Here is a 122,925-nt window from a genome sequence, read left to right on the forward strand (position 1 = left end):
ATCAGCATAAGTGCATTACATACCACCAGTACAATATTAAAGCAGCTGACTTTGACTCTGTATTACACTTACCAGTGCAACATACACCTACATTCAAATGCTTATTTCCTTGTGAAGTACCTTCTAGCATTTCTTGGAAGGCAGGTCTGGCAGTGATGAACATCCCAGCTTTTCTTTGGTTTTAAAAGTTTTATCTCTGAAGGACCACTTTGCCATGTGTTCTTGGTTAATAGTTTTTCTTCCAATAAGAAAGAAAGGGCCCTCTCTTGACCTAAAAAATTGCTATTGAGAAATCAGCCCATTATTTTATGAGGGGGAGTTCCCTTTTAGGTGCTAGGTTGCCTTTTTCTTGTTCCTTTCAAAATGCTCACCTTTGACATTTAACAGTTTAACTATCATATGTGTCAGTGTCAGTGTAACCCTTCATGACACCTAGTTGGGGGCTTAGGGACCTCTTGAACGTGAATGTCTCTTTTGCTCCCCAGATTTGGGAAGTTTTTGGTCAATAATGACTTATGATTCTTTCTATTCCTTTCTCTTCTGGGAATACCAAAATGAGTGTATTTTTTTGTCTTGATGGTGATGGTGTCCCATAGTAAATCTTGTAGTTCTTAAATTTTTTTCATTCTTTTGTTTTCTTTGACTGAATAATTTAAAATGACTTATTTTCTATCTCACTGATTCTTCCTGCTTGGTTGAGTGTGCTGTTAAAACCCTCTATTGATTTCTTCAGTTCAGTCATTTTATTATTAAGCCCTAGGGTTTCAGGTTTTGTTTGTTTGTTTGTTTGTTTATGCCACATCTATGGCATATGGAAGTTCCTGGGCCAGGGACTGAATCCAAGCCCCAGCTGCAAATGCAGCAATGACAGATTCTTTAACTCACTCTGCTAAGCCATGGATTGAACCTGAACCTCTACAGTGACCAAAGCTGCTGCAGTTGTTTTCTTAACCCACCACCACATGGAGAACTCCTGCTTTTATGTGTGTGTGTGTGCACGCACGTGTGTCTGTGTGTGTGTATGGTTTCTCTTTCTTTGTTGAACTCATTTTGTTCATTTCGTTAATGCATTCTTTTCTTAATTTCTCTTAGTTGTCATTCTATGTGTTTGCCTTGGCAAAGAAAGCCCTTCTTCTAGATGGGTCATCTGGTAATGTCCTTGGGCTGCTGGGGCTAGCTTTTAAAGTCTATTTCTGGGTGAGAACACTGTCCATGTTCTGAGGTTGGGGAGAAGATGCCAATGGTTTGACACAGTTGATAGGCTTTCTGCCTTGGTATTTGAGCCAAGGGTGGCATTAAGAGAGGCACAGCCATTGATTGGGCTCTCTGCTCACATGCTACTGTAAACAGGGTTGTAGGATGGGTTATGTACCATTCCAGGTGCATTGGTAAGTTCTTCTAACCACGTAGGGCTGAAGGCTCTATTCAGCAGTAGTTCAGGCTAGCCTTGGCTGGGCATGGTGACAGAACAGGCCCCAACACTGGCCAGTCTCCATATTTGGGTAACTCCACAAGTTTCCTGGCCTGATGGAGCCACTAGCTTTGGTCTGCAGATGGGCAGAGCCACTGACTGGATACTCCACTCACATGCTCCTGACTTGTGTAATTTTCTGAGTGTTCCTGCCATGCTTCCTGTTGGGGTAGTGCTTGAGGATAACCTCAGTAGTAGGGGGGATTATGAATTAGAGATGCAAGAGAATAGGCTTCAAGGATATCAAGGCTTACTGTATGGAGTCTCATAGCAGGCAGAACTGCTGCAAGCAGGAACTCAGTCTGCTCAAAGTACTAATTATTGCAAATCCTGTCCCTCTTCTCTGGCACAATCTGATTCCCAGAGGTCAAACTCCATGGATTACCACATAGCTTCTGGGAAATGAGACTGGAGTGGGCCTCCTGAGCAGTGACACATAACACTGGGGGAGCTGGATGTCCATATTGGCCTCTTTTTTCCCACTAAAGAAAGCATAGGCCAAGAGGGGTCCTCTTGGTGTAGTATTGTGTTGTATAGCAGAAGGGCAATGCAGTCAAATGTACTGGTCCTCTCCCCTTCTAATGTGGGCCTTCTCCCTCTCTGTGGTCTAGGGGTATGCTTCTGCCTCATCCCTGTGTTTTAAGATTTTTCACATCGTTATCTTGTCTGTGAATAATTGCTAATACATGTATATTTTTTGCCCTTTTGGTGCTGCACCTGTGGCATGTGGAGCTACAGCTGCTGGCCTATGCCTTAGCAACAGCAACGCCACAAGAACACCACAGCAATGCCACATCTGAGCTGCATCTGTGAACTACACCACAGCTCAGGGCAATGCCAGATCCTTAACCCACTGAGCAATGCCAGGGATTGAACCTGAAACCTCATGGGTCCTGGTTGGATTCCTTTCCACTGTGCAACTACGGGAATCCTGCAAACATTTTTTTTTTGGTGACAGGAACTGAAGTCAGGAATGACCTATGTTGTCATCTTGATTGTATAACTGAGAACTAAGTCTCTAAAGTCTGACCTTTCACAGAGTATTACACTGTTTCCCAGGATGCAAAATATCTTAAAATCAGGACAGGTATGGGGGCCAGTAGTGAGTTCTTCTAGCATCATTTTGGAATTGTGTGTATAAAAACTTCCTTAAGAAGGCTTATTTCATAATTTAATTGGGCATCCATTCTGTGTATATCAGGATCATAAATCAGATGTAATTTTGCACATCATTTTGGACTTGATGTATTGAATATATTTGTATAAAAATATGAGAAGTTATTATTTACAGTGTAATTTTTTATAAGTAAAGAAATAATTTTTAGGGAGTTCCAATTGTGGTGCAGTGGAAACAAATCTGTCTATGATCCATGAGGATGTAGGTTTGATCCCTAGCCTGATTCAGTGGGTCAGAGATCCAGCATTGCCATGAGCTGTGGTGTAGGCTGCAAATGTGGCTCGGATCCTACATTGCTATGGCTGTGGCATATGCTAGCAGCTGTAGCTGCGATTCATTCCCTAATCTGGGAATTTCCATGTGGCATGGGTGCAGCCCTAAAAAAGCAAAAAGAGCAAAGAAGTAATTTTTAAATTTTATCTAGATGACCATCATGGAGAGTAGAGCTTTTTTTTTTTTTTTCTTTTTTTTTGTCTTTTTGCCTTTTCTAGGGCTGCACCCATGGCATATGGAGTTTCCCAGGCTAGGAGTCCAATCAGAGCTACAGCTGCTGTCTATGCCACAGCCACAGCAACGCGGTATTAGAGCCAAGTCTGCAACCTACACCACAGCTCACAGAATGCCGGATCCTCAACCCACTGAGCAAGGCCAGGATTGAACCTGCAACCTCATGGTTCTTAGTCGGACTCGTTAACCACTGAGCCACAACGGGAACTCCGAAAGTAGAGCTATTTCAAATGTTTCCTTTTCTTTTGTTAATGTGGTGTATGACATTGCTTGCTTGTCATAGGTTGAAGCATTCCTTTGACCTTGTAAGATGTCCAACCTGATCATGATGTGTGATCCTTTTCATATATTGTTGGATTTGTTTTGTTAATTTTGGTGACACTTTTTGCATCTACATTCATCAAACATATTGGCCTGTCATTGTCTTTCTTATAGTGTTTTTGTCTGATTTTGGTATCAGATTAATAATGGCCTCATTGAATGAATTTGGGAATGTTTCTTTAAATTAAATTAAATTAATAATCTGTCTAGATGGCTATCTGGGAAAGAACATCATTTCAAACTTATTCTGAAATGATGCACTTATGCTTTACGATTGTAAAGCAGAAGTTCTATATTGAATTATTAGAAGCCTCTTAAAAACTTGTTATTTCAATCAATGACATCATCTTTATATTTGTTCTCACAGGATTTCTATTGTCATTTCAACATTTTCAATCAACTTTTAAAATATATCTTTTTTTCTGAAGTTCAAATTTATTGGTCAGAGAACAGCTGAGCTGTAGGACAATTACTTTTTTTGTTGCACTGTGTAAATACCATTCTATGAAGTGTAAAATGATAAAATTCAATAGTGGATTTCAGGAAGACTTTGAAGATGCATGTTACATATAAAGTTACAATAAATATGCACAGGGAGGGACAAAAGTTACCATAAAATAAGCCTTTTTTTTAGGGGTCCTGTGGCATATGGAACTTCCCAGGTTAGAGATCAAATCAGAGCTACAGCTGCTGGCCTATGCAACGCCATAGCAACAGCAACATAGGATCCAAGCCACATCTGTGAACTACACTACAGCTCACTGCATGCCAGACCCTTAACCCACTGAGTGAGGCCAGGGATTGAACCCACATCCTCATGGATACTGGTCAGATTTGTTACCACTGGGCTACAATGGGAACTCCTCATAAATCTTTTAAGTTTAACAAGACCTCATGAAAATAACTGAGAACCTGAAGCACTCAGAAGGCATTTCTTAAAATTCTAGATGAAAAGCTAGGGGTTTTCCTTTCAGGACAGTGACACATTTGCTTTTTTCCAGTGTTCAATGGAGGAAAAATATGCCACATATGAGAACTGTAATGTTAACCATTTCACCTGAGTCAACAATGCGTTCTCTTGTCTTTTTTCTAATTTAAGGAGCACCAAGCCAATGATTAGGGGAGGAAATACTACAGAGATCACCTCTTTCATCTTCTTGGGATTCTCAGATTTTCCCAGAATCATAGCAATGCTCTTTGTTGTATTCCTGGTGATCTATATGACAACCCTGACTTGGAATATGTGCCTCATCATCTTAATAAGAATGTATGCCCACCTCCACACACCCATGTACTTCTTCCTCAGTAATCTGTCCTTCATTGATATTTGCTATGTGAGCTCCACAGCTCCCAAGATGCTGTATGACTTCTTCCGGGATCAGAAAATTATCACCTATGTGGGTTGTTTCGTTCAGAGTTTGGTTTTTTCGACCATGGGACTGAGCGAGTCTTGTCTCATGACAGTCATGGCTTATGACCGCTATGCTGCCATTTGTAACCCACTCCTCTACTCATCCATCATGTCACCCTCTCTCTGTGGTCGGATGGTGCTGGGGTCCTATGTGGCTGGACTCTCTGCTTCTCTGACCCAAGTGAGTGCCATGGTTCAGCTCCACTTCTGTGGGCCTAATGTCATCCGCCACTTCTTCTGTGACCTGCCCCAGCTGTTAGTTCTTTCCTGCTCTGACACGGTCTTCTTACAACTCTTGACTATTGTATTAACTATGATCTTTGGGATAATAAATTCCCTAGTTATCATGATCTCCTATGTCTACATTGTCATCTCCATCATGAAGATCACTTCCGCTAAAGGCAGGTCCAAGGCTTTCAACACCTGTGCTTCTCACTTGACAGCAGTTACCCTCTTCTACACCTCAGGTATGTTTGCCTATTTGAGTTCCAGCTCTGGCGGTTCCTCCAACTTTGACAGATTTGCCTCAGTCTTCTACACTGTGGTGATTCCCATGTTGAACCCTTTGATATACAGTCTGAGGAACAAAGACATCAAAGATGCCTTGAAGAGGTTGCAAAAGAGGAGAAGGTATTGCTGAGGTCACAAATTCTGAGATATCCAGCATAGTTGTTGTGTTGGAATCCTCATACACTGTAATATCTTACATAATAAGATTCAAATGGAATATAACAAAAATCACTCTGCCTTTCGATTAGAAATTTTTAATTTGATAAAGATAATATGCCAAAATGGACTGACAGCTGAATCAAACCAAAAACACACAATATTTTTTTTGTTAGCCATTTTTTTATTACTCAATGAATTTATTACATTTATAGTTGTACAATGATCATCATAATCCAGTTTTATAGGATTTCCATCCCACAATATTTTCAAGTCATGGAGGATCTTTATTTTCATCCTACCATCATTCTACTTTCTGTTCCTATGAGCTCAACTCTTTTAAATTGCACATGTTAGTGACATTATATAGTACTTTTCTTTCTCAGTCTGGCTGATGTCACTTAGCACATTTCCCCCAGGTTTCATCCATATCACCACAAATGACAAGACTGCCTTCACTAACAAGTCTGAATAACATTACACTGTATGTGTGTCCCATGTCATTTATCTACTGAGGAGCACTTGGGTTGTTTCCAAATCTTGGCTTTGTGATTAATGCTGCAATATACATGGAAGTGTGTTTCTGTTCAATAACCCATTTTTATTTGAATTGGATACATACCCAGAGTAGAAATGCTGGACCATGTGGTAAATCTATTTTTAATTATTTGAGGAATCTTCATAATTGGAGATTATGTATTGGATTGGCGATTATGTAATTGGATTAGCTGTAGTAGCTAAACCAATTTATATGCCTACTGACTATAAGACTTCTCTTACCTTCATATCCTTATCAACACCTGTGCTCGCTCTTTCTCTCTCTTTTTTTTTCACAAAACAACCCTTTTATAATGCAAAAATTTAAACACTGAAAAGTAGAATATTATAATAACCCCCTTTGTGTCCATTATCCAGTTTAAACAATTATCAACTCATAGCTAGTCTTTTTTTTTTTTTTTTGTCTTTTTTTTGCTATTTCTTTGGGCCACTCCCGCGGCATATGGAGGTTCCCAGGTTAGGGGTCGAATCGGAGCTGCAGCCACCAGCGGACACCAGAGCCACAGCAACGCGGGATCCAAGTCGCATCTGCAAGCTACACCACAGCTCACGGCAACGCTACTGAGCAAGGGCAGGGACCGAACCCACAACCTCATGGTGCCTAGTCAGATTCGTTAACCACTGCACCATGGCGGGAACTCTCATAGCTAGTCTTATATCATCTGTACTCCTACCCACTTTCTCCCACTTTCACAGATTAGTTTGAGGCAAATTCTAGACGTCATAGAGTTTTATCTGCAAATTTCAATATGCTTTTTTAAAGGACAAAAACTTTCTAAAAATATGTAATCTTAATGTCGTTTTCTCACCAACAAAATAATAATTCTTTAGTAGTCATTAGATGTCCAATGTTCAAACATCCTCTCCTATTTGTCACAAAATATTTTTATAGTTTTTATTTCTCAAATCAGGATTGAAATACACTGCAGTTGGTTGATATATATTTTTTTTTCTTTTCAAATTTTTACCAGAATCTGGGAGTTCCTGTCATGGTGCAGTGGTTAACAAATCCGACTAGGAACCATGAGGTTGCGGGTTCGATCTCTGGCCTTGCTCAGTGGGTTAACGATCCAGCGTTGCCCTGAGCTGTGGTGTAGGTTGCAGAAGCAGCTCGGATCCCATGTTGCTGTGGCTCTGGCGTAGGCCGGGGGCTACAGCTCCGATTGGACCCCTAACCTGGGAACCTCCATATGCCGTGGGAGCTGCCCAAGAAATAGCAAAATAATAATAATAATAATAATAATAATAAAGCTATTAAAAAAGAAAGAAAATAAATAAATTTTTACCAGAATCTTTGTTTACAAGCTTCTCATATAGGTCATACATTTGTCTTTCCTTCGTACCATCATTAGGATCCGAGGCAATAGGACTGAGTTGAAACAAGATTAGAAAGCACAGAGATATGTCTATATGCAGTGGTAGTGATAGCTTATGGTACCAAAGATATTTAACTTTTGTCTAAAACCACTTCTCTCTGTTATTTCTTTTTTTAAAAAAAATTTAAAGTGTAGTAGATTTAAAATGTGTTAATTTTTGCTGTACACTAAAGTGATTCAGTTACACATATATACCTACCCATTCCCATACAGATTATTATAGGTTGTTGAGTAGATTTCTCTTTGATATACAGTAGGTTCCCAATGACCATCCATTCTATATACAATAGTGTGTATATGACAGCCTCAAGCACCCAATTCATCCCCCCACGCTCTACCCCCTGCTGTTCACTTTTGGTAACCATAGATGTGTCCTTCCTTCCTTTCCTTCCTTCCTTCCTTCCTTCCTTCCTTCCTTCCTTCCTTCCTTCCTTCCTTCCTTCCTTCCTTCCTTCCTTCTTTCCTTTTCTTCATTCCTTTCTTTTCTCTCTCTCTCTCTTTCTTTCTTTCTTTCTTTCTTCTTTCTTTCTTTCTTCCTTCCTTCCTTCCTTCCTTCCTTCCTTCCTTCCTTCCTCCTTTCTTTTCTAAGTCTGTGATTCTGTTTCTCTTTTGTAAATAAGTTTGTTTGTATCATTGTTTTGGTTCCTTCATATTGTGATATCGTATAATATCTGTCTTTTTTTGTCTGACTTCACTTTGCATGGTTATCTCTATGCTCATTCATACAAGATCTTTAATGTAAAAATTATGGTTTGAACAAACCAAAATCTGTAGTAAATTCAAAAAAGATAATGAGAGAAGAATCTAAGCATACCACTATACAGAACCAGGAAATTATGAAGGAAGAGAGCAAGAGAAGAAGAAAGAAACAAAGGAATTACAAAGCAGCTGGAAAAAGATTAACAAATTGCCTAAATGGCTAAATCTTTCCCTATCTGACTTATTTTACTAAGCATAATATTTTCTATGTCCATTTACATTGCTGAAAATGGCAGGATTTCATTCTTTTTCATGATCGAGTAATATCTACTGCAAATCCCACTTTTAACAATGTATAGATCATCCAGAAAAAATATCAGTAATGAAACATTGGAATTAAGCTACACTAAAAAAGATGGACTTAACCAACATTTACATAGTATCTGTTTAAAGAAGCATATCTATTTTTTAGTAGGGCCTATGGAAGATTTTCTAAGATAGAGCATATGTTAGGCTACAAAACAAATCTTAATAAATTTAAGAAAATTGAAATTGTATCAAGTACATTTTCTAGTCTTAAAAGTATGAATCTAGAAATCAAGTACAAGAAGAAAACTGAAAGATTCACAAATATGAGGAGGTGAAACTGAACACCATAGGTCAAGGAAGAAATAAAAACAGAAATTAAATCTTGAGGCAAATGAAATGGAAAAATAGTATATCAAAACTTATGGAATGAAGAAAAATCAGTTCAAAGAAGGAAGCTCACAGAAAATAATGCCTGCATTAAGAAATAATAAAAGTAATTTAAACACCCTAAATTTATAACACAAGGAACTAGAAATGGAAAACTAAACTAAGTCCAAAATTAGAAGAAGAAAGGAAATAATAAGGATCAGGATGGAAAAAAGATAACACAGAGTAAAAATACAATAGGAAAGAATGATGAAACTAGGAGCTGATATTTTTAACTGATGAACAAAACAGACAAATATTTTTATTAGATTCATCAAGAAAATAAGGGAGAGGACTGAAATAAATAAAATTAGAAAGGAAAGAAGAAACATTAAAACTGGTTGTGAGGCTGTGGCCGTGCTGGATCCTTTAATCCAGGGATAGAATCCACTCCTCTGCAATGAGCCGAGATGCTGCAGTCAGATTCTTAACCCATTTCACCAGTGTGATCTCTTCCTTCCTCCCTCCCTCCCTCCCTTCCTTTTTTCCTTCCTTCCCTCCCTTTCTTTCTTCTTTCTTTCTTTTCTGTGTCTGCAGCTTGCAGAAGTTCTTGGGCCAGAAATTGAACTTGAACCTCAGCAGTGACAACATCAAATCCTTAATCACTAGGCCACCAGGGAACTCCAGAATAGGTTATTTTTTATTGGATTTTTTTTCCTGCCAACACTTTGAATATATCATTCAACTCCCTCCTAGCTTGTAGGGTTTCTGTTGAGAAATTTGATGAAAGCTTAAGGAAGATTTCTTTGTAGGTTACACTCGTTTTTCTTCCTTTCTGCTCTTGGTGTCCTTTCTTTTTCTTTGATTTTTGACAATTTTATTACAATATGTTATGGAAAAGGTTATTTTGAGGTTATATCTATCAATTTGTGAATTTGGATGTCCATATCTCGCCCCAGATTTGGGAAATTCTTGGCTCTCTTATGTTTAAATAGACTTTGTGCCCTTTTCTCCATCTCTTCTCCTTTGGGAACCCCCATTCTTTTAATATTTGTGTTTCATGGTATCTCATAGATCGTGTAGGCTTTCTTTGTTCTTTTTAATTTTTTAAAAATTTGTTCTTTTCTGAATATGTCATTTCAAAGTCCCTATTTCGTGTCTCACTAATACTCTTTTCCCCTTGGCATATTCTGCTTTAGATCCTCTAAATTTCATTTTTTATTTCATTTATTGAATTCTTCAGCTCCAGAATTCTGTTCAATTTTTTTTTATGATTTCTACTTCTTTTTTAAATTTCTCATTTCGCTCATGTATTTTTTCCTGATATCATTGAGTTGTTTTTCTGTTTTCTTGTAATTCTTGGGTTTCTTCAAACCAGCTATTTTGATATCTTTATCAGATTGACTACAAAAGTCTGTGTCTTTGTGTTCAGTTACTGGAGGATTATTGCTAACTTTTGGTGATGACATATTTTCTTAATTCTGCATGTTACTTGGAGTTTTGAGTTGCTGCTTTTGTATGTGAAGTAGCAGGCACCTCTTATCTTTACTTATGTTTTTGGGTGGGAGACTTTCTCATTGGTCTTGGTTATAACTAAAATTTTCTCCAACCTTGTATAAATACACCATCTCCACCCTCTTGCTTCCCCTTGCAATTGATTTCTTAAACTTGTAGTTATTTTTTCATTCTTACAGCTTATGAGGTTGGCTGCTGACAAACTTTCTTTTGTTTTCTACATTGTTGCAATATTGCTCAAGTTTTGGATTTTCTCTTGCCTACAGGACATGGTCCAATTTTCTGAGTGTGTTTATTATTTACTAGAGTCAATTATCCTGCCACACTTGAGCATGTGCACAATGAGCTGGCACAGATTTGGGGGACAAGTGAGTTTAGAACACAGGGCATTGCGTTTCTTCCAGACCAGGTGTAGGGATCCTTGGTCTCACAGCAAGTCATGAAAACCATCAGCAGAAACAACATCCTTTTAATGTCCTTTGATATTTTTATCTGACACTTTTCCCATACCCCCACCCCACCCCATCACTGAGTTCCAGCTTCAATACTCTGGGTACTGTAGAGAGGGATATGTTTCCCCACAGAATTCTACACAGCAGAGTTATCCAGGCACTTACTCAGCCCTCTCCCTTTGCTCCTTGGGAGACATTGTTGCCAGGTAGTTAGGCACTGTGCTGTGTTGCTTCATGGGATGGGTGGCACTGGCATACTTCTTCCAGTAGAGTACTGAAATCCAATGGAGAACTGATTCCCACCTTGGCAATATGGGACTTTTGCAAGGCCTGTCTCATCCATGGGTGTCTACCCAAGCCAACCACTCTTGTGGTTTTCCCTGACCACAGCCAAGGGGGGTTAGGGCCAGTTTACTGGCTTCTGGTTCCACAGCCCATACTACATGGATAGCTGCCAATGCTTATTTGTTAAAAGGAGGGATAGAAAAGAGGAATATCATGACACAGTGATGCTGACATCACATTTTTAAGTTATTTTGTAATTTTTTTAAAAGTGAAATTGTGCCCTTTTTTAAAACCCGACTTTGGTTGGAAAGTTCTGGACAAGATGGAAGATTTTACCCCGACATCTTGCTCATTCCCAATTACATTCCCACCAAAATGACTTGCAAAATTTAGGTATAGTGACTTGTCCATATTACTACTTCAACAGAGCTAATGAGAGCCCATTTGCCAGGAAATATGAGTAGTTTCTCATCTCACTCTTCTGGTTATATTAGATTAAAGGGTCTTGTGTGGAAGTGAGGGAAAGGTTTTGTAACTCTCCCCTGATCTCTATTTAGAGATGGAATAGGACTAAATAGATGTGAGCTGAGGAGTAAACAGAACTTCAGTAACAATTTCTTTTAAAAAAGAAACAAAACAATTAACTAATGCCACCCCAACAGAAAAAAAAAGTTTAAGATTTACAAGGAGATCCTGCTGAGTAGCATTGAGAACTTTGTCTAGATACTCATGTTGCAACAGAACAAAGGGTGGGGAAAAAATGTAATTATAATGTATACAGGTAAGGATAACTTGATCCCCTTGCTGTACAGTGGGAAAATAAAAAAAAAGCATTTAAAAAGATACACTGTGTTTGTGTGTGTGTGCATGTCCACTACCTTTTGAAATATTGATAATAACTTTCTATTGCCATTTCATAGGTGATGGAAATTAATAAACCTTATGATTCTTGATGTAGGAGGCTACTCACCAATTATTGATATGTCTCCGACCCCGTACATTTTTTCTTTTTTTAAATAATGATTTTTTTCCCATTATAGGTAGTTTACAGCGTTCTTTCAATTTTCTACTGTACAGCAAAGTGACCCAGTCACACATACATATATACATTCTTTTTTCTCACATTATCATGCTCCATCATAAGTGACTAGATATAGTTCCCAGTGCTATACAGCAGGATCTCATTGCTAATCCATTCCAAAGGCAGTAGTTGCATCTTAACATGATTTCTTAATTTAAAAAATCAACATCTCAGATATTATTTCATATCAGACATGTCTAATGTATATACTTTTTCTGGAAAATCTGGAATGGTACTAAGTCTACTTAAAGTCAGGAAGATGGACAAATGAATTGTGAAAATTCCATTTAGTGCCTGGAATGTGATATTATTTTCCAGCAATAAGAAAGCATAATATTGTTCCATTTGTTTAGATTGGAAGATTCACTTTACCCTTAGGCTCTGAGAGAGATGCTGTATTCTTCTTACAGGAATCATGCTTTCTTCTCGAGAGTGTGTAGGATTATTGGGGGTGTTCATACAAAGTGACAAGCGTGAATACGGTTTCATTTTGGATGAATGGGGCTACTTGCCTCCATCTTGTCAGGATTTTCAGTATCAAAATAGGCCTTTACACAAGGGAGAATTTATGCTACTTAATTTATATTTAAAATGTTTCTTATTTTTACTTTTTATTGGAGCATTCTTATATATGTACAAAAATATGTGCAGCATAAATGTAGTAGATACAAACTATTACATTTAGAATGGATAAGAAATGAGGTCCTACTGTACAGAACAGGGAACAATATCCAGTTTCTTGGGATAGGCCATGATGGAAGATAATATAAGAAAGGGAGTGTGTATAGATGTATGACTGGGTCACCATGCTGTACATCAGAAATTGGCATGGCATTGTAAATCAACTATATTTTAATAAGAAAATAAAAATAAATATATACTATAATGGTATAGAGACAACGCTTCTGTAACCACAAGTAACATCAGAAAATATAGCATTGTCATCATCCCAAAAGCCATTGGTGTCTTTCTGAATCACAAAAGGCCCTATCCCCATTAGATGTAAGTTTTTTTTTTTTTTTTTTTTTCTTTGTAGGGTTGCACCTGTGGCATGTCAAAGTTCCTAGGCTTGGGCTCAAATCAGAGCTGTGCTTGCCAGCCTATGCCACAGCCACCTCAACACTGCATCTGAGCTTCATCTATGACCTATGCCACAGCTTGCAGCAATACCAGATCCCTTAACCCACTGAGCAAGGTCAGGGATCGAGCTCACATCCTCATGGATACTAGTCAGGTTCTTAACCCACTAAGACACAGTGGGAACTCCTGGAAGTTCTTTTCTTCATGTAGGTTATACTTCAATGAAAAGATTTCTTAAAAATAAATAAAAGTGTATATAGGCAGTTTCTTTTTTCTTGTTATATTGTTTACAGGGAACTATATAAGCTAGAGGGCTGAAGAGCAGGGTAACATCACCTACTTTTAATAGTCCAAGAATATTGTATTAACAGATTTCTTTTATTATCTCCCTTCAGATCTCAGAAGCACAATGACAATGGATGAAGGAAGCATTACAGTTACCGAGTTTATCTTATCAGAATTCTCTGAATTTATGAGGCTGAAAATATCCTGTTTTCAATATTTCTAGGCACCGACCTTATGACAGTGTCCTGGAACCTGGGTCTCATAACACTGACCAGGTTAGACTCTTACCTGCACTTACCCACATATTTTATTTTTTATTTATTTATTTATTTATTTATTTGGTCTTTTTGTTGTTGTTGTTGTTGTTGTTGTTTGTTGTTGTTGTTGTTGCTATCTCTTGGGCCGCTTCCGCGGCATATGGAGGTTCCCAGGCTAGGGGTTGAATCGGAGCTGTAGCCACCAGCCTACGCCAGAGCGACAGCAACGCGGGATCCGAGCTGCGTCTGCAACCTACACCACAGCTCACGGCAACGCCGGATCGTTAACCCACTGAGCAAGGGCAGGGACCGAACCTGCGACCTCATGGTTCCTAGTCGGATTCGTTAACCACTGCGCCACGACGGGAACTCCTACCCACATATTTTATCAATACAATTTCCTTCTTGGATGTTTGTTATGTTTCTCCCACAGCTCCCAAGATCCTCTCAGATTTCTTCAAGAAGCATAGATTCATCTCCTTTACAGGGTGCGCCATGCAATTCTTCTTCTTCTCTAGCCTGGGTCTGACTGAGTGCTGCCTCCTGGCCGCCATGGCTTATGATCGCTATGCTGCAAATGGCAATGCTCTCCTCTACGCAGCCGTCATGTCCCTCACCATCTCCACCATTGTATAATTGGATTTTGGGGCTCATTCATTCAACTGCGTGCCTTACTTCAGCTCCATTTCTGTGGACCAAATGTCATCAATCATTTCTTCTGTGACCTGCCCCAACTGCTAATCTTATCCTGCTCTGATACCTTTTTCTTGTAAGTTGTAACCTTTGTGCTGACAGTGATCTTTAGATTTGTCTTTCCTAGTTATAATGATACCTATGGTTTTATCATTGCCACATTTTTTTGTCTTTTTAGGGCTGCACCTGTGGCATAAGGAAATTCCCAGGCCAGGTGTTCAATCAGAGCTGTAGCCCCTGCCCTACGCCACAGCCACAGCAATGCTGGATCCAAACCATGTCTGCAACCTACACCACAGGTCACGGCAATACCAGATCCTTAAGCCACTGAGCAAGGCCAGGGATTGAATCTGCATCCTCATGGATACTATTACTGCTGAGCCACAATGGGAGCTCCATTGCCACAGTTTTGAAGCTCACATTGGTTGAAGGTAGGTCCAAGGCCTTCCACACCTGTGCTTTTCACCTGACAGCAGGGACCCTCTCTTATGGCTCAGGAATATTTGTCTATTTGTACTCTAGCTCTGATGATTCTCTGAGTCAAAACAAGCTGGCCTTTATTGCACATATTGTGTTGATCTCCACGTTAATCCACTGGTTTATAACCTGAGAAACCAGGGAATCAAAGATGCCCTAAACAGATGGAAGAAGAAAATATTAAACTGGAATTGTTTATTATGGGGTGCCTTTTAGGTCTTAGGACAAAAATTATATAGAACAATGTATGAAAAGTAGCTGTAATAGCACCTATAAGAATTTTAACAAATTATGTAACTTGTAAATATCTTCTTTGCCTTTGCTCCAGGAAAGAAGATTGTATTTCATTCCTGTGAAGTCAGACTTGACTATGTGATTTCTTATGGCAAATAAAATGTGGGCAGAGGTGACATATTTCATTTTTGGTCAGAGGCTGTGTGTGTATTTATGTCCTTTTTAAATCTTCTCCTTTCCCAAGGCTCCCGTTAGTGGTTGATTCATAAGGAATAAGATGATGATACAGGAGAATAACACCCCCCACAGGTGACCCAAGATAAGACATATAATATTGGCCAGAAATAAATATGCTTTGGATTATTTGTTTTTGTAGCGTATTCATTCTACTAGTTATGTTATAGAAATTTGTACGGGTAGTGGTGTGATTTTTTTTATAAATTTGATAAAATTTTTAAGTTTTTTTAGGGCCTGACAGTCAGTGTCGAGTAATGTGTTATTGCCAACTGGAAGAACAGCAATTCAGGCTTGGCACTGTAAAAGCATTTGATATAACAGTCACTTGTGGTAATTTAAAATGGAGATTATGTGGGAAAATAGAATGTTTCCAGTGCCAGTTCTTTGCTGTTAGATGCATTTAACAAGTTTCTGCAAAAATTAGTCAAACTCGCAAAAAAAATTTGTCAGTTTGCAAGTAAAAATGAGAGAGAATATAGAAAGAGTTAAGAAGTTTGAGGAGTTGAAGGGTTAGAAGAGAAGTTTTCATTTCCAACAAGTAAATATAGAAGTTAGGACTCTGAGAAAATAGACAAATAAAACTCTGCCCTGCATCAAGGACAAAATCAAAGATGTAGTCATCATATCCCATGGCTATAAAGTCTAAATTGTTGAAGGTTATGCTCAGTAAATCTTTTAAATTTGACAAAGTGGTTCATGTTAAAGAAATCCAGAGAGTTACAGTATGACGCTCACAGAGAATCCCCATATACCTAAGATATTTGAAATCTGTATCTATATACTGTATCTGTTTATCCATTGAGTTCTAGAGATCTATAAATAATTGTGAATATAAATGTGGCTCATCATATGTGAATAGGTAGATAAAAAGTCACCTATTAATCTGGACTAATGGAAATTTGACTATTTGGGACTGAAAAGAATCCTTGACCCATCAGTCTTCAATGGCCATGAAAGAGACTGAGACGGCTGATAAAGCCCCCAATAGAGACATTCTTCGGTTTCCTAGTCAAGTGTTGCCAAGGAGGATGAATGTCCAAGTAAGGACTTTTCAGAAGGCAGAATTAAGTGTCGTGAAAGATAATGGACTGGGGAGAGTGGAAATCGTTGCTAACCATGGAGTAGTCTACAATGTAATTATGGGGATTCCTCCTAAAAGATGCTTAGTAGGATTCTGGGATTGCAAGACCAGTGAGTGCTATATGTCTTCTTTCACTTTCAAAAGAGTTCTGTTTACTGCTGTTGTCCTGTGCATGTTTCACTATTAAATATTGGGGTGTACGGAAAACATAACTTGTTTAGCCTACATGTATCCAAACCAAGAAGAATGATATATACATTATTAAGAGACTTCTAGGAATCCCTCAAAGATATAGTTCCAATTGGAAAAGATACCAATACAAATAGGGCTGACAAAAGATTAGTGTCTAGAATATAAAATGATCTTCTATGAATAAAAAAGACAAATGTCTTAAAGTGGGCTAAGTAAATCAACATCCATGATTGTAAGAGAAATGCAAATCAAAACTACCATGAGATACCACCTCACACCAGTCACAATGGCCATCATTCATAAGTCCACAAAAAACAAATGCTGGAGGGTGTGTGGAGAAAAGGGAACCCTCCTGCACTGTTGATGGGAATGTAAGCTGGTACAACCACTATGGAGAACAGTATGGAGGTACCTTAGAAAACTATACATAGAACTACCATATGACCCAGCAATCCCACTCTTGGGCATGTATTTGGACAAAACTTTCCTTAGAAAATACACATGCACCTGTATGTTCACTGGAGCACTATTCCCAGTAGCCAAGACATGGAATCAACCCAAATATCCACTGACAGATGATTGGATTAGGAAGATATGGTATATATACACAATGGAATGCTACTCATCCATAGAAAAGAAATAATGCCATTTGAAGCAACATGGATGGAACAAGAGACTCTAGTACTGAGTGAAGTAAGTCAGACAGAGAAAGACAAATACCATATGATATCACTCATATCTGGAATCTAATATACAGCACAAATGAACCTTTCCACAGAAAAGAAAATCATGGACTTGGAGAATAGACTTGTAGTTGACAAAGGGAATGAGGACGGAGTGGGATGGATTGGGAGCTTGGGGTTAATAGACGCAGACTATTGCCTTTGGGATGGATTAGCAACAAGATCCTGCTTTGTAGCACTGGGAACTGTGTCTGGTCACTTACGATGGAGCATGAAAATGTGAGAAAATAGAATGTATACATGTATGTGTAACTGGGTCACCATGCTGTACAGTAGAAAATTGACAGAACACTGTAAACCAGGTATAATGGAAAAAAATAAAAATCATTTTATAATAATATATTAACCAATTATTATAATACATTATAATAAAATATTAACTGGATCTTTGACCTAAGAGAGAAAAAAACCACATGCTTTGTCTTTTTCTGTTATTTGAACAGGTGTGTACACTTTCTCTAGCAAGAGCCATCTCATCTCATTGCAAAGAACAATGTTAGGGTAAGGAGAATTTCACATAAAAGATGCTCAAGTTTAAAACTAGAGGTTCTATTTAAACAATTGGAATAAACTCATGAAATTCACTTACTGCAGAGGGAAATAGAAGCAGAGATTTTTAAAAACCCACCAAGATGGCATTGCAGCAACCAGAATGAAACCGTAGAACATGTAATTACTTCTAATGGCTTCTATAAGTACTCAGAAAGGGGAGCCACGGTGAAGCACTGGACTTATGAAGTGAGATAGGATGGATACCTGTGCCTTCTAGATCTGGATATTAAAAACAAATGGACCATAACCTATGGAAGAGTCTGCAAAACACTTAAAACTCAGTTATATGAAGCCCCTACATGCAACTAAAAGTTTATATGAGATACATATTATATTGTACTATGGGGAGTCAATTAGCAAAATGCAGACTGTAAGAAGTCCTGAAGGGAGAAACTAATTTCATAGAAGAGAGAGAAAGAGGCAGAAAGAGCTACAGAGACAGAGTCATAGAGACACACACAGAGAGAAAGAGAGAACACAAAAAAGAACAGCACTCGAGTTAGCAATTAGATATGCGCAGGTGAGTGACAAAACTATAAATAAAAGTACTGATTATTATTAAACCAGAATAGTGGATACCTGTATGTGGGAAGGAGGGGCCTAAGTTTGGGATGGAGTGTGAGGGAGATTTTTGACATAGCAAAGTGTTATCTTCTCATATTGGTGGAGCTACTAGGGTATTCTTATGTAATTCATTAAACTGTATTCTTTATGTTGTTTTCTGTATTTAATTATTTTTAATAATAAGGTTAAACTTTTTAAAATAAAAAGCAAGTATAGTATGATATTATAATCAAGGTTGATGAGATCAGAAATACCTAGGTTGCATTTATATTGTTAAAAACAAAACAAAATGTAAGATAATGATCCAATATAGCAAGAAAAACATTAACTAAATAAAAATTTGGATAGGATATTATACAACCATTAAAACAGAGCTTGCAAATGTTTAAAAATATGAAAATCATATTGCATAACAAATGCTAAGTAGGGAATTGTATATATACTATGTCCTCATTTTTATAAAGATATGAGCAGAAAAAAATGGAGACATCATAACAATTACATTATTAGCAATATTAAAATTTCTAACATTTACTGAGTGCTTCTAGGTACTGTACAGGTATTATCTCATTTAAGTTCTGTTAGCAATCCATTTTATTGATTAAGTAACTGATGCACTGTTGCAGTAAAAGTTTAAGTGAAAGGATCAAAGACACAGAGCTGGTAAGTAATTAAGTCAGAATTCAACCCAAGTGGGTCCATCCAGAGCCTGAGGACATAACCACCACAACCTCACTGAATGACTGTTCTGATAAAGATTTCAAATGCTGAGTGACCATACAATTTGGTTAGCCTGGGACAATCTAACTTTAGGCTTATTGTCCTGATATGATTAGTGTTAACTCATTTTCATGCTCAAAGTTGTCCAGTTTCAATAATAAATAATATGATCACCCTGCATTGAGAGCCCCTCCCAGATCTCATGCTTCTAAAAGTCTAGAAAGGAAAATTTGAACATGATTCAGTTAGGTCATGAGGTGCTCAGGATAATGTGGAGAAACGGAATCAGCCAGGGACATTTCTCCATTTATTTCTCCATCCAGCACTCAAGGGAATAATTAACCGAAAACATTGCCTTCTGTTAATTGCCTCCTCTCTCTCCACACAGGACCCTAAGGAAACATTTAAGAGAATCTTGAGTTAGAAGCACCTCTCTTACAGCAATATGTAGCAGGAACCACGACCCAAAGCGCAGAGCCTGGAGGAAGTCATCCTCTCTATCCTGAACGCTCATGTTATGTTTATATCTTCTACTTCCGGAAAGAACTCTACCTGTGTCTGGGCATCTAGAGTGCCATCAAGGTCCAGGTCCAGGAAAAGACAGCCGTAGCAGCACACTTACCTGCTTTCACCAGGACACTCCTGCTAGAATATCTACAAGAATATCTGGGTGGGTAAAATCATAATGAGACAACTGGCTTTTTTCCCCCCTTTTTCTTCTTGCAACCATGCTCTCCTCTGCCCTCAACCCAGAGGCTTCATGTATCCAGTTTCAATGATTATTTTTCCTTTTTTAGTTTCTCACAGTAACCATGTCCCTTCTCCCCTATCCCAATGGGATTATTTGAATTATAACAGAAACTGAGGTATTTGAGTCTAAAGAGAAATATTTAACGTTGAATTTCAGATATTAGCATGAGGAATGGAGGGCACAGAGGCTCAGGATCTAGGCTAGCAAAAGCTGAGAGAATTCAGCCCCTCCAAACTAGCTCTACAACACTACCAAAGGTCTATATAAAACAGACCTAATTTAACCTCAAATAAACCTTTTAAGATATGTTCTATTATAGTTATTTTACTAGTTTTCAGATGAAATAACTTAGGTAGAAAGCTAACAATCTCTTTAGAGTCATAAAGTTCACAGACAGCAAAGCCACATCCCATTAGAAGTATGTGACATCTAAGGTCATGCTGTTAGTCACTAAAATATATATAGGAGTTGTTTCCTGTTAATAATATCCTAAAATTTCCCAAGTATCTTTTAAGAAGGGCTTTCCAAATGTTAATATACTTTCTTTCACCTTCGTGAGAGGTTGATGGGTTAATAATGAAAAATGTAATATCCTCCTTTACATGTGGGAAAATCGACACCCAGAACCATTATTTAGGGACAAAGTTAACCAAGGTTATTTCCTATAAAACAATTCAACATTTCTCTTTATTCTGTCTTCAGTGTGGGTATAGGCAGTTTATTCCAATAGAAATTGGGGTAACTCGACTTAGAGATTTATTCTCTTCTTTCCCTGTAGACCCCAGGATCAGCGAACAATGGCTGGGGGAAAGAACAGTACAACAATTACAAGGTTCATTCTCTTGGGATTCTCTGAATTTCCAAAGCTCACCGCTGTCCTCTTTTCAGTATTCCTAGGGATCTACCTCACGACAGTGTCCTGGAACATGGGTCTTATCACGCTTATCAGGATGGATTCGCATTTGCACACACCTATGTACTTTTTTCTCAGTAACCTATCCTTGCTGGACATCTGCTACGTTTCCACCATAGCCCCCAGAATGCTCTCTGATTTCTTCAAGAAGTATAAATTCATCTCCTTTATGGGATGCACCATGCAGTACTTCTTCTTCTCTAGCCTGGGTCTGACCGAGTGCTGCCTCCTGGCCGCCATGGCTTACGATCGCTATGCTGCCGTTTGCAATCCTCTCCTCTACGCAGCCGTCATGTCCCCCACCCTCTGTGTGCAGATGGTGGCAGGATCTTGTATAACTGGATTCTTTGGCTCATTCATTCAACTATGTGCCTTGTTTCAGCTCCATTTTTGTGGCCCAAATGTCATCAATCATTTCTTCTGTGACCTGCCCCAACTTCTAATCTTATCCTGCTCTGACACCTTTTTCTTTCAAGTCATGACCTCTGTGCTCACAGTGATCTTTGGACTCACATCTGTCCTGGTTATTATAATATCCTATTGTTACATCGTTGCCACCATTCTGAAGATCACTTCAGCTGAAGGCAGGTCCAAGGCCTTCAATACCTGTGCTTCTCACCTGACAGCAGTGACCCTCTTCTTTGGCTCAGGTATCTTCATTTATATGTATCCTAATTCTGGTGATTCCCTGAGCCAAAACAAGTTGGTATCTGTCTTATACACTGTTATAATTCCCATGCTAAATCCACTGATCTAAGGAACAAGGAAATCCAAGATGCCCTAAGTAGATGCAAGAAGAGAATCTTTTCCTGGTGTTACTAATCATGGAATTTATTTCAGATGAACAGTGTAAGAGAAATGTCAACTAGAACATAGATCCTGAACTCTCCTACTTGCAGACTGAATTATAGTTGCTATAGTCTTCTTTTATAGACCAGGACTGGCACAAGGACAAGAAAAATGCATAAGCATCTAGAAGTTTAATATCTCCATCCTTCATCAGTGATGATCTAATACATCAATGGGCCAAGCAATCCACAAGTATTTTTGTAGCCGGTCAGCATGGTGTGACCATTCAACTTCAATATTCCATCCCTACTTAGCTTGTATTACCTCAGGGACCAACAATGCCAGTGCTGGTCAAGGCTGCCAGGAGAACAGCAAGCCTCCTCATAGCATCTCACTTTAGGTAGGACAGGAATTATTATTAGTACCGAGAGTTTTTTTTTTTTTTTTTTTTGACTACACCCACAGCATGTGAAAGTTCCCAGGCCAGAGATTGAACCTGTGCCACAGGTCAGAGATTGATCCAAGCCACTGCAGTTGAAGTATTGGATCCTCAACCTGCTGTGCTAACAATGGAACTCCCTTGGAAGATATTTTTATGAAGAATTTCCTAAATAATTAGGTTAGTTCTCACATTTAACCTATTCTTTCATCTCTGGAAATTATGAATTAATTCTTCATTTACATATTTGTTCAAAGCAAAAAAAAAAAAAAAGGAAAGAAACCCATAAGAGATCAAACAATTTTTTAACGTCACATACAAATAAATGTGTTGTACGGAGTTCCTGGCGTGGCGCAGTGGTTAACGAATCCGACTAGGAACCATGAGGTTGCGGGTTCAATCCCTGGCCTTGCTCAGTGGGTAAACGATCTGGTGTTGCCGTGAGCTGTGGTGTAGGTGGCAGACGTGACTCGGATCCCGTGTTGCTCTGGCTCTGGCGTAGACTGGCAGCTACAGCTCTGATTAGACCCCTAGCCTGGGAACCTCCAAATGCCGTGGGAGCAGCCCAAGAAATGACAAAAAAAAAAGAAAAAAAAAGACAAATAAATGTGTTGTAATAAGAATGCTTAACTTGGGTGTTGTTTTTAAGGTTTGGTTGATCAATGGCTTATTAGGGACCCTTAGACAATTCCTTGTCCCTCATTGCTATAGAGTCATCTTGTTCTTCGTTCTTCACTGTGTCACCAGAAAAGGGAATCAGAAAACGGTACTTTGTTGGTGAGCTTGTGTAGAACCTGATTTAGGCACCTCCAACAATGTCTTCAAGTTCCTTTTTTTTTTCTTTTAAAGTAGATCAAGCCTCCATTAGGAAGTTTTTTCCTCAATAACTAACAAGGGGGAAGTGGGTGGCAAAATCAGCTATAAGAAGCTGAACTTCTGGTGCATAAGAAAGTCTAGATTTTCCCATCTCCCTTTTAACCTTGGTTGGAATTGTTGCAAGGCATAGAGAAATACTGGAGAGTTGAGGCTGGGACAAAAACTCACTCCCCTTGTTTATCTTCTGATAGAATTCTGATTTCTATAATCTTAGGCCAGAAATAAAAGATGTACTCAAGAGAGTATCCCTGGTAAAAGGCATCATGTACACTTCTCCTTTTATGTTCAGAAGGGAAAATTCAAAATCCTCACAAGCATTATTTAAGAACTTAAAGCAAACCCGTGGACAACTATAGACACAATAGCTTTGAAGATCCTACCTCTCGGACTCCATATTCCTGGGGGGAGAATCTGATTTCATGGCGCTTGGAAGTGAAAAAGAATGTTCTTTTGGACAAAAGCTGAGTTACAGTTATTGGATAAGATTTTTGTCAAGGGAAGTTAGATATAGGGCTGTAAATCTCGATTTCATCTAATGTCTTTTTCAGCACTAACATCTGTTGTGATCCCATTCAGACCACCCTCAGCGTTAGCCTAACGATAAAAGACCTTAAGGGAATGGACTGGAGTTGAGAAAGAAAAATAAGTCCATACATGCCACACAATTTGCTTTGCTGAATCTTTAATATTTTTATGGTCATAGAGAGTTAAAATCCCTGAAGAGAAATACTTCTTTGAGTCAATGTCATAGCCAGACAATGTCATAGTTAACCATAATTACTAAACATTAAAAATCTCTTCAATTATGAAAAAATAATCCTCAGAAAGAGTGATTTGGCCTTGAATTAAGAGGAGCCTATTTACATTGTCTACCAAGTCCCTTTTATTCTGACCTTCAAATTACCTATAAGGTATGAATGTATAGAATAAATATCCCTGCGGAGGAATTTCTCATGAATGACAAAGCTTCAGAGATTGATTTATCATGAAAGAGTCCCAATAATTAGACTCTGGGAAAGTACTGTGTGCTTGCTTCTCTTTTTATAACTATACAAGATTAACATTTTTATCTTAGTGCTCTTTTTAAAGAAACAGAGGTAACTAATGTAAAGTTGCTTTACGGGAAACGTAATCTGCAGCTATTACTTCTCTCATGCAGTATCTTCTGGGTTTCTAGGCTGCTTCAGGAATTTAGCACCATGACTGAGAACAGACATGCTCTGAGCTATGGAGTAGTAAACCCTGTGTTTTAAGACGTTACATTTTCCTTTCTGTGTTAGCAAAAGAGGATGGGATTTGGTAGATTCTAGGACCCTGGGCATAAACTACATGCTCCTAATTCAGCATTGATTGCTGATGGATTGTTCTGTTTGTCACTATACATTTCAATGATCATATATTCAAGTACTCCCATATCCCATGTTACATAAGTGTTCTAATACTTTATTTTTGATGAATAAAAGTAGATGTCAAAAGGTGAAGAGAAAACGGGGGTTTGGAAAAGGTTCCTGTTTCCTAAATTGAGACACATTGGCAGGAATGGATCAGTAGTTGCTATAGTTATTGCAAGAGCAGCTTCAGAAAGATTAATATTCACCTGACATTCAGAAAGTCATCAGAGCCATTTTCATCCACAGGCTTGACCACGGCGTGGTACATAGGTCCCAGAATTTTAAAAATGGTTGAGGCAGTGAGCAGCAAATTGGATGTCTCAGAAAACCAAACATCAAATTAGAAAACTACCTTGGGATCTTTCCTAAGAATTCAGAGAAAAAGTATAAACAGATGAATATGATCAGCCAGATGGTGAGGCATGAGGAATTGCTTCAGTAGATCCAATGTAATGTAATAGGAAGTTCAAAAGGCAATAATTAAACAGACATAGACAACAGGATGGTTGACTTTTCAGGAAAGATAATTCCTTTGATCTGAACAAGAATATCGAAAACTTGCCTGTTTTAATCAAGTGATTTGTTTGTTAATTCCAATCCAAATCCCAATAGCATTCAATGGTGGTGGTAGAGGGAATGGTGAAAAGAATTTTGTAAAATGATGCTAATGTTCCACTTGGAAAATAAAGGTTTACAATAACAAGAATATTTTGGAAACAAAACACTTCATAAGTAATGGCTTGTGTCCCTAGGTAGTCAACTTATACAATAATTTAAACTATGTGGAAATGGTACACAAGTTGAAAAGTAGAACAAAAAACTCTATTTTAAAAATATCCAGTTAGATTAAAATTAATTTTTAATAAAGGAAGCCCCTACAAGTTATTTATAAAAAGACTATTAAATTTATAATTTTGAGATTAAATATTTCAGAATATAAAAATAAGTTTGGGAGTTCTTGTCGTGGCTCAGTGGAAATTAATCCAGCTAGCATCTATGAGGACACAGGTTCTACCCCTGGTCTGTCTCAGTGGGTTAAGGATCTGGCATCACTGTGAGCTGTGGTGTAGATTGCAGATGTGGCTCAGATCTGACATTGCTGTGGCTGTGGTGTAGACCATTAGCTACAGCTCTGATTGGACCCCTAGCCAGGGAACCTCCATATGCCACAGAGGCAGCCCCATAAAGCAAAAAAAAAAAAAAAAAAAAGTAAAGGAACAAATGATATTCTACAAAGGGTTAATAATTTGATGGAGTTTTTATTCATTGTCTTGAAAATTAATCAGATTATTACAAACCCCATTTAAGGCTGAATTACAAAAGAGAATATGACTCTAAGAAAATAATGAAAAATAGCTCAAGCTCAAAGTAATCAGATAAATGCAAATTACAACAGCTATTTCTGCCACATTGCACCTGTCAAATTAATAAAAGTAATTTAAAATAATTTAAAATATTGAATAGAATTTAATTATTCTGAAAGATCCTTTTGAATATTCCATTTTTTTTAGGCCTGGTTAGGTCCCTAACACTCACCATAAAATAAATTATTTTTCCTTTCTTTGGGGACAAATTGAATTTGACAGTTTGATTATTATGTGAATTTTACCAAGATCATCACGTTCATTTTTCTGATGATCTATTTCACCTCTGGTGACCAAATGACTGTGCAATGTTTTAGAAATCTGTCAAACCCACCAGAATAGTAGCAATAGAAACATCTTCACCATGGAGAATATTTGCTTATTTTTCAGGATGATAAAGATAATGTCTCTGGAGGGGGAAGATGGGCAGGCTGCCAGCAGCCCTTTATAAGACTGGCGGTATTTTAACATTAGTGTTCCTTGGGAGTTCCTGTTGTAGAGCAGCAGAAATGAATAAGTAATATCCATGAGGCTGCAGGTTCCACCCCTGGCCTAGCTCAGTTGGTTAGGGACCCAGCGCTGCTGTGAGTTGTGGTGTAGGTTGCTGACAGTTCAGATCCTGTGTGGCTGTGATCAGCATGCCCTGGTGGCTACAGCTCCCATTTGACCCCTAGCCTGGGAACTTCCAGAAAGCAAAAAGCAAAAATAAATAAATAAATAAATAAATAAAAATAATGTTCCTCAAGTGTCACACAAACCCACACAGTGTGGGTGATTTTCCTGCGTCTGCTTCTTCATTGCCTCCATGGCTCTTGAGAGAGGGCAGGAACTGATGCAAACATAAAGCTGATGCTGCCTTTTCTCTAAATCCACTCAGGCTCACTGTCTTCTTACTAGCCAAAGCTATTGAAGTGTGAGAAGCTAACCTAGCAGCTACCACTAACTACACTGCTGCCCAGAAAATGCTTGATATTTGACACAAGATAAACACTAACCTATTGGAATGAAAGACATCAACAAACTACCATTATGGCCAAGACAATGAATGCTAATGAAATGCTAGCCATGTTAGTTAGCGGTAATGAGAATAGGACATGCTTCTTGAGCCTTTACCAAGGGCCAAGCACTGTTCTGTGTACTTTACATGTATTTGCTCATTTAATTCTTACAATTTCACCAGAGATGCATTACTGCTATATACATTTTTTAATCTGAAAAAACTGGAAGAAAAGTTGGAGTAACTGTCCCAATGCTTAATAGCTCATGAGTGGTACAGATAAAGTTGAAACGTAGTCCGTCTGACTAGAATTAATTATTCCTTAGAATGGGAGTTTCATGTTTGTGTCTTTCTATTATGGTGGTAGGATGACATTTGCCAGTGAATTTTTACCCCTTTGTTTTTCATTGAATTCCTTTGTTTGAATCTTGAAAGTCTTCCTCCAAGCTAGAAAGTCAGACATTAGTCACTCATATGAGATAGAAAGTTACCACCACAGAACCAGGGAATAAATAGTGAAAATTCCTGTTGTTTAAATTCAAAATCTTTGGTTCAACTGAAAGACCAAAAAAGGCTTGGAAGCTGATAAACCTGATCAAACCAAATAAATATTCTCCATATTGGTGAATGGACAAAGCCAAGAACTGGGTGTGAACCAGGAAAGTTTGGGTGGATTATTTGGGGATTCTCGTCCCTTGCTCCCTGATCATTTTGGGTTAAGTCTAGAGTCCAGAATGATAAATAAGCTCTTTTGAAAAATCCAAAGGAGAAGGCACTCAAGGGTGCCCCTTGACTGGGAGCACGCAAAAGCAATACAGATTCTAGAATTCTTCTACTTACCACATAAATATAAGGTGGCAGCCTAGAGTGTAAAGAGCAGCAAGAAAAGCCTAGGCTGATAAAGATCTTGAGAAAATCCTCCTGAGTTTTCTGTGACTACAGAGAGGCATGGGAAAGGATCATAAATTTTCTTATGCAACCCAGGAGGGGTGGGAAAGGGATAATAAATCAAAAGAGCCAGACGGTCATGGAGGAGGAAAATGCAAAGTACATGGACTAATGACCAAAGGCCACCTCTTATAAAATCACCAGAGAGATATATATTTGGTGTGGATGACAATAACCACTGACAGAGCTGATTGAAGAAAAGCCTCCAAACCACGCAGTACAAGAGACACAAAGGCCCAATCCATAAGTACATATGCCTTTTGATTGCAGTAACCGAGGCACTTTCTTAACTCATTCTCTCTGCTCTTACCATTGGGAAAGAGGATGGCTCCCACCAGAATGAAGGGGTGAAGGCAAAAAGGAAGTCAGTGATGTGAGTATATTCACAGACAGATAAAAATAGGGCTTGGAAAATAAATAGCAGAAAGTGAATCATTGATGGAGCCAAGCCTCGATGTGACTGCAGGTGAATAACTTTATCCTTGGAGGGTAGGAGAGCAATTATTTATTTGAAATAAGCATGAGTAATGTAAAGATGAACACCAGTGCTGGTAAACTTATGAGCTGAGACAGAATAAAGCTGAGAGGCTTTATTGTGATGGCAAAATAAAGGCAAAGGCAACTACTAAAAATAAGTAATATGCTGCACTCTACAGAATTAGACACCACATATAATTTGCAGCAGCACCTGCTTTTTCAGATTTTCCTTGATGCTATCTCCGTCACCACAAGTACTTGGGGGAAAAGCACCAACCTATAAACTCCATAACCTTGTCTCATAGCTGTGACACTTGCATCTTTCTTTGGAGGATCCAGGACTCATACCATCCCAAATAACGGATGAAAGATTGGAGTTTTGAGATAGTAGTACCCTAACCAAAACTATACTGAGAATGCAAGTAAACTACCAGTGGACTTAAGGGATCTTTTTTTGTGTGTGTATGAGAAGAATGTTCTAAAATTGGATTGTGGGAATGATTCCACAATTCTATAAAATCTACTAAAAATCACTGTACACTTAAAATGGTGAATTTTATAATATATGAGTTATACTTCAACAAAAATCATGGAAACAAAAATAATATTAGAAGAAGAAGAAAAAATAAATACCTCCAAGAATGGCTAAAAGAATGAAATGTCCTGTTATACTCTGAACCATAGAAATGAACTTAGTATAAAATTATTCAATAATCAGAGTTCCCATCATGGCTCAGTGGAAACGAATCTGACTAGGAACCATGAGGTTGTGGGTTCGATCCCTGGCCTTGCCCAGTGGGTTAAGGATCCAGCATTGCCATGAGCTGTGATGGAGTTCGCAGATGTGGCTCGGACATGGCATTGCTGTGGCTGTGGTGTAGGCTGGCAGCAACAGCTCCAATTAGACCCCTAGCCTGGGAACCTCCATATGCTGTGGGTGTAGGCTTTAAAAAGACAGAAAAAAAAAAAAGCAAAAAAAGTGTGGATAGCAACATGCACGTGAAAAGGTACTCAGCATCATTAATCATCAGGGAAATTCAATCAAAACCACCATGACATATCACCTCATGCCTGTCAGTATAGCTATTATCAAAAAAGACAACAAATATCGAGTGTTGGTGAGGATTTGGAGAAAAGAGAATTCCTGTTCATTGCAGGTGGGAATGTAAATTGGTGCAGTCACTGTGGAAACAGTATGACGTTCCTCAAAAAATTCAAGACCTACCAGAAGATGTAGTAATTCTACCTCTGGGAATTTTTCTGAAGAAAATACAAACAATAATTTGAAAAGCTATATCCACTCTGATGTTCGTTATGGAAGCAAATTAAGGGCGGCTCAAAAGATGAATGAATAAAGAAAATGTGATACACACACACGTACACACACCTGCACACATGGCAATGGAGTAGTTCTCAGCCATTAAAAAGGTGAATCTTGCCATTTGTGACAACATGAATGGACCTAGAGTGTAAAATACTAAGTGACATAAACTCGGAGGAAGACGCATACCATATAATTTCATTTATTTGTGGAATCTAAAAAAACGAAAGAACAAACATAGGAAAATATAAATAGACTCAGATACAGAGAACAAATCGGTGGTTGTGGAGAAGAGTGAGGTAGGAGGATGAATGAAGGAGATTAAGTACAAACATCCAGTTATAAATGCCGTAGTATGTAATGTTAGAGCATGGAGAATGTAGTCAATATTTTAGTAAGTTTGTATGGTGATAGATGGTAACTAGACTTATAGGGTGATCATTTCACAATGTATAAAACTTCAAATTATGTTGTACACCTGAAATGAACATAATATTGTAAATTAATTGTAATTCAATACATAATAAATAAAGAGAAACATTATATAACTTAATACCAAGTTTGTAATGGGGTTTAAGAATTTTTTTAAAAAACATTTTAGGGAAAAAAGAAAAGAAAAATGAATCCTTTTTAATCAATTTTTTATTTTTATTTACATACGTATTATGACATGTCAAGTGAGACAGGTACATTATAATATTCTGAAAATATAATATTCAGCAAAGACTGACAAAAATCAATCCATAAGGTTTTAGACAAAGATGATGTGTGAGATGTGCTCCTATTCTAGTCATCCATTCATCTAAAAAAGTTTTCTCAACTTGAATCATCCACAAAGAGAAAATGGAATCGGCAGGGGAATCTTTCATGTTTTCTATGGTCGTTGCACTAGAGAGCAATTACCTGGACAGGTTAATTAGCCATCCTCTTTCCACTTTGGATTCTAAGGAGACATTTAAATGAACCCCAGGTGGAAGTGCCTCTCTTCTCAAAGCTGGTCAGGAGATTGCAGGGCCAAAGAAGAGTTTGGAAGGGAAGGCCCTCCCATAGGAATGTTCCTTTAGGAGACAGTTGAAAGATGGTAAGTGTCCAACGACTGTCCTAGGAATCTAGGAAACTGTCCAGACTAGGAAGGGGCAGTGGATATTCCATTGGGGTCTGCAGTGGGATGGTCCTTTGGAGTTCCCAGACTCCAGAGGAATAAACAGCATCAGTGATCCACCTTCCTCACAGACATCTAGATGAGAACTGTGGTCAATGGCAGCATGGGGCACATGGCAATGGTATTCAAGGGCTCCGACTCCCAACTTGAGAGCCTCCCTCATCCGCATAGCCATGTTTTCCCTCCATCATAATCAAAACAGAGGAAATTCTACCTACTTCCAGGAATCGTGCAAGGTACTCAGTGTATGATCTCTTGCTCTCCTTACTGTGAGCCTACAACCAATCATTACATCTCTATTTCATGAGTGAAGAAACTGAGGTTCAGAAAGGTTAAAGTAACTTGGTCCAGGTTATGTAGTAAGTGCTTTTGACCCAAGACTCTCACACTTTTCTTCCCCTCTTCCAGATCTATCTGAGGTTGATATTCATTCAGGGTTACACTCAGAACCTCTTTCTAAAGAAGACCTTCTCAGGTTACTGTGAGTTCTTGACAATTGGTGTTATTTCTCATGGAACAAGTACATTCTTGCCATCAGCTTATGATTGGCGGTAAAGTTGAAAGTACAATTGACATCTTTCTGTTATCAAGAAAATCATGCAGGATATAGAAGTTATATTTTTAGGTACGTTATGACAATCTCCTGCATTGACCATGATGGAAAATAATATTTAAAAGAGAATATATAATTTATAAAATGATCTCAAAGTGAAACAATGAAGGAATGTTTTTCTTACCACTTATCAAAATGTTCTATTACTTTAAAATAAAATATAGTTATACATAATTATAAAATGTTGTGCAGGGCTAGACATAGGATTCATGGACTATTAGATTAACAATTGGGCAGATTTTGAGTTCCAGTGGTGACTCAGCAGTAATGAACCTGACTAGGATCCATGAGGACATGGGTTTGATCCCTGGCTTACTCAGTGGGTTGAGCATCTGGCGTTGCCTTGTGCTATGGGGTAGGTTGAAGATGCAGCTCGGATCTGGTGGTGTTATGGCTCTGGTGTAGGCTGGCAGCTACAACTCTGATTTCACCCCTAGTTTGTGAACTTCCATATGTCAATGGTGCACCCTAAAAAGACCAACAAAAAAAAAAAATTGGGCAGAAGGGAATTTGTAAACAACTTCATCAAAGAAGTGACTTTAATCAATGGAGAAATGATTCCATTAATTGTGTTAGGACAAGTGGCAGTTTGGAAAAAGAAAACCAAAATCATCTTATGTGCATACCTCACTCCGTATACTAATATGCTCAGAAATTTTCAATGTAAACATAAAATTATAAGTGAATTAAAAGAAAATGTCAAAGACTTTTGGATTGTGTAAAGAAGTCTTTTTAAGTATAATACCAAGGCCAGGAACATAAATATCATAGAAAATTGATGATCTAAAAATAAGAAAAATCCATATAACAAATTTCAGTATAAATAATATTGATAATAAGTGACAAACTTGGAAAAGATTTAGCAAAATGTATGAGGGAGAGAGAGTTATCATCTTTGATATGTTAAGAGCTCCTACAAAGCAATGATAAACAGCCTACTAAAAATGGGTAAAGGGGTTCTCTTGTGGTGCCCTGGGTTAAGGATCCACCATCGTTACTATAAGCAGCTTGGGTCCCTGCTGTGATGTGTGTTCAATCCCTGGCCCAGGAACTTCCACATGACTTGGAAGTTAAAAAAAAAGATAGAGTTCCCATCGTGGCATAGTGGAAATGAATCCAACTAGGAGCCATGAGGTTGCGGGTTCGATCCCTGGCCTCACTCAATGGGTTAAGGATCCAGGATTGCCATGAGCTGTGGTGTAGGTTGCAGATGCGGCTCAGATCTGGTGTTGCTATGGCTCTGCAGTAGGCTGGCAGCAACAACTCCGATTAGACCCCTAGCCTGGGAACCTCCTTGTGCCATGGGTGTGGCCCTAAAAAGACAAAAGACAAAAAATAAAAAATAAAAATAAGATAAAAAATAAATAAAATGAAATGGGTTAAAAAATACATGTATATAAGCAAATCAGTAAACTCAATGCAAATGAAATCTAATGAAATAATATTTTTTTACCTATAAGGTTGTCAAAGTATAAAGTTAAACAACTATGGGCAGTATTGATAATGGGATGGTAAGGTATATTGTCAAAAACTCTTAACACTGTGTAAATTAGTACCAAGTTTTAGACAGCATTTTGGCAATATCTGCGTGTGTATATGTGAACACACATGTGTGCAGAAACATTTGCAAACTGTATCACAAACTATCAAGTATAAATGGGAAATGGGATTCCCAAAGTTTTTTAAAAATGTTTTATAGTGAGATACTATTTTAAAATGTTCTTTTTTATAGTTGAATTTTTAATTAAAGTGTAGTTGATTTACAATGTTGTGGCAATTTCTGCTATACAGCAAAGTGACCCAGTCGTATGTATACATATATACACATTCCCTTTCTTATGTAATCTTCCATCATGATCTAACCCAAGTGATGGATATAGTTCCCTGTGCTGCACAGCAGGACCTCATTGCTTATCCATTCTAAATGTGATAGTTTGCATCTCCCAACCCCAAACTCCCATTCCATCCAACTCCCTCTCCCCTCCCCTTTGACAACCCTAAGTCTGTTTTCAGTGTCTGTGAGTCTGTTTCTATTTTGTAGCTAGGTTAAAAAATATTATATTATCTTTTTTTTTTTTTTTTTCTTTTTAGGGCTGCACCCGAGACATATGGAGGTTCCCAGGCTAGGGGTCTAATTGGAACTACAGCTGCTGGCCTACACCACAGCCACAGCAAAGCCAGATCTGAGCCATATCTTTGAACTACATCACAGCTCACAGCAATGCCAGACCCTTAACCCACTAGGCAAGGCCAGGGATTGAACCCAAAACCTCATGGTTCCTAATCGGTTTCATTTCTGCTGCACCATGATGGGAACTCCAAAAAATATTATCTTGACTATGGATAATTTTGTTCCAAAACCACGAAACTATATCCAAAACAAATATGTTTCCTAATACTAAAACAGTCAATCATTAACCCAAGCATCTTTCTGCAGTGTGAAGAAATTTCTCAAGACAATGGCTGGAGGAGGAAACAATACAATAGTCACCAAATTCATTCTTTTGGGATTCTCAGATTCTCCCAAGTTCAAAATTGTTCTCTTTGCTGTATTCTTGGGGATTTACCTCTTGACAGTGGTCTGGAACGTGGGCCTCATCCTTCTGATTAGGATGGACTCCTGCCTACATACGCCCATGTACTTCTTCCTCAGCAACTTATCCTTCTTAGATTTCTGCTATGTTACCTCCACAACCCCCCAAATGCTCTCAAGCTTCTTCCAGAAGCCTGAATTCATCTCCTTTACAGGGTGTGCCCTGCAGTACTTCTTCTTCTCTAGCCTGGGTCTGACCGAGTGCTGCCTCCTGGCCGCCATGGCTTACGATCGCTATGCTGCCGTTTGCAATCCTCTCCTCTACGCAGTCGTCATGTCCCCCACCCTCTGTGTGCAGATGCTGGTTGGAGTCTATATAACCGGTATCCTTGGCTCGTGATCCAACTGTGTGCTTTACTTCAGCTCAATTTCTGTGGCCCAAATATTATCAACCACTTCTTTTGTGACCTGCCTCAATTACTAGTCCTCTCCTGCTCTGAAACCTTTTTCCTACAAGTCATGAAATTTGCGATAGCAGTGATTTTTGGCATGACGTCCGTCTTAATCATCATGATATCGTATAGTTATATCATTGCTGCCATCTTGAAGATCAGCTCAGTGGAAGGCAGGTCCAAGGCCTTCAACACCTGTGCTTCTCACCTGACAGTAGTGACCCTTTTCTTTGGATCAGGACTCTTTGTCTATATGCACCCCAGTGCTAATAACGCTCTGGGCTATGATAAGACGGCATCTGTCTTCTACACAGTGGTGACCCCCATGGTGAATCCTTTGATTTACAGTCTAAGGAACAAGGAAATTAAAGATGCCCTTAAGAGGTGTAAGAAGAGAATGTTTTCCCATTGCCATAAAGGCCCGATAGGTTAGTAACCCTGCTGACTGGAAGTTTCCAGGCTCTGGAAGGGAATGCATGTAACTTCATTCAACATCGCTAATGCTCTGGCAGGATTACAACTGAGTCAAAACATCCAAATCCAGAACTGGCTGAGTGCCATGCAAAGCCTGTGGCTTCTTTGAGTCTTGACGGTAGACTCTTCTCTCTTACACCAGCAATGCCTTCACAAAGCAGTTAATATATTATTTATTTATTTTATTTTATTTTTAAAGGTTTTATTGAAGTACAGTTAATTTACAAGGTTGTGATAATTTCTTCTGTACAACACAGTGACCCAGTCATACATATACACATATCCATTCTTGATCAGATTCATTGCCCATATAGATTATCGCAGAATACGGGGGAGAATTCTCTGTGCTATACAGCAGGTCCCCACTGGCCAATCATCTTATACACTTCAGTGTGCATACGCCAGTCCCAAATCCCATTCCATCCCTCCTCCCCACCCCCGACCTGTCCCCTTTGGTAACCATAAGTTTTTCAAAGTCTGTGAGTCTATTTTTGTTGTGCAAAAAAGTTCATTTGTACCCTTTTTTTAAAAAAAAATTCCATGTATAGGTGATATATGATACTTGTCTTTCACTGTCTGACTAACTTCACTCAGTATGATAGTTTCTAAGTCCATCCATGTTGCTGCAAATGACATTATATCATTCTTTTTATGGCTAATATTCCAGCAGTTAATATATTAATTTTCATGTACATATAACCTTCAATTTATCAGTGTTTACATACCCTTTCAGAATTTCAGACTGCAGGCTGGAGAGAATGGTACTAAACACAAGGCCAGTAAATAATCTTTCTCATAAGCAACATCCCAAATGGAACAAGGACCACTGTGTCCCAGACTCCAAACCCTCTGGATGCCTTGGCATATTCCAGCTTATTGATGTGGGGATGTGGAGAGAAGCCGAACTTTAATTTTGACATAACTTCCCTGCCATGGAAACCTACCATAGGGACTTTGGTCTAGAGTTTGTTTTCTGGATTTCGATTTTTTTTTTTTTTCTTTTTAGGGCTGCACCCACGGCATATGGAAGTTCCCAGGCTAGGGGTCAAATAGGAGCTACAGCTGCCAGCCTATGCCACAGCCGCAGCAATGCCAGATGTGAGTTGCTTCTGAGAACTACACCACAGCTCATGGCAATGCCGGCTCCTTAACTCACTGAGCAAAGCCAGGGATCGAACCCGCGTAGTCATGGATATTAGGCTGGTTACCGCTGAGCCATGAGGGGAACTTCTCCCAGGTTTCAATTTTTAGAACTCAACATCGCTAGGTGAACGAACAAGGGGATTCCTATGATACTAACCTGACATGGAAGAGCTAAAATAGGAAGAAACAAAGTGATCATTTGCATTCTGAAATATATTGAAAAGATTATATGTCTATTATGATGGCATTGAATAACGCAGACACCCACCACTGAAAAACAACTAAAGATGGTGGAAAAATCTTTTTATTTTATTTTTTATTTTTTAATTTTTTTAATCTTTTGTCTTTCTAGGACTGCACCCATGGCACATGGATGTTCCCAGGCTAGGGGTCTAATCTGAGCTGTTGCTGCCGGCCTATGCCAGAGTCACAGCAACGCCAGATCCGAGCTGTGTCTGCAACCTACACCACAGCTCATGGCAATGCCGGATCCTTAACCCACTGAGCAAGGCCAGGGATCAAACCTGCAACCTCGTGGTTCTTAGTTGGATTCATTTCCATTGCCCCACAATGGGAACTCCCACAAAAGCTTTTTTAAAAAATATTTAAAAATACATTTTTGAGAAGGCAAGAAAAGAAAGGAAATCAACATCCAAGTATAAAGTAAAATCAGGAATCCTGGAAGTAAAGCAGCTGTGGAAATGACTTTTACATTAGAGGAATCAGCTAAACTCTGGTAGTATCAGGATTGTGTATATATATATATATATATATATATATATATACACATATATATTTATTTATTTTAAATCTGTCTGCAAATTTCTTTGGCAATATAATGGGAATAAACTTAGTGTCTATTTCACAACATTGTTGAAAGAAGTTAAAAAGTAATCTTTATAAAAGCAAAGCAGATTGCATATCACATAATAATCACTCAAAAAGATTAACTATTACATTATTATTATTATGCTAATCTTTAAAAAATTATAGTTGATTTATAGTGTGGTGCCAATTGCTTCTGTACAGCATAGTGACCTAGTCATATATATATAAACTGAAGAAGGTGTATGTATGTATATACACATTCTTTTTCTCATACTGTCTTCCATCATGTCTTTTTTTTTTTTTTTTTTTTTTTTGTCTTTTTAGGGCCCTAGTCTCAGCATATGGAGTTCCTAAGCTAGGAGTCCAATTGGAGCTGTAGCCGCCAGCCTAGGCCAGAGGGACAGAAATGCTGGATTGGAGCCAGGTCTGCGACCTACACCACAGGTCAGGGCAACACTGGATCCTTAACCCACTGAGCGAGGCCAGAGATCAAATCCTCATCCTCATAGATCAGGTTTGTTAACTGCTGAGCCGCAATGGGAACTCCCCCATCGCGTTCGATCCCAAGAGATTGGATATAGTGTTGTATAGTATGACCTCATCACTTATCCATTCTAAATGTAATAAATAGTTTGCATCTACCAACCCCAAACTCCTGATCCATCCTACTCCCCTCCCCCTTCCCCTCAGCAACTACAATCTGTTCTCTATGCCTGTGAGTCTGTTTCTGTTTTGTAGATAGGTTCATTTGTGTCATATTTGAGATGCCACATTTAAAAGATATTATAAAGTGTTTGCCTTTCTTTTTTGGACTTACTTTGTTTAGTATAAGAATCTCTAGTCGCATCCATGTTGCTGCTAATGGCATTATTTTGTTCTTTTGTATGGCTAACTAGTATTCCACTGTGTACATGTACCATGTACCATGTCTTCTTAATCCACTCATCTGTCGATGGACATTTAGTTAGTTTTCATGTCTTGGCTATTGCGAATAGTGGTGCAATGAACATAGAGGTGCATGTATCTTTTTGAGTGAAACGTTTGTCCAGATATATCTCCAAGAGTGGGATTGCTGGATCATATTAACACATCTACAAATAGCAAATGCTAGAAAGGGTGCAGAGAAAAGGGAACCCTCCTCACTGTTGGTGGGAATGTAAATTTTTACAACCTCTGTGGAAAAGAGTATGGAGGTTCACCAGGAAACTAAATTAGAACTACCACAGATCCAGCAACCCCACTCCTGGGCCTGTATCCTGACAAGGACATGGGGCTCAGGGAGAAGGAGTTCAAGCCTGAGGCTGCCTTAGACTTGATAGGAGACCCATATGTACCTGTGAGAATTTGGTGGACTGAACTTTGATGTGAGAGGAAATTAAGGAGAAAAAAAGTCCTATCTCACAAAAACATAAAAAAAGAAAACTTAACTCAGGCTTCATGCTGGGTGTGGAGAAAAGTAAATTGAAAATTTGTGGGGTTCCCATCGTGGCTCAGCGCTTAACGAACGCGCCGAGTATCCATGAACATGTGAGCTCAATCCCTGGCCTCACTCAGTGGGTTAAGGATCTAGCGTTGCCGTGAGCTGCGGTGTAGGTCGCAGACACGGTTTGGATCCCGTGTTGCTGTGTCATTGGCTTAGGCCAGTGGCTACAGCTCTGATTGGACTTCTAGACTGGGAACCTCCATATGCTGAGAGGCAGCACTAAAAAAATAGAAAAGAAAATTGTAACCACACTCGTGGAGGTTTGGGGTTAAAAAATTTGACTAGCAGCCATGAGGACACAGGTTCAATCCCTGGCCTCACTCAGTGGGTTAAGGATCCAGCATTGCCATGAGCTGTGGTGAAGGTCACAGATGCTGCTTGTATCTTGCGTTGCTGTGGCTGTGGCGCAGGCCAGCAGCTATAGCTCCAACTGGACCCATAGCCTTGGAACCTCTATATGCCATAAGTGCAGCCCTAAAAAGCAAAAAAAGAAAAAGAAAGAAGAAAGAAGAAGGAAGGAAGGAAGGAAGGAAGGAAGGTAGGAAAGGAAGGAAGAAAGAAAGAAACAACATTTCATGGGTAAAAGCCAGGAAGACATGGACATGTCAAACTTTTAAAGGAGTCAGGAATGGCAACTGTCTTAACACAAATATAAATTATGTGTGACTGATATGGTCAAAGATAAGAAAGAAAATTGAAAAAAGACCAGGAAAATGAAGTTTACTGAAGATTTCTTTGTCTGGCACTGTGGTGAATTATATGCGGTACCCGAAGGACCCTTGGAGTTGACACAAGTAAAATGCTGAATTTGAAATAAAATCATCTTTCAAATGAATTTCCAGGGAGCTTAATGAAAAGGAGGAAGATGATAAGCCCTAAAATGAAGTGAAACCAGGAACCCAGAGGAGCAAATAAAAACTAAAAACAGCTTTTACTTTGGAGAGCCCTCCTGAATTCTGGAGACCCTGAACTTGGGTCTGCGAGGGTGGTGAAAGCCCAAAAGACAAGACTCCGCACCATGCCCCAGGTGAACTAGGAGGCTGTACCCTCTGGAAATTAGCAAGATGTCCCACAGATTCAAGAACAAAAAGAACAGTTCATTGAAAAAAAAAATAAAATAAAAGCACAAACCTCTATACAGAGTCAAATCACTGTAACTGAGAATGGAAAAGTCCCTGTAAATAGACCTGCAAAATCTTCAGATATTCAAATTATCAGTAAAGAGGATAAGGGAGTTAGGACTAGCTAAGGTGAAACACAGATTAAATTTCCCCTCAAAAAAATACTCCCTCCTCAAAGGGAGAAATACTGACAATAATCAGAGACCTGGTAACCCAGAGCACTGAAAGCTGGGAAAATCAAAGAGGGGAATGAAATCACATATGGATGGAAGATGAGGGTGTATGTGAAATGAATGTCAGAGAAAGACCAGTATAATCTGGTCTCACTTATATGTGGAATCTAAAAACTAACAAACAGGAGTTTCCATTGTGGCTCAGTGGATTAAGAAGCTGATCAGTGTCCATGAGGATGTGGGTTCGATCCTTGGCCTTGCTCAGTGGGTTAAGGGTCTGGCATTGCCACAAGCTGCCGTATAAGTCACAGATGTGTCTCAGATCCAGTGTTGCTGTGGCTGTGGTGTCAGCTGGCACTGCAGCTCTGATTCGACCCCTAGTCTGGGAACTACCACTTTGCTGCAGGTGCTGCCATAAAAAGGAAAATAAATAACTAAATACATTTTTTTAAATTAAAAAATGGATACAAAGAACAGATTGGTGGTTGCCACAGGTAAGGAGTGGGGAGCAGGCAAATGCATAAAGGGAATGAAAAAAATAGAAACTTTTAGTTATAAAATAAATAAGTCATGGGAATATAATGTACAGCATGGCGACTATAGTTCATAATATTGTACCGTCTATCTAAAAGTTGCTAAAAGAATATAACTTAAAAGCTCTCATCACAAGAAAAAAAAAAGCTGTAACAGGTGTAGTGATAGATAACTAAACGTTGTGGTGAGCACTTCACAAAGTACAGAATCATGTTGTATTGCAATCAGATATGATGTTATAGATCCATCATATGTCCAAAAAAAGGAAGAGGCTTCGTTTATCCACGCGGTAGAATATTATTTGGCTAATAAAAAGGAGTGAAGTACTGACATGGGTTACAGCATGGATGAGCTTTGAAAGCATCATGCCAATGAAAGAACCAGTCACAACGGATCATGTATTGTGTGATTCCGTTTCATAAAATCTTTAGAATAGGCAGATCTATACAGAGAGAAAGTGGAGGAGTGTTTGCCTAGGTACAGGGGGTGGAGAGGAACAGGGAGTCATTAGATGCTAATGAATGGGATGAAAATATTCTAAAATTAGATTGTGGTAATGGCTGGAAAACTGCATCTACTGAAAGTCACTGAATTGCATACACTAAATGGCTGAATTTTATCATACGTGAAACATGTTTCCATAAAGCTGTTTTTTATTCTTTGTATTTTAAAAAAAGAGATTGGAAAGCGCACAGGACCGAAGGTGACATTCTTGGGAAGGCGCCGTTTCTGTGGTGGATATTCCTTAAAGAGTTGGCAATGAAAGAGAAAAATGAATTGAGCATGGAAATGAAAGCTTCTAAGAAAAATTTTAAAAATGAGCAAAACACTAACCTCTGTTCCTGAATAAAGTTGCTACACAAATGAAACTGTCCTTCTCTATACCAATAGAAGAGGACACATTTATTAAACTAAGAAATGTACTAAATGTTCAAATCCATCCTTGTTTGATCCCCACATAGCCCTGCACAGGCTTAGACCTCAGGCCCTAATAGAACTGGGATTGCCCACTGACTAATAGCAATTTCCCCACCTGACATGCTATGGAATGGTCCAGATATATCATTCACCTGTCAGACATGCACTGTACCTCTCAATGTTCTTAGGACAGAGTTAGCAAACTCAGGTTGGGCTGCTCTAGGCTTAAATATCAATATGAGAGAGACAGACTAATGTTGGGGGGGGGAGTTGTTCTTATTTATTTATTTTTTCTTTTTAAGGCTGTACCTGGGGCATATGGAAGTTCCCAGCCTAGGGGTCAAATCAGAGCCACAGTTGCCAGCCTACAGTGCAGCCACAGCAATGTGGGACCTGAACTGCACCTGTGACCCACAGCACAGCTCACAGCAATGCTGGAACCTTAACCCACTGACCAAGGCCAGGGATTGAAACTGCATCCTCATGGATGCTAGTCTGGTTCTTAATCTGCTAAACCACATCAAGAACCCCAGAAAAGTGGCTTTTAATCCACAATCCTGGCCATATGGTGGACTCCGTGTCCCGCAAAGTTGCCGCCAAAGATTCTGCTCTGCCATGAAAGTGTTTAGAGGGAAAGAGGCAAGTAATCTCAGTTAATCATTGAGATGGGAGGGTGGGGTCAGAACCATCCCCGTCCCCCACTGTGCAGGCTTGTCTAGAGGCTTTATGCAGGCTTGTCCCCTTCTTGTGATTTTTCTTTAGATGCTCTCTTATTCACACAGTTTGTTCTCGAGGTTACTGAAGGAGAAGCTAGGGAAGATATCTGGTCATCTGTTAATTACTTATTCTTCCTTTCCACTTCTTTGCTCTATGGAAGAACCAAAAGGTAAGGCAAGGTATTGTGTGGTCAAAAGATGTGAAAGTTGTACTAGGCCCAGAGGTGAGTAGAGCCTGGGGGTGCCTGGTTTAAGGTTAGTGACAAGACCAGGGGACCTCCTGCAGAGAGCTCATTCCTGCAAAGACCTCTTTCTTTCCAAAAGCTGAGCCAAATGAAGGAAGAGGAAGGGGTGGCCTTTCTGGTCAGAAGCAGAAATGAAGAGATTCATCATAGGTTTCCTTGAAATAGCCACTTTTCATTATGCACTTGAAATACGGTTTGATTTGGATAATTTAGTTAAATGTAGATTGTGAAGAATGCATAACATAGCTATAAAGATGACCAAATTAACCAATGAATATAAAAAGGCCAGTAAAATAGAACACAGTCTGGTATGATATGCATCTGGTATGTTGAGACACCAACATGATATCCTGTTAGAACTTCATTAACCAGCAGAGGGGGTTCCTTCACAAGACTCTAATGTAACTGAGCCATGGACACAGGACAAGGAGTGGAGTGGATGGCGCTGACTAGTGATGTGATGATACTAACTTCAGTGTGTGTAATTCTTTACAGTTTGTATCCATAAATATTTGGTCTTCATGATCACTTGGCTTTGAGGCCTTCATCTATAAGATGAGGAAGCAGAACCTCAGCTTGCCTTTGCAGACGTGCCCTAGCAAATGAGCAGCAGATGACAGAAAAGTCACAAGTGTGTACCCACATATCCACAGGAGAGAGTATTAACATCTCTCACACAGTGGTCCAAATAAGATACTCTTTTCCCCCAATACTTTTCACTTTATCTAGAATGATTCCTTTAGATATCTTGGCATGCATGTCTGGGAGAGGCTAAATATATCCATCTTTGTGTCTAGGAGTCATGAATATTTATCTTCAATACTGTTCTTCACCCCAAGGGTTCAGAATCTCTTAATCCCTTATATTTTTGGATGGAGATAAGGAAATTCTCACTGTAAGAAGGTTCCTCCTAAAACAACAAAAAAGAAAGGTCCTCCTTGAACTAAGCAACAAACTCTTTCCAAGTAACTTCAATTGGTTCTCATCTGCAAATGGGATGTAAAAAAAAATACCCTCCCTCCTTACTTCTCAAGATGCAAGAAGAGGTGGCACTCTACTTGAAAAGCTGGGTGCAGCTAAAACACCCCAATATCTTCTTTTACTCTGTTCAGGAGGAAGACAATAAGTAGAGAACCCAGCCACCTTGTGCTCAAACTTCTCACCTACAGAACTATGAGATAATATATGTCTATAGTTTTAAGCTACTAAATGTGGGGTAATTCATTATGTAATAATGGGAAACTAATATCCTCATTTACATTTTAGTATACTTCTCTGTAAAACTACCCCCCCCCCGAACTTTGCAGTTGAAATCCTGATACAGCTTTAAAAAGTCTTGTGCGGAAAAATGGTTCTATTCAATTCAGGAAACAACCAGTGAGACAGGAACTGAAATACTAAGATGAATAGGAAGTTGAAACCCTAAAAGACTTCAAATAAAAATTAAAATAAGTAGACACATAACTATTATCTGAGTCAGAAAGTGATGGGTGCCATGAGGGAATGACAAGTACAAGTTATGAGAGGTTAGAACTGGGAGAATTCATAGCCGGTTGAGGGTGTCAAGAAAAGTTATCTTGGGAGGGAGGCGGGGGATATGATAAGGAATCAACAGGAGGCTCAGAAAAGAGTTTATGCCGCAGTGACTGTCTATGGGATTGTAGCCCTTATTTAAATAGCTGAGCTCTTCAGCAACCGAAGCCTGGGAATAGCATGGGGAAAGGAAGAAAATTATGAGGGGTGGTTATAGGAACAACTTAGGAGTCATGGCCTCATGAACCTGGGAGGGTTTGAGGAACAAAAAGACACCAAGAATAGAGTCATTGAGAGTTGCACAGTAGAAAAACAGGAAGTGTTGGTAAAAGGAAATTTTAGGGTTGGAGATTTTACAATTAAGCGGTGTCCCATTACAGTGAGGTCTGGGATGGGGCTGCCACATCTGTTAGAATTTGAAGTTGGTGGTGGTTTAGAGGTCAAGACAGTGTGCAGCTAGGGAATTTCAAAGCATCAACCTTGAAATCATGATTTATATTTTTGGTGGCTCTTAAACATAGCTAAAAAAAAAAAAATTGACTTGAAAAGCATATGGAAGAATCAAAATGAGGTGAAGTCAATCCAGAAATATTCTCAGTATTCTTGAGTTCCAAATTTGGTCCTAAGGAAAGGCAACATATGGGTGAGCAATAGGTCATTTCTTGCCCTTCCTAGCCATGTGTGGTTGCTCATAAGCTGATTGGCCAAACCCACTGGTGGTCGACTTGAGAAGAGTGATGTCTTGAGACCTCAATCAAAGACATAACAGGGGGAGTGTGCAGAGGGAACCTGTTGGTTTTCCTCTCTCTCTTTCTGTCACTTCTGATAAAGTTCAAGACCGAGTTTAGCTTTTTAAGACTAATTAATGATTGAATAAAATAAACCGATACTTGGTACCCTACAGCTGCTGTCTCCTCTCTTCCTTTCTTGCCTCTCCAAATCATCAACATCCACACAGACTAAAATGCTCCTTATTCATCTGGCTCTTTGTGGCCTCATAGACGAGGCCTTTCCCACCATCTGGGAGCCAGCTGGATAGCCCTCTGCAGCGAACATTCATCAGCCTAACCTCCTGTATCCAATCACAGCTGCCTTTTCTCCTTGAAATTCAGCCCACTGACCATAGGCTAGGTTTGAGATCAAGCAAATTCAGAATGGTTGTGCATTTCCCAGCAACATCAGCTCTGGGTCATTTGAAGGTCTATTTGAAGGGATAACTCAGCCTTGCAATACACAGTTAATTGGCTGCATGATTCCCAGTGGCTCCATGCTTGCCTGTGTTCCAGGCCCCAGAAAGGCTTCTTTAGGAAAGTCTTGGGGAGGCTCTCTCAGCAGGGGACACCACAGCCATGTGGCTTCCCAGAAGAGCTGAAACCCTTCCCATCACTCTAAATGGGACTAAAGGATCAGAATCTCTTAAAGAAGAGACAATAGACATTGTGTGTGAAGGTCCACATCTGCCTGACACATGTGCTTGGGCAATTATTTTCCAGGTTTTACCATCTCGTTTATAGATTTAAGACAGAATAGATTTCAGAGGACTCCTTCTGCATTCACCCAGGATCCAGAAAAATAAACTTTCTTTTTTTTTTTTTTTTTTGAACATGCTCATGACATGCAGAAATTTCTAGGCCAGGAATCAAACCTGTGCCACAGCAGTGACTCAAGCCATAGCAGTAACAATGCTGGATCTTAACCTGCTGAGCCACCAGGGCTCTCCTCATGTTATTTATTTATTTTCCTGTTTAAACTTTTTTTCTTTTTTGTGGCGCACCTGCGGCATATGGAAGTTCCTGGACGAGGGGTTGAATCTGAGCTGCAGCTGCAGGCCTGCGCCACAGCCACAGCAACACCAGATCCCAGCTGCCTCTGTGGCCTACACCACAGCTGGGGGTGACCTGGATTCTTAACCCACTGAGCAGGGCCAGGGATCAAACCCACATCCTCACAGAGACCACGTCATGTCCTTAACCTGCTGAGCCACAGTGGGAAGTCCTCTTCATGTTATTTTCAACAAAGTAAAACAAAGGAAGATGAGACTACTTGCAGAGGAAGATGAGACTAGCTTTAAGCTAAAGCATAAAGTCCTATAATTTTTGTCCTCTGTCTTACCGCCTCTCTTTTTAAGCCCCTCCCTTCTTGATTCTGGTTCCTCCCATATTGCTTGCCTCTGTTGTTCCTGCATCTCTTGTGATTGGAAGCATGGGCTTAAATTCTGGCTCTGCCAACGAGTGGTTGTGACCTCTGAGCAGCCAGCAGGACCACTGCCACGGATTATCCCTCTCTATGGCCTTTTCTCCAGTCTCTAAATCTGTTCCAGTTTCCCTCTTCTTGAGGATTCTTTTGTTGACAGGGCTAGGCCTTGAATCCACGTTTCCATTTCCTTCTCTTTTTTCCCTGCTAAACTGGCATCTCACTTTCTTTAGCACCTGGATTCATAGATGCCCTCCCAGATCCCCATTCCAGATACCCCATCTGGAATGGATGGGCTTCTGTTGCAACTGTACTGGGAAGACCACCCCTTCCTCCTCCTTGCCACATCCAGTGGCTTTTGGTTCATATTTTTCTGCCTTTGATTTCCATGCCACGTTCACCAAACCTCACTGGGTGGAAAGGACTTTGTGGATCAGCTAAGAAACTTGGGTGTCGTCCGGCTATTAATGAACAACACCACGGTGAATATTCTTGAACAGGGATTGACATGACGGGACGGTGTTTCAGGGAGGTCTTTCTGCAGGTTAACATGGAGGATTGAACTGGAGAGAGTCTGAAGGCCAAGAGAAGGCAGTGGAAAGACGTTGACAGATCACGAACAATCAGGTTGAAACAAAAGGGGGCTGGAATGGAGATGTCACCAAAGAAGAACTTGATTCTGTTGATGATATTCTTATTCTGAAAATATTAAAGAAAGAAAGTCGTTTCTGAAATTTTTTCTCTTGGGGAGGAGAGAGGGGAGATAGGCAAGAATTAAAAACAAAAAACATAGTCTTCCAGTATTTCATCCTTAAAACTTTCACTCTGCAGTGAGTAGTAAAAAACTGGAGGGTGTGTGTGTATGTGTGTGTGTGTGTGTGTGTGTGTGTGTGTTTATTCCATATTTTTTCATCTGGAAAAGGTTAATTACATACAAAGTACTGCATTGACCACAAGGGTCCTTTCCCCAATGTCAAGGCTTAGAGGGACTAACGCCAAGAGCTGGGAATTTTGGGGAAGGGTATAATTTTTTGAGCTTCACAGTAGGAGATTTTAACCCTGATAGAAGATGAGTGGGTGGGGTTTGGGAGTGGAGAAGGGAAAATGAAGCAGATTTTTCTCATCTGGATGCAGATGGAAGAACTGCCAACATAAACTGGGTGTAGCTGCCATCATTCACATATCCTTGAAAGAAGCCACAGGGTCCTGCGGGTTTGCACAATACCCACTTCCTTCTGTTCCTTGCCATATCCTTTCACAAGACACACAAAGAGACTTCAAGTCTTTTCAAGTCAGTTATTTGATAAATCATAAGAAAAGCATGGACATGTGGGATATCTGGCCTTAGTCAAACACTGGAAGTTTTTTTTTTTTCTTTTAAACTCCCTGTACTTAGATTTTTCGTAAAAAATGAAGTCTATCAGGTGATTGTTTTTCCCGCATTGCCATCCATTTTTTCTTGTCTTTAAGATGATGGTAGAGGGAGGTGGGATAAAGGGGCCTGAACATGAACTTTGGATTCTGGAAGGCCTTAGTACAAATTCCAACTTTACCACAACCTCTCTGCATGACCTCTGGCAAGTGCTGCTTCAAAATTCCACTCTCTCCTTTGAAAATGCATTTAAGAATCTTTCCCTGGGGAACAACTGTGAGGATATTATGAAATAAAGGATACAAAAGGCCCAGTCCACACAACCAAAAATGGCAGTACCTGTCTTCTTTCCTCTTTCTCCTTATTGTACAGAATCATAGAATCTTAGAATTTTAAGGAACCCCACAAGATCAACTACTTCAGCCTCTCTCTCTCTTTTTTTTTTTCTTTTTTTTTTTTTTTTTTTTTTGTATTTTGTCTTTTTGTTGTTGTTGTTGTTGTTGTTGTTGCTATTTCTTGGGCCGCTCCCGCGGCATATGGAGGTTCCCAGGCTAGGGGTCGAATCGGAGCTGTAGCCACCGGCCTACACCAGAGCCACAGCAACGCGGGATCCAAGCCGCGTCTGCAGCCTACACCACAGCTCACGGCAACGCCGGATCGTTAACCCACTGAGCAAGGGCAGGGACCGAACCTGCAACCTCATGGTTCCTAGTCGGATTCGTTAACCACTGCGCCACGACGGGAACTCCCCAGCCTCTCTCTCTTAAATTCTATGGCCACACCAGCACCCTCAGCATGTGGAAATTCCCAGGCCAGGGACTGAATCCAAGCCCCAGCTGTGACTTACCTACGTGCAATGCCAGATCCTTTAACCCATTGCCAGGGATTGAACCTGCACCTGCACAGTGATACAGTGATCTGTTTTTTTTTTTTTTTGGTCAGTCCCACAGCATAGGTGTTCCCAGGCCACAGATCAAACACAAGTCGTAGTTGCTGCCTAAGCCACTGCATTGGCAACACTGGATCCTTAACCCACTGTGCTGGGCTAGGGATTGAACCTGAGTCCCAGCACTCCCAAGACACTACTGATCCTGTTGCACCACAATGGGAACTCCTACAGTCGGATTCTTAACCCACTGCACCATAGCGGGAGCTGCCTCTTTTTCTCTTTTTAAAAATACCCTATGTATTTTACTTTTCTCCAGAGATACAAACAACATATAACATTATATTAGTTTCATGAGTACCACATAATGATTTGGGATATGAAATGAGTCCCACAGTAGGTTTATGTAGTTAAGAAACATCACCTTGTATAGTTACAATTTGTTTCTTGAGATGAGGACTTTTAAGATATATTCTCTTAGCAACTTTTAAGTATACTAGAGTTAACAGCCTGTGCATTACATCTCCAAAACTTATGTGTCATATGACCAGAAGTTTGTACCTCTTGGCTATTTTCCATCTTTTCCCCCACCTCCACCCCTTGCCTCTGGCAACCAATCTAGTCTCTGTTTCTATGAGTTTGTGTGTTTGCTTTTAGATTCCACTTATAAGTGAGATCATCACTATCAAGTGTACTATCTTCTTCTTACTTCTTTCTGGTGATGGATAATTTACTTCTTTCCAGAACCTCCACTCTACCTTTGGATCATCCTATTGCTTTCTTTCTTTTTTTCAAGCTTTTTATTAATTTTTTTTCCCACTGTACAGCAAGGGGATCAAGTTATCCTTACATGTATATATTTTTTCCCCCACCCTTTGTTGCAATATGAGTATCTAGACATAGTTCTCAATGCTACTCAGCAGGATCTCCTTGTAAATTCATTCTAAGTTGTGTCTGATAAGCCCAAGCTCCCAATCCCTCCCACTTCCTTCCTCTCCCATCAGGCAGCCACAAGTCTTTTCTCCAAGTCCATGATTTTCTTTTCTGTGGAGATGTTCATTTGTGCTGGATATTAGATTCCAGTTATAAGGGATATCATATGGTATTTGTCTTTGTCCTTCTGGCTCATTTCACTCAGGATGAGATTCTCTAGTTCCATCCATGTTGCTACAAATGGCATTATGTCATTCTTTTTTATGGCTGAGTAGTATTCCACTGTGTATATATACCACTTCTTCCGAATCCAATCATCTGTCAATGGACATTTGGATTGTTTCCATGTCCTGGCTATTGTGAATAGTGCTGCAATGAACATGCGGGTGCATGTGTCTCTTTTAAGTAGAGTTGTGTCCAGATAGATGCCTAAGAGTGGAATTGCAGGGTCATATTGAAGTTCTATGTATAGATTGCTAAGGTATCTCCAAACTGTTCTCCATAGTGGCTATACCAGTTTACATTTCCACCAACAGTGCAGGAGGGTTCCCTTTTCTCCACACCCCCTCCAGCACTTGTTACTTGTGGACTTATGAATGATGGCCATTCTGACTGGTGTGAGGTGGTATCTCATGGTAGTTTTGATTTGCATTTCTCTTATAATCAGCGATGTTGAACATTTTTTCATGTGTTTGCTGGCCATCTGTATATCTTCCTTGGAGAAATGTCTATTCAGGTCTTTTGCCCATTTTTCCATTGGTTGATTGGCTTTTTTGCTGTTGGGTTGTATAAGTTGCTTATATATTCGAGAGATTAAGCCCTTGTCAGTTGCATCATTTGAAACTATTTTCTACCATTCTGTAAGTTGTCTTTTTGTTTTCTTTTGGGTTTCCTTTGCTGTGCCAAAGTTTTTCAGTTTGATGAGGTCCCATGGGTTTATTTTTGCTCTTATTTCTGTTGCTTTGGGAGACTGACCTGAGAAAATATTCATGATGTTGATGTCAGAGAGTGTTTTGCCTATGTTTTCTTCTAGAAGTTTGATGGTGTCCTGTCTTATATTTAAGTCTTTCAGCCATTTTGAATTTATTTTTGTGCATGGTGTGAGGGTGTGTTCTAGTTTCATTGCTTTGCATGCAGCTGTCCAGGTTTCCCAGCAATGCTTGCTGAGTATACTTTCTTTTTCCCATTTTATGTCTTTGCCTCCCTTGTCAAAGATTAATTGTCCGTAGGTGTCAGGGTTTATTTCCGCGTTCTCTACTCTTTTCCTTTGGTCTGTCTGTTTTGATACCAGTACCACACTGTTTTGATGACTGTGGCTTTGTAACATTTCTTGAAGTCTGGGAGAGTTATGCCTCCTGCTTGTTTTTTGTTTCTCAGGATTGCTTTGGCGATTCTGGATCTTTTGTTGTTCCATATAAATTTTTGGATTGTTTGACTATTGTTTTCTTATCATCTGTCTCTATCTCTTTCTCTCTCCCAATGTTGCCCATTCAGTCCTAGCTCCAACCCTTGGATTCATCCAAAGGATATTTTTACAGTGAAGAAGTTCTGTAAAATATCTAGTGCTTTACAAAGGTAACTGTTATTCATGATATAGTGACATATTTTGAAGCCAAAAGCCACTCTTGGCTTTCACTGCCTCTAGGGTTATGTTGTTGGAACCAGAGCAGGAATTAGGAATCTAATGGAAGTAGGGCCAATGGAAATCAATTCCACCCAACCAAAGCTGGCATTCTTTTTGTCCTCTGAGCCCAGATGTGCGACCAAACTGCCAACAGGTTCTCTCTGGGACATGTCATACCCCACAGCCTAGAGAGACCCGAAGGTACCCAGGAGAGAATGGATTTTGCTTTAAAGCCCCATCAAGTCTTCCCCTTTGTGGCCAATTTAAAGTAGCTATATCCAAATTTTATTTATCGCATTGGCCAACACCAGTGCTCCATGTGCAATCAGAGATGCATTTCATTCTTGCTATAAGCTTCTGGTCTTCGCCATTTGTCTGAAACCCAGAGTTTAAGGAGTTTTGGATGAGTTTTCTCTTTGATCTTAGAAATGATTTGTGGTAGGTACTAGAAGCATAGAATGGGAAAGTTAGAAAGACCCCTTTAGGCTCTTTGGATTAATACGTACACACTACTATTTATCAGACACATAATTCACAAGGATCTATTGTATGGCACATGAAACTCAATATTCTGTAATAATCTACATGGGGAAAGAATCTGAAAATGAATGGATATGTGTATAATTATAACTAAGTCACTTTGCTGTACACCTGAAACTAACACAGCATTGTAAATCAACTTTACTCCAATATAAAATTTAAAAAAATTTAAAGACCCTTAAAAGTAGGAAAGGTGGAACAAGCAGAATGTTGGAGTCCTCTTCTCGACTGCTCTGACTTTAGCCAGAGGAGCTGGACTTGACCTATTTTATTTTCTAGAATTCTGCAGATCTCATTTTTTAAAAGTTTCTGCTGCTTATAAATGAAAGGAAGGAAAGTGGACTAGAAAACAATGATCTAAGCCAATATTTTCCTTGTATATATTGGACATAAGAAGATTAAGATTCAGAGCTCCTGTTGTAGCTCAGCAGTAACAAGACGGACTAGGATCCAAGAAGATACAGGTTCAATCCTGGCCTCATTCAGTGTGTTAAGGATCTGGTATTGCCATGAGCTGCAGTGTAGTTTGAAGACATGGCTCAGATCTGGCGTTGTTGTGTCTGTGTCATAGGCAACAGCTGAAGCTCTGATTCTACACTTAGCCTGGGAACTTCCATATGCCATGCGTACAACCCTAATAAGAAAAAAAAGAAGAAGATTAAGATTCAGTAAGAAAAAAAATTTTTTCCCCCAAGGTCACCTAGTCAAAAGGTAGGAGAAATAGGACTTGAATCAGCATTTTATTTTTTAGCTTTCAGGCTAATGCTTTTTGTGCCATTCTAAACTCATGAATGTATTTACATGTGTGACTGTGTCTGCAGTTTTAAAAAATTGTCTAGTTTCCTTGGATTTTCTCTAGTGACCACTGAGACTTCACGTTTTAGAATAAGGTAAAGCAGAAAGAGCTACTCCTGGGGAATGAGATTTACGTTCTAATTTCCCCTCAGACAATAACTCTCTCTCTCTGGCTTTAGTTGTATTATTTGTAATGGACAAAGGCTGGGCTAAATGGTTTCTACTTCTGATATTTTATTATCTTAGGCATATTGCCAGAATTTCCTGGATATCCATGGAGTGTTTAAAATAGGGTAGATCGGGAGTTCATGTCTCAGTGACTAACAAACATGACTAGCATCCTCGAGGATGCGGGTTCCATCCCTGGCCTTGCTCAGCGGGTTAAGAATCTGGCATTAAGGATCCGTGAGCTATGGTGTAGGTCGCAGAGGTGGCTCAGATCCTGTGTTGCTGCGGCTCTGGGGTAGGCCGGCTGCTATAGCTCTGATTGGACCCCTAGCCTGGGAACCTCCATATACCATGGGTGCGGCCCTAAAAAGACAAAAAGACTAATAATAATAATAATAATAATAATAATAATAATGTAGATCTAATAGTCTTGGGATTAGGGAATGTTTATGATCTCTATATAGTAATTATTTTATAATGCTTTATTTAGCCAGTCAATAAATATTCATTGGACACCTACAACATGCTAAGCACTATAACAGATGAGGAGAAATAATTGATGAAAGCAGAAAACACATTTCTTTTCCTGCATGTTAGTTAGTCTTCCTAGATTTGCTTCATCAATTCCTCTGAACTACAAATACCTTCTGCATCTCAATGAATCATTTATTTAGGAATTACCACATTAGAACTTCATTCCTCTTTATCTTGATAGCGGCTTAATCTTTTTAAAATGTCAATAGACTTGCCCTGGTTGAGGAGAAGAAAACTCTTGACAATGATTTTCAGAATTTGAGTTCCACATAACCAGTCTTGCCCAGTCAGTTGGCATAGCCTACTGCGGTTCCATCTGTATTATGGTCCCATGGCTCTTGCATGGCTTTCAGGAAAGAGAACAGGCTCTGGGTCAAAGCATCAAGCATTTAAATCTTGGTTTAATCTTTTGTCACTTAATAGCTCTTTGAGCTGTCATAACTTCAATGAGCTTTTCGTCTGTAATACATGTCTTTTGGGATTGTTGTAGATTAAACTCATTTGGCAAGTATTATTTAATGTCCGCTATATTCCAGCAACAATGCAAGGCAGTAAAGGTTGTAATACCCTCCCAGACTTGGCAGTTTAAGACACAGACAGGACAAGTCAGCAAACAAAAGTAAATACAAGGTGTTAGTGTTATCCAATAAGACAACGTATAGCTATAAATATTGGCAATATAATTTTTATTACTTTCTAGGTCACAAAGGGTGTACAGTTGATGTAGCAATTATTATCATGTACAAGTACATCCTTCTGAGTTAGCTGGCGGTGCAGAGAGATCAGACCCTGGATTAGGGAGGAAGTAGACTGGATTCATATCCTGACCGTGCTGATCATTTTTTTCTGAATGAAATTATCCTTTTAATAAGAAGGGGCATTATTGGGATCTGCTTTTATAAAAAATTAATTTTATTGGAATATAGTTGATTTACAATGTTGTCTTCATTTCAGGTGTACAGCCAAGTGAATCAGTCATATATATACATATATCATTCTTTTTCCCATATAGATTACTACAAACTATTGAGAAGATTTTACTGTGCTATACAGTAGGTTCTCATTAATCATCTATTTTATATAGTAGTGTGTATATGTTATTCCCATCCTCCCATTTCTTCCTTCCCTCCAATGGTTTCACCTTTGGTAACCATAAGATGGATTTGCTAAGTAATAGAAATATTTCATTTTCTCCCCAAAACTTGACGTAAGTTATTTCATTTAATGTTCACAATCTAAGAGGTGTTCCTATTATTGTCTCCATTACAGTAGAGGAGATCTGGAGTTATTGTTGTGGCTCAGTTGTTAATGAATCTGAGTGGGAACCATGAGGTTGCGAGTTCAATCTCTGGCCTCGCCCAGTGGGTTAGGGATCCGGTGTTGCCATGATCTGTGGTGTAGGTAGCAGACACAGCTGGATCCTGTGTTGCTGTGGCTCTGGCATAGCCTGGTGGCTACAGCTCCGATTGAACCCCTAGCCTGGGAACCTCCATATGCTGCGGGTGTGGCCATGGAAAAGGCAAAAAAAAAAAAAAAGAGGAGATCTGAGAATAACGGGTCAGTTTGAGCAAGGCCACACAGCCAGTGAGTAGTGATGTGAGGACTGGAGTCTAACTGTGTCTGACATCAAAGCCCTGTGTCTGACATCAATACCATGATGGATGTGAAAATGCTGCAGGAAATTAAAAGCACTGTCAAAATAAGTGGTGGTGGGTCTCAGACCACTCAACCCAATTTACATATGGTTATTACTACATGGAAATTTAATGTACATACATTTTCTATTTATGCATGTTTACCTACAGATGATTCAGGTCAGAATAATCAGGTTATTGACGTAGTAATCCTATAAAATAATTGGCAAGTCACCTTTATCACACTTAAAAATGTAATAGACTAGGGAGTTCCCATTCTGGCTCAGTGGGTTAAGAACCCTACTAGTATCCATGAGGATGTGGGTTCCATCCCTGGCCTCATTCAATGAGGTAAGGATCTGGCATTGCTGCAGACTGTGGCATAGGTCATAGATGCAGCTCTGATCCCACCTTGTTGCGGCTGTGGCATAGGCCTGAAGCTGCAGCTCTGATTCAACTCTGAGCCTGGGAACTTCCACATGCCACAGGTTTGGCCCTAAAAAAAGTAATAGACTAAATGTCATAGAACCTTGAGTTTGAGGTGGCAAGAATTGTGATGAGTCTTGCTAAAATATACGTTTGACAATAACGTTAGCTGTTAGCTGCTTCTAGTGTATATTTTATTTCAATTATTGTATTTTGCATCTCTTCTTGTTTAAGTTTTATACCTTGTATCTCTTTGCTCAGTGTTTGCTGTAAGTTATCCATCTTTGCCTCCGGTTTATTTCCAATGTCTTGTATCATCTTCAGCATCAACCATCTTTTTCCTGGGGGCTGAGAATCTCCTCATCGCTTAGCTGATTTTCTGGGGTTTTTCCTTTCTCCTTCATCTGATTTATAGTTGTCTATCGTTTCATTTTTATAGGATTTTGGTGTGGTGACCCTTTTGCAAATAATAGAGTTGTACCCTCTCTTACTTCTGGTGTCTGCCCTCCCTGTGGCTGAAGTGGTATGGGGGACTCCTGTAGGCTTCCTGGTGGGAGGGGCTGATGCCTGCCCCCTGATTGGCAAGCTGATTCTAATCCCTCTGGTGGGTGGGGCTTAGTCTCTGGATGGGTTTAGAGGCAGTTATGTGCTTGAGGGGGTCTTTAGGTAGCCTGTTTACTGAGGGGTGGGGCTGTGATCCCACCTGGGTTGTTGTTTGCCCTGGGGCTTCTTAGTGCTTTGGGTGGGGCCAGATTTTCACAAAATGGCCACCTCCAGAGAAAAGCAGGCTGCTGAATATTCCTGAGAGCTTTGCTTTCAATGTCCTTCCCTCACAACAAGCCACCTTCACCCCTGTTTTCCCAGGATGTCTTCCAAGAACTGCAGTCAGATTTGACCCAGATTCCTATGGAGACTTCGCTTTGCCCTGGGACCCAGTGCATGTAAGTCCGTGTGGCCTTTTAAGAAGGGGGTCTCCGTTTCCCCCAGTCCCATGGATCTCCTGCGCACAAGCCCCACTGGCCTTCAATGCCAGATGCTCCAGGGGCTCTTTCTCCCATTGCCAGATCCCCACACATGAGAGTTTGATGTGGGGCTTAGAACTCTCACTCCTGTAGGTGAGTCTCTGTGAGCCAGTTAGTTTCCAGTCTATGGGGCTTCCCACCCGGGAGGTCTGGGGTTGTTTATATCATGAAATCTCCCCTTCTACCTCTTGATGTGTCCTCCTCTTTTTCTTCTGGAGTAGGATATCTTTTTAAAGGTTTCTGGTCCATTTGGGTGAAGAATGCTCAGTCTTTAGTTGTGAATTTTGTTGTTTTTAGGAGAGAAGTTGAGCTCCAGTCCTTCTATTCTGTCATCTTCAGTATCTCCCCTAACAATATTTTAGGGGAGCATTTATTTCTAAATCTACCTGTTTCAGTTCAAGTCACCATTAATTTTCTTCCTGGCCTTTGAAGCAAAATTCCAGTCTTGCCATTTTCCACTCTTCCTTCCCAGCCTTCTTTCAATCCCATCTATTTTCTCTACTGCTCTCATTTATTTTGTTAAACATTTAATTGACCTCTAGTTCCCTATTTATAAAGAAACAAGTAAAATTTTTAAAACAAACAGAAACAAAACTTTTGCGTTTTCCCTTTGCCCAAAGGGGAAATGTCAAACTCCTTAAAATCATGTTTATTTAGCAGATTTGAATTGAGCATCTATGATGCCAGGGACTGGTCTAGGTGCTTATGACACCTCAATAAACAAGAGAGACAAAAATGCCTAAAAGTCATGGTCTTCATTAAGCTTACATTCTTGGGGAGGGAGACAGACAATCAGCAGTCAACAAACCAATGAATTGTGTGCAACCGTAGAAGGTGATAAGTCTTAGAAGGACAGGACAGCAAAAGGGACAGAAGTTCAGAAGTGGAATAGGTTGGAATTAAATATGAATATGTACGTACATATATGTAGTTATATATACATGTGTGCAATTATATGTATGAAAGATTTCAACAAATGTCCTTGCCATTTTTGCTTTTGAAGATCTTTCACGATGTCTTCACCTCCCACTGTCTCTCAAAAGTAGACTTAGCTTCTCTTAACTCTCTTTACCTCTGCCTTGCTAACATTTTTAAGGTTCCTCAAACACTGTGCTCACCTGTGCTTTTGCAAATGCTCTCCCCATTTTTTCTATAAACTTCTCAAGTCAACTCTGGCCAACCACTCACATACAAAATTTTCATTCTGGTACCCTTTCCTCCTTGTTGGAATGCTCCTCAATTTCCTCTCAGGAGCCTCCACTGACTATGTCTGGGACCCAGGGCACTGTGCAAATACTTCTCTTAGGGCACCTTCACACTATGCTGTGATTTACCTTTCCTGACTGTCCCTTTCAGTACGTTAAATATTTTGAACTTAATAATAATGTTTTATTGTTTTTACACCATCTGCATTTCTCTATCAAACACATGGTGCAAGGTTATTTGATAATATTTGTGCAAAATGAGCATTAGCATTTCACAATGTTGAACTCTTTTTTCCCAACTCCTCCTTTTTTTTTTGTTTTAAAGTTTGATTGACAAATAGTTTTTTTAAGGTTTTATTGACTATAGTTGATTTATAATGTTGTGAAAACTTCTGCAGTACAACAAAGTGATTCAGTTATATAAATACACACATCTGTTCTTTTTCAGATTCTTTTCCCATTCCTTACGCCTTTCTTTACTCTCTAAAGGGGAAGCCAGCTTTTCCTATCTCTCTGTGCTTCACTCCACTGTTTTAAGGAAAAAGAACACTTTGACCCCAAACAACCTGATCAGAACAGACCTCATGATGATGAGAAAAAGAAAATTGCCTCTCTGGGCATTTCAATTTTTGACTTATTTTCTTAAAAACAGGAAAGCTATCTCATATAAATCTGAGTGCCTCAATAATCCAGCCACAGTGCTTGGAACAATGGGGGGAAAGGGGTCCAACCACAGTGCTTGGAACAATGGGGGGAAAGGGGTCCAAGTACTATTAATAACTTCCTTTGATAAAGTCACACATTGACAGTAAAGGAGATTATACAGATCATGCAAAAATGTCAGACTATTCTGGGAAACGTCCCTTTTGCATAAACAAATGAACCTGATCAGGGTTCCATAATCTCTACAAAAAATCCAATAGGTGCTGTAGAGGGGATTTCTGCACTGGGAGGGGTAGGACATTTGCCTTCCAGTGTCTCTTCTGACTCTTGGCATCTATGATCCCATGACAGAACAAAATGGCTTCGTCACCTGGATTTTCATTGCCCCAGGAATCTCATTTGAAGGCTCTGAAGGTGGCAGAGAGGAGATACATGGCCCCAGGGAGGAATAGCGGCGTGATGACCGGTTTCATCCTTTCGGGATTTTCAGAGCATCCAGAGCTGAAGATTGTTCTCTTTGTATTGTTTCTGGGATCTTCTTCACAGCCCTGGCTTGGACCCGGCCCTTATTATCCTGACCAGCATGGAGTCGCACCTCCACTCCCCCAAGTATTTCTTCCTTGGTAACCTGTCCTTTGTCCACATTTCCTATGCCTCTTCCATAGTTCCCAAGACGCTCTGTGACTTCTTCAAGGAGCAGAAGACAGTCTCTTGTGTGGGCTGTGCTTCTCAGTTTTTCTTCTTCAGTGGAATGGGAGGCAGTGTTGTCTCCTGGCAACTATGGCATAAGACCAATACGCTCCAACCCTCTGCTCTACACAGCCCTCATGGGCCCCACCCTCCTACCCTGGAGGATTCCTCACTGGACTGGTCCAAACTGGCTCTATATTCTGGCTCCACTTCTGTGGGCCCACGAGTCATTAACCACTTTCTGCGACCTGCCACCCTTGCTGGTCTTGTCTTGTTCTAATACCTTCCTCAGCCAGGTAGTGAACGTCCTTGTTGTGTGTGCAGCTGGTGGGACATCAGCTCTTCTGGTCCTGGTTTCCTATGGCTACATCATTGCTGCTGTCATGAAGATCCCTTCAACCCAAGGGCGAACAAAGACTTTCAAAACCTGCGCCTCTCATCTGAGCGCAGTGATTCTCTTCTATGGTTTGGGTCTCTTCTCATATCTCGCTCTAGTGCTGGCTCCTCACTGGACCAAGATAAGGTGCTGTCTATGTTCTACAGAGCTGTGACTCCCATGCTGAACCCATCATATACAGTCTGAGAAACAAGGAGATAAAAGATGCATTGAAAAAAACTCAAGGAGAGAAAGTAGAAATGTCTCCTCTGTGTCTTATAGTTCCTTGAGTTAAAAGAAATCTTAAGTTTTGCTATATGTAAATTGGCATAATAATAAACAGCTCGCTTGTTATTAGTAATATAAGAATCTGAGTAATAACTTAAAGAAGATATTTCACATAAGATCCTCAACCTACATAATTACTGCACAATTAGGCTTAACAAAGGTTGGTTTTCTTCCTTTTACTTTTCTTGTCATAGACTGGAAGGGTTTCATTTTGATCATTGTAAAATAAAATGAATGTGCTTTTCCATGGCATTCTTAGCTTTATGGCCTCAGGTGCTATGTCCAGGATGCCTTAGAGCTAGCTGGGGCATGGCCCCAGGGCCATGAGCATTCCTGAGAGACCTCTTTACAAAATACTACTCATACCAATCCATTCACTATTTGGGACAAATTTCTTGTTTCCCTTGCCTTGGATGCCTACCTAAACAAACATTGATACTGACCAGGAAGTTGACTCTGGATTAGGAACCTGAGACTCCCAGCCGTGTTGGGTTGAGCGATGGTTACTCAGAGTCAACAAAGCAAGAGGGTACCTGTAAACCACATGCAGAAGAGCCAAGAGTCACATCTGTGGGGTCATGGGATCTCCTGTGGCCAGAAATAGAGACTTAAATCAGCAGATCCAAAGTTGTGTAATCACGGTGAGGCAAGAGCAGTGATAAAGGTGAGAAGCCCAAAATAAAAAGAGTGTAAATAGAATTTTCATGGCTGAAACTGCCTAGTGACTAGGTAGGACCTGATTGAAAGAACTAGTTCAAGGAAGGGAGGCATCCTCTGGCAGTTCTGGTTTTATACCTGTTCCCTATACTGGTTCTCACTCTTGGTCATGCGCAGATATTTGACTTACTCTCTGTTCTCTCCTTGTCTTCAGTTTACTTTCACTTCATGTGCTAGAGTTTGTGTCATTCCCACCAACTCTCTGGAATTTGACTTCAGTCTGTTACATGACTCTGATACCCCTGCTTTCATTTTCACGTATTATCTCCACAACACAATCTGAGGTAGGACAACCAAGTCAGTGAATTTACTGCAGAACTGAATGTGGATTTTATGTTGTCTTTGATCCAATTTTACAAGATGGTTCTTGAGCAAAGGACAAACATTTATGAAGTCTTGCTTCTTTATTTTATTTTATTTTTATTAAAGTTTAGTTGATTTACAGTGTTGTGTCAATTTCTGCTGTACAGCATAGTCATACGTATATATATACATTCTTTTTCTCATACTATCTTCCATCATTCACAAGCCAAGACAGAAACCGATTAACATCCATTGAGGATTCGGGTTTGATCTCTGGCCTCGCTCAGTGGGTTAAAAAACCAGCATTTCCATGAGCTGTGGTGAAGATCCCACATTGCTGTGGCTGTGGTATAGGCTGGCAGCTACAGCTCCAAGTCGACCCTTAGCCTGGGAACCTCCATATGCTGTGGGTATGGCTCCAAAAAGACAAAAAAAAAAAAAAAAAAAGCAAAGACATGGAAGCAACCTAAATGCCCATTGAGATGAATGGATTACAAAGATGTGGTACATATGGGATACTACTCAGCCAAAACAAGAATGAAATAATGATATTCACAGCAAGGTGAATGCAACTAGAAATTCTCATACTAAGTGAAGTAAGTCAGAAAGAGAAAGACAAACACCATAGGATATCACTTATATGTGATCTACAAGATGGCACAATGAACCTATCTACAAAACAGAAACAGACTCGCACACATAGAGAACAGACTTGTGGTTGCCAAGAGGGTGGGGAGAGAGGGAGTGGTATGGCCTGAGAGTTTGGGGTTGATAGATGCAAACTATTATCTTTAGAATAGATAAGCAATGAGGTTCTGCTCTACAACACAGGGAGCTATATCCAATCTGTTGGGATAGAACTTGATGGAAGATAGTATGAAATCCTACTTCTTTAATGGTTGTATATATAAATCACGGTGCATAGTGACAGTCATCCTTAAGTTGCATCAACTTTGGCTGTAATTCTTCTGCCTCAATCCTTCTTTCAATTTATGCTGGTATTTGATCCATCCTCTGACTATTTGGATTATTGGCAGTTTATGCATAGGAGGGGCTGTGATATGAAGTTCCTTTGTGAAGACTTCCTTGGACCCTGACTCCTCCAAATTAAGTTAAGTGCTACTACAATATATTCCCATAGCATTCTCTGTTTCATCTATTAACTCCTATGAGATGTACTATTTTTTTCTTGTTTGGTTCTCTGTCTTCTCTTCAAGTTGTTAACGCCTTTGTCTCAATTACTCTCTACTATTGCCCCAGAGCTTAGAACATGACTGGGATAAACTCTGTGTTAATAAATATTTGTTTAATAAATGAATAAATAAATCCAAATTCACTTGGCAGATGATTCAGATACTTTTATGCCAAAATGAAGGAATTAGCACTTATGCATTTATTATATACCAGGCATTGTTCTCAGTAGGTTTTTAAAATCGTATTTCCATTATAATATATGCACAGATTTCTTATTTCAAAAAAATTAAAACACTATAGGTAAGGGAATGTTTCTTTTAAACCATAACCATGCATTCCCTGAGAGGTAATTACTGTTTATGTTGTCATGTAAATTTATATTTTTTCTGCTTATTAATATTCTTTTATGTACCAATCAAAAATATGTAATATTGCTTTATGTGTCTCTGTGTGTGCTTATATCAATCAAATCATATTGAATGATTATTCTATACCTGGATTTTAAAAAATTCAATCATTATTTCCTGGGATTTTTCCCATGTTCTACATGTAAATCTACCTCAATCTTGTTAATGTTTCATAGAATTCATATGTCAAAATTTATGTACCTGTTCTTCCCTATTGGACATTTAGGTAGTTTCCAGTTTTCGCTAGCTTTCTACAGTGTTGCAATATGCATATTTGTACATACTCTTCCCACTAATATGTACCTGTTATAGTAGAAACTGAGAAGTTGCATTGCTACTTATAGGGAATGTATATCTTAAAATTTTAACAGACACTACCAGCTTCCTCTAGAGCAGCTACCAATGGCCTTTCCTGTCAGAGATGTAACAGGGCACCTATTTTCTCATACCCTAGATAAAGGATGATACTATTAAACTGATTTTCTCCTTCCTAATATCTCTTTAAATGTATTCTTTTCATCCTTGAAATGACCCTGTTAGGATCATTTATTGTCTTCAACTATATAGTACAGAAAGTCTCTATATACACAATTTTTTTTTTAGCTCTCACAACCACATTATGTAATAAGGGATTTAATCATCTTTATCTAAGAGAAGAAGTACAGAAGACTCAGGAAGAAGGTTATGTAATGTACGCAAAGGCACACACTGACAAGCTAAGGAGATCCTAAGTGCATGTCTACATAACATCAAGGCCATTAATTGAAAATATACTTTCTCACATGCATGCTTGGCATCATCAGAGATGAAGAAGAAAATAGTAAAGCAAATTCTGTAAAACAAACAAAAAAACAAACCAACAACCGTAACCACAAAACTGACTAATTTCTCAAGTCAGGCATGATTTCAGTGTATAAGGAGAAAGGAGAACTGACTTACTTCTGTTAAATAGTTGGGGTTAGTTTCATAAGATCATCACTTGAGTTATATGCCAGGAGTTCTATACCAGGAGTTTTATTTAAAACATTAATTCAAAAAGCATTATTCAGGAGTTCCCATTGTGGTACAGCAGAAACTAATCTGACTAGTAACCATGAGGTTGCGGGTTTTATCCTTGGCCTCATACAGTGGGTTGAGAATCCAGTGTTGCCGTGAACTTTGGTGTAGGTCACAGACGCAGCTCGGATCTGGTGTTGTTGTAGCTGTGCTGTGGCCAGCAGCTGTAGCTCCGATTTTACCCCTAGCCTGGGAATCTCCATATGCCCGAGTGAGGCCCTAAAAACAAACAAACAAAAAAAAAAGGCTTTATTCAAAAATTGATTTTTTAATGGAACAATTTTATAAATGGTTTTATTCCCACATGGCCACAAAACAAGAAGAAGCCAAAATGTTAAAACAAAGCCAGAATTGAGTTAACAATTAATTACTGTTTCCCAAAGGTAACAATAGCAATGATGCTCCAACCCAGTTTATAGCATCTGTCTCTATATTCAGATAAAGAAATGACCTATAGGCTCTGGGGAAAGAAGACAGACTTGAGTGGCAATGTATCAAGATATTAGGGCTAGGGGGATAATAGAAGGGATGATGCTTCTCCCCCTGGATTAAGCCAGATAAAAAAAGTTGGCAGGCTACATTGTATCAGTACCCACAACAAACTGTTTACACTGGAGGATCTCAGAAGAATTTTAATCTCTAATAGCTACTTTCCTATCAACACTTTTTCTGTATCCATCCTATTAACACTGTGAATTGTGTTACTGAACAGGGAAACACAAACTCTTTCTACATTGATTGCTGAGAAGTTATGAGTAAAATCTGTCATCATCTGTAGAATTTAGGTCCATCTGATGCATACCTTTATTCTTCTTCCTGTCTCCACTCTGCATCACTACTTTTTTTTTTAACCATTCTTTTCATCTGTTATCATGTATACTTTATATATACATATTGCAGACTGCTTGCACAAACATTTTGGGCCAAATAGAATGTAAAGATGATCAAAGACTTTGCTTTACCCACCGGGTCGGTGCATTAGAAAGTGAGATCTTTTCGGGTCTTTGGGTGACCTGTATCAATCTGCTTTGCTCAAATCAAATTTATCTCCCTAACCCGTAGTCATCCAAGACTCCCTTTCCATCATTTTTTCCATTCTCTCTCAATGTCTTTCTCTGCTTCTCTCTTCTGTCTCTATCTTATTGCTCCCTGCCTCTGTGTCTCACTGTGTCTCTGTCTCTCTCCACCTCTGTCTTGGAGGACCACCCTGACCCACTGGTCCAAGTTGAGGCCTTCCTCCATGGTCACCCTGCACTTCCTTTTCACATAATGCATCATTGGTCACTGTCTGTCTTCCCATAGACTATAATCTCCATGGCTGAGCAAGTGATGCCTGACACATAATAGTTGCACAATAAATTTTTGTGAGTACATTAATAATTTGCTGTATCTCAGAACTTTTTCAGCTGTCAGTGACCTCCTAGTAACTAGTCTATTCCATTCCCCTATTTTCACAAATGAAGAATTGAGACTTTGAGTGGTGAAATAATTTGCAAATGAATCACAGCTGGCTAATGAAAGCCCTCCATTCCAGCCCACAGATCGTTCCATGACTACACAACAGCTGGCCGTTGCCATCAACAACATACCCAAAAAGAGGTGAAAGGTTCTATAAGAAAGAATGCAATACGGTATAAAACCTCTTGCTTCACTGTTTGGCTGCTTTGACTTCCTGTTTTCAGAGAAATCTTGCTACTTCAGCTCTGGCTCATGAATTTTATGGCTAGGGAAGGTTTTCTCCTTCTCAGCGTGATTGTAATACCTCAGTTGGAAGAAACTGTAGACACTGCGCAGACTGGCTGTTTTTAAACTGTGTTCCATGAACCCCAGTGATCTGCCTCTTCTAAATTGTGAGGAGGAAACAAATTCATTGGGCTTTGGGGCTCTGGCCCTGGTTCATCAGAGGCAGCTGTTCTTTTATGCTGTTTTATATACCAGTCTCCATGAAAGGTTACATTTGAAAACAAGGCTTCTCGGTAGTTCCTGTTGTGACTCAGTGGGTTAAAGACGCAACATTGTCTCTGGGAGGGTGCAGGTTTGATCCCTGGCCTTACTCAGCAGTTTTAAGGATCTAGTATTGCTGTGGTTTCGGTGTAGGCGGCAGCTGCAGCTCTGAACCCTGCCCCTGGAACTGTCATATGCTGCAGGTGCGGCCCTACAAAGAAATGAGGATTCTGCTTCTAAAATCATGTTGATAATCAACAAATTTAAAACAATCCTCTAATTTTGTGAATTAGAATTAGGAAATGAAAGCCCAGAGAGGAGAAGCCGTTTGCAAGAGAACAAAAAGGCTGGGATTCAAACTAGGTTCTCCTGACTCCTGTGTTTTGACCACGCATTTTTCTCTATGCACATACACACACACTCACTCACATAGACACTCACAAACACATACACACACTTACAAACACATACACACCTCACACATTCACACACACTCACACACTCACACAATACACACTTATACACACACACACACACACACACACACACACACGCTATGAAAATGAAGGGGAAGGAGGGATAGAAATGGTTCTTGCAAAATTAGTTTCAGACCTTTCTCCACCCGAGGACCTCAGCTTTCTTCATTTTCCTTTCTCTCCATCTCACTTGTGCTGTAACTAGCTGCTCTCTTTCACTCCCCCCACTCTCAGGAAACATTCTGTTCTGGTCACTTGATGAGAAATCTGTTCTCCATCTTTCTCCAGGTATGCAGGGAGAGGAAAGCAGATCGCACTGGAAGGCTGGCTCTCCCTGTGGAAAGAGAGGCGTCCCCTCTGGAGAAAGCGTCTCAGGCTTTGGTGAAAGTGTTCTTTTACTGGAAGGAAGGCAGTTGACAGCAGAAAAGTCTGTTTTCCAAAGCCCCTGTGCCCCCATATTTGTAGGGCCCCTATTTTATCAATGAAAAAGTCAGCTGTACAAAATAATCATAACAAGAAAGGATTTGGCTGGCTGAGCTCACCTGTGGGAGATTCGTCCTTTTGCACTCAGACACATTTCTGCAAACATAAAGATTCAAGCTCAAAACCAAGAAGGGAAATCTTTGGGTGTTAGAGAGAACTCAAAATCAGAGCAGTGAGTGCACTGAAGCCTTGTGACTAAGGGACTTTCCAATGCAGACCTCAGACCAGGGTACTGGAGCAGTAAGGGCTCTGGGAGGTCATCCAGGCCACTGGTCCTGTGTGCAGTGTTCAAAGGGGCATTGGGACTGTCTGGGAGCCAGGAAGGGCTGCCTCAGCCACCACCTGCAGGTGAAAAAACCTCCACCCACCACCTTTGGGAAATAGCTAGGATGCTTTCCTCTTTCTAGAGATGGTAGAATCCTAAGCCTGTGTTTACGCAGATGTGAGGTCTGAGTTCACATTGACGCCAAACTGCTGGGATCGTTCGTACAAGTCTGCCTCCTGACGAAGTCCAGGAGACGGAGAACCCCAGACTGCACAGCATGTCTGGGAAAGTGACTGTCCTGCTTCTTCTCTGCCTGCTTATGTTGTTAATAAAAACTGCAAGAGCTGGGAAATTGCTGTCAAATAAAGTTCCCCGAAAAAGACCCCAGGGAGGGTAAACATCGGGGCTTTGTGTTTACACACAGATTCTCACTACCCCCTTGTTCTATGATTATCATTCACTTCTGAGTTTCCTCCCTTTTTTCTATACAGACCCTAATAGAATGCTTTCATATTTAGACTGTTACTGTTTAACTTGTGGAAAACCCTGGAGACAAGAGAGAGGCTTGAGGCACAGGTCTCTCCATGCTCCAGCAAGTAGCTCTTTTCTTTGCTAGGGACTAGTTGATGAATAGGGTAGATATTGGGCTTTAGTTATAGAAAAACCTGTGCGGTTTGCACCAGGTAATTGTATACAGGTCAGGAAATTACCTACTTTCAGTCAATTGTATATTGCTACGCCAGGCCTGCTGGCCCAACCCTAAGAAGTGTCAATGCTGTGGTTTCTAGTTTTATAAGAATCAAAATAACCTGTGATATATACGATTAACCTTTACTCATAGAATATAGTTTGGTTTTAAGTTTTAGACACATAGAAATATTTTTAATTATAAAGTTAATGTTTGTGCTTTTGCTACCCACAAAGTTAGATCATGAACATGAATACATTTAATTCTGAAAAGTCAAGTGGAAAGTACAAAAAAGAGCATTGTTTGTGTCCCCAAATGTACCTGGTCATGTGCCGGGTCATAAGGTAACTTTTGACAGAGTGGAAAGTTAAAAAATATCACCAGATGTATAACGCATGACGTATGCTAAAGGAAAGTAAAAATTGTATATAAGCATGGTTGATTTAATTAATAAGTGAGCAGTCCAGTGCTCTGAAAAAGAGACAAAGAGGCTATCTCCATGTTCTTACGCCAACACGTCCATCCCGCAGGAACATCCCTGGCTGCTGGAGCTGGACTCTGGCAGCAAACCAAGAAACATGGGTCCAGTATGAGTATAAGGCCTCAGCAGGGACAAAGTTAAAACCACCTTGGAGGGGCAGTGGTGCAAAGGGAGTAAACCAACCTCCTATAGAAAACCCCAGTGGAAAAGTAGGTCAAGAGCCGCAAATGACAAACCACACAGGGAATAAACCACCAAGAGGAAGTATCAGCAGGAGCAACAAATGGGGGAAGGTGCAGGCCGTGACCTGTCTGAAACAGTCTTTTCAAACTTTTTTGATAAAGCAATGCCGCCATAGCTCTCAAGTTGAGGCAGGTTGTAAATGATAGCAGATCCACGCATCCCACATCATGCAGATGCTAGAAAGGATCTCAACAAACATTGTTATTTGACACTTGGGGAAACAGAGACTCAGAGAAAGGGAACTGACTTGTTCCCTAGCTTCAGAGAGGACCAGGAGCAAAAGGGGACAGAAAGCCCTACTTAGAACCCAGGAAAATCCCCATTCAGGGCTCTGACTCTTATCAGCAAAGGTTTGGTGTTCTAATAACTAGAATTTTTCCATAACTTCCTCTGTCTTCATTTTGCATTATGCTGACCTGTTTTTCTTTCCTATTCTTCCCTTCTGTTCCTTAACCCTTTCCTCAACTGCCAACATGACAGAAATGTTATCAGAATAGGGCAAATAAGTTCTGTGATATTCTTCTTTCCTTCTCAACCTCTGTCCCACCCTTCAATCAAGCCTTGCTTGCACACTGTGTAAGAGGATGAGGGAGAGGGGAGGGAGAGGATGAGGGAGAAGGAATGGGATGAGGACTAAGTGCCTTTAGGTCAGCCTCACTAGATGCAGATACCTGGCAGGGATGGGGACCAAGATGAGGATGGAAAGAGGTATGGGTTCAGTCCTGCGGGATCAGAGCTTTAAACACCAGATCAGATGTAAATAAGGCCTTAGCTCTTGACACATAGGAACAGTCCCTCTGGGCTCTTAAAATTCATGTATTATATAAGACCTAGCTCACACTGTCCCAAATTCACCAAGGGTATAATTATAAGCCAAAAAACCAAATTACATTTTATAATAAGAAATAGAAATAGATGAAGTTGTCTTGTGGTTCAGTGGGTTAAGGAACTGGTGTTGTCTTTGCAGTGGCTTGGGGCAATGCTGTGGCGTGGGTTTGATCCCTGGCCTGATGCAGGTGTGGCCAAAAAAGAATATATATATATGAAATACAAGTAGTGCAAGCTAGGCTCAGAGCAAGGGCTCAAAGATACTGATGTAAATTGAAACCAAAATCCTATAATAATTTTCCTTCAGCTTGGGTATTCATTCCCAGCCACTCAAAGTCTGTTCTATAAGTATTATCAGCTTTACTGACTTTATCCACTTGTTTGTTCATTCAATAGTAACCTGTATTGACTGGGCATTTACCATGTACCAGATAATGCACCAGCCTCAGGTAATACAATGATGAATCGAAAAAAAAAAAAAATGTGATCTCTTCCCATAAGGAGTTTACTGTTTACTAGAGGAGAGAGTCAAACAAAAGTCCACTAAAACAGACAGTGATAAATGCAAGAGAGGCTGTGGGGCACCTAAGAGGGACATTACAATATTGATTAATGCTCTAATTCATGTTTCATTGCCAGGTACAATCCCAGGGCAGCAAATATAAGGGGAAAAGGGAGATGAGACAATGAAGGAGACAAAGCAAGTCTAAGAGGGTATATTCCTGAGCTGATCACAGCTTAAGGAAAGACACAGTTGTTTAGTCATGCAAATGAATTCAGACCGAGCACACGAAATCACCAGTCATCAAAGCAGTCCACTGATAGCACAGGGTACTGTACTCAATATCACCCAATGTTTTTTAATAACTTAAAAAGAAAAGAATCTGAAAAATGCATATGTAAATTTGAATCACGGAGTTCCCATCATGGCTCAGTGGTTAACAAACCCAACAGCATCCATGAGAACATGGGGTCAATCCCTGGCCTCACTCAGTGGGTTAAGGATCTGGTGTTGCCGTGAGCTGTGGTGTAGGTTGAAGATGCGGCTCAGATCCCACATTGCTGTGGCTCTGGCATAGGCCAGTGGCTACAGCTCCAATTTGGCCCCTAGTCTGGGAACCTCCATATGCCACTGGTATGGCCCTAAAAGACAAAAAGTCAAAACAAAACAAAAAAACTGAATCACTGTGCTGGCCATCTGAAATTAACGTGATATTAAAAATCAACTATACTTCAATACAATAAAATAAAAACCACAACCAACAACAACAACAACAACAAAAAAAACAGTTTACTGGAGGGAGAAAGGAAAATCAAATTATTTGCCAGATTCCTCCTATCTCTCAATGTTTGCCGGCATGTGGAATTAAGCCCTCTATATTTCTGGGTATTCTTTGACCAACTACTCGAGACACCATATTCCATATCTGGTGGCCCCATGCTTCATCTGAGCTCAAAGGTGAGGAAGAAACCAAAGTCGCTTTGGGTCCAGTAGGGTTTAGGATCTCCAGATACAATCTAGGATGCTGAGTTCATTTTGAATTTTAGATAAACAATGAATATATTCTCAACATAAGTTTGCCCCCAAATATTGCATGTGGCATACTTATACTAAAAATATTATTTGTCTGAAATTTAAGCCTAATTGGGCATCCCACATTTGCATTCCCTAAATCTAGCAACCCTCTCTTGTTGGACTTGACTACGGGAGCTATGGAGCAGGTGGAGCAGGTGGAGACAATGCCAGAGCCTGGACATCCTCTTGGGAAAAGTCAAGTAGTCTTGGAGGTGAGGGGTTGGAGGATCACAGGGGAAGTAGCCAAGGACTTGGGAGGCTGATGCAGCTGAAGATATCTAGGGAGGCACATAAATTTGTCTGATACAACCTAGGCCTGTGGATCCAAAGGAGGCATTTAGGAAAAATCATACTTAAATGTGAATTAAGCTGAAATGTGAAGGACAAATAAGAACTAGCCTGGAGAATCTGGGGATTAACTCAATCTGAATAAACGCCACACACTGCTCAGCACCTAGACAGAGGACTTCAGGTATGTGTAACTGCCTTTAGCTGTATGTTTGCCTGCATCTCCAAAGGTGATCTTCCGTTTGAGTTTGCCTCTGCAACACCAAATATACATTGTCAAAATTTTTTTATATATTTACAATCCTCATTCTTTTCTGCCCCACCCCCTGGTAAGCACTCTTCTACTCTCTGTCTTTAAGCATTAGCTGCTTCTAGGTACCTCATGTAACTGGAACCATATAATGTTTGTCCATTTGCACCTGTCTTGACAGGTCTCAGAATGCTGGCATAAAATAATTTCTGGTATGTGGATTCTTGTCAGCTCCAAATATAAACTAAATACCCCTCCTTAATGGGATGTCTTGTCCTTTGGCCCCTGTCACCTGGACTTGTAGCTCTCGACTACTGTTTTTGAATCTCATGAATACATGTGTTCTAAGATTGCATTTGTCCATTTATTCAGTTAATCTTTTCAACAAATATTTATTGGCTACCTGGTGGGTGCCAGATGATCTTCTAGGAAAGGCTGGTGTTCATGGGAATAAGTCGTGGGGATATTGAAATATTTTCTTCTTATAAATATATGTGCTTCTCCAAGCTCACCAAGTACCCTATCCACTCCAGCCTCTGCCCTGGAACCCCCTGAAATTCCTCCTGTTCCACCAATGATGAGGCCCAGAAGGAGATCTCTGGGACCCTCGTCCAATAGTTTTATAGATTCTTAGGAGTCATTAAAAAAGATAAACAGTCACACCCTCCAGGCTAGTGGGCATCTAAGCCAACCACCTTCTCTTGCTTGCATCTGGTGTATAGCCTCACTGTCAAGATGGCCACAGCACGGAAGTATGATCTCAGCCAGTGGAGGGGCATACAGACAATCTGGGCTCAGCAGAAGCAACAGTTTTCTAAGAATCAGAACTGTCCATAGGCAGTAGGTAAGGAGACACCTTGCCCCGGAGACATCTAAGCAGAGGCTGGATGACCATTTGGTAAGACTGCGTTGGATGAGGCTCAAGCATTGGCTGAGAGGAAGTGTCCTTTCCAATGTGGGATTCCATAATGCTATGATTCTAAATTGGATGACAGTAAACTGCAGACCCCAAGCAAAATCCAGCCCCTCCTTGTATTTTGCAAAGATTTATTGGAACCCAGTCATGCCCACGCATCTACATATCATCTCCTTTGTTCTACAATGGCAGATTTAAGTAGACATCACAGAGACCATCTGGTTGCAAAGCCTAAAAAAAATACTAGCTGGTCATTTACAGAAAAAGTTTGTTAATACCACCCTAAGAGACTCCTGGGATGAATTCTTCAGTAAATCATTTCTGATTTATTTGTGTCATTAATCCAGATGATAAGGCTACTAAGTTGTTTTCCTTAAATACATGCATGACTTTGTTCAGGATATTATTTTAAAAAATATTCCAAGTCAGTACAACTTCCTGTGCTGTTAAGTGGATGATGGGAAAAAAGTCAAGCTCCTTAGATGCTCTAATATGGCCTTTCTCCAATTCCCCTTCTACAAGGATTGAACTACAGGGTCAGCCTGAAGCCTGCAGCAACAGGTTTAGCAAAGTTGGAAGCTGATGTACATTGTGCTCCTGCTTGGATCATACAGAGCTTTACATGGATGGTTTCTGTCAATCCTCTTAGCAATTTCATCTGCAGCAGAGAGGTGTTTCACAGTTGAGGAGATGGAGGCTTAGGGAGACTCCAGAACTCGCTCGAGGTCATATACGATGCCAGGATGTTACCTATATTTCAACTCTGAAAGCTCTATTTCACATCTATGTACATTGGATCAGTTGTTGAAGTTGTTGCTAAAAAATTAATCAGTCAATTTAAGAAAGAAATGGAAAACTCTATTTGAGCCAAATTTGAGGATTATAACCCAGGAAGAGCATCTTAGAAAGCTCTGAGAACTGTTCACACGTTAGAAGTCAAGGCACAGTTATGTAAGTTTTTGTGACAGAGGGCTGTGCATCAAATGATGTATTGATGGTTCACATAATCCAGATCTGAGCATTATCAGGGTGGATCACGTGACCCCTTACGAGATCAAGAAGGAGAGTTATCTTTTAAGGAGCTGTCTTGTTAATGCTAGGATAATGTTGCTCTTTATGGTTGAGTAGGTACACCTGCCAATGGGGGAGTTCTGGTCAATGCATAATGCAGATACACAATGGGCAGTGAGGGGAGAGAGCAGGTCAAAGACCAGAGAAGAATTTTTATGTTTACATTTTTCTTGTCTTGCCATAAAATATGAATTTTACTTCACAAGATACTTCGAGTGACTAAACAAAGCAGAACAAAGCCAAGAAACTGAATGGACTCACAAGCCAGCCCATGATCTTATTCTCATATGTAGATCACCAAAAAAAGTCACAAAAACAATAGCATATTTAAAGGAGCTCTCAATTCTGCATCGTTCCCTGACAGAAGAACCACCTCCCATAACTCACTTGTTTTCATGGTTATTTCAGGTAGAAAGAAAAATGGTGGTGTTTTTTCTTTGCCCCTACTCAAGTCCATCTGAAGATCCTACTATGAAAGAGTGAAAGATTGAATGCTAGATTGGTTTTGTGTTACAAGTATAGAAATATGCTCTCTACCAGCGGTTAACCCAGAGAGATCAGATGCCACCCAGTTACTTATTTTACTCAAATTCTCCTCAAAGGGGAAGTTACACGACAGGAAGGACCCGGGAACTAAGGCAAGAGGACCTGAAAGAATTTCCACTGTGCTCACAGTTCTATTGAGGGCAAAGCTCTCTGTTTAGTTGTTTTCTGCTGAAGGAGAATTCAAGAGCCACTCTTTATATTAGACTGGCGTCATTAGGAAACCTGAAAGCAGATGCAGAAGGGGAAGTGGTCCTAACGGCTCAATCCAGTGGAGTTTAACTCGGAGAGTAGAAGAAAAGGAAGCAGTGGTCCAAGAGCTCACCCTGCATCAAATAGACTCTTAAAAAAGTATAAAGTTTTGACTTTGGCTACTCCAAAAATGTATACTGACAATGGGTCCCTGACAAAAGATGCTCAATAAGCATTTATTTAAGGGGTGGATGAACTGTGCTGAGAATGATCCTGAGGCAGTCCCAGAGCTCAGTGGAAAAGAATGGAGTGATTGATTAGTGATGTCTTCCATGGCATGGACCAGGGGTGGTACAGCCTAAAAATGACATCTTTGCCGCATCAAGTTCCTTCTTCAGTAGAGTGGAAGTATCACCTTAAATCACAGACTTGCATCCTCTAAACCTAAATATGGAAACAGCAAAGGGGAAAAAAAAAAGGAGCAGAAAGGGAAAGTTGATGAGGAGAAAAAGAATTAGAAAAAAATGTGAGGGACAAATGCTAATAGAGGAAAGAAATGAGATGGCCAAGTCTGCCAACGTCTGGACTGTTTAGTGGGAATATGTAGAATTTCCCATGGGCCATCTGCTGTTACCCGCAAGATGGAAAGGAATCAAGAAGCCACTGTGTTCTGATTTTTGGGATCAGGATACAAAGAGTCCTGATGGGAAGGACAGTTTCTGAAGGGAAGGGGCTGACAAAGCAATTCCAAGAACATCAGGTGAGCAATCAACTCTTTCGAAAAGAAAATCCCATCACGTTGTGACTGATACCTCCTGGATCTTCCAGAATCAAGTTGTTCTAGATTCTTTCAAAGTCATGGGTCTCTCATCCATTTTGGGTTTATGCAACCCTCAGTTTTTAGACTTCCACTAAACCCAGTTTCCCTGATGTCTACTAAAAATAAGGGAGGGGATAAGCCTAGACAGGGGATAAGCAAACACAGCCCAGCGTTCCCCCACCACCCCCATTTCAGAGTGCAGATGAAATGCAGAAGTAAGGAACTCATGGGCCAGCTCCAAGACCGCAGAGCTGAACCTCAGACATGAATCACGGTTTGGCTCTGCATGAGCTGGTGTCTCAAAGTTGCACGTGCTCAAACTGAGAAAGAAAGCAGGCGTGGGACTTCCCTCTCACATCTTTTTGGAGGAAGTGAAATCACTCTCCTGCCACACAGATGCATAACTTTTGTAGAAAAGTTGCTTTTATCTTTTAAAGACCAAAGTGGAGCTTTTAGATCCAGGCCCTTGAAAGTGGCCATCTGGAGGGTTTATGCGGTTGCTTCTGCAGTTCAGCACAAGAAATAGTGGAAAAAATTACTGGTGAGCAGAGTAGAGCGGGAAAGGAATGGGTGGCGGGCTCTGGTCAAACTTCTATAGGTCGTTTCCTCCTACCTGACCGCTATGAGCAGCAATTCCTGCTGGTGGCATGCAAATTTAATTTGAGCCGAAATTCCCAACATTTGCACTTCCTCTTTTATTGTTTCTCTGTGAACTGAAAAGAGAACTTCCTTGAGCACAGAAAACATAGGCCCTGGCATATGAAAATTCCAGAAATATTTGATTTCTTTTGTTTTTTAAATGTATATTTATTGCTTATTTTTCTGAGTACAAAAATAACAGTTATCTATCCCTGCATTTTAGTAGATTCTCAATAAAAAATTGTCAAAATGAGTAAAAACACGCTCATTACCGAAAACACAACAAACAAAGAAAAAAAGAAAAAAATTAAATAATTCATAACGCCTACCAACTAGATATAATTGCCATCAATGGGCTGGTCCCCTGATTATGTTTGTACATAGCTGAGGTCATCTTGAATGTATATCACGCTTTTGTCACTTAACATTAAGGCTGAAGAATCTTCTTTGTTATTAAAATCTTTTGAATATATAATTAGGATGTCTGCCGAATATTTTGTCTTATGGATGAGATATAATTTCACTCTTGTTGGCTCTTTTAGCTATTTTCAGTTTTTTGCTACGATAAAAATAAAGAGGAAAACTGTTACCAGCGTCCCCCAAAGACAATGGCCAGGTGTTTAGAGATATAGGAACACTTGAATATAGAATTATCTATATTTACTTTGCTTGCATTCTCATTAAATCAGAATGAGGTCTCATCACAATCTATTAAAAAAAAAAAGCAAAAAGTAAGAAATTGTCAGTAGGTCTCCGAAACAGTAAGAGTTGTCTGATTCTGATGAACTAGCCCTGAAGTAGTTTGAAGGGAAGTATGTGGATATTTCAACAGACTTTTTGGAAATATGCAAGGTATTCAACTCTAATTTTTCTCATTCTAGGATCATTCTACTGAGCTATAAACTTATAGCTAAATGATTTACAAATTAACCAGGACATACTGCATAGAGACTTGCTTCTCTAGCCAAATATAAAACAGATACTGGTTCATTAATTAATCCCCCTTGAGTGCAAATGAATTCCCCAGAGCATGATAACTGAGGCATGAATAGACCCAGAATATGGTATTTCTGGGTTTTCGGAACACCATCATGGTTTTATGAATAATTAGTGATGCTCTGCCTGTGAAGCTGGGAAACTGGCCTCATTATTTCTGCACACACTTGTCAGCTGCATCAGTGATAATGTGCTATAATACAATTCCTTGAAACCTTTTCAGAATGCATACAGGTTGTCTGTGAATTCAAACGTGATCTTTTCAGGCTCAGCACTCCCTCTGGTTCATGGTATGATTTGGGGAACCATGAGGGTGCAATTGAGAGCTTCTGTGAACTCCTATGGATTCCCTGGGTACCACTCAATGTATGAGTTGTCCCAAAGAGTTGACAGAGCCGGGCTTCAGTTAAGCCTGGTTCTCGATCAATGGCCTAGAAACACTGTTCTAAATCGTGCAGTTTCCTACACTGATTTAGCATTAGCACACAAAAGCAAAGTCATGAAATTTTCTTCTCCTAATGATATAACAAATGAGCTGTTGTCTTAGAAAACTTGAGTCATGAAGAGCTACATTCATTTTGATGCACCTATGCTGGTTACACGAACTTAACAATGAAATGAAACAATAAAAGCAATAGGCACCAACTTATTGCCAACCCCTACACACAGGAAAAGGAAACTGGTATTGAAGTCCCAGGAGAGAGGAGGTAGGGAAAATTTGAAATATCAAGAGAGTGAACCAAAAAAAAGCAAAATCCAAGCTTTCTTTCAAAGCCAGAAATCTCACATGGAGTTAAGAGTAAAGCATGGGGTTGTACTTTTTCTAAGTGTCCACTACTGCTGCAGAGTAGCCAGCTTGGGGCTGAAGGAAGTAGGGAACCTCTGGGAAGTTCAGGATTATGGATATGGGGCTGCATTCGCATATGTAGTAGAATACAATGCTCTTCAACACATCGATGGACCTTCGTATTCCAACTCACTCTCATTTCCCCATTTGCGATTAGACTAGCCTAAAGAGGAACCAGTGGCTTTAGAACTGCTGAACTTTTTGTTTCAGCAACGACTTTCTTTCCAAGCAGTTCAGTCTGCACAGAGCTCGCTGGCTGTTGCTGAGGGCTGACGTGACAGGCTGGGGCTGTCTGAGCCATGAACGGCTTCAGGGGTGCCATCCTTATCTGGGCAGTGGCAGTGTGGGCTAAAACGGACACATCTCTGGGAGAGGCAGCTGAGGCTGGATTTCAAAAATGCAAGAATGCCTTAAAACTACCTGTCCTGGAAGTCCTACCAGGAGGTGGCTGGGATAATCTTCGGAATGTGGACATGGGACGGGTGATGGACCTGACGTACACCCACTGCAAGACCACAGAGGATGGACAGTACATTGTCCCTGACGAGATCTTCACCATTCCCCAGAAACAGAGCAACCTGGAGATGAACTCAAAAATCCTTGAGTCCTGGGTCAATTACCAGAGCACCACCTCTTACTCCATCAACATGGAGCTCTCTCTTTTTTCCAAAGTCAATGGCAAGTTCTCACCTGAGTTCCAGAGGATAAAGAGCCTCCAGGTGAAGGATCAAGCTGTGACTACCCAGGTTCAGCTAAGAAACCTGGTCTACACGGTCAAAATCAACCCAGATGCAGAACTAAGCTGGGGGTTTAAAAAGGAGCTCATGGACATCTCTGAACGTCTGGAGAACAACCAGACACGGATGGCCACCTACTTGGCGGAACTCCTGGTCCTCAACTATGGTACCCATGTCATCACCAGTGTGGATGCGGGCGCTACTCTCATTCAGGAGGACCACATCAGATCCTCCTTCCTCCAGGACAGCCAGAGCAGCCACAGTGCTGTGACTTCATCTGCTGGAATCACCTTCCTAAACATCGTGAACTTCAAACTTGAGGAGAGCTACATCTCCCAGAATGACTTCACCAAGAACTACCTCTCCAACCGAACCAACTCCAGGGTGCAAAGCATCGGAGGGCTCCCTTTTTACCCAGGCATCACCCTCCAAGCCTGGCAGCAGGGCATCACCAACCACCTGGTGGCCGTGGACCGTGCTGGCCTGCCTCTGCATTTCTTCATCAACCCCGACAGGCTGCCTGACTTGCCAGGGCCCTTGGTGAAAAAGCTGTCAAAGACGGTGGAGACAGCTGTGAGACGCTATTACACCTTCAACACCTACCCTGGCTGCACAGATCTCAACTCGCCTAACTTCAATTTCCAAGCCAACGTGGATGATGGCTCCTGTGAGGGGAAAATGACCAATTTCTCCTTTGGTGGAGTTTATCAGCAATGCACCCAGCTCTCAGGGAATGAGTTTGTCCAACTCTGCCAAAACTTGGAGCAGAAGAATCCACTCACAGGTGATTTCTCCTGCCCTTCTGGCTACTCCCCCATCCGCCTGCTGACCCAGACCCATGAGGAGGGTTACAACCGCCTGGAGTGTTCACAGAAGTGCACTCTCCTCATTTTCTGCAAGACGGTGTGTGAAGATGTGTTCCGGGTGGCCAAGGCTGAGTTTAGGGCTTTTTGGTGTGTGGCCAGTGGCCAAGTGTCAGAAAACTCAGGGCTACTTTTTGGGGGCCTCTTCAGCAGTAAGAGCATCAACCCTTTGACAAACGCACAGTCGTGTCCAGCTGGCTATTTTCCCTTGAGACTTTTTGAGAACCTCAAGATATGTGCCTCGCAGGACTACGAGTTGGGATTCCAGTTTTCAGTCCCTTTTGGCGGGTTCTTTAGCTGTGTGGTCGGGAACCCCCTGGTGGATCCTGCCATATCTGGAGATTTAGGGGCGCCTTCTCTAAAAAAGTGTCCGGGGGGTTTCAGCCAACACCTAGCCCTCATCAGTGATGGGTGCCAAGTATCTTACTGTGTCAAGTCTGGGCTTTTTACAGGAGGGTTTCTACCTCCTGCCAGGCTTCCACCTTACACCCGACCACCCCTCATGAGTCAGGCTGCCACCAACACTGTCATGGTGACAAATACTGAGACTGCCAGCTCCTGGATTAAAGATCCCCAGACGCACCGGTGGAAGCTGGGAGAGCCGCTGGAGCTTCGCAGGGCCATGAAGGTCATCCATGGGGATGGCAGTGCCCTGTCTGGAGGAGCAGCAGCTGGGGTCACACTGGGGGTCACCACCGTCCTGGCAGCTGTCATCGCCCTGGCCATCTATGGCACCCGGAAGTACAAGAACAGGGGCTACCAGGCGGTCCAGGATGAGAGGCAGAGTTTGGTTCCAGGTGCTGCAGTGACTGGAGACGCCCTTGACCAAGGGCAGGAGCAGAGTCCAGCCTAGGTCCTCCCTGGAAACAGATGCTCTCATCTCCAGCCAGCCCATCACGTGTGTCTTTCATTTTCCTTTCTTCACGTCTGCCTTCCTAAGTGCAACCAATAGCAGGTACAACTTTGTGACTTTCTTAGGTCTCTGGGCTAAGAAATGAACAGAGCTACGTGGACCAGGTTGGAGGAAGGGTTGGATAGTGGTGGTGATTTTTTTTTTTCTTAAGCAAACATCATCCTAGGGCCTAAAGCATGAGGGTGGTGTCTTTTCTCTATGTGCCTCATCAAGTATCTTCACCTGAATGCTTATGTGTATAAAGAAGCAAGGGAGGATGTTAACATTTGAATTCGGAGATGATGCATTTAATCGGAGGTCAGCCATGGACTCCAATTCATGAGCTGTAAGACTTCCTTCCATTAAGGGTTACCCTCCCACTATTTTGTGTTTATTTAAAGCTGTCTGGATTTCATGCTCCTAGAGGCGGACAAAGCCCCCAGATGTCCTGGTTGGCTACTGCTTTTCAGCTCTGCAGGCTCCTGTTGATGGCATGTTTCATTTCCTCTGGGTCATCCCCACCACGGCATCTGAACAGAGAGAGGTGCCTGTACCAAGCACACGTTTTCCAACTTCCCCACAATCCAGACTTACGTAGACCAGGCCACCCTTGGACTTCAGGCCAGTGTCACAAAGTCCTCAGGAAATATTTTAAGATATAAACTTCAATTAAAATGTCAAGGGAGAAGAGATAATTGGGAGACGAGGAGTGAATGAAGGAAAGATGAAAGCTGGAAAAGATTCTAGGGCTCATGGGGAATTGGAATTCTTACCCACAGCCAACTCCCTGGTTTCATCCTCTTAACTCGTCAGAAATGGGGCCAAGAAAGGAGCTGCAGGTTTGGATCGATCAAGCATTATCACTGCATGTTCTGTTACCAAGGCGCAATCCCTTACTCTTCCAGGGATGGCCATCCCTCTTCCCATCCCCCATCATAGGCACCCCACGCCCCAACACACACGCACACACACATACACACCCCACATTCCAACAAGAAGACTTTTTCTGGGGTAGGAGACAAGGAAAAATACAAGAAGTCAAAGGAAACCCATACCTGAGTATCAGCTCCTCCCTAAGACATAAAAAGAGCAGAAAACACCAATTATTACCTTGTCTTTATTTTTTTTTTCCCAGCAGAAAGGAGGCTGACATGATCAAAGCAATGTTTTAAATGAAACAAAAAAGGCATCCAACGTCATTTGTGGTCCATTTATTACAGTGCCAGGCTGACTTTCCTGGGCCATCTAGAAGGATGCATGATTGTTCCTTGACATATGAGGCTTTGACCAATTTAAGTAACAGTCTCACTTAATTGTAATTATTAGGGTGAGCCTATTAGTGTTCTTCCTCAATTTTTTTTTAAGTTACATATTTCTTGGTGTTCCCTTGTGAGATCTGGCATTGTGACTGCACAGCTTGGGTTACTGCTGTGGCAGGGGTTGATCCCTGGCCCAGGAACTTCCATATGTCATAGGCACGGCCAAAGAAGTTATACATTTATTCACCAAGTCAAATGTCATCAGTGAGTCATCTTTAATGAAGGAGAATTTGTCCTTTCCTCATTAAATATTTGAGATCAAAAATGTTATACCAGGTCCTCCTTCAGAGGAGCTTGAAGGGTGCCAGCCTGTGAGAATTTGGGAGAGGATTATCTGCCACTCTGATACAGAGAAGTGAGTCACAGAACTGGAGCCCTGCCTTCAGCTAGGGACTCTGGTCTTTACCTCCTCTACCCCTGCTTCTGAAGCATTAAAAAGCTCTCCTAAACTTCTGGGCGTTCTGTGGGTATGTTTCAGCCAGGCTAACCCCTTTCCTGCCAATACAGACTTCTCCATGAATTCTCTGAAGGTTACTGAGTCAGAGAGACAAAGTACAGCCAGAGGCTCCCAGCCTTTTAATGCACTAACTGCCAACCAAAGGTTCTTCACAAACTTACATTTCTAAACAATGCTGCACATGAATATGCATTAAAACCTGTCCTCAAAGAACATTGTCCGACTGTTCATCCACAGAAAATCAGAACATGGGGGTCTGTGGTTTACAGTCATCAAGTCACTTTACAAAGTCAGAACCCGGGTGGGGGGTTCTCAGGCTCTGCTTTTCCAGTCCTGTTTTCCTCACTGGCCAGCTTAGGGGGCCGTCTGTGGAAAGACGAACCCAGGCTTTCAAGGAACACTACACTCTATGGGCTGTCAGAAATAGAGACACATGTGGGTGACAGAGGTGGCTGTGCAATGGCATTTTATTTTTGTGTTCTCATTGGTATCGGGAGAATCAATACTAAACTTGTATTTGAAAAACCACCAACTGTAAACAATTTGAACATACACGATGTTGTAGTTGGGTGAAGGGAACTTTAAGAAGCAAACGTTCGTGGAGTTTAAGAGGTCCTTCCCCACAGTTTCACTTTCTCACTTCCCCTCGTGATCTGTGTCTGCAGAGGAACAAGAAGTCAAGCCTGGGTTATTTGGCCAAGGATGTGGGTAGGAGAGCTGTGAAAAAAATTAGAAAAGGACTCCCCCATTCAGTGGAGGGGCTTGCAGTTGCTGACAGACCCGGGGAGGTACCCCAAATACCTCACACGTAGGTGCTCTGGTCTGCAGAAAGCAGATGGAAAAAAAAACCAAAACGGCAATTTGTGGTTGTTCACTTGCCATTTATTGTTCTGCACATACACGTCATGAGCACCAGGTGGCGATGTCCTCTCACAGAGCAACACCAAGGACTTCACACCAGTTACAAGGATTTATAATAGGACCTTCGCCTGCCCTCTCCTGACCCCTCCCCCCTCCCCATCAATGCCAGTGACCACAGGCAAGAGGACAGGGCCCTTTCTTGTACCACACGGGACCTTTCCCCAATCCTCTCATGCCCACAACAGTGCAATACCAGGACCAGTACTTTTGACTGAATATAAAACCACAGAGAAGTCCAAGCTTTACAAAAGGGGGAGAGGGGGATGAAAACACAAAGGCACACGCAAATACATGTACACGATTCATCTTTTAAGGGATGAGCATATAACAAGGTTTGTCTCCAATCCCATGTGTCCTCCCTGGAGACTCAGGAAGGGAGAAACTAGGCTGCTGGTGCTAAGACGATGAAAGGAAAGGCATGGAATTCCCTGCACCTGCATGGGGCAGGGAACACAGCAGGGCTTCCAGTGGGAGAACCTCCCGAGTCAAAGTGATGGATACACAGGGCCTCTGCTGGCAGGGTTCTCACGGAACCCGAGACTGTACCTTTCCAGATTGGCACGGGACAGGGCAAAGGAATGCCCCCACCCCCTTGCCTGGCACAGTGTTAGAAAGGAAATGCAAAGATTCCTTCTGCCCAGAATGTCCCACAAGAGCAGCATGAGGATGAGGTAGCCCCTGCTGGGCATCCTCGGAGAGGAAGAGACGTGGGGCACAGACACCGTCAGCATCCTGGGGGGGAAGGCTTAAGGTGAGAAGACGACTCTGAAAGTGGTATTGCCCCCGGCACACCACCTGCCCCCAGTATCCTCTTCCTTCTGCTCTCAGGAATCCCCTTCTCCACCCACACCTTCTTCCACCCGGGGAAATCATGTTCCCCCACCCAGCTCCAAGGAAATCAGCCTCTCCCACCACCCACTGCTGTTGTCAAAGCATTTTCTTTCCCTACCTCCTACCACACAGCTCTCTGCCCACCAACCCTCAATCTGCACCGCCCCCCTCTGGCAATGGGTGAGGAGCCCAGTGAGCACTTGACAGGGATGCTGATTGAAGGTGGGGATGGTACCAGGCTCATAATGAGGCTCATCCCTGGCACAAGGTAGCCTGGCAAAGGGCACGCACGTGACGTTAAACCTGCAGGGATGTCTCTTCCACTGAGTTCAGATGTTTCCTTCCCGACTGTGGCAGGAAACTGCCCCAAGTTCATGGTGTGGTGAACTTGGGACCTATCTCTGGGTCGGCAGGTGAGATAAAGGGCTGGTGGGAGAGACTGGAATTAAAAGGACAGGAACAATTCCTCCTGCTGGAGCTCCCTCTGCTGGAGCCAAGTAATGTCCCTACAGCCATCTGGACAAGGAGGAAGGGCTCAACAGCAGCCTGCCCCAGGTGCTGGGGGCGGTGGGGACTCAGATGAATCCCCTGGCCACGCTATCGTCAAAATAGCTGCCGGCCTAAGAGCGAGCAGCTCGGAGCCCGCTCTCAAAAGAGCTTGGCTTCCACTTCTCACTTAAGTACCATTTTTGAAGGTTCTTTTGTTTCCATTTTTCTAGCATTGAAAACCTTCCAAATACTACGAAATATATATGCATATATATACGTCAACCCCCCCAAACATGAGGTATATAAATTCAACTTAGTATCCAGAGGAACTTCCCCCAAACACATAGTTCAAAGAACCCACTTTCAAAGGGGGGGTGGGTTTCCCTTCTTGATCCCCCTTCTCTCCCCCCCCCGACACCCAATTCCTTCCTGAATGGGAGCTGAAGGGAATGTTGGGGAGGAGATCAACAGGTCTTGGGACACAACCCAGATGCAGGTGGGACTGCACCCTGTCATCCCAACCCTGCTGGGCATGAGCTGGAGTCTCCCTCATGCTCTGGGGCAGCCTGTGATGGAGGAGGGAGATGGGGGGCCCAGCACCTCTGGGCTCTGATCAGCAAATGACCAGGGAGGCAGACTGAGGCCTTCAGTGCAAGACTGGATGGAAGCTGGCTCAGAGCCCATCATCTTTTTGTTTTTGTGTTTGGCTGCACTGGCAACGTGCAGAAGTTCCCGGGCCAGGGATCGAACTCACACCACAGCATTGACAACACAGGATCCTTAACCCACTGAACCACTAGGGAACCCCCTCAGATTCCCGTCGTGAAAGATTCATACCCAGGGGTCAGTGAAACCCTCACCTAACACATCTCCCCAAGCACAGTTCTGCCTCCGTCTGGGTCCAAGTTTACTATGGGATGGGTTGGCAAAGGGTGAGGCACGTCAGGGGACCATGGCCTGCCCATCCCATCCCCATCAGAACCGGGCTCGGACATCTTGCAAGACAGAGTGTGAGAACATAAGGGGGCTCTCTACCAACCTGGCCCAGTGGTGTGTGCACGCACACACACACACACACACACACACACACATGCATGCGCACACACACACATGCACGTACACAGATGGCACAGAGCCCACCCTGGGCTCCACTCACAGTGACTTGAAACTCATGGAATCTTCGAGCTGGTCTGGGATGAGCTGGGAAGAAGGCTGTGGGTCCCTGTCCCTGAGGACGGCCAAGATGCTAAGTGGGATGCAGGCTCTGGTCTGATTAGAGAGGGACTGGAGACATCGTGGGGTTGTGCCCCACAGAGGAATCCCGGAGTCCGCCCCTCCGCACAAGAGAACCAGATGCCCTCTGGACAGGCCAAAGGTGTGAGGAGGGAGGGAGGGAGGGAGGGAGGGAGGGCCCAGAGAAGTCAGGACAATGACAAAAGCCGGGTCTGTTCCCGGAAGCCTGTGCCCCCCTGACCCTCTCGGCAAGAAGTGCTTCCTGGCTCTACACCAAGGCATCCATTTCTGATGTCACAGCAGTTCCCGATTCACCCCCTGGCCCCCCTAGTCTTGCACAGTGAGCGCTCCTCATCTCCAGGGGAGGAGAGGAAAGCGAGGACTCCGCTCTCAAAGCGGAAGCAGCAAGAAGCCAATGGAGGCATGACCCTCAGGCTTCACAAGGCCAGGGTATGGGGTGCCCACCCCCTAAGTGTGCTGGCTGTGCCCTTACTGAGGGAGCTGAGGGGGGCTCTGGCCTACCCAGCACCAAAAACGCCGTGGGAACAGACCACGGATGGCGCTCATCCCGCGTCCCTTTGGTGTTGGATGAAGTTTGTGAATGACATCGCTACTCACTCTGGGCTCCCCTCTGGGGCTGGGAGGGATGGAGGTGCAGACAGGACCAGAGGCGGGACGAGGGAGTCGGGAGGGCCCGGCACCCGGCTTTCGCCTTGACTCTCCCCACTTCCTGCTTGGTGGTCCCCATGGTGCCGCCTCCCATGCCCAAGGCCCCTCCAGCTCAGTCCTTCTCCTGGGCGGCACTGTCCTCCGAAATGCCCTGGGCAGCCAGTTCAGCCAGCACATTATCCAGGTAATTGGCATCTGGGTAGCCGTGACCAGTGAGATTAGAGCCAAACTCTGTCTTGTGATGGACCTCATTCCAGATGACGGTATCTGACTCGCCCGTGGTGCTGGAGGTCCCGATGGCAAAGATGAGGCGGCGATCCCAGGCCACAAGCAGCAGCTTCAGGACCTAAGGCAAAAGGCGGGAGATCAGAGGCAGGCAGCCAGCGTGGCTCAAAGGCCATCCCTGGGACAGTAGAGCGTCCTCCCAGGAGTCCTGGCCCTTCCTGCATCGTGATGCCCTAAGCGGCACTGTGAATAGAAAAGGACGTGGAAGTGGAGTCAGGGACCTGCAAGTTAAGTCCTGACTCTGTCACCGTCTAACTATGTGACCCTGAACCAGGCAAATCACCGCTCTGAGCTTTCATTTCCTTATAAAATGGCAATGGTACAAGTTACCTCTAAAGGTCGTGAGCCTCTTAGAGGGCACTCCGGCAAAAGTACTTTTGCCGTAGTGCCTGGCTCCTCTAAACAGATGTTAGGGGACCCGCATCATAGCTGCATGTTAAAAGCGATGATGTAAGAATTCAAGGCACTTCCCACCTGAGGTTTTCTGAGCTGTGTCCTCCACCACCGCCACCACCAAAACATTAATTTACCCACAGCCAAAGGAGCGGACTATTTGTCCGGGGACATGTGGAAGTGCTTTGACCTCTTTCAGGCTATTTCACATATATTTTTCCCATCTGGCCCTCACGGCCACCCTTTGGGGCAGGTCTGGCAGGTACTATTATCATCTCTATGTTATGTTATCGTCTCAATTTTATATTATCATCTCTACTTTATAGGTGAGGCTCAGAGAAGTGTCAGGGCTTGCTGAATATTCTTTTTTTTTTCCTTTTCTTTTTCTTTTTACGGCCACTCCTGCAGCATATGGAAGGTCCCAGGCTAGGAGTTGAATCCGAGCTGCAGCTGCCGGCCCACGCCACAGCCACAGCAATGCCAGATCCAAGCCACATCTGCAACCTATGTCGCAACGCCAGATCCTTAAACCACGGAGCGAGGCCGAGGATTGAACTTGTATCCTCGCAGAGACTATGTCAGGTTCTTAATCTGCGAGGCCACAATGGGAACTCTGCTGCAGAATGTTCTAATTCAGCTACATTAAAAAAAAAAACTTTGTTGACGAAGACACACATCTGATACCCTGACCAGCATGAAGAAGGCACCCGATAAAAATGCACTGGGTTCAAAACTGAACTGCTATAAACTCGGCGTGGGCTGGAGGTGGGGAATGCTAATAGGAAGAGTAATAAGAATAGATGACATGGAAACTAAGAGCTACCAACTCCTGAGTGTTTACTTACTAAGGGCCAGGGACTGGCTCTTGTAATGGTCACTGAGTAAGACAGTGTGCTCAGTACCCCTTCTCTGCAGAAAAGGAAACAGGCTTAGAAGACAAAAGACTTGCCTTGGTCATACAATTAGTACGTGCTGGGAGAGGGGGTGTCTTGACTTCAGGACTGCCTCCTTTGGCAGTCCCTGGTCTCAGTCATTCCTCTGTTGACCCTCAGGTGGCCATCAGTATAGATTTCATATAGGAGGCTCCTTCTGACCTGAGTCTCAGAGATAGGGGAGCATTCGAGGTATAGTAATAGAGAAGGACGTATAGACATCATAAATACATATCATCCTGGGAGTGGCCGTAAAAAGTTAAAATTGCCGCCATCACATTGGGCTTTTTGTTTGTTTCTGTTTTTATTTTTTTGCCAATGCAGAAGTTCCAGGGCCAGGGATTCAACCCACATCACAGCAATGATCCAAGCCATAGCAGAGGAAAGGCCAGATCCCAAATCTGCTGAGCCATCAGGGAACTCCACTTTTTTTTTTTTTTTTCCCTTCCCCTCTGGGTATTTTACAAATGCTACCTGCATTTAATTCTTCAATTCCTGCCCACACAGAAATGATCAGCACTCTTTGATAGATTAGGACACTGAGACTTATCTAAACTGTTATGTCAGTTCCCACATCTGGTAAATGGCAGAAGCAGGATTTGAACTCAGGTTGGTCTGGCTCCAAAGCCCACGATCTTATTATCTTGCTCTGCAAAGGAGCCCACGGCTAGGGTCTGGCAACTGCAGACGTGAAGGATGTGGGTGAAGAATCAGTAGAGGGACCACTCAGACCCACGCTGTAGTAGGTCCTGGACAACAAGCTGAGAAGATTGTCAAGAAGGAAGGGAAAGCTGTCCTAACAATTTTATGTTGTTTTCTCTCACTTTATTTCTTTTCAGTGGAGGCGCCTAATGGTAGAAACAGGGTTTGAGGATGACTATTCCAGTGACACATAACCAGATTGGCAGTGGCAGGATGAGAAAAGGATTCCAGTGGTTTAGCGGACAGTGCAGGGAGGGACATGGTGGTCTAGAGCCAGAGTCCAAGACGGTTCCTGTGTCCAGTTTGGGTCTCCGGAGTTATGGGCACATCATTAACATAAAGAAGAAGGCCAGGCAGATGAGCCACCTGGGCAAGAAGATTCCAGTTTTCGCAGCAGGACTTGATGGCCAAGATGTTTAGCCAGCAGTTGGGACCGTGGATCCAGGGCTTAGGTGTAGGAACCTGGTCGTTCAGGGCAACCAGGTATCAGGACTGGCCTTGAGACCTTCTCTGGGGACATTGCACTGGGCACTTCTTCAGGATGTGATTGATTTTCTTATTGTTCCAGACTGTTTCCTGCCCCGTGACAGACTAGAGCCACATCTTTTTCCATGAGACCTAAGGGGCCTCCCTGTAGGTGGTGCATCAGCTCCTGGCCTGGCTTGCCCTTGATTTTCTGGGACCTAGGAAAGGTGAGCAGAAGTGACATGTGTCTAGGAGCAGCTTTAATGGGACTATACAACACTTCTGCTTGGACTCTCTCTTGGTCCTCTGCCCCGTTCCATGGGGCGGGGATGGACCACAGAAGGGCTGCTCCTTCAACCTGGATCACAGAATAGGAAGCCACATGAACGCTGACTCCCAGCAGCAACCAAGCCACAGCCACTAACAGGCAAAGTGTATGAGAAATAAACACTGATTGAAGAAAGCACTGAGATCTGTTTGTTACGCAGCATGATTTAGGGAAAGCTAACAAAGACACACCTCTTGTCCAACAAAGCAACAGTTTGTTTGTTTGTTTGTTTTTTCCCTTTTGAGATGTGAGAAGATTTCAAAAAATCCAATGATCTTCTGGCCTTATCCACAGGAAAATGAGCATGAAATTCTAATTCTACTTTTAGAGTTCAGAGAACCACTGACACTTTACCAGGAACTGCTAGGAATGCAGAAACCCAGTGATTTTTCCCTCTGCTCTTTGGGGAAAAGTCAAAGGATTCATAAAAAAAATAAGTAAACAAATAAAAGCCCACAAATTAAGATCCCTGTCCCAAAGCTGTGCTTCATAAGCTTTAATGCACTGTCAGATCCCCTGGGATCTTGTTAAAGCGAAGTCAGTTCTAAGGTTCTGCATTTATGTTAAGCGCCTAGGTATTGCCTCTGGTGCTGTCCCAGGATCTGCCCTTAAGCAGCAAAGTCCTAGAGGAAGGATGCTAAAATAGATGATTTATTGCTGGTAAAACCTAGGAAAGCAAAAAGTCAAAAGCCCAGCCTCCATCACCCTGTAAAAATAAAATTCGAATCACACCCACTCTTACCCTAGTACACTCGAATATGACTTGGTTACATCTAGAGTGAAGAGGGACCCAGTTCCCTTTCGCATCACAGGGAGCAAACTTGGGGCCCTAACAGAGAAGCACATTCCCAACCCTACACTTCTTACCTTTCTCCCTTTCTCGCTGTCTGGAAGGTAACAGTGTCGTGGGAAGCCTCGGGCACTGAAACTTTTCCCAGGATTTGGGTGTTCTGGCCCCTGAAAGCAGGGAAAAAAAAAAAAAAAAAGAACAAATGATATTTTTCCAAATGTTTCAGGCCAACATCAAAAAGTCCACACACAGTGAATGCTGGAGTGGGTGTGGCAAAAAGGTAACCCTCCTACACTGTTGGTGGGAATGTAAATTGGTATAACCGCTATGGAGAACAGTAGGGAGGTTCCTTAAAAAAACTGAAATTAGAATTACCACATGATCCAGCAATCCCACTCCTGGGCATCTATCCAGAGAAAGCCATAATTCGAAAAGATACATGTACCCCAATGTTCACTGCAGCACTATTTACAATACCCAAGACAAGGAAGCAACCTAAATGTCCATCCACAGAGTAATAGATAGAGAAGATGTGGTGCATATATACAGTGGAATATTACCCAGCCATTAAAAAGAACAAAATAACGCCACTTGTAACGACATGGATGGACCTAGAGATTATAATACTAAGTGAACGAGTCAGACAGAAAAATATCATCTGATATTTCTTATATGTGGAACATAAAAAGATGATACAAATGAATTTATTTACAAAACAGAAACAGATTCACAGGCTTTGAAAACAAACTTATGCTTACCAAGGGGGAAAGGTCGGGCGAGGGATAAATTAGGAATTTGGAATAACAGATACACATTACTATAGACAGAATAGATTTCAACAAGACCTACTGTATAGCACAGGGAACTCTACTCAGTCTCCTGTAATAACTTATATGGGAAAAGACTCTGAAAAAGAATGGGTGTATGTGTATGTATAACTGAATCACCTTGCTCTACCCTAAAACTAATACAACCTTGCAAATCAACTCCAATGCAAAATAAAAATTAAAAAAAAACAAAAACAAAAACCACCCCAAACTCAAAATATATCAGATGGGGTGGGGGTGGGGTGTGCAGCTGGGAGTGAGTCAAATAAGGATGACAAGAATGATGGCTGAAGAGTCTAGATAGGGAACAGAACTAAACAGCAGGGGGTATAGTGGTTTGACATATGCATTCTGGAATCCTTGGACCTGGACCTGGACCTGGACTGGGAGCTGCCACCTCCCAGCTATGTTATCCAGAGCTGCCCTCTCTTGGGGCGTTAATTCCCCATTCCTTAAATGAGGAAGATGTGGGGTTCTCACTTGTGGGAGGAAGAGGAATGTTAGGTGAGCTTGGTGCCTGCTATACACACGCAGGAACTCAGGAGCTGTTTATCCTTCTCCTCCTCCTCCTCATCTGTTTCCGGCTCTTTTGTTTTTTACAAAAGAGGAAAATTGCAGCCCCAGAGGTTAAACGACTTCCGTAATGTTAATGGCTTTGCCAAAACTTAAGCCCAGGTTTCCTGAAGCCCACACCAGACTTGTTAACCTCTAAACTACTCAGAATAACACCCGTGCTGCTGAGCGCTGAGCCAAGAGCCGTCCATTTAGAATTATCTGAATGATTCTTGGGGATTTTCTCCTTTGTCCTTCTGGGTGTTGGTCTGTTTTCTTGTTTAACAATTTGGATCGAAACACTCACGACAGAAAAATCTTATAATATTTCATGATGTCATCACCTAATACCTCTATTTAAGCAAGTCATCTCAGGCCACCGGGTGGGAAAGAAACTGAAGCAGAAGAAGAATGTAGCCCCAAAGCAGGGTTCAGAATAGTCTACAGGCCCCCCCCTTTTTTTTTTTGCTTTTTAGGGTCACACTTGTGACATACGGAAGTTTCCAGGCTAGGGGTCCAATCCGAGCTGCAGCTGCCTGACTACGCCACAGCCACAGCAATGCAGGATCCGAGCCGCATCTGTGACCTACACCACAGTTCACAGCAACGCTGGATCCTTAACCCACTGAACAAGGCCAGGGATCGAACCTGTATCCTCAGGGCTACTAGTTGGTTTCATTACCACCGAGCCACAATAGGAACTCCTACAGGCCTATTTGAAAAGCTCATGAAAAATGAGGGATTTCCTCCCAGTAGCAGGACACGTATTTTCCCCTACACACAAACGTTTTTCTATCATTTCTGAGCATCCCTGCCCCCCTCTGTTTGTGAAACCCTATTTTAAAATCCCTTCCAGAGGAAGTCAATACAATATTAAGAATTCCACGCAGTTGCTGACTCAAGCTCTCCCACGGTAGATCAGTAAATGTATCCTGGCCGAATAAATGGACGAGCGAGTGAATGACAAAACTGCAAGAACGCATAGATTTTCCATTTTCTCTTATCAGGCATGCCAATTCCAAAATTGTTTAAAAACTATGTGATCTAAAAAATGTTTTTTGGGGTTTTTTTTTAATAGCATGGGTCAGGACCATTTACCACGTTGCAAACCGAATGGTATGATAGGTGCAATGGGGTCTCAAAGAAGGAAAGATCAGGCGGATGGAAAGAGGTAACAACGTCTTCTGGGAGACACAGGACCTGATGGTTCTGAATCTCATATTCACACAAAATTGCATTTACAATGTGCTCACGGCCACGGCTGTTTCTAAGTCAGGCTGTCCAACCAAAGACCGATTCTGATCACAGCCCTGCCTGCTCCTCTCCTGCCTGGGACTTGTCCGTTGTGCAGCCAACACAGATGCCTGTCTGGCACCGGCCCAGCAAGGCTGTGTGCTCTCCGCACGCTGCGAAGCTGAGCAGTCACGACTCTTCCTAGCCCCACTTAGAGTTTTCCCCCAGAGAATCATTCTCTGCAGTGAAGGCAGAGCTTAAAGGCTCTCAGGCCTCATCAAAGCCCAAGCCTGTGTGGTCCCTGCAGTCTCCAGGGATGGTCGTGGTACTGTGGATCCTGCTACTGAATCTTGGGGAAGGTCTGCGGAGGGGCTGTAAGGACAGTGCCCAGATGCATTGCCTTTGACACAAGCTCGGGTTTTCCTGGAGCAGCCAGGGCACCTACAGAGGCAGCAGGTGGGCACCACCATACCCTAGTGCAGGCTCTCTGTCCTTGCTCCTGGAGCCTGGGAAAAAAAGAGCCTCCTCCGAAGCAGTTGCCCCATCAGATCTTTGCCTACTTCTGTCTGTTCTACTTCCTATCAAGGCCACAGGCTGCTTCTCAGGACTCCCATATGTTCCTTCATGGCCCTATCATGTCCCCGGCAGCCCTAGAATCATTCCAGAAGTCTCTTGCCCCCACATCGAAACCCTATCTCCTTTGTCCAGGCCTCTTTTCCAGAAGCTGAATGTTTGCAGTGCTGCCTCCTAATTGGTCTATCAGGTCAGCCCTCACTCTTTGGCCAGACTGGCTTCCTCAAGCATAATTCCATTCACCCAAGTTTCCATCATCCTAACCACATGCCCAACAACCTTTAGGGACCCTCCCCAGCCTGGCGCGGAAAGTCCACAGCCCTCGCCCTGATGTTCAAGGCCTTCCCTGACCTGGCTACGACCTTCCTTCCCTGCCTGATCTTCCACATCTTCATGCTCCCTCTCCCCCACCCCCTCCCCAACTTTGGCAAATCTTATTCCCAATTAAACTCTTCCTTATGGGCCCTCACAGGCCCACTTTCTCTCCTCTGCAACTCTGCTGTGTCCAACTAAAAATACATTCCTCCATTTCTTCACGTCTTACCTCTACTAGGGAGCCCCCCTGCCCCAGAAAGTCTCCTCTGACCCTCCCAGACAGACAGAGCCCTTCTTCCTTACCATGGCAAGCAAGATACTCATGAATGATGGGGACCAGCTACCGAGCATCTTGGTCCTGTGCCTGGGACCCAGTGCACGCAGACAAACATGACCCCCATTTTTACAAAACCTTCACATTGGGTATCTGTGCAGATAAAGAAATGGTCAAGACCTGTAAAAGGTCAAGAGGTCAAGGTCCCAAATTCCCAGCTCAGGAGGAATCAGCCAGGAATTGGAACCCAAGTCCATCAGACTTTGAAGGCCTTGTGTTGCCTTTGTCTACATGGCCTCCTGTGGCTTTTTTTTTTTTTTTTTTTAATTGAAACCTGGATATTCTGAGTTATCATGTTATGAGACTGGGTCTTATTTAAACTTTTTTTCCGTCTTTTTAGGGCCGCAGCACATGGAGGTTCTCAGGCTAGGGGTCAAATTGGAGCTTCAGCTGCCGGCCTACACCATAGTTCATGGCAACGCCGGATCCTTAACCCACCGATCAAGGCCAGGGATGGAACCCGAGTCCTCATGGAGACTAGTTGGGTTTGTTAACCACTGAGCCACAGTGGGAACCCCCCACAGCTTCAATCAGTGGTGCACATCCGCTTTTACTCTATAGCTTAGTGATGTATATTTTTCCCTGCCTGGTTGGTAAATTCTTCAAAGAAGAACCACATTTTTTATTCAATTATTTTACAGGCTATTACATCTCCTTGTTTTATGCCTTCTTCATCCTACTAGAATGAGGACTTCACAGGAGCTAGGAGTTCTGTGTAGCCACCATTGTTTCTCTAGCACCTGGAACATGCCTGGCCCACAGTCCACATTCGAAATGTGTTAAATAAAAGACAAAATGGAAGAAGGCAAAGAGGAAGGAGGAACGGAGAATAAACTAATAAATATTTGTTGAATAAATAAATCCAGTGAGCACCTCAGAATGTTTAGAAAAAGCTTCAATGAGTGAGGGAAGGGACACATTTGTACTTACTGCCAGGAAAATGGTTCAGTTTATTCCTTAGGACTGTTTTTCAAAGAATCAAAAGAGGAAAGAGGCGCCCACAAAAGTCAAGGAATATGTATCAAATTACAAATGCAAATACCATCTGTTAAAAAAATTCCGCCTCTAGAAAATTATTCTAAGGATACACTTCACATGCATGCAAAGTTATTCATTACAGCATTAGTTGTGCAGCAAAAGACTGGAAACAATTCATATGCCCATCAAATGGAGACTGTCGAATATAAATTATGGTGCATTTATACAAGGGATTATTATGCAAAGCTAAGAAAGAATGAGGAAGTTCTCTCTATACTGACATGGAAAGATCTACAGACCATATTGTTGGTTGAAAATGCAGGGTGCAGAACAATGAGTCTGACATGTCACCCTTTGTGTAAAGATGGGAGGAGTGGATGCAGTCTTTGTTGCAAATGCGCAAAGAAGCCAGGAAGGATACATAAGAAAAAGAGAAGAGTGGTGGTTAATGGGGGAGGGTGAGTCCTGGTAGATGGGAGACCAGAGAGAGACGGAGATTTTTCAAAGCATAACACTGCTGCTATAGCTCAGTGCTGTAACAAAATACCATCAACAGGGTGGCTTTGAACTACAGAAGTGCATTTTTCATGGTTCTGGAGGCTGGGAAGTTCAAGACCCATGTGTGGGCGGATTCAGGATCTGGTGAGACACCACCACATAAAGTGTTTGGTTTCATAGGTTCACAGCTGGAGAGGAATATGCCTCAGGATGAATTACAGCTGGAGTCTCACCTTCATCTAACTTAGATGATTCTTAGCTAAGACTGGACTTCGATTTTAAAGTGGATGCTGGAACGAGTTAAGACTTTGGGAACCATGGAGTTTCCGTTGGGGCTCGGTGGGTTAAGTACCTGACATAGTGTCTGGGAGGATGTGGGTTCAATCCCTGGCCTGGCTCAGTGGGTTAAGGATCCAGCGTTGCCACATGCTGTGGTGCAGGTCACAGATGCGGCTTAGATCCTGAGTTAGTGTGGCTGTGGCATAGGCCTTCAGCTGCAGCTCCAATTCGACCCCTAACCCAGGAAATTCCATATGCTGCAGGTGTGGCCCTACAAAGAAAAAGAGAAAAAAAGACTTTGGGGACCCATTGGGACAGAATGAATGTATTTTGTGTGCTGGAAAGACATGAATCTGGGGCAGCCCAGGGCGGAATTCTGTGGTTCAAAGTCTGGGTCCCTCCAAAATTAATATGTTGAAATCTAATCCCCAATGCGATGGTATTAGGAGTTGGGGACCTTTGATAGGTGATAGGTTATGAAGGTGAAACTGTAATGAATGGGATTAGTGCCCTTAGAAAAGAGACAACAGAGAGCTCCCTCAGCCCTTCTGTTACATGAAGACACAGGAAGAAGACAGTCTACGAACCAGACACTGAATCTGCTGGCCCCTTGAACTTGAACTGCCCAGCCTCCAGAAGAGTGAGAAATAAACTTCTGTGGTTTAAGTCACCCAGTCTGTTCCAGCTGCCTGAATGGACTAAAAACAAGCATTCATCTGCAAACACTTACACCTAAGATGCAAAAGGTCGGTGGCTAAGATGAGCTCACCTGAATGCCAGGGGGGATGCTGTAGATGATCCGGATGGTTTTGCAGTCCGGGTGGCCAGGCAGGGAGTGGGGGATGAGGTGGTACTCCATCTTCCCTGGAGGCTGGGTACCTGTCTTCACCCCATAAATGGTCTTACAGGTTGGACACTGCAAACTCCCATCCTGAAGCGATAGGGCCAGAACAACCAGTGTGGGAAACAGTTTTGGTAATGACCTTCCTTCCCCACCAACCTCCAAAAAGATAAAGGGCTGTGGTCGGGGGCAAAATACATCCAAATGAGCAATAGACCTTAATTGCCCCCCGCTGCCTGGCTACCGAGGCCACTGAAAGCTGAAGCTTTTCTCCAAAGTAACAGGAAGAAAATTCCACACCGGCCCCAGGCTCCACGCTAAGGGACACGTGAGAGAGACCCAGTCCTTGAGGAGACCAGGCCTCACCCTGCACGTCGGGGCTCTGTTGCGGTGGGGTGGGGAGGGGCAGGGAACTCTGGATACGGTGATGTGAGGGGCCCTGGTTTCACAGCAGGACCAGGTAAAGTGTCACCTGGAGGAGTGGGAGGAAAGCCTGGGAAGAGCCTGGACAGTCAAGCCTGTTCCCAGGCATGAAAGAAAGAGAGTGAGCAGAACAGCCTGAGTAGGCAGGGAACAACACGTGTAAAAAGTGCTGTCACGCAGCTGGGAACAGAGCTCTCCAGGACATCCCTATCTCCTCCGGCGAAGACTGGAATCCTCTGTGGGGCTATTTAAGGACATTTCGATCCAAGCTCTACTCATTTAAAGGAACAGCTTGTATTCAGGGCAATGGAGGTTACTCCATGTGATCAAAGGACGGGAATCCAAGGCCAGGTCTCTCTCTCTGCTCTGGCCTTCATTTGTTTCATGACCTTGGATGACTCACTCGGTTTTTCTCTGGGCCCTTTTCTCCCCTCTTCTGTGTAAAGAAAATAGAAAATGCGTGCTTCAAAGTATTAGCATAAAAGACAACAAAGTATGGCCTCTTCAACATTTTGGAAGCACCATGGAAATAAATGCAAAGGTACTAGACTATCGTTTTTGCTTTTTAGGGCTGCACCCACAGCATATGGAGGTTCCCAGGGTAGGGGTCGAATAGGAGCCGCAACTGCTGGCCTACTTTGCCCCAGCAATGCAGAATCCAAGCCGTGTCTTCAACCTACACTGCAGCTCATGGCAACGCCGTCCTTAACCCACTGAGTGAGGCCAGGGATTGAACCTACTACCTCATGGCTCCTAGTTGGATTCATTTCCACTGCACTACAATGGGAACTCCTAGACTATTCTTGTATACAGTTATCAAAAAGGCAGGAAATTGATCAGCATCAAGGATAGGAAAATGAGCATCGTCCATCAATGACTGAGCTCTCTGAGGCACAGTGGGTTAAGGATCTGGTGTTGCTGTAGCAACAGTGTAGGTTGCAGCTGTGGCTCAGATTCAAATCCCTGGTCCAGAAACTTTCATATGCTGTGGCTGTGGTCAAAATAATAATAATAATAGTACTACTAGTAGTAATAATAATAACACAGACAGAGAAAGATTCCAATACTGGCACTTTGGGAATTTCAATCACAGGGCTACATTAGGATGAGGGAAAATAAATATGGCCATAATACAAAGCAAATATCAATTCGAATAGCAATGCTGGTAGCACGCTATAAAGTAGGGATTGTTGTATCTCCACGTTCCAGATGGAAAATGAAATCTCAGGCTGAAAATCTTGCCCAAGGTCATTTGGCCACTAAGCCAGGGTTTGATCTTGGAGCTGCTGCCTCTACTCTTTCCCACAGCAAGAGAAGCATAGAGCAGCCCCTGAAGGCCAGGCCTTTTTTTTTTTTTTTTTTTTTTTTTTTTCTGGATGAAGAAGAGGTTGGGGGATATCACCAAAGTCTCAGACTCTGATGCAATCCAAGCTGGGACTGGAGAAACGAGCAGAACTCAAATTCACACAGATGCAGAGTGAGGGTTATTCCAGGCATGGGAGAGAATGTGAGAAACGTCAATAGCTTGGAAAACACTCAGGCATCGTAAGGAGAGTTATTCTCTAAGGACACTCACTCCCAGGTTCCTGGAAACCAGCTCGAATGGGGGAAGACCACTCCACTGCCATCAGGGGACAAGACAAGCATCACAAGCAGCCTTCCTCTCCTCCAACAGTGGGGTCCCAAGGGACTACCAGGTATACGTTGACAAACTCTTTAGGGCTTTCGAAGGGGCAGTCAGAGGTGGTTTGAAATTGTCCAAAGAAAGTGAATTATCACTGAACATCACCAGCCCTGGGAGAAGGAAGGGTGATTGGGAAACCCATTCATCCTGGTATGAACGAACACTCCCCGGTGGCCCATCCTCCTGGACCCCACCTCTCAGAACACTCAGGGACAGAAGGCTACACCGCTCAGGCCACCACCCAGTGTGGACACTGGAGGGACTTGGGTAGCATAGCCCAAAAGGAAGGTAAAGACAGATTTTGCTAACGTAGTAGTTTGGTGGAAAACTGACCCTTCTGATAACAACCAAGATCATCACTCCTGCTGCCCTGGGTGCCTCGAATCGCCTGGTGCAACTCCAATAAGGCCTCTGTGGTCTTCCCCCCACCAGAGCCCGCATGGGCAGCAGCAGCAGCCCTACAGGTTGGCACTAACCTTGTTGCCATTGTTGTACATGGCAACCAGGCAGTAGATGTGGTAGATGTGGCCGCATCTGGACAGTTTTCCCACCAGGTCAGGCTTGACTGTCGGCTGCAGGCCCTTGTAGCCCGAGGGGGCTGTGAGGCGCTCCATACAGATGGTGCAATCCTGGGGGTGGGAGGGGACAGAGCAAAGAAGTCATCCGCTCTCGGGCAGCCTGGGAGGCCAAAGCAGCGGCACTGTGGTTCCCACACGGTCTCAGGGTCCGGTGAGCTGGTACTGCTCACCTTCCAGAAAGCCCCCAAACCAGGGTAGATGTGTCTTTGGGAATTTAAATATAGTTTTGTCTTGCTCTGCACAACAGTGGAACTCCTAAAATAATCCCTGGCAGTGGTGTGTGTTAATTTAGGCTAGCCGAGAAAATGATAAACTCCTTGGGGGCTGTGAGTGTCCTTCCTTGGTATCCTTCGGTGGCCCGTGGAGGGAACAAACACTTGGCGATAGACCCACTGATAAGCTTTATAAGTGGAGCATTCGTGGGTTGTTGTTGTTGTTTGCTTTTTAGGGCCTCACCAGTGGCATGTGTGAGGTTCCTGGGCCAGGGGTCCAATTGGAGCTGCAGCTGCCTGTCTACGCCACAGCTCACAGCAACTGGGACTAGATACCAGTAGTATCCCCAAAATCACTTCTGGTTGAAAACCACTGATGGACATCAAAACCCTTTTAAAGTCCATTCCCATAGCTTATCATACTGTTTTCCTTTAATTCAGACTTTCCCGTGAAGGCAGTTTAGAATCAGCTTTTCACTGCACAGGGGAGGTGGGAGAGGTGAAGCTGCAGCTGTCACTCAGGACCACAAACCTGGGAGCCTAGGGGATGCTTGCGGATGACGGAGAAGGTGAACCTTGCCCAGCCGCCCCTGCACTCACCTCGTCTGGTGGATGCCGAACTTTCTGCAGATACTTCTTCAGCACTTCTTCCGGGGTTTTCCCTGTGGGGACACTGTGATCAGTGGGCCACCAAGACAGAGATGAGGGGTCAAAGAGCCTTGTCAAGCTGGACATGCCAGAGAGACGGGAGTTACTAGCCAGGCTCAAAGGCAAGGAATTCATTTCTCAATGGGATTTAAGATTTGAGAGGGAGCACGGGGGTAGAAGGTGGACAGAGGACGTCTGAGGAGGTGGGAGACACTCACATCTGCCTTTATCTCCTTCAGTCACTTCCTTGACACCCCCTCGCTTATTTTCAACAAATCCACTTTTTCTTTTTTTTGGCCGCACCCCCAGCATGTGAAAGTTCCCGGGCCAGGGATGGAACCCACGCCACAGCAGTGAACCCAGCTGCTGCGGTGACAACGCCAGATCCTTAACCAACTGTGCCACAAGGGAACGCCAACAAATTCACTTTTTAACTGACATAGGTTGAGTGAGTTTCTCTTCCACATCAGCAAAGAGCCTGGACCTGCCCAAACAATGCAATGAGAGAACAGAAGTAAAAGCACTCTGTAAACTGTTACACATTTAAAGACATTAGGTAGCTATGGCATTTTTTTTTTTTTTTTTTTTTTTTTTTACAATGTGCTAAGTACTGTCTGGGTGTGTAATGTGGTGTCCAAGTGCCATAAGCACTTTTTTGGCAAACCGGGAACTTATGACCACAGCTTCAAGACGGTCTTTCTCGGCTGTTGATGGTGCGGTCACTGCCAGCAGAGGTAGTCCAGCAGTGAAAGGGAAGCATCCTCACAGGTGCATTGCTTCTGGATTGTTTTCCAGGACTGGACCCCAAGAGGCAGTCTAGCCTAAAGGCAGGGGATGGGAAGTTTCTGTTGTGGTGCAGCGGAAACATATCCGACTAGTAACCATGAAGTTGCAAGTTCAATCCCTGACCTAGCTCAGTGGGTTAAGCATCTGGCGTTGCCGTGAGCTGTGGTGTAGGTCACAGAGGTGGCTGGGATCCTGCGTTGCTTCGGCTGTGGTGTAGGCCGGCAGCTGTAGCTCAGATTCGACCCCTAGCCTGGGAACTTCCATATGCCACATGTGCAGCCCTAAAAAGATAAATAAATAAATAAATAAAGGAAGGCAATGGGAAGATATAGCCTCACAAAGAGACATCGAAGAAAAAAGTCTCAGTGCCTCCTTGGGCGACTCTCTTAAGTTTCTCTAAGCTTCCGTTTTCTCACCTAGAAAATGGGCATGAGCAATACCACCTACTCAGAGGGTTGTTTGACAATGAGATTTATTAATGGATGTAAGGCTCTTTGGCACTTTGCTAAGGGTCCAATATATGCAATTAACAATAACCGGAAGAGCGGGAAAGTGCAAAATCCTGTCATTTCCTATGAAACTCTGAGCAAGGCAATTGAGTTCGTTTAAGGAGAGAAATTTTGCTAGACTGGAAAAGTAGGACAAGGGTCTGAGGAGGTGGATCCTGCAACAGCCAAAAGCTGAGATGCCAGCCCTTCCATCCCACTTCTTCCCACTTGCCCTGCTTCTCTTATAAGAATTAAGCTTCTATGAATGGAGAGCCCATTGCTTGCCAGGCTAAGTTATAATATATGTAGGACCCCACTAAAACTTCACAACAAGTTTGCAAGGAGCAGGAGGAGGGGAGAAGGTCAAACCATTTAGTGACCAATACTAGCAACCAGAAGACCAGCCACAGAGCTGAGGTGGGCTCCCTGGTGCCTGGTACAGGTATTGACCCCTTAAGTTGTGGCATTGTGGGCAGGTAGGTAAGGAGCTCCTGAAGGAGGGTTCAAGTGGCTCCAGAGGAACACAAGACAGGGGTCACTTCCACAGCATTCCAGGACGTACCTGCCAGGTACCGGTTCTGAGCAATTTTACCCCGTTGTAAAGGGGAGAAAACAGAGACTGTCTGGGGTCAAGTGACTTGCAAGTGACAATGTTGGTATTGAATCCAGTCTGTCTGGGCTCCAATGACAAAGAGATCTTCCTCTCTAACGTACTTTATTTGTGTCATGCTTCCTCTTTTTACGTGTCTGTATTTTTGTGCTGCATTTTTATATTTCTTGAGGCGTCTCCGTCGGACCCACTCCCCATCCACTTTGGTGTCATGATCAGAACAGGTACCAGTCTGGCCTACACGGTATACGCGTCGGTTAAGACACAGAGGGTGAAGGCATGGGTCACCCTCAGTGGTGGAGGCAGAGCCAGGGGCTCGGGGCCAAGCTGCTGACCCCCCCACCAGGACCCCTATAGATAAGGAGGCTGATACCTTTCTTGGCTTGTTTTTTGGTAGTCTTGCGGCTCGTGTTGGAAAGCCCTGGGATGGATTTTATTTCGCTCTTGCTGACGGGGGGTGGATGGAGAACCAGCTTTGGTGGCCTGGTGAGACACACAGGCAGCCCCGCTGCACTCATGAGGATCCCAGTGATTCCTGGAAGGGCAAGGAAGGATGGGAGAGTCAGCTCCTCAACACCCCTCACTGCCCCCCTCACCATACCCGACCACCAGCCTTCTCATAACCCATGGTTTCTCCACGTAGCCTCTCCTTTCCCCAGAGATGTATCCATTCCCTCATCTTCAACAGCATGCTTTGCTTTTTGCAGTCAATTCTCCCCAAACTGTTCCTGCCCTTCCAACTCCCGGCATCCTTATCTGTCTTAATCAGCATCTGACTTCTCTGCATCCTTATCTGTCTTAATCAGCATCTGACTTCACTGCATCCTTATCCGTCTTAATCAGCATCTGACTTCTCTTGCTTTTTACAACTGCTCACTACCTATCTCGTTGCTTTTGTTTTTCTATTTTCTCTTACCTGCCAAGGCAGGGTTGACAGGACTGGACCCATTCAGGTTCTTCACCGGGACGGTGGGGACCCTGCAGAAGAGCAGACACATCAGGATTTTGACAAGTGGAACAAAATGGGCAAGTATGGGGAACCCCAAAACTTCACCCCCTGAGCGGTTCCCCTTTCTTATAGGAACTACTTATCCTGACTAAAGATGCAGTATGGTTCTTAGCCTCGAAACCAAGGGCAATGCCCTCAAACCCTGTCAGACCGTATCACACCTCCACTCAAAACTTCAGAACTCAGAATGGCCCTTCGGTTCCCTTAAAGTCCCAGCAAGGCCAACACAGCTTTGCGTGAGCTGCCAACATCTCCTACCCCAGTGTCCCCAGCTCTGTGGCTTTCCCTCATGTCACCTGCCTCTTTACTGTGCTCTAGCTCTTCCTCCTACAGGAGAGGGACACTCCCACCTCAGAGCCTTTGCATATTCTGTTCCCTCTGCCTGAAATGCTTTTCCACCTGACACTTGGTTGGCTCCCTTCTACAACTCCTTCAGTTTTGGCTCAAATGTTCCCTTCTCAATGATATTCCTGAGGCCATTTTTTTTTTTTTTTAACATTTCTACCCACCCTTCCATCCCATCCTGGGTCTTCCAAGCCTCTTACCCTGGTCTTTTTTTTTTTTCTTTTTCATGGAATTTACGATATTTTAAAATAAGTTGTTGTTTCTTCTTCCTCTTTTTTTTTTTTTTTTTTTTTTTTAGGCTGCACCTGAGGCTTATGGAGGTTCCCAGGCTAGGGGTTGAATCAGAGCTACGGTTATGGGCCTACACCACAGCCAAAGCAACTGGGGCTCTGAGTCACATCTGCGACTTATACCACAGCTCAGAGCCACGCCAGATCCTTAACCCACTGAGCAAGTTCAGGATGGATACTAGTTGGGTTCGTAACCCGCTGAGCCACAATGGGAACTCCCCCAAAATAAGTTGTTGCTTTTTATCTCCCTTCCTAAAATCCAAGCTCAACCAGGGCAAATATCTTTGTCTATATCATGTAGAGCCTGATACTCATAGGCATTCAACAAATATTGGGTGAAGAAATGAAAAAATAGGAGTTTCCCCTATTCCCCTATTCCCCTATTCCCCTACAGCATTGTCACTGCTGTAGTGCAGATTCAATCCTGGCAACCTCATAATGCCATGGCGGGTGGGGCGTTAGGGGGGTGGATGAAAAAATAAAGAAGCAAGTTCAAACCTAGGTAGACATAACAGTCGCCTTGGAAGCTTTTGAAAAGGCAGAGCTCCCGGCCTGAATCAGAAGCTCCACTTGGGGGGCATGAGAAGCTGCACTTTTACGAGCTTCTGCTGAGAGGCTGCAGATTCAGTCAATCCCCAGTCTAACATTTGGAAACTGCTGCTCTAGCAGCTGTCACTTCTCCTTTTCCCTGAGAAATATAAATATCAGGCAAAGCTTGCTCCCTTTTCCGTCCTTCTCCCCAACAACTTGAGCCAGGCTGGAGAGAAGACAACGCAGCTGCCTGGGAACGTCGAGGCCTCCCACGGTGCTGAAGAGAAAAATATGGGACATGTGGGGCTAGGTCTTGCGCCATTCCCGCCACCCAGGCTTCCACAGCTGGGTTTGGAGTGGGGATGTGGGCTTGGAGAGCCTGTTGGGCTGGATCACAGATGACTCCAGGAACCAGACAAGCTAAAGGGAGGGGAGGCTGGTCCTGGGAAAAGTGGGGGAAAGGGAAAGAGCATTTGTTCTTATTTATTTATTTTTGTTGATTTTGTTTTCTGTGTTTTATTGGTTTATTTTTTACATTATTATTATTATCATTATTGCCTTTTTTTAGGGCCACACCCATGGTATACGCAGGTTCCCAGGCTAGGGGGTCGATCAGAACTGTAGCCTCTGGCCTACACTACAGCCACAGTAATGCTGGATCTGAGCTGCATCTTTGACCTACACCACAGCACATGGCAACACTGGATCCTTAACCCACTGAGCGAGGCCAGGGATGGAACCTGCATCCTCATGAATCCTAGTCCGGTTCTTTAACTGCTGAGCCACAATGGGAACTCCTATTTTTTACATTACAGATTTATGTGTCCATTCCCATTGAGCCTCACTTTCTTGCCTCCTCAAGGACACATGCCAGGTTTTCAACCTGCTGAGCCACAATGGGAGCCCCTCCATTAACTATCATGAGCGTCAATCTCCTTGTCTGTAAAACTGGGAGAGTCTTGGGTTTGAAGATGCCAGGGAGACTTCCTGGTGATTCCTCCCCACCTGCACCCTGTACTTAGTGACCCAAGTGCAGTCTTGCCCTGGATTCTTCTCCAGGTCCTGCCCTGGGGAGCCTGAGGAGGTGAAAGATGCCCTTTTGTGCCTATTCAGCATATACCCACCAGGGGGCAGCACATGATGCCCAGACGGGCACCTGCCTTCGCCCGCCCCTCATCTTCTCCAAGGCCCCCACTTCAGCTGATAAGTAGCTGTGATCTGGGTGACAAAAGCCACCTTTGTTCCCACAAACTGGACTGGCAGGTTTCCACACCCAATCTGGTTAACCAGGAAATAGTCCAATCCCCAGCGCGCTCATCCTGGGCAGCCCAAGCACTGGGGGGGTTGGGGGCAAAATCTGGAGAGAAGGAGTGGGTGTCCCTGAGTACCAGCAAAGGGCCACCTTGGTAAAGGGCTTGTCAGGAGGCTCTGGTTGGTGGTAAAAGGGCTTGGGGAGGAGGGGATATTTGCTTATGAAATACAGAAGGGTCCAGTGGAAGGGGCCCTGTCAATTGGGGGTCAGGAAATCTGCCTCCTGGCCCCACTCTGCACTGACTTGTGCCTTTGGAAGAACCAGGCAGACCCTCTGTGATTCATGACCACCTCTGAGTTACCACAGCAGTGAACACCACACCCTAAATCTCTATCCCCCAGAGTTCCCAAGACAATTTAGGATCTAGATCAAGTACTTTGTAAAGAGCCAGGCCCTATGCAAATTTGGGTGACTGTTTACATTTTTGTTTCCCAAAGCTTAAGAGGAAGTGAGGCTTGGTTGAAAGTCTTTTCCTGCTTAAAATTCCAGTTTTCGGAGTTCTAATTGAGGCTCAGTGGGTTAAGAACCCAACTAGAATCCATGAGGATGTGGGTTTAATCCCTCTTGGCCTCGCTCAGTGGGTTAAGTCTAGCATTGCTGTGAGCCGTGGTGTAGGTTGCAGATGCAGCTCGAATCTGGTATTGCTGTGGCTGTGGTGTAGGTCAGCAGCTGCAGATCCAATTTGACCCCTAGCCCAGGAACTTCCATAAGCTGCAGGTATGGCTCTAAAAAGAAAAAAATATGTTCCAATTTTCTCAGATTCTTAAGGCTGACCTGTGTAAAGTATAAAGCTGAGTTCTGGGACAATTGTTGAGCTGGCAACACCTGAGCACGCTTCTCCACTGGTTAAAATGAAAACCAGGGAGAATAGCCTGTGTGGTGCACATGGGTCCCCAGAGCCCTATTCCCAGAAATCAGCAACCCAAAGCAGGTGAGCTTCCCCATCCTCCAGGTAACTCAGCTTAGCCAGAGATGTCTGACCCAACTGTTAGGCTTCAAGACCTCTTCAAGGAGACAGAACTCAAAGCTCTGGCCAAGACAAGAATTACTGGACCCTTAATGCCCCCCCCACCTTGAGCAACCTGGCCTACTCCTTCCTACCCCCTGCTAGGAAAGGCATGTGGCCCCCTCCTCACCCTGCCCCTAGGAGGGCCTTATAAGCCCAGGCCCCAACCAACCAGCAAGTATATCATTCCCCAACCAATCAGCATTCTGCAGGTGTATCAAGAGACCTCTTCTCTCCCTGGGTTATAAAGGCAGACATGACCATGGGCTGGGGATGGGGGGTGTGAGCTCTCCCGATTATCAGGAAGTCAGCAGGCTGTGTTAACTGTCTCCCGCCTCAGTAAACTTGTCTTTTCTTCACCTTGCTTTGAATCTGGAAAATTCTTCTTTCCCACCCACGGGCACAGACCACAACACCAACCATTTGTTGGCCAGTCAGCAGACACCTCCTGCTCTCATGCTGTTGTCCAGGTCCCAGTTATGGAGAGTGCAAATTTTCATTTCTGTCTCTAAGATACAAAACTAAGAAAAGAGAAGAGCTGGCAAGGCAGCAGGGGCTGGAGGCTGGGAGAAGAACTCTGCAGATAACATGGGGAGAAGCAGCGTTTTGGGGGGAGCTATGAGCCAAGCCAGGAATCAGCAGCAGAACAATGGTCTTGTCTCTCCAGCCACCCAGTTCTCCCTGGAGATGGAGACGCCTCAATTCTGGAAGAGAGGGCCAGAGGGGCGACTCCCGCTCTCCACAGCACAGCCCACCCCCTCTCCTCTTTAGAAACCCCCTGCTTGTGTCTCTGAATAATTCACGGGATCTTTTGTTCCCCCAAACCCTTCTCTCCATCCCATCTCTCCCGCCCTCCCTGGTCTTCCTTTTTTTCCGTGGGAAAGTTGCTTGAAGAGGTCATGGGCAGAGAGAGGAGGGGGAAGGGGCCAGTCGACGACAGAAGGTCGATGGCCATGGCAGACAAAGGGAATAAACACGCTAATTAAATGGCCAAGAAAGACTGGAGGAGAAGATGGTGGCGGGGGTGAAGGGTGGTGGTGAGGGTGGAAAGGAGAGGGCTGGACCACAGAGAGGGGGAGGGAGGGGCCTCCCTCGTCAGGGAAACAGAGTAGAGAGAAAAAACTACTTCTTTCTATAGCCCTTTTGAAACCGCACGGCCCAGACCTCCGCCCCGTTCAGTCACTGGGATTCTATTGGCAGGCAGAGGGACTAAAGCAGAGAACTAAAGAGCTGCCCCCCTCCCTCATTGAGATTTAAAGCGATCTGGGGTTCCTCTCTCTCAAGTATGGCAGGAGGTCACTTGGCTTTTGTCAAGGGCACCAGAAATGAAGTAGGGTGTTAGACTCTGCTCTGCCCTGACTCCAATGCAACAGCTACAGAGTTCATAGTCAATAGTTTACTGTTCATAATAAATAATAAATAATAATAATAATAACAACAATAATGATAATGAGAGCAGCTAATACTGACCAGATTCTTATTACGTGCCAAGCATGTGGTAAATCTACACTGAATTTTTCATTTCCTCCTCATGACAAATCCTAACAGCAAGGTACTACTACTATGCCCATTATACAGATAAGTAAACTGAGAATGCAAAACCTGCTCGAACTTACACAGCTAGAGACTTGGGTTCGAGCCCAGGCACTCAGGTTCCAGAGACGGTGTTCCAATATACTAAAACGTACCTGCCCCTGCCATGCCAATGGTCACTCTGGAATTCTGTCAGACCCCATCCTGCCCCCTGGCCTCCCCCAGCTCTGGGATACTGCTGTGTGCCAGGGTGGAGAAACTGAGCAGTGGCAATGCAGCCCTTCCCCTCTGCCAAATACTTCTACAGGCTCAGAGGAAGTCCTATGAAAATCCCAGGCACCTGACCAGCATCTGACCATTTGTAAAACTGCCTTCGAGGACAAAGAGAAGCTGGGCTTTAGCCCAAAGAGCAGCAGGCTAGGAGGCTAAAACCTGGGTTCCAGCCTCCACTCTCTAACACAAGAGCTGTGCGGCTGTCCTCAGGGGAGTTAATTCCAAGCTGCGTGACAATGGCATTACGGCATAAGGGGGTTAAAGCTGGTGAGTGCATCTAGTCAGCTGTTGAGGGCATCCTCTCCTTGGCAAGGATTTCCCATGGACTCTGTGGGGCAGGCAAGGCAAGCGTGCGGATCCCCTTCCACACAGGGAGAAGGTGGAACAGGGACCTTGCAAAGACTGCATGGCTCACCTGGAGGCAGAGGCAGGCCTAAAGGCCAGGCGTCGCAGGCGGCACTCTACCCTCCAGCATCTCTCCTCCCAGTGCTGAGCTGTGTGTGCAGAGACCTTCCTTCACACCCAGGTGTGCAATCTAACTCTACACCAGCCCCAGTGTCTGGGAGCTCTCAGGCCAGCCTCCTGGGAGACAGGGAAGCTTGGACAAGTATGAGAGGCCAATCTCACAAGTAATCAGGGGCTGGCAGGCAAAGGCTGCGGGTACTGCGTGGACCTGGGTCTCTCCCATTTCGCAATCAGGAAGACCCGGAGGGAACTCCTGCTGTGGTGCCACGGGATCGGCGGCACCTTAGGAGCTCTGGGACTCTTCGTTCCTGGCTGGGCACCACCGTGGGTTAGGGATCCGGAGTTGTGCCAGCTGTGGCTTAGGTAGAGACCGAGGCTTGGATCCGATCCCTGGCCCAGGAACTCCGTGTGTTGTGGTGTGGCCAAAAAAAACCCCACAGAAAAAACACAAAAAAACCAGAGGACCAAAAAAGCAGCAATAACAGAACCTACAATATCCCCATGTTGTCGCAGGAATGACTGAGACGATGCACAAAAAGTGCCTGGCATATAGTAAGGACTCAATATATAGGGGCTGTTATTCCAGTCTGGAGTCACCAGAAGAAAGAGACTAACTCTCACTTGGCACATACTGTCTGCTGGAACCCTGGTATGTGCTTGACAGGGAAGCAGCGTGGCGGTCAGAAAGTGTCTGGGCTCAGATTTCCTCGAGTGTGAATCCCGGTCTCTGCTGATGATTAAATATGTGCCCTCGAGCATGTGAAACTCTCATTTCTTTAAGGGTAAAATGGGATCAAAATTCTCACTTTAGAGACTTGTAAAGCTTAAATAAAGTGATAAAGCCCCCCAAACTAGACCGCCGTGGGAGTAATAGCTGCCTGCTATTACTTAGTATATGTAATTTCCTTTGATCCTCACCCCAACCCTAACATGAATATTAGGGCCGGATGAGAAAGGTAGGGCTCTAGGATGTTAGGGCTCTGCCCCCATCTGAGGGCTCCTAAGAGGCAAAGTCTGCACTAGAACCCAGGTCTGTTGGCCCCCAAAGGCCAAACCCTCCCTTAGCCACTGCACCACAGCCACCTTCCACCTGCAGCCAAGGGGTCTGAAGAGGGGAAGAGAAGCTTTAAGTCCTGGCAGACCCTCCTTTCTCTGACCCGGATCAGTCACGTCTGATGCCCATGATCAGTGGACATTCACAGGCAGCCGTGGAAGCACCTACCCAGAGGCGATCAGCACGCGGGACTGGGCGATGGCCAGTCGCTGCAGGTTGGTCCGATTCAAGGTTGCCAGGGCCACCCTTCCGGTCTTGCCGTTGGCTCCCGGGGGACTAACAGAAGAGCCTGCAGTCGCCCCTGCTGGCGCGCTGGAGGCTTGTCGCCGGATCGCCTGCGATGGGACTGTCTTTGCCGGGCCTCGAATGATGCCTGTGCTGTCCAGGGGCTTGGCCCCAGGGCCTGATGGCGCGGGCACCTTGACCGCTCCGGACGGGGGCACGTTCTTGCGCGCCACCGGGGGCAGATGGGGTCCAGCGCTCCCGTTGGCTACCGCCGCCTTGACGCTCATCACCAGGACGCACTGTGGGCAGGAGCAGGGCGGGGCCGGGGGGGCCGCAGCCGTGCCTGGGCTGATTGGCCAGGACTGGGCCTTTGGTAAGGTGCCAGTGACCATGGGGTAGATGAGATCAAGCCGCCGGCGGATGCGGCGCTGGCGCTGGGTCTGCCGGTTGATCTGGCCCATGGTGCTGAAGTCAATGACGTAGCTGAAGCCAATGGAAGTGAGGTCGATCCAGGGGTGCTGCTTTTCATAGGCGTGCTGGATGGTGATGCCCACTTCCATGTCGTAGGGCGTCCAAGAACCATTGTCGTTCTCCCACTCCCACACCACGCCCTTCCCGGGGGCCGAGGTCGGGTCGTAGTAGTTGCGTCGAACTGGGCGGAGGGTCCCTGCAGGAGTGGGACAGAAGAGAGGGTCAGGTTCAGCAAGGGATGAAACGGAACTGTTCTATTCATAGGCAAACATTAAATGGGTCCTACAGTGGTGCCTGCTTTGCCTGTTGAGGTGTCGCTTTGAATGAGGCTCATTTCTGCCAATGGAAAGTCTGCAATCACAGGAGGGGTGGAAGCAGATGAGTTACAAGGGGAAGGTTGTGGGAGACAGTGCAGGGTACCCGCAAGGACTTCCTGGTTTGGAATCGGGAGACCTTGCGTTGCAGCCAAATTTGTTCACTTAACACTCTCTGACCTTCCTTTCTCCCCTGAGAAACAAGATACTAACTCCTTGGCAGAGTTTTTGTGAAAATTAAATGTGACTCACCCACTCAACAAATTTGTTCTTCGTATATGCCAGGTCCTGGATTTCTCATGTGCCCTGTACTTTGCACTAAGGCATATAAAGCCCCTGACACATAGCAGATGCTCATAAGTATCAATTTCCCTCCTTCCTTGACTCTCTAAATGCCTTGGTCCTGAAGGGCTATGGAGGAAAAGAACACATCGTCGTGTAACCCTAGAGGACAGAGGAAGACGGCTCTCACCCAGGAAGGCTACCCAGGGGTGGTGGCCATGGAGCTGGCTGTCTTTTTACGGGTGTAGGAGGAAAAAAATTAAAGCTCAAGTTGAGTCGCTCATATTTCCCATCATTAAATCTTTTGTCAACAACAATAATAATGATCATAAGAATAACTTTCTATTTATCTAACATTTTTTCTCTCAAGAAGCAGCAACCCTCCTAGAGAGAAGGTAGTCACAATTTTTACAGGCTTATGGGGGAGGTGGGGGAGGGAAGAGTTCAGGGTTATTGCAGGGGCCACAGTAGAGCAGAAATGAAGCTGCAGGACTGGGAGGGAAAACGAAGCCTGTAATTGTTGTTTCTTTCTCCTCTAGCTACTGGAACCTTGAATTCAGAGCTGCGCCCAACCAGGGCTCATTTCATGGGTACTAACATCGAGGTTGAAGAGTCCAGCAGGGTGGGGAGGCTGGGGAGAGCTCCAAGGATGCAGGAATCTCTGCATCTGTCAGCTTAAGCTCTGTCCATCAAAGTGGTGGGAAAAGGATCCCCTTGGCTGGCCTCTGACCCACCCCCTCCTCCAACCCAGAGGGAGACACCAAGACCGAGGACAGAATCCCATTCAAGGGGGGAAGAAAAAAAGAACAATGACTATTCAGGCCTTTGCCAGGTCATCCCCCCGCCCCCCATCTCCAAGCCCCTTAATGACCCAAAACATCGACATTCAGAGGCAGGAGGGAGAAGCCAGAACAATCCCCCATTCAGCGCCAGGAGCTCTGCTGGAGGGCCTGGGGGGAAGCCAGAGAGGAATAAGAAGGGGGTGGGCAATAGGCCCCCAAGTTGCCTCCATTTCCTTCCTAAGAAGCCAGCTCACTGGGGAACAAAGAGCACAGCCTTTGGATCCACAGTGGAAGTTCGGTCCCTTCCAGCTGTGTGATGAAGCCTCAGTTTCCTCATCTGTCTGGGTCCTGGGTAGCTTCTTCAAAGGGTAGATTTGAAGAGTTAATGAAGGGATGAATATTAAGTGCTAATATAACACCGGTCACCTGGCAAGACCTCAATAAAAGTTGGTGATTGTTATTATAATTTATTTCCTATTTACTTTCTTTTTAGAGCTGCACCCATGGCATATGGAAGTTCCCAGGCTAGGGATCGAATGTGAGCTGCAGCTGCCAGCCACAGCCACAGCAATGCCAGATCCGAATACTGCAGTTCACAGCAACGCGGGATCCTTAACCCACTGAATGGGGCCAGGGATCGAAACTGCATCCTCATGGCTACTAGTCAGATTCTTAACCCACTGAGCCCACAACAGGAACTCCCTCCTATTTTTATGGCTAAGCAGGATGGAGATGTCACGGAAAAGTTTAGTCCCTGGGATACATTTTGTGTGTGTGTGTGTGTGAGAGAGAGAGAGAGAGGGAGAGACAGACAGACAAAGACACAGAAAGAGAGGAGGAGAAAGAGTGAGTTTATATACAACTCCTCTTTTGCACATCTTTGTTACCTAGAGAGTACCTTCATTTATTCCATTTCACGTGGCCTTCATGGCAATCGTATGAAGCAACTTTTAAAGATGAAGAAATTAAGTTTAGGGAACTTAAATGACCCTGTTTTATACTCTCTTCTGGCAATCAGGAACAATGCGCTTGACCAGTCCTCATAAATGTGCTTAAAAGGCATTCTTCACAATAGTGTCCTCAGGAGTTCCCGTCGTGGTGCAGTGGTTAACGAATCCGACTAGGAACCATGAGGTTGCGGGTTTGACCCCTGGCCTTGCTCAGTGGGTTATGACCATCCGGCGTTGCCGTGAGCTGTGGTGTAGGTCGCAGACGAGGCTTGGATCCCATGTTGCTGTGGCTCTAGCGTAGGCCGGTGGCTACAGCTCCGATTGGACCCCTAGCCTGGGAACCTCCATATGCCGAGGGAGCAGCCCAAGAAATAGCAAAAAAAAAAAGACAAAAAAAACCCAAAAAAACAAGACAATAGTGTCCTCAGTCTCAGGTACACGTGAGAGTAGCCCCCAAACTTCTGGTAACAATGCCCTGCCTCTAACACACCTTTCCAGGTTCACCCGCTTCTCTGCCCTGGACAGATGCCCCCTTTTCCCTTATGCATTCCCTCAAAGTTCCTTGACTCTCCCTGCCCCTACTCTTCACCAGGTCCTGGGCTAACAGAGCGCCCTTCTTTGCCATATTTTTTTCAGCCAGCTCACTAGGTCACGGAGTAGGATAGAGGAAAACAGGTCTTGGCTTTTCTAGCTATTTGGATGTTCCAGTTAAAACAAGGATAAAAGAAAATTAAAGGCTTTTTTCTTTTTTTGGCCACGCTCGCAGCGGACAGAAGTTCCTAGGCCGGATCCTTAACCACTAGACCGCCAGGGAACTCCCTGCCATTTTTTTCTACTGAAGTTTTCCTTATCATTCAGGTCCTAGGCCGTCTGCCATCCATCTCTTGAAATGTTCTCCCGGTCCAGGCCCCACCCTCAAGAACTCTGGGGTGCATATCTACACAGGCCTGATGGAGACCAGCATCTCGGCACTTTTCACAACAGTACCTTAAGTGGAGGCAGAGATACACCCTACAGCTCTTCTCCCTCTAGCGCCTAATACGGTGGCGGGCAAGTCATGAGGGCTCTGTAAACACTGAAGACCTCTGGCTATGCTAACATTTTCTCCCATATTGCTGAGTACACATGAGCTGCTAAGAGGAATGCAAATTCAGGTACTCCTCAAGCACCTCACAGCTGAAAACAAGGCGAGGGTGCGAATGCCCAGTTCTGAGGCTATGATGCCACAAGAAGCGCACCAACAAATGCAGTGTTCCCAGGAAATCTGACCACGTCCCCACCAGACTTAAATCCCTTCCATGACTTCCTTGTAGGTCAAGATCAAGCTCCTCTCCACCCACAACATCAGTGGCCTCCTCACACCCTAATACCCTCAGCCCACATTTCTGCCCCACCCCACCCCTCACCCCTGCTTCCTGCAGACTCTCTGCATAGCCTTTCCTCTCTGGGCCTCTTCACAAGGCTGGCTCCTCTCCCCTCCTCCTGGCTGCTCGTCCTTCAGATTTCAATTCATTTCCTCAAGGAAACCTCTCTGGGCTATCTGACCTGGTCGAATTCCAGCTTCTTCTTCTTCTTTTTTGTTAACAGCACTATCTTGATGAGGAATTACACATGTACTCGTGTGATTCATTTGATGAACGTCCATCTACCTCACCGAACTCCCAACCCCACCAGAGGAGTTTGCTCATGGCAGTCTCCCCCATGCCTGGCGTGTCCTAGGGGCTTAAGAAATAGCCACTGAATAAAGGAAGTACTGATGATTTGGAGAACATTTCAAGAATAGAACAAAGAACTCAACAGAGAGCACGGGGCTAGAGTAAGAAGGAGAATTGCAACAGGTGAAATTCTCAGCAAAAGGAATCTTGTGACTAGGTGGAGGCAGGGGGTCAGAGAACTCTGAGGGGGTGTGCAAGAATAAAAGGCCCGTCTGTTTGGCAGGAGTAGAGGGAAATACAGGCAGAGAGGAACATACACCTGAAAAGATGGGTGAGAGCCACAGGGCATAGATAGTCTGGAGTGCCAGGCTGCGAGGGGTCTTATTAACACACCAGTGAGGTTTGTGACACAGAGAAAGGACAAGACCAAAACTGCTCCAATAATTAGTTCCACGTGAGAAGTCACAGGGGTATTGGCAGCAAAAATGAAAAGCAGGTGATAGATCAGAGGGACCCTACAGAGAAGTAAAGGGTGGGACTTGACCATAAAGACCTGAATGCTTTCCAAGGGAGATTCTAGGGGTACAGGTCAGCAATACCCTTCAGAGCCAAGGGTCAGTGTCTCTGCGGGCTGGGCCTGGGAATCTGCATGTGAACCACCTCAGAGTGTTTATCATGTACCCTCAAGAATTTCAACTTCTACCTGCCTGGGCGTCCAAAAACAATGACAAAATGAGTCAGACTCTTGTCCCTTAGACCCGTAGGCAAATGGTAAAATGGCAATGCCATTTCATAAGTGGACGGGGGGTCAAAAGGAAGAAGCTGGTTTGGGGAGGGAAAGATACTGAGTTCAGTTCAGTCCTAGAGAGTTATTTTAAAAAGCAGAAGTCAGACCTCAGAATGAAAGTCATTTTAAAAAGCAGAAGGCAGAGCTCAGAATGAAAGAGCGATGGTGGGGTTACATCTGCTGACTGTGTCAGAGACCACTCTGTCTGGAATGGGCTAGTCCTGGACCTTTCTAAAATCAGAACCCTGGCGTTCCTGTCATGGCGCAGCGGAAATGCATCTGACTAGGAACAATGAGGTTGCAGGTTTGATCCCTGGCCTTGCTCAGTGGGTTAAGGATCTGGTGTTGCTGAGAGCTGTAGTGTAGGACGCAGATGTGGCTCAGATCGGCATTGCTGTGGCTGTGGCGTAGGCTGGAGGCTACAGCTCTGATTTGACCCCCTAGCCTGGGAACCTCCATGAGCCACAGGTGCAAAAAAAGAGACAAAAAAAAAAAAAAAAAAAAGAAAAGACTAAAATCAGGACCCTGACCCCCATGATCTGAAGAAATCCATTTGGTCCCAAGGCAGAGCGACTCAAGGACAAGGCCTCTAATGGGATAAGGATAAAAGATTTCATAGACTAAGAAGAAAGAAAGAGAAAAAAGTTTTTTCCTGGCAACTCAGACACCTATACCCCTAAGCAACCAAGTTGTTCCGGCTCTTGAAAAATAGGAAAGAACACCTTCCAGGCATGACACTAGGTCTCCCACGCATTTCACCCATGTCCACATAACACTGTGTTCCTATACTCAGGATTTCCCAGGCTCTCTCTTTTTTTTTTTTTTTTTTTTGGTTTTTAGGGCTGCACCTGCAGCATGTGAAAGTTCCCAGGCTAGGGGTTGAATCGGAGCTACAGCTGCCAGCCACAGCCATAGCCATGCCAGATCCACCAGGGCTCCTCACCCCCTCTAAGAATGTTCCATGAGTGCAAAGACTTGGGTGGTTTGTTATCACTGTATCCCACGGGCTTGGTACAATGCCTGCAGGAAGTAGGTGGTCTGTAATGTTTGCCAGATGAAGCAGAGCATGGCACCTGGTTTGGCATCTCAGCTCTGCCATTGACGAGCTGTAAAACTTTGAGTAACTTAATCTTTTCCAATTTGTTTCTTTTCCTATGAAATGAAAACAATGGGGTTCTTCATAAGATGACCAAGGATGAAACCAGATCTTATGAGCAATGTGCTTGGTGCCTCCCCAGCACTAGCCATCATGTGGTCATGACATAGGTTCCCACCCTTCCTGAGCTCACACAGGGCGGGGAGAATTGTGAGGGGGCCTAAAAAGCGGCCTCTGTCAAACCCTTTAATCATTCTCCATCTGACTTTCCTCATGGCGGTAGACATAAAAGGCAAACATTGCACAGAAAACCCTAAGCTGGAAAGAACCGTCCATCACAAAACAACACTCCGTCGCACTGTGTCACTTCTAATCAGCATCATCGCTGGCACAGGGTCCAAACGCATTCACCTGCCGATCTGCATGATGGAAGGAAAGGAGCTGGGAGGAACCTTAAGGCTGCTCTTCATTCTACAGAACGGAATGAGGCTTGAGCAGTCAAGGCACTTGCTCAAGGTCACAGAGTAAGCCAATAGGTCTGGAGGGAGTGCCTGAGTCATGTCTCCCACGGTCAGCCCAGATCTTCCTCCATCCGGCCACCAGACCTTGGAAATGTTAACAATGGGTGTGTTGGAGAATACAGGGAACAGTGACACTAAAATACACCGTTCCAGCCACTGCCCCACAAAATAAAACGGTCAGCCCAGTCAAGGTAAGTGCTCATGGGTGGAGCGCACCCGATCAAGGCTTTTGGAAGCAGCCAAGACACCATCACCTCTATCTTGCTCTGTCTCTTCTTGATTCTCTAGCCCTAAAGGCCTACAGGAGACCAGCGTAGAATGCAGATAAGCTTGGACTCCTGGATGTCTGGGGAAAGAGCAGGGCGCAGGGCAGAGGTGGGCAGAGGGTATCTGCAACCTCCTAGCCATCTCCCTGGAGACAGGCTGGATGGGGTCAGAGCCCAGAGGAGTGGAGAGTCTGAGGACTTACTTGGCAGCAAGGCAGGCAACTTCTGAAGAAAAACAAAGCTCCCATGTCAGGAAATGTCCCCACATAGAGGAGGCAACAACAAAAAAGTGAAGACTAGCCTCTGGGCAGGGGACTTCCAGCTCTCCTTTGTTGATGGGGAGGTTTCTGGTTCCCAGCATCAAACTGTGGCTTGGGGGACGGGGTAATTTAATTAGACATTGCCAGGGCTTGGCCGAGGTTGCCTGGGAGCCGGTGGCTTAAAGTTCCTACCCTGTCATGGCCTCATCAATGAGTTATATTCAGAGGAACTGTGTGTCTGTTAGCAGAAAAGAGAGAGGAGGGGGCTCCAAGCCCAGAAACCCAGAGATTCTATTCAACTTTGACAAGCTCCCTGATAGACCCAGCATTCCTGGGAATTCAGCCCAGTGCCTTCCGCACCCAGCACAGGGCCTGGCACTGAGGACGGAGGCGCTCAGTACACACTGGCCGACCAACCCTTAGAAATGAGTGGATGAAACCAAAGCAGTCGGAACTGCTAGCCTCAAAGACAGACAAGAATGTAAAACACAGGAGTTCCCATTGTGGCTCAGCAGGTTAAGAACCCAACTAGTATCCATGAGGATGTGGGTTTAATCCCTGGCCTCGATCGATCGGTGGGTTAAGTATCTGGCATTGCCCCGTGAGTTGTGGCCACAGATGCAGCTCAGATCCCACATTGCTGCAATTCGACCCCTCGCCTGGAAACTTCCATATGCCCTGGGTGTGGCCCTAGAAAGCAAACACACACACACACACACACACACACACACACACACACACACACACAAAGTAAAACATACACTGAGGCAGTTTAAAAAAAAAAAAAAAGATTCAGGGTCAGCTGAGGTCTAAGATCTGAGGAGCCTCAGCCTCCAACTTAACTGCAAACCACCAGGCAGTGGTCAGCCTGTCCTCAAGAAGAGGGGCCAGGCCTGGGGAAAAGTGCCCATCCTTCAACCCAGATTTCCCAGAACTTCACTTCTGTAGGAAAGGAAAGGCCCTTCAGGCCATGGCCCTTCCTAGGTATCAAGCCCATCTCAGACTTAATCCCTAAATAGTGATTAAACGTTCCCCCTTCCAGGAGCTCCTGCTGTGGCTCAGCTGGTTACGAACCCAACAAAGAATCCATAACAATGCGAGTTCGATTCTAGCCTTGCTCAATGGGTTAAGGATTTGATGTTGCAAACCGTGGAGTAGGTCAAAGGTATGGCTTCGATTTGACCCCTAGCCTTGGAAACTTCCATATGCCTCAGGTGCAGTCCTAAAAAGAAAAAAAAAAAAGCAAACAAACAAAAAATCACAAACCTTTCCCCTTCCCAAATGAAGGCAAGGCCTGGGACCTTTATGTCACCAAGGTGTCTCTCCATATGCTGCTGAGATTTAGTCTGAAATAGAAACGCTAATGCTCACCCTTTTTTTTTTTTTTTCCTGTGTAGGATTGGAATCCCCTGTCAACTGCCTTGACTGGAAGTGTCCCTCTGGTCCCAGCTGCAGGGCCAGACTCCCGCTCCCCCCGAGTTTGACGCCTCAATCCTCACCTCTTTGGACTTCTACCCAAAGTATAGTTGCATCCTCCCCCAACCCTCCCCGCCAGGCTTCATCCTTTCTCAGTCTCCCCACAGTCTTCCTTTTCCCTCCTCTCCCAGCCTCTCTCAGCCCCACCTCCCTCCCTTCCCCACCAAGGTTTGAGCCCCTCCAGATGCCAATGCTTCTGGAACCCTTTCCCCAGAAAGCTTTACTCAATCGGCCAGTGTCTGCAAAGTCCTTGGCAAAGAGGTTGTTGGGAGTTATGACTAAAGATGGAGACATGAGGGTGGAAAGATACCCCTTTCCCATGACAATCCTAATTAACACACAGGATGTGGGGGCTTTCCAAGGAGGCAGAGATGCCCTGCTCCAACAGCTGTTCTCTGACCCTCTGAGACTCTCCCAGTCATCCTCTCTGCTCCCTCCCCTCCACACCTGCCTCTCCAGGCTCCTCAGTGACACTCTAGGGAAAGCCAGCCAGAATTCCAGAAACAAACCGCCACTTCTGTGAAAAGACTACTGGAGAGATAGACTTGTCCCAGGTCAATTAAACCTGGGTACCAAGCAAAGCGATGCAGCTCCCCACACCCCTCCTCCTGCCAATGACCCACCGCCCCAACCTCCATCCTGCAGGCTCTCTTCCTTGTTCAGACCCAGAAAGGCTGACCAGCGGGGAAGTGGGATTTGTGGTGTCCACGGTGGCAACTTGATTCTCACCAAAAGATAGTTTACTGTTCCCCCAGAAGGGACCATTTCAGGAGGAAGCTTGGGGACAGTTTCTCCTTAGGAATCTACCACCTCCTCCTCCTCCACCATGGACAAAGGGAGCGGCTTCCCTGCCAGGCATTCCGGAGCTGTGTCCCTCCCCCTCCTCTCTCCATCTGCTCTGGCCTGTTGCTTCAGCGCTAGGAGTGCCCCACCAGAGGCACTCACCAATGCCACAGCTACCAGGGCGTTTCCTGCCCTGGAATCCCCTAACTCCATCTCCCCAGCCAAGAAGACTCTCCCCCCCCCCCCCGCCCCCGCCCCCCCCCCCAGCTGAAGGCCTCTAGGGAATCATCCCTTCTTCCTCCCCTCCCTCCTACCCCCGCCTTCCAGTTCCCACCTAGGATGCAGCAGTGAGAAGGCATCCCACACGGTAGGGGGTGGGGGGGGATGAAGAGGCAGTGAGGTGGGTTTCCAGGGGAACCCTCGGCAGGCCAACGGGTGCCTGAGGCAAAGCAGGGTCAGCCAACGTGATTAGTGGGGATGAGAGCAAGATGCCTTTCTTGGCGGCTGGGCTCGCTAGTGGGCTGGTGCGGGCCCCAGAATTTCTGCAAGAGAGGACTTCGGGCCACCAAGCGCTTTAAAGGCACCGTGAAAGGGGATTTCTTAGGGGCTAGGTTGAAGCTCGGTTTGCATAACCAAACCGCTGATACTATTTGCATGGATGTTTATTGCACGGAGTATCTTAAGAGGATCAAGGGGAGGAAAGCGCCCTCTCCACGACAACCTCTGGGCGACACGACTGTATGGAAGTGAGGGCCGGGGTGGGCCCCGGTGGGGCTTGAGAGGCGGGAGATCTCAGGGCAGGCAGGGGAGGTGGCGCGGGCGGGGCAGGGGCGGCCGGCTCACCGGTGTCCTGGCGAAACTGGTTCATGGACTGCAGGTCGATGATGTAGGGCGCGAGACGGCTGTCCACCTGGCCCAGCACCACGCTGCCCCCGGCGCGGGGGCCGGCGCGGACCACCGCCTCGATGTGGTGGCTCACGGCCGGGCTGTAGGGACGCCAGCGGCCGTGCTCGTTCAGCCATTCCCAGACCACCACGGCCGAGGCCAGGAGCATGGCGAGCCCGGGGCTGCGGCGGCGGCGGCGGCAGCGCTGCGCTGCCACCCTCCCAGGGCCGGCGCGCCCTCCCTCCTCCGCTTCCTCCTGCGCCGCCGCCTCCGGGCCTCGACCGCGCCCCCAGCCCCGCGCCCCGACACCCCAGGCAGCCTCAACTCCGGCCCATGGGCCGCTCCCCAGACGCGCATCCACCGGGGCCCGGAGACCGGGGCCGCCTGGCTCCGACCGCGCGCCGCCGCCGCCGCCGCCCCGGTCCGCTGCTGCTGCCGCTGCTCCGTGGGGTCTAGTCGCTTCATGCAAATGTCCGGCTCTCGGCAAATGGACCCCCGCCTTGCAAAACCACCTGGCAGGCGCGCAGCCGGAACCCAGGCGGCCGCAATCTGGAGCAGACCGCGAGGCGAGGATCTAGCCCTCGCACCAGTTGCGCCTTGGGCTCTGCAGTCGCCGGGGTGGGATCTCGTGGCGCGATCGCGCTTGGAATGGCACGCTGAGCCCTCCTCCCCTTCCCTCGTTCCCCTCCCTCCGCACCCTTTCGCTGCAAGTTCCGCTGTCGCCGCCTGGGCGAGAGCTCCCCCTCCCTGTGGCTCTGCTCAGCCTCTTCCAGAACGAATTGGCCCTCCCAAACTGGGCTCCACCGTAAAGCCGCGCCTGCGGGGTTTCCCCAATCCCTAGACGAGGAAAAGCGACCCAGCAGGACCAGGCCCCGGGACTCCAGTTGCGGCCGGGCGCAACTTTGCAGCCTCCCTCTCAGAAATGGAATTTCCCTTTTTCTTTTCTTTTTCTTTCTTTCTTTCTTTCTTTTTTTTTTCATGCACTGTGATCAGTGTCCGTACCGCTAGCTCCGAGACACGCAGTGTCTTGCACACTCACGCTCGCACACACGCGCGCCCACAGCCTGCACGCTCTCCCTGCTGTGGTTATTACCTCATCTTCGCGTCCTCAGCTGTCCGTCACGGATGCAGAGCCACGCCCCCTGACTACTCGAGCCGGTGCTTTCCCGCCCCCTGCTGGCCCAAAGTGACGCATGCCGGCCACTGGCCACACACTAGTTACTGCTCAAGTCAAGCCTCTCTGCTAATGGACACAGTCCAAACGGATGCAGCAATTTGAGAAATGATGGATTAACATCGTCTACGTAGAGAGCAAATGTGGTTTTTCTGACCTTCTTTCACGTTACTAGACATCAGGAAGATACATGCTAAATTGATTTATTTCACAGGGTTTCTATGACGGAAATAAGCTAGAGTTGGTTATTTTGATCATCAATAGTCAATGTGAAAAAAAAATCTAAAATGGGAGGCTTCTGACTAAAAAGGCAGATTGATATCAGGATTACATATTAATTTTTCCAGAAAATACACACTTTGATTTGCTAAAGTTGCAACCACATAAGGCAGTGAATCCATATGATCAAAATACAGGATAAGATAACAAAAAAATCAAAGTAGATTAAGTGCTAAGAACTGGGATTATGAAACTTCATAATATCATATGATCGTTTTTGCTTTGGAAGGTTTGCTTTCCTCTCTGTTTCTTACCTGCTCTTGAATAACACCTGTCTTTTCTCCCATAGCAAGTACTTTCCAAATCATATTCACCCCTCTACCCTTATTTCCCTCCTTACCAAGTTCTGAATACAATGCATACTCCTCTAACAGCTTCCAAAATCACCAGGCTTGAGGCTACCTCTGAACTTTGTTCTTCCTGGTCCCCTTGCTCAGAAACCTCCTCAGGGTATTTTCCGCAATCTCTAGTAAGCCTTTCTTCTAAGTCCAATATTAAAACATGGAATTTTAGGGTTTGAAAGACAAAAGAGAAAGTTAAGGATACCTCAACTAACCCTAACAGGAGCCATTGTTATTCTCATTCTATAAATGACAAGGCTTAGGGAATTTGAACAATTTGCCCCAGCTACCTGTTTAGCAGAGGGGAAACTTGTATTTAGAATTTAGTTGGGCAAAAATCCCAACTGAACTAAGACAAAAAAAGCCCCACCTTTTTCCATGACACCTGTTACGTGAGGGAGATAGTGCAATAGGAGGCAAGGTGTACGTCAACGTAAAAGTGCCTCAATGTGAAAGAAAGGAGTGAGAATGAGGAGAAAGTGTTCTGGAAGGACAAAAGTAGAATTAAAGAAAAGGTGATATAAATTTGTATTGCGCTACTTTTACTTCCCATCAGGAAACCAGGACTACGAAGTCCCTGGAAGCTTTTTTGTGGTCTGGGTAAGTACAGATCCAGAGACCATCAGTGACGATTTAAGGGGATGCTCGGAAATAGCAGGGAGAAAACAGCATCTGACCAGCTAAACCAGAAATTCCCAGGCAGTAAAAACCTAAAGCTGTTAAGAGAAGTACGTTCTATGAGTGCTCAAAAGGAATGTGTGTTCTGTTATTGGGTGGCATGTTCTCTAAGTTTTTATTAAATGCTATTGGTTGATGACTTTGTTGAGTTCTTCCTTTTTTTTTTTTTTTTTTTTTTTGTCTTTTTTTGCTATTTCTTGGGCCGCTCCCGTGGCATATGGAGGTTTCCAGACTAGGGGTTGAATTGGAGCTGCAGCCACCGGCCTACGCCAGAGCCACAGCAACGCTGGATCCAAGCCGCGTCTGCGATCTACACCACAGTTCACGACCCACTGAGCAAGGGTAGGGATCGAACCCACAACCTCATGGTTCCTAGTCGGATTCGTTAACCACTGCGCCACGATGCGAACTCCAGTTGAGTTCTTCCTTACCCAGGCTGATTGTTCTTTAAATTGTTGAGAGTCTCTAACTATAATTTTAGATTTGTCTATTTCTCCTTTTAGTTCTAACAGGTTTGCTTCACAAATTTTCCACTTTGTTGCTTGTGCTTGTACATTTAAGAATGCCATGTTTTCGGAGTTCCCGAAAAAACGATCTGGCGTTGCGGTGAGCTGTGGTGTAGGTTACAGACGCGGCTCAGATCCTGCGTTGCTGTGGCTCTGGCGCAGGCTGGTGGCTACAGCTCTTATTAGACCCCTAGCCTGGGAACCTCCATATGCCTCGGGAGCCGCCCAAGAAAAGGCTAAAAGACATAAAAAAAAAAAAAAGAATGCCATGTTTTCTTGGTGGGTTGACTCTTATATCATTTTATATATATATATATATATATATAATATAATGACATATAAATAAATACATAAATATATATATCAGTATATATATTTTAATATACTGATATATATATTTATATACCTCTCTCTGTCTCTGGTAATTTTCTTTGGTGTGAAGTCAACTGTATCTAATATTAAGATAGGTACTTGTGTTTTCCTTTTATCAATGTCTTCATGATTTTTTTTCTGGTTCATTTGTTTGTTTTGTTTCATTTTATTTTTAAGCCCACGGTATAAGGAAGATCCCAGTCTAGGGGTTGAATTGAGCTGCAGCTACCCAGCCTATATCACAGCTCCCAGCAACACCAGATCCTTAACCCACTGAGCGAGGCCAGGGATCAGACCTGCGTCCTTATGGATATTAGGTTTGTTACCACTGAGCCACAATGGGAACTCCTTCATTATGTATCTTTTTTCCATTCTTTTACTTTTTTTTTTTTTTTTTAATTGTTATGGCCTCATCTGAGGCATATGGATGTTCCTGGGTCAGGGATTGAATCTGGAACCGCAGCTGTGATCTACACTGCAGTCGTGAACTATGCCACAGCTCTAGCAACACCAGATCCTTTAATACACTGCTCTTGGCTGGGGATCAAACCCAAGCCTCTGCAGCAACCTGAGCCTCTGCAGTTGTATTCTTACCCCATTGTACCACAGCAGGAACTCCATTCTTTCACTTTCAATCTGTCTGTACTGTTAGATTTGAACTGAGTTTTTTGGTAGACAGTTTGTAGCTGGGTCATGTTTTAATCTACTCTGCCAATCTCTTCACTTTAATTGGTGTATTTAAACCATTTACATTTATGGTAACT

At 43.6% G+C, this 122,925-nt stretch overlaps 5 protein-coding genes and 1 pseudogene across 7 annotated transcripts; 5 read left to right on the top strand and 1 right to left on the bottom strand.

Moving 5' to 3' along the window:
• Positions 4,589 to 5,527, top strand: LOC110259715 (olfactory receptor 5AN1-like). Its single transcript, XM_021085464.1, has one exon. It carries the CDS (start codon positions 4,589 to 4,591, stop codon positions 5,525 to 5,527), a length of 939 nt encoding a protein of 312 aa, XP_020941123.1.
• LOC110259716 (olfactory receptor 1440-like) lies at positions 20,858 to 21,730 on the top strand. Its single transcript, XM_021085465.1, has one exon. It carries the CDS (start codon positions 20,858 to 20,860, stop codon positions 21,728 to 21,730), a length of 873 nt encoding a protein of 290 aa, XP_020941124.1.
• LOC100524665 (olfactory receptor 1440-like) lies at positions 33,810 to 34,768 on the top strand. Its single transcript, XM_021084673.1, is given in 2 exon segments — positions 33,810 to 34,278; positions 34,281 to 34,768. Coding segments are annotated over 2 exon segments (957 nt in total).
• LOC100524847 lies at positions 57,679 to 58,854 on the top strand (annotated as a pseudogene).
• MPEG1 (macrophage expressed 1) lies at positions 76,281 to 78,572 on the top strand. The gene is given in 1 exon segment (NM_001267892.1): positions 76,281 to 78,572. A coding segment is annotated over 1 exon segment (2,154 nt). The 5' UTR covers positions 76,281 to 76,374; the 3' UTR covers positions 78,529 to 78,572.
• On the bottom strand, positions 79,921 to 119,862 carry DTX4 (deltex E3 ubiquitin ligase 4). 3 transcript variants are annotated; one of them, XM_013994298.2, is made up of 9 exons: positions 119,814 to 119,862; positions 108,227 to 108,950; positions 101,157 to 101,218; positions 100,614 to 100,775; positions 98,309 to 98,370; positions 97,395 to 97,547; positions 94,740 to 94,901; positions 88,459 to 88,548; positions 79,921 to 84,832 (listed from the first exon to the last, which is right to left on the bottom strand). In XM_013994298.2, the coding sequence occupies exons 2-9, from the start codon at positions 108,841 to 108,843 to the stop codon at positions 84,599 to 84,601; spliced, it is 1,542 nt and encodes a 513-aa protein (XP_013849752.1). In that variant the 5' UTR covers positions 108,844 to 108,950; positions 119,814 to 119,862; the 3' UTR covers positions 79,921 to 84,598. The 3 variants fall into 3 exon arrangements, with proteins under 3 accessions (XP_013849752.1, XP_003122746.1, XP_020938655.1); XM_003122698.4 differs by lacking the exon at positions 119,814 to 119,862 and adding an exon at positions 118,770 to 119,080; XM_021082996.1 differs by lacking the exons at positions 79,921 to 84,832; positions 119,814 to 119,862 and adding exons at positions 86,404 to 87,481; positions 118,770 to 119,080.

Source organism: Sus scrofa, chromosome 2 (assembly GCF_000003025.6).
Source record: "Sus scrofa isolate TJ Tabasco breed Duroc chromosome 2, Sscrofa11.1, whole genome shotgun sequence".
NCBI classification, from domain to species: domain Eukaryota; kingdom Metazoa; phylum Chordata; class Mammalia; order Artiodactyla; family Suidae; genus Sus; species Sus scrofa.

Coding starts and splice junctions, on each gene's coding strand:
- LOC110259716 (XM_021085465.1), top strand. CDS start 20,858: ATGGCTGGGGGAAAGAACAGTACAACAATTACAAGGTTCATTCTCTTG.
- DTX4 (XM_003122698.4), bottom strand. CDS start 118,980: ATGCTCCTGGCCTCGGCCGTGGTGGTCTGGGAATGGCTGAACGAGCAC. Junction 100,776..101,156: donor TGTCAACCCTGCCTTGGCAG/GTAAGAGAAAAT, acceptor TTGCCCTTCCAG/GAATCACTGGGATCCTCATG. Junction 88,549..94,739: donor GCATCCCCCCTGGCATTCAG/GTGAGCTCATCT, acceptor CCCTGCTTTCAG/GGGCCAGAACACCCAAATCC.
- LOC110259715 (XM_021085464.1), top strand. CDS start 4,589: ATGATTAGGGGAGGAAATACTACAGAGATCACCTCTTTCATCTTCTTG.